The following is a 131573-nucleotide window of genomic DNA, read 5'->3' as shown; positions in this document are numbered from 1 at the left end:
GGTTGGGAGGGAGAGGCTTTAAGGAAGCCCAAGTGAAAGAGAGGTGAAAAACAAACGCTACACTGCTGTCTCAAGCTGATTCCACTTGCTGCTTCTGGCCTTCCTGGGCTGACATTTCCTGTTCCTGATGTCTACACACACTGGAGTCTTAATCTCACCTGAGACCTCAGCCTCACAGCTTCACACCTTGCCCTCCAGGGATGCCATGTAGGAAACCACCCCTCCTACACGGCACCTAGCCTGTCACGAGCCCTCTGAAACCTTGGTGGATTCCCCATGGTCCTGTCATTCCTACATCCTGCTTGCCTGCAAAGCTTGCATCCTATGGATGTCGCTACTGTCTGCGGTCAGCCGAGGCAGGAGCTGCCCCTAGCACTCAGCTGACAGCAGCCTCCTGGAAAACACTGTTAGACTTACAGCAGCGAGGAGCCTCAAAGGCATTCCCTTCTCAAAGTGAAGGTTTTCTAACGGGCGCACAGTTTTACGGCACGGAACCTGTGGTGGGTTGAGTCCAGTCAATCTGAAGCCCTAGTCTGTGGCTATACAGTGACTGTGCGAAATGCTTCAAAAATGCCTTTCCCATCATCCCATTGCAAGTGCTTGGGACTTGCTTCTCTGGAACAGCAGTAAGCACTTCTTGGCATCCATCCTCCTGCCTGCATTTTAAAACAATGTCCTTTCAAGCCAGACTGTACATTTTGAAAAATCCCTTTCTGCCTGTTGCTCCTGGTTATGTGAGAAGCCAGCAATAAGAATTCTGAAACCTGAGTGCTTGCTGCCTTGAAAAATTCCGCCTTTCAGGGCTGGGAACGTAGCTCAGCTAAAAGAGTTCCGGCTCAGCATGCAGGAAGCCCTGGGTTTGGTCCCCAGAACCACATCAATTAGTGTGGTGGCTCTTGCCTGTAATTCCAACACTTGAGAGGCATTGACAGAAGGAGTAGAAGTTCAAGGTCCTTCTCAGCTATGCAGGGAGTCCAAGCCTACCCAAGGATACACAAAACCCTGTCTCAAACCAAAAAAGAAAGCCGGGCGGTAGTGGCACACACCTTTAATCCCAGCAAAGGCAAGTAGATCCGTGTAAATTTGAGGCTAGCCTGATCTACAGAGCAAGTTGCAGGACAGTCAGGGCTTGTTACACAGAGAAAACCTGTCTCAAAAAAAAAAAAAAAAAGAAAGAAAGGAAGAGTGAAAAAAAAGAGAAAAGAAAAAAAATTCTTTATCAAATTAATTAGCCCATCAACTTTAAACTCAGACCAGAGACACAAAGTACATCTAGTCCGTTTCCCAGGAGAATCCTCATTCTCAATGGAGGCTCAGAATAGTCTTTATCTTGTTTTGTTTTTAACACTAAAGATTAAACCAAAGGCAAGCACTCTACCGTTGATCTATATGCCTAGCCCTCTTTTTACTTTGTATTTCAAGACATGGTCTCACAAAGATACCCAGCTGCCCTTGAACCCACTATAAAACCCATTGACCCGCTAGTGTTAGATCAGCTTGACACAGCTGAAGTCACCTGAGAAAAAGAAATCTCAATTGAGAAAATTCCTCCATAAGATCCAGCCATGCAGCATTTTTAAATTGATTTATTATTTATTACAATTTGCTCACCTTGTATCCCAGCCCCTTCCCTTGTCTCCTCCTAGTCCTTCCTTCCTCCCTCTTTCCCACTCTTCCCCCCCCATGTCCTTTCCCTAGTCACCTGATAGAGGAGGTCTTCCTCCCCTTCCATTTGACCCTAGCCTATCAGGTCTCATCAGGACTGGCTACATTATCTTCCTCTGTGGACTGGCAAGCTTGCTCCCCCCATCAGGGAGAGGTGATCAAAGAGCCAGCCACTGAGTCCATGTCGGAGACAGGACCTGCTCTCCTTATTAGGGAACCCACTTGGAGATTGCGCTGCCTATGGTCTATGTCAGAGGGGGGTCTAGATCCTCTCTGTGCATGGTCCTTGGTTGGCTCATCAGTCTCTTCAAGAAGTTAAACATCAACAAACCAAGTAATCTGATTAAAAATGGGGTATAGAGCTAAACAGAGAATTCTCAATAGAGGAATATCAAATGGCAGAGAAACACTTGAAATGCTCAATGTCCTTAGTGATCAGGGAAATGCAAATCAAAACCCTCTGAGATCACCTTACACCTGTAAGAATGGCTAAGATCAAAAACTCAAGTGATAGCACATGCTGGAGAGGATGTGAAGAAAGGGGAACCCTCCTCCATTGCTGGTGGGAGTGCAAACTTGTTAGGCATTTTGTTAATTAATGATTGATGATGGAGGCCCAGGCCACTGTAGGTAAGGCCATCCCTGGGCTGTGGTCCTGGTTCTATAAGAAAGCAGGCTGAGCAAGATAATAAGGAGCCTCCCTCCATGGCCTCTGCGTCAGCTCCTCCTGCCAGGTTCCTGCCCTTCCTGACTTCTTTCAATGACAGACCACAATTTGGAAATGTAAACCAAATAAACCTTTTTCTCCCCAGCTTGCTTTTTGGTTATGAAACATGTTTCACTGCAACAACAGAAACCTTAAGACATGTTGGTACCAAGATTGTGGGGATTGCTGTGATGGCTCTGACCATATTGTTTTGGGAGGAATGTGGAAGGACTTTGGGACTTAGGGCTAGAAGAGCCATTAAGAGTTGAGAGCTCAGTGGGCTGTTCTGGAAGATAAGAGTGTTGAGGGCAGTGTACACGATGGAGCCTGGCTTGTGACGTTTCAGAGGGCAGCAAAGGCTCTATGGAGCTATTTGTTGTGAAGACTCTGTGGTGTCTGGTCAGCTGGGGCTGAAGAATCAGCTGTGATTAAGAAAAAAAAAAAAAGCATCGTTGAGGTGAAGTCTTCCGAGAAATGTTTCCTCGGGGTCAGCACATAGAAGCTGTGGTCCAGAGGTGCCGAAGGCTGTACCTTGTGCTGTCATCCAAACTTGGTACTGTGTAAGAGTCACCCAGGTTGTGCTGGTTTGAAGGGGTCATGGAGAGCAGCCGAGGCCTGGCACTGTGAGAGGCCAGGAGGAGACATTGGTGAAAGGGCAGCCTCAGGAGAAGTGGAAGCCCCAGGATTGAGGGGGTCATGCAGGGAAGAGAGCCAGGCAGAGGCTTCTGGTAAAAGCAAAGCCCAGTTGCAGCAGAAGACCCCAGCATTTTGGGGATACCAGCGCCGTGGGATGACCCCCAAGACAGCACTTCGGAGCCTGAGCCTGGAAGACAAGCTGTGTGCTGCAGAGGGCAGAGCCAGAGAAGTGACCAAAGCCCCTTGGAGGAGCCCAGATGAGCTCCAGTAAATCCCAGATAACTGGACGCCGAGTTATTTATACATTCAGAGGTTGATTTTGATTTGTTCAAATTGTGACTGTGCCCTGGTTCTTCCCTCTTAAAGTAAGAAAGTGTTTAACTTATTTTTGATTTTACAGAACTCCACAGTTGAGAGACTGAATTTTTAAAAGAGGTTTTTAGGTTAAAAGAAAAAGTTCATAAAGTGTTTTATGTTGTGGGGTGAGATTTTGAGGATGAACAAAAAGGGAAAGTTATGGCTTAACAGTGTTACGTTTGTGTCAAGTCGACACAGGTCAGTTTTCCCGGCTAGTTTTTATGTCAGCTTGACACAAGCTAGAGTCATCTGAAAGGAGAGAACCTCAACTGAGAAAATGTTTCAATGGGATCTGGCTGTAAGGCATTTTGTTAATTAGTGATTGTTGCTCAGGGCCCAGCCCATGGTGGGTGGAGCCATCCCTGGGCTTGAAGTCCTGGGTTCTATAAGAAAGCAGCCGAGCAAGCCATGGAGCGCAAGCTAGTGAGCAAACAGCACCCTCCATGGCCTCCGCATCAGCTCCTGCCCCAGGCTCCTGTCCTGCTTGAGTTCCTGTCCTGACTCCCTTCAGAGATGGACTATGATACGGAAGTGTAAACCAAATAAACCTTTTCCTCCCCCGCTTGCCTAATAGTAATAGAGAAGCAACAGGAGTAACCGAAGCAGCAATAGAAGCTCTGACTAAGACACCCATGCAGGGCGTGAACCATGATCTGTCTCAGCCTCCCAAGTAGCTGGGATTTCAGGCTGAGCCACCAGGCCGAGAGGAAAAGTCTTTGCTTTCCACTGTCTATCAGCCTTCTGGTCTTCTGAGCATCCAGTTAAGGTCTGCCCACAGCATTCTGAGGTCATCTCTCATCATCTCTCCCACAAACCCAAGGCCTGTGTGAACAGGTTCACTCACAGACGTGACCTCACTTCTCTGGCACATGTTTTCTTTGTTAGTCAGATGTTTTCATCACTGTGACCCAAACACCTGTGAAGACAAATAAAAGGAATTCTTTCTCTTGCAGTTCCGGGAGCAGTCCACCATGATGAGGGGATAAAGCAGTTCGTGGCAGCCTCAAAGCAAGAGAAGGAGCCGTACAGGAAGAGGCCGGTGCAAGACACCTCCTGAGAGGGTCCCTCCCTCAAACCACTTCCTCCAACACGCGCCCCGCTTCCACTGCTTGTCACCTCCTGATGAAGCCATCGAAGCGCACACCTTCAAGAGAGCTCCGCCCCTTTTGTTGGCGCACTCTCCCCACCTCCAGCCATCTGTGAAGGACACCTGGTTGATCATCTGCTTTAGTGACCTATGATGTGGACGCAGCTTACCTTAGTAGGACGCAGACGAGGCTCGGTTGGTAGAGCACTTGTCTGCCACGTGCAAAGTCCTGGTTCTGTCCCCAGCACTGTGTAAGCTGATGCATGCTGTCTGTGATCCAGGCCCTGGAGACGGTGGGGAGGGATCACAAGTTCAAGGTTATCCTTGACTACATAGGAAGAGGGTAGCCTGGACTACACGAGAGCCTAATATTCTGTCTGTCGCTATGATAAGACGCTGACAAAAGAGTCAATGTAGACAAGCAAAGTATTTATTTGGCTTTTGTATCCAGGCCACAGTTCATCAGTGAGAGAAGTCGAAGCAGGAACTACGTGGAGCCACCGGTCACTCGCTCGCTCTGCGGCTCACTCGCTCAGCTATGTTCAGCAACCTTTCTCATACAGATCGGCAGCACCTGCCTACAGTGGCCGGGCCCTCCATCAATTAACAATCAAGGCAGTCCCCAAAAGACATGGCCACAGGCCAATCTGATGGACACCATTTTTCAGGCTTCTCCTCTCAGGTGAACACAGGCTGTCTGAAGTTCGTAAGTCCAACTAGCAAAATCCATATGTGGAACAGGAAATGGTGTGTGACGCCACTTCCCTCTCAGCATCTCGGAACTACATCACCGTTCAGACGGCTTTTAAAGCTCGGACGTCACAAAGAGGAGAGAGTCCACTGCAGCAAAGCGGCCGCCTGCTTTGTAAAGCTCCCTGGGGCGGAGCTGCCCAGAACAAAGTCTCTGCTGGTTTCTTCAGAGCAGTTCCTTCAAGGCAGCAGCCCTGGTACAGAAAGAGTGGTCCTGTGTCGGGCTTAATCAGTGAGGCCAGTGGTCTCCTGTGAAGTGGAGTGAGCGGGGGGGGGGGGAGGAAGGGGTCACCCGGCCATCCTGTGGGGCCTGTGGCAAGCTGGAGAAACGGGCTGTTTCCTGTGCCCCACCTCTTACTCGGACTCCGGTCTTTTCATGGATTTCGGATTTCATTTGGAAAGGACCCCAACTCAGAAATACACATACCACCACTCTTTAATGTTAGTTGTACTTCCTTTTCCTTAGAATTAACTTTTAAAGTTGTTATCACTCTGGATATAAATCCATGGTGTCTGTTTGGGGCTTTATTTTGCCTTTTTCCCTGGTGGCACTGGGGACTGACTATAGGGTCTTGAACGTGCTAGGCAGATGCTGTACCACCGATTTTCTACATTGCTGTATTATAATTACTATAACTTGCTATATTTACTTCCTATTTTAAACTATTTTTTTCTGTGTATGTGTGTGTGCCTAGGCCCATGTTCGTGTGTCACTTGCACACCTGAGGCCCACAGAGGCCAGAAGAGGGCATCTGATCCCCCAGAGCTGGAGTTACGAGCACTGTGAGCCGCTGTGCTGGGAGACAAGCCCAGATCCTCCGCACAAGCAGCAGGTGCTCCTAACCTCGGAGACAGAGCCGAGTGTCTCTCGTCCTCTTGCTTCCTGCTGTGGAGGCTTTCAGTAAGTTGCCCAGGCTAACCCAGAATTCACTCTGCAGCCCAGGCCAGCCTGGACCTGTGTCACATCATCTTCCACGTAGCTGAGGTCCTAGTGCCTCACCACCAGGCCAGACTTGGTGGCTTCTCCTTCGGGTCTTGCAATCAGAACATTTTATTTCCAAAGGCCCTCTATTAAATCTTCCTCAGGAACAGGGATGGAAGGCTGTAAATGGCCTAGAAAAGCATGTATAGGCAAGGATAGCCATACGCAGTGGTGGCTAAGGAGAGTAAGATGGGAATGCCGAGTTACCCTGCCAGTGCCAGCCACACAGGTGCTGTCAAAATGCGCAGGGCCTGATATTTCACTGGCCTTGCAAAGTGAAAATTTAGTCTGCCCCACTTTCCTGGGTGCTGTAGAAAGGAAAATCCTGATTAAAATAGAAAAGAAAATTTTCTCTTCACAGCAACTGCAGCACCCAGGGAACTGGCCTTTTTCTCTTGGCCTCTGGTGCCCCAGAGCAGCTGTTCTGAACCTGTGGGTCTCAAACCCTTTGAGGCTGCACAACCCATTCACAGAGGTCACCTAAGTCCACCAGAAAACGCAGATACTTACATTATGACTCATAACAGTAGCCAAACTACAGTTATGAAGTAGAAACAAAAATAATCTTATGGTTGGGGTCACCTCGGCATGAACTGTAACAAAGGGTCTCAGCAGTGGAAGAGTCAGGACCCACTCCCCAGAGTGCTGGTGGTAATTTTTAACTATTTTATCTACATTTCTTCTATCTCTTTCTTTCTTTTCTCCACCCCAACACCAGGTAGGAGAGAAGGTCAGTGGGCAGAGGGGCAGAGTTCTCTTTAGCTACTTCCTCCTGCTTAGGATCGTAGCATTCCCTGGGGCAAGTCCAGTCTTCATTTCAGGAGATCTCCAACTTCTCTTCAAACTGCAACAGCAGCAGCCAGGAGCAACAGGGGGACGCAGCAGCCACCTCCTTTTTTCTTGGAGCACCCCAACACTCTTGGGCTCTGGCATTTATTCTCTCTCCAGAGTCCAAAGAGCTCCTCTCAGGGCCCACAGGAGGCAAATAGTCTGCTGCTGTGACTGAGTCAGTCCCACATCCCACACCTGGGATCAAAACAAAAACATAAGGGAGTTTTTAAAGACACCAAAAGTCCCCACTAAGCCAGAGAGACGAGAAGGGGGCAGGTCACAGGCACGTGAGGTACGGGTAGGCACAGTATCCGAGCAGAACCCTTGGGGGTAAAGAGATGTCTCAGCAGTTCAGGGCAGTGGCTGTACTTGCAGAGAACCCAAGTCCCACTTCCAAATCAACCACATGGTGGCTCAGAACCATCAGTGACCCCAGTTCCTGTGAGATCTAACACCTTCTGGCCTCCATGGACGCACGTGGTGCACAGACAACACCCCTCCCCCACCCCCCCACTCCACACATAAAGCAAATAATCTTAGAAAGAGAGAGGGCGAGAGAAGAAAACCCTGAAGATGCTTTCCTGCCTTTTGCTCAGTACTTCGACACTGTCTGCATTACACTAGAATGTGAACCTTTCTCATGAGAGAAAGAATCGGTTCTTTCAAGGCCACTGTCTTGGTTAGGGTATCAATGCTGTGATGAGACCATGACCACAGCAACTCTTAGTAAGGAAAACATCTAGCTGGGGCTGGCTTACAGTCTCAGGGGTTTAGTCCGTGGTTATCAAGGAGGGAAGCATGGCAGCATCCAGGCAGGCAGACAAGGAGCTGAGAGTTCTACATTTGGACCAGCAGGCAGCAGGAAGAGAGAGACACTGGGCCTGGCTTGAGCATTTGAAACCTCACAGTCCACCCCAAATGACACACTTCCTCCAACAAGGCCACACCTAATGGCACCACTCCCTATGAGCCCATGGAGGCCGTTTTCATTCAAACCACCACAGCCGACATTTGAACACTCGGTCACTACTAAGGAACAGTTGACCAGCCAAACGAAGACACTGATATGCAAGGCGGGAGCTGGAAGACTGAGAACGGCAGCTTCTATCCCTCGAAGCCCTGTGAGGTCGGAGCACGCAGGATGACAGTGCAGTGTCACAGCTGCCCCGCATTCCCTGCTCCGGCTGAGACCCACTCTCACTGCGGCACCTTCCCTCCCACGCTGGGCCACTGTATCCTCGGCGCCAGAACAAATCCTTACTGAAGTCCCCGGCACTGCTGACGGGTCAACCGCAGGCCTAGACTAAGCCAGTGAACACAGGTGTGGCTTTGTGAAGCCCACCTCCTCAACAGAAGGCCACGCGTAGTTGAAAAGGGCATGCCATCCATCACAGAAGATGCCCCCTTCCTTCAGGAACTGAGGACAAAACCCAACACGCAATCTCCCAGAGCTCCAAGCACTTAGAACGAGGGGTTGGACGTCACAAGGCAGGAAACTCGAATGAGGACTGAAATGTGTATTTCTTAGACCGTGGTGTCATGAGTGTCCCATAGGGCTGCTCACTCTCACTGGCCCACATGAACACTCCTTCTAAGACGGAGTCTCTCAGCCTAGTCTGTGTGGCACTGCCTGAATGCTTAGAGCCACGCATTATGATCCCTCAGAAGACTTCTGCTGTGCCTCGTGCTCAGGTTGGAGGTGTGAGTTCTCAGCTGCTTGATCCAGCTGCATGCCTGCCACCTGGCGCCATGCTCTACAAACATACACACATACATACACACACACACACACACACACACGGTGGGCTCTGATCCCCAGGGAACTGTAAACCGGAATACATTCTTCTGTAAACAATTAAAATAAATGTGGTCCAGCTTCCTTCTCTTCATGTTCCGCATTTAGAGAGTAAGCAGTGAGTCCACCAGATGATGCTGGGTTTGAGGCGAGCAACGCAATTTCAAAACCTACTGAATGGGCCCAGCTGGCTCGGTGGTAGAGCTGCTTCCTCTCAGGCCTCATGACCCCAGTTCAGTCCTGGACCCCAGAAGGATCATGAGGAAGTGACTACATGAAATGACTGCACAAGGCTGTCTGAGCTCCACACGTGTGCCGTGGCATCTGTGCCGCTGCATTCACACACGAGTGCAGGCACACCCCATGTTTTAAAAAGAAAAATAAAGTGACTTTTAAAAGAACGACTGGAAGGCTACACCACCAATGTCGAGGGGCTCAATTCTAAAACACCTATTTCGTTCTCGAGGGACTGAGCAGTCACGTCTGACTCTGAGGGAAGGCTTGTGCAGGCTCACCTCGAGGGCTGTGGGACCTGTGGCTGGCTAGGAGAGCCTGACGGGCGTGGGCTCGTCCTCTGTCAACAACAGACCCGAGCGCTGTATTTCATGGGCAGCTGTGGTGATTTTAAATAAGCCGATGCATTTGAAGCTGCTGCTAGTCTATATCATGTGTCCTACACATACTAGAATTACCTCCAAGGAAAATTTCACAGCACACACTGACCAGACCGTTCTGTCCTGTAAGAGGTTAATTGTCAAGAACTTGATGGAGAACTACTTTTCTAGCCAACATCAAGTTAAGTGTAGAGAAACTTAAAGCAATTCCACTAAAATCGGGGACAAGACAAGGCTGCCCACTCTCTCCATATCTCTTCAATATGGTACTTGAAGTTCTAGCTAGAGCAATAAGACAAAGGAGATCAAGGGGATACAAATTGTAAAGGAAGAAGTCAAAGTATCGCTATGTGCAGATCATATGATAGTATACAGGATATTCTATCCTGTATACCCCTGATATTCTACCAGGGGACTCTTAGAGCTAATAAACACCTTCAGCAAAGTCTGCTGGATACAAGATTAACTCTAAAAAAATCAGTATATCTTTTGTATACAAATGATAAACACAATGAGAAAGAAATTAGGGAAACAACACCCTTCACAATAGCCACAAATAATATAAAATATCTTGGTGTAACTCTAACCAAGCAAGTAAAAGGCCTGTGTGACAAGAACTTCAAGTCTCTGAAGAAAGAAATTGGGGAAGATAGCAGAAGATGGAAAGATCTCCCATGCTCATGGATCAGTAGGATTAACACAGTGAAAATGGCTACCCTACCAAAGGCAATCTACAGATTCAATGCGATTCCCATCTGGCGTGAGACATGTTGCCTCTCCTGGGAAAGGTCCATGAGTGTTCCACGAGCAACCTCCTTGAGGCCTTTGGAGCCTCCCTCCCACCTGGCAGGGACCAGTGGGAATAATATCCGGAACGCCTGCATCAGTTCTTGGGAGATGGAGCATGATTCCTGCTTATTTAAAGGTTAAGGAAAGGCATGATTGACCAAGACCTTTAAAAAAGATTCCTTAGTAGATGGTCTCAGAAAAAAGAAAGAACAGGCTTAGAAATGTCAACCACTTCTTCTGAGGACCTAAGTATGCCAATACATTGGAGTGAGGCAAAGTTCAAATCCAGCTAAGAGACAGCAGGGCCTGAAGAAAGAGACAAGCCCTAAAGGTCAACAGTGAAGAGTTCATTCTCAGGATAAGTTAGCTCATTTTTAGGACAAGTTAGTAAAGTTTGATATGCTAGTAAAAGAAATGTAAGTTGGATAGATTAATCCTTGCCTTAGACAAGGGCTTACCCACAAGGGGGAAATGGTGCAGACTGATGGGAAAATGTTAACTGTTAGTTTCTGCCCTATGAAAAAGCTGTATGGAGTAGAACAATACTATAAAACTGGACAGATAAAATGGCATAAAGACAACTTAAAGCCTACGGCGAGCATACTGAACAGGACTGTGAGAAGATGGGAAGGTTACACTACTGTTAAGCTTATGCTTGGAATCTAATTGTCTTTCACTGTGAAACTGCATGTCTGCTCCCAGCCCATGCACAGAGCAAACTGGATGTGCCTGGCTAGATAGAATCATTTGGCGTGCAAGCCAATATTTAAATCATTTGGCTTGCAATATCCAGGTGTGCCTAGTTGTGACGTAATCATTTGGCTCGTGATACCATACTGCTTAGATTTGGGTAAAGGTTAATCGATGCCTACAGGGAACAAGGGAAACTTAAAAGGAATTTTAATAAGTTCTCATTGAGATTTTTGGACAACGATTAAAGGAAAACTTGAAACCGCATATGTCTGAATGCTCTAAAATCCTGCATAAATAAAGATGCTCGAGCTACTTGGGGCCGTTTGCTCAAATGCCAACAAGTGGTCAGAGTCTTCTCCCCACCGGCTCCACAAACTCCATCCTGGGTTACTAAACTCGCCAGATTCGAACTCTGGTACCCATCAAAATGCCAATACAATTCTTTACAGACCTTGCAAGAACAATTCTCAACTTCATATGGAAAAACAAAAAACTCAGAATAGCTAAAATAATCCTGTACAATAAAAGAACTTCTGGAGGTATCTCCATCCCTGATCTCAAGCTGTACTACAGAGCAATGGTAATAAAAACTGCATGGTACTGATATAGACACGGACAGGTTGATCAATGGAATTGAATCGAAGACTCAGAAATAAACCCATATACCTACGGACACTTGATTTTTGACAAAGAAGCCAAAACCATACAGTGGAAAAAAGACAGCATCTTCAACAAATGGTGCTGGTCCAACTGCAGGTCTGGATGTAGCAGAATGCAAATGGATCCATATTTATTACTCTGCACAAAACTCAAGTCCAAATAGAGCAAAGACCTCAACATAAAACTAGATACACTAAATCTAGTAAAAGAAAAAGTGGGAAGAGCCTTGAACTCATTGGCACAGGAAAAAACTTCCTGAACAGAACACCAACAGCTCAGGCACTAAGATCAACAATTAATAAATGGGATCTCATAAAACTGACTTTGTAAGGCAAAGGACACTGTCAATAGACCAAAATGACATCCTACAGAATGGGAAAAATCTTCACCAACCCTACATCCAACAGAGGGGTAATATCCAAAATATACAAACAACTCAAGAAATTAGACACAAACAAACCAAATAACCCAACTAAAATTGGGGTACAGAGGTAAGTAGAGAATTCTCAATAGAGGAATATTGAATGCCTGGGAAACACTTAAAGAAATGCTCAAGGTCCTTAGTCATCAGGGAAATGCAAATCAAAATGACTCTAATATTTCATCTTACACCAATTAGAATGGCTATGATCAAACACTCAAGTGACAGCACATGCTGCCAAGGTTGTAGAGAAAGGGGAACCCTCCTCCATTGCTGGTGAGAGTGCAAACATGTACAACCACTTTGCAAATCAATCTGGCAGTTTCTCAGAAAATTGGCAATAGTGCTACCTCAAGATCCAGCTATACCACTCCTGGCCATACACCCAAAGAAAAATGTTCCACCATAACACAAGGACATTTGCTCAACTATGTTCATAGCAGTTTTATTCATAACAGCCAGAAACTGGAAACAATCTAAATGTCCCTCAACCAAAGAATGGGTAAAGAAACTGTGGCACATTTGCAAAATGGAATGCTACTCAGCAATTAAAAACAAGGACATTTTGAAATCTGCAGGAAAATGGAGGGAACCAGAAAAGATCATCCTGAGTGAGGTAATATTACAATCCACAGACCCAAAGAAGCTAAGTAACAAGAAAGGTCCAAGGGAGGATGTTTGAATCTCACTCAGAAAGGGAAATAAAATAGACAATTGAGGTGGAGAGAGGGAGAAAACTTGTTAAGAAAGGGGATGGAAAGGAGAACAGGGGATTAGTAGTAGAAAGAGCAGGGGAGAGAAGGAGAGGTGATCTTTTGGATTTACCAGAGACATGGGATAGGGGAGGCACCAGGAAGTCTATGGGGGTCACCCTCACTGAGACTCTATCTCCTGTAGCCAGGCAGGACTTCCAGGAGAGGGGTAAGTGTTAAAAATCATGAGGCTGGTTAACCCATATTCTCTGCAAGAAGTTTATTAGGAGGGAGGGGGGAAGGGGGGAACAGGACATGGTCCGAAGAAAGAAAGGGAAAGGGAAAGGGGGTGCCCCAAGAGAGAGAGGGAGAGAGAGAGAGAGAGAAAGAGAGTGTAAGAGTGTAAGAGAGAGAAAGAGAGAGTGTGTAAGAGAGAGACCATGTGTCAGGGTTAGCCCTTTAAGGGGCAAGGTAACCACGCCTTCCAGGTGTGGCCACCTGGCTGGCAACCCATGACATCCTAAGTTGCTGGGTAACCCAGGAGCAGGTTGTGTTCTAAAACACTAACAGTAAGAACACCCACAAAACCTCTGACCCAAAATTTGTCCTGCCTACAAGATGTGCAAGGACAAAGATGAAGCAAAGATTGAGGGAATGCCCAACCAGACTGGCCCTACTGGAGACCCACCCCATAGGAGAGAGCCAACCCCTGACACTATCAATGATAGTGTGCTGTGCTTGCAGACCTGAGTCTAGCATAAATGTTCTCCGAGAGGCTCCACCCAGCAGCTGATGGAAACAGATGCAGAGACCCACAGCCAAACAATAGGCGGTGCTCAGGAAGTCCAATGGAAGAGTTGGAGGAAGGACTGAGAGAGCCGGAGGGGTCAGGGACACCACAAGAAGACCTACAGAGGAGACTAACTTGGGCCCATGGGGGCTCACAGAGACTGAACCGCCAGCCAAAGTGCACGCCTGGGCTGGTCCTGGGTCGTATCCGGCACACGGGCAGCTTGATCGTCATGTGGGTCCCCCAACAACCTGAGCGTGGCGGGTGAGTCCTCTCTGACTTTGATGCCTCCCCTCAGATCCTGTTCCCCTAACTGGGCTGCCTTGTCTGGCCTCAGGGGGAGGATGTGCCTAGTTCTGCCGAGGCTTCATGTGCCAAGGTGGGCTGGTAGCCTTCTCTGAGGAGAAAAGGAGGGAAGATTGGTGGGGGAGGGGTTGTGTACAAGGGGGGAACTGGAAAGGGGGGGGCTGCAATCAGGATGTAAAGTTAATAAATACATTTAAGTCTTTTTCTTAATTTTGATGTCCTCCTGTGTATGTGTGTATCTGTGTGTGTCTGTGTGTGTGTATGTATTGTATGTGTGTGATGTATGAGTGTGTACATGTACTATGGAAGTTTTTGTATGTATGTACACGTACATGGGTATTGTATGAGTGTGTGTGCATATATGTGTATTTGTATGCATGTGTGTATGTGTGCGTGTGTGAGTGCAGGCGCACTCCTTCCACTGTGGGTTCCGGGGGTCCAGCTCAGGTTACCAGGCTTGGGCAGCACTTTGACCAGCTGAGCTTTCTCTTGCCCTGGATCTGAAGTTTTAGAGCCTCTTATTTCTAGGTCATTGGGCCCATGATTTTTAGGTGCACATTCACACATTACCGCTCAGGTTATGTGGGAACTTCCTGTGCCCAGGTTATTTTCAGGGGAAGGCATTCTTCCCACGTTTTTCAGTGGGTTTGATGGTGTGAAGTCAGGGATTTCAAAGCTGGAGCTCTGGGTAGGGTTTTATCGTGCAGGAATTCACTAAGTGCTAATAGTTGCAACAATGTTAGCAGCCGAAACTTAAAGCAGGATGTTTTCTGTGGTTCAGTTCTTTCCCACGACGCTAGGGAAAGGCCCGGAGAGCAGATGCCTAGAGCAGAGAGGACTCAGAGTAAAACCCTGCTGTGGTTTTGACTGAGAACTTAAACTTTACTTTCGTTATTACCACGCAGGATCAACGGACATCGAAAGCAAGACAAAACAACAGCAGGCCCACCCCAGAGAGTAACTTCAGCATTGAAAAAAATCAGGTGCACCCATAGACATACACATACAGTGTGCCATATACTATGCTGTACTTGTAAGGAATGCAATTTTACTGTAACTATTTTGAAGTGATCTTAAGATTCTCAACATGTATTATGTCAGCATTCAGAGTGCTGGCTTTCGTTGTGGTACTTTATACATGTTTGTTATCAAGTGTGAATTCTTTACGATCTACAGGATCCCAAATCCAGAGCCTACAGAATGAGTTATACCGGAGGAATCCGTATAAACTGCAGTTTGAAATTAAATCAGTATTTAATAGAAGGTCCCAGGCTAGGAATTGATAACAAATACGAAGATGAATAAAGATACTGTCTCTGAGCCAGGAAAACTCCTGGACTCGATGGTGAGGCAGACGTATAAAACGAAGTGCTCTGAGAGCCCAAAGAAAGAAGAAATATTTTCCAGGAAGGGGCGGACACCTGACAGAAAGTGATTCTTTAATTATACCTTCAGAGACCGAGATGACAGTTTAGGGAAGGATTTTTTCCCTGCAGCTAACAAAACGATGCAACATTTTCACACCATCTACAAGATATACCCCAATCTCACCACACCCCTAAAGAGTGGCCTGGGAAAGAGACGAGAGAGCTGAAGGTCAAAGATGAAGCTAGGGGCCACGTAGCTGGTGACACAGCATTTGAGTCCAGATGTGTCCAGTTCCTTCCCTGGGACCTTAGCCTTGTCCAGTCCAGAAACCTCCACTCCTGCTCTCCACCACAGTCTGCAGTTAACTTGTTTCTGGGCAAAGTTTGCATGTAGAACTTTAATCTTGAAACCTTGGGTTCTGTCCTCAGCTCAGCGTGGGAGGCAGGGACTGGAGAACTCTGCAGGTAAAACGTAGAATCCCAGCTCACGTAGCCAACAACACCCTCTTCGCTCACCAAACTTGAATCATAGCTTGAAGATGCAGGCTTCCAATGTCGTCTCTTCTCCAGACTCCCTCCTCCATAGCTTGTGAACACCCTAAAGTCAGGTAAGGAGCCTCCATAGTGTTCTGAGACCTTCAGGACCCTCCCGCATGCTTACTGCTTTAGTGCCGATTCGCCCAGTGTTTTTATAGGGAGCTGGCTAAGTGTGTGCTGTGAGTTAAGGTAACTGCAGTGAAAAGACTACGCTTGATGTTTGTAAGATAGCCAATAAGAAAAGATGGCCACAGGGGCACAGACTAGCCACTCTCCATATCTAATGCACCTATCTGCGGGTGCAGAATTGTCCCCTTCCGCCTGTTACAGATCATCACAGAGGAAGGTCATCTGGGCAGTTAGAAAGCAACTCTAGTGAAGTCCTGATGAGGTCTGCACACAGCATCCCCAGACTTCAGCACTAAGCCAGCCTTTCAAGGTGGAGAAGAGTAATAATTTCAGTAAGTGCTCCTGGACTGAGTGCTTACCAATCGAAGTGCTGGCTTTGCTTTCTTGCTGCTTTACCCATATTATAGAATTCTCCCAGCACCTTTGGACGGCACCTAGATTGCCTCTGAGCATGTGTAAAACGGGGCAGTCCTTCCTTGAACCAAGGGAAGAAGAGCAAAGAGCCACAGCCTGTTTGCCTTCACGGACCACCTAGGGTTTGGCGTTATCTTTGGCAGTGGCCTGGCAAGCCTCAGCTGCTTAGAGTCGGGATGTTGCCAATATCAGAGAATGCCGAAGTGTCCCGGGAAGGTGTCCGGCGAACCAGGCACTGCTTAGGAGGCTTTCAACTTCACAAGTTGCTCCTCTGAGACTTGCCTGTGGTTTTTGCTGCTCTGGTGATCCAAAGTCAAGGCCTTGAGAAGCTAGCGCTCAGCTGCTCCCGGCCCCAGTGCCCGAGGTAGAACATCTGAATTTGGAGCTACCTCATGGGGTACCTTCGCATGTACCTGCTGGCTTACAAGCTACTCCGATCTCCTGACCCACCTCCCCCTTTCTTAAAGCCAACTGCCAACACTGCCTTTCCCTCAGAGACAGGAAACCTTCCTGACCGCCTCCTGGGGGAGGGGGCACCCTAGGCTGTTGGGTCTCCGAGGCTAATGAGTTTGGTGCCACAGTGATTCCCCTAAGGCCCGAAGGGGTTTAAGGTTGTTTTCTGGAGCCAGCAACTGCTTTTTATCATGGCTTGGGAAAACTTACTGTGCAAGAGCACACACACAAGTTCATGGCTGTTGGCAGCCCATTTCTCTCCTCTGTTCTCTCTCCCCCAGACTGCCAGGGCAGAGCAATCATTTATCAGTGCTCTGAGGACAGCCAGCTGGTACCGAGGCAACGCTCACTGTCTGAAGACTCGCAACAGTTATCTTGTCCATACTGCCACACACACACACACACACACACACACACACACACACACACAACCAACAGGGAAAATTTCAATTTAGGGGGCTGCCGGCTTTCAAGATGTCAGTCTGCGCTTTCGACCTGTTATGATTGGGCAGAGGGATGGGAGGAGAAACCCACGGTTCAGATCAAAGGGTGGGAGAGACGCCCTTCCCCACACTATCTAAACAACAGGTGGCGCGGTGCACACTATTAACTCTTTTGCACACACACGTACACACACTCCTGTCGTCCCTCCCCCGCACACACAATCCTAGGCGGAGCTTTCCTACCCAGGGCACCTGCTGCCCAGAAGCCCATCTGGCAGGGGCCGGCAGATGGCGACTCCCGCCAGCGGGACGCCAGGCTTGAAGTTGCCCAGGGGCGTGAGGCTTTGTGAACTAAGGACATCAGATTTTTTTTTTCTTTCTTTCTTTCTTTCTCTTCTGTTCCCTTCAGTATTTCCCGCCGCACACCCCTCCCCCTCCGCCCCACCCCTCCCCATCCCGTGCTTCCTCGGACCTTTGGTTCTCTGGAGAAGGGTTATCTCCATCCTGACCCTCAGGGAGTTCCCAGGAGGACTATTTTTAGCAGGGGCCGCTCGGCTCCCTCAGGCTTAGCCCGGGGAGGAGCTGCGGTGTGGGAGCGGAGCGGATGCCATGCGCACAGAAGCCACCGCTCTCTGGCATTGTGAGGGCTGCGCGCGGGGCGCCGGGGACGCAGCGGCTCTGCCCCGCAGTGCCCGCCAGGGGGCCGGCTCCGGCAGCTCGGTCGTCCGGCGGCGGAGAGGGTTGATTTAGTCGATCGTCCGGCGGCGGCCGGGACCGATCCCGGGGATTCCGCAGCCCGCGCAGCGCAGGCCCGCCCGCCCCGGGCGCTGGGTGGTCTCTGGCGGGGAGGAAGTTCCCGGGCACCGCTGCCTGCGTCACAGCGGGGCTGGCACCGCGGCGGCGGCTCGGCGGGCGGGCGGGCGGCGGCGACCCCGGGGCTGGGCGCTGGGCGGCGCTGGCGGCCGCGGGCCAGGGCGGCGCGCGGGGCGGCGCTGGAGGCGGCTCCGCTCGCTCGCTCGCAGCCGGGGAGGAGGAACCGGGGCTGCGGGGCTGGGGCGTTAGCCGCGTCCCGGCTCAGAGCCCGCCGAGAGGACGAGGAGCGACCGAGGCGCCGCCGCCGCCGCCGCCGCCGCCGCCGCGGCACACGCGACGAGCCATGGGGGCCGCCGGCCGCCGCTGAGCCCAACCCCGGCACGGCTCCCCCGCGCCCCGGCACCGTCTCCTGTGGACTCCCTCGACCCCAGAGGTAAGGGCTGGGGACCCGCGGGAGGGATGGAGAGGCGCAGCCGGCGGCGCCCGGCCTCTGACTCGCTTCTCCGGGCGCGCCCCAGCCCGGACGCGCCCGCCCTGCCTCTTTGGTGTCCCTGCCTCCTCCCGGGCTCTGGGAGCTCAGCGTCGCGGTCCCGGAGCTCGCTAACCCTAACCCCACCCAACCCACCGGAGCCCCGGCGACCGTGCCAGGGACCCCCTAGCTTGACGCCCAGCGCGGCGCGGCCGCCGCAGGGGCCGGGGGCTGGGGGAGGGGCGTGCGAGGAGAAAACGCGGTCGCGGCAGGGATGGCTCGGTCGCTTCTCCTTCCCTTACCTTCAGAACCCCGGAGATGCTGGGGCCTGGGTTTTCGGCTCTTCTCCCCAACGCCCTCGTCCGCCCACCCCACCCCGGAATGCCTGAAGTTACACTTTCTGAAGAAGGAAGGGGCAATGGAAGGTCTCCACCGGGATTCAGGGAGCACCAAGCTGCTCACCTGCAGGTCCAGGGTGACGGGAGGGCGCTGCTCACATCCCCCCCGCCCAGGGGGGCCGGTCTCCCGGCCAGTGGCTGCGGCCAGGACCGCTGCCTTCATCCCAAGCCGAGCCTAACAGGACCTTCGTTTTCTCTGGTTCCCAGCACAGAGATGTTTGGGGTAGAGTCAGCCCCTCAGGAGTCTCAGGGTGTGCTGTGTAGACACCAAAGCCTCTCTCCCCGGACCCAGCAGCCAGTTCTTCCCTCCCCCAACGCTTGGCTGTGTACCTCAGCTTTCAGTTATTTTAAAGCCCGTCAGGTTTACCTGTCTCTGCGCCGGCTCAGCCCACATCTCCTCCCCGTGCTTGTGCGGATGCTTTCTTAGAGGGGGAGGGCAAACCCTCGCGAGTTTCCAACTCCTTAAGGGTTCGCAAAGCAGCTGAGAAACATTTTTTTGGGTCCGTGTCCTCCTTAAAGTGAAAAATAAGACTAATTGATCTTGTGGGAGTGCCTGAGCTTGGCTCACAGATTCTTAAATTACCCGTTAGAGGTGCTGTCTTACTCCCTTGTACAGACTGCGGTATTAGTGTGTGAAGTGTGGCCTTAGCTAACGGTCACGTTTCTGCCGGGTCTGCAGTGGTCGACCGACGCTTGGACAAGGCTTTAGAGTGGACCAGGCATCCAGATGCCATCTGGGTGACGGAATACAAGGACTTCAGACCTCTTGGTTTACAGAACTCTGCAGACGACCCAGCAGCGGAGCTTCCACACGCGTTCTGTTCGTTTTCTAGTGATTTGTAGAAAGCCGCTAAAAACCTGGTGGTAATCTGAACTTCTCGGACTTTTAGTCAGATTTACAACTCACGCTCGCTATGTGGACAACACTACGGGATTCGATCGACACAGCTCTAGTACGTGGCACTTGAATTTCTCATCACTTAGGACCAGCTGGGAGGTGGGGGCCGTTTTTTGGCGCAAACATCTTCCTCGTTCACATTCTAGACTGACAGCAGGTAGGGACCCCACCCAGTGTCTGTGAGAGCGCAATTAACCACTTCTCATCAGCAAAACTGCCAGAAGCCTTTGTTAAGGACACTAATCTATTGTTTCTCAGAGTGTGCACCTTGACAAAGTGTTGTGAGTTTTTGTTTTGTTGGTCTCGTGTAGCCCAGGCTGGGGTTACAGGAGCCCATAACCCAGTTTATTCTGTTCTGGGGAATGGAATCTGAGGCTCCAGTCAGACAATCTTATCAATTGAGTTACATCCCAAGAAGTGCATTGTTTTTTTAAGGGGAGGAGGCTTTTAGTGAAGAAAAAGTTTTAAGAACTCTAAGAAACAATTTCATGATTATGTAAAGTTTATCTTTTAAAAGTAGTTCACTGTCAGAAATATTTTAACTGCAAATTCCCAGATACATACATACATACACACATACATACATACACACATATATATACATATACATATACATATACACACCAATATGTATATATATTGGTTTTTCCAAACAGGTTTTCCCTGTGAGGCGTTGACTGTCCTGGAACTCACTCTGTAGAACAGGCTGGTCTGGAATCAAATTATTATGGTTGCTTGATTGCTTATTTGTTTGCTTGCTTGGTTGATTGATGATTGAGACAGGGCTTCTTTGTATAGCACTGGCTGTCCTGGAACTTGTTCTGTATGACCAGGCCTTGAACTCAGACATCTGCCTGTTTCTGCCTCCACAGTGCTAGAATTAAAGGCCTGCTCCACCACCACCTGCCAGTGATTTTTAAATCTTCTGTAGTATTTTAATCTATAGTCATTGGCATTATTATAATAAAGCACAAGTTTATAGAGAAATGGGATAAAATTATACTTACTCAGCAGGACTTGTCCTGATGATTTAAGGTACATTTCTGTTATGTAAACTGGCTGGCCTGGTATAGCGCCCATCCCTGGTATCGCTGCGGTAATGGAGCTCAGAGCTTCTGACTTGCCAAAGGCCCTGCAGCTGGAGTATGCAGAGTTTATGCAGACAGGCTTCCTTAGTCCTTCCCCTTGTCTGTTTTAGGCACAGCCTCACTCTGCAGCCCAGTCTTGCCTCACAGTTCTGGCAAGCCTCCTGCCTCAGCCTCTTGAGTGATAGAATTTCTTATGTGAGTTACTGCACCTGGTCCTCTTTAGTTTTTACCTTTTTTCCCCATTACCCGAAGGCCTCCTCCTTTTTCCCCTCTGACTTAAATATGTTTTTACTAACCATAGCACCTTCACAAGAAGACAGAAATCAACCTGCTACTCTGCAACAGAATTTCAATTTTGAGTAAGGATAAGCTATTTTCAAAGCCCACGTCCTTTTGACTGATTGCAACTAAATGATAATTTGTTCACCCTAATGGACCATTCTGTCTAGGCCACCAGCTGCCCTCGCCCACATGGCAACAGTGTCTCACTGTGACACCTCCCAGGATTTTCTGCTGCAAGCCTGGGATGTTGGTTGGCCCTGTCTCTAGTCTTGGTTCACCTGTGAATGCATATTACAAACAACCAGGATGACATTAGTATGAAGGGGTCTTTGACTCCATTTCTTGTAAAATATAAATGGTAGCTAAGCATGGTAAGACATGCCTGTAATCCCAGCACTCAGGAGGTGGAGGCAGGAGGATTGCTACAAGTGTAAGGTAAGCTTGGTCTTGGCATTGTGAGTTCCAGAATCGTCTGGGCTAATGAGTGAAACAGGCCTTTTCCAAAAATAGGTAAAATAAAATAAGTAAATATGATATAAACAATATCATAGTGAAAGATATACATTGTTTTAAATTGGTCCAGTGTGCAGAGGGTAGGCCCAAGTTGGAAAGTTGGAGTAGTTGCTGCTAAGTTCTGGCCACACTGCAAAATCAGGACTCAAAGGACCTCGCATGAGTGAAGCATGCTGCGCCAGGTTCCTTGTGTAACGGAGTTTTAGAGCCTGCCTCCCAGTGTGAACTACGTGAATCAGGCATGTAAAGACAGCTCCCTCCTCGAAGCACGTGAGCAGTCAGGACTCCATGTCTGCAGCCTGTCTGGAGCTGCCTGAGAGCTTTCACTTTCTGTGTACTTCACCTGAGGGGGTGGTTAGTCAGTGCTGTCCCAGACTCGGTCTTCCTCCAGCTAACCTTGGGTCTGAATGTTTTCTAGCATAGCTATCTTTTGAATCACATCCTTTCTCGAAGTCTTGAGTTAGAGACACACGCTCACCTTTTTCAGTGTTTCCTTTGTTCTGAGCCGCGAGTTTTGAAGAACCAGAACTTACGAGAGCTGTTTCAGGGGCTTGGAATGTGTGTGCTTTGGCAGACAAGCTTTCCTGTTTCTGCCACTCCAAGGCTCTGAGCCTTGCTTATCTCTCGAGGCACTGTGACAATGAGGGTATCTCCCCGCCACACATCCACCCTGGACGGCACCACACCCGCTGCCCGCCAAGCAGCTGAATGCCCCCTGCTCTCCAGCCCCCAGCCTCCACCTGGCAGCTCGGTTACACTTCAGACAAGCACGCTGATGCTTTAATTTTTTCATGTTATTTTTCCAGGTAATATACTCTAGAAGGCAGTAAGTTGAGTTGGTAGACCTTCTTCCATTTGTGTGTGTGTTTCTTTCTCTGCTTAGGACAGCACCTTGATGGTGCCTGTGTCCTAACTGAAAGGCCAGGCAAGTATTTGTAAGCGGTCCTCTCCCCACAGCTAGGAAAAATGCCCGTAGTACTTGCCTACCATATGGCTGGTAGCACCTTCTTTATCCTGAGATTTATCTCAACCATCTCACTTGTTTTATTATGTGTGTTATGTGTGTGTGTGGGGGGGGTGCCTGTGTATGTGTGTTCACGTGTGTGGGCTTATGTGTTTGAAGCTGCACACCACAAGTGTGCGAGTTTCTGTGGAGGCCTGTAGTTGATTTAGGGAGCCTTCCTTAATCACTCCTCTTATTCACAGAGGCAGGCTCTCTTAGTGTTTGGGGAGCTCGGAAGTACAGCCAGCCAGTGTGCTTCTGGCACCCCCTTTCCCTACCTGAGCCCTGGAATGACAGACCACCGATTCCGCCTGAGGATCTTTGCCTACAGGGCAGACTCAAACCTCCCTAGCCCCTTACTTCACTCATTCAACAGTCTTACCATTTACCGGAGGGTCAAGGTTCTTAAATAAAGCCTGACCTTTAGATGCTAGGAAAGAAAGGTATGCTTAATTAAGAAATTGCTCCCAGGGCAACGGAATAAACATCTTTGGATTATAAAGCCGCTGAGCGCATTAGCATCACCAAGTCCAGGGCGCTGCCGTTAGTTAGGAATGCCCTTACCCTCAAGGCACCCCAGCCTCAGGAGATGTGTGAGGTGGTGAGCAAGGAAGAGTTCAGACGTTCACTGTGGGAAATAGGAAAGAGCACAGCTGGGGGATGCAGGCGGAAGCCACTTTCAGGAGAAAAGTCACCTGTGAAAGGCCAGACCGTCCCACCCCTGATAGAAGGAATGCAAAAAGGGAGACTCGGATGGACTGCTGTGTGGTGGAGGCCTCCTGCCTATTGGTCCTTCCTGGACTGTTAAAATGAGAAGCAGACTGTGGGGTCAGCGGAGCAAGAGTGCAGAGAAACTGACACAGCCTTGCGCAGCCAACATGTTCCTGGAAGTGCACCCGCCTTGTCCCCCAGCCCCACGGCTAGTGCAGACGTGCGGGAGGGTTCCCTTCGATGGGGCTCTGTGGAAGCTGACTCAGGGTGGAGAGGTGGAGATGAGTGAGCCCTTCTCGCCAGACACGGAAAAGGCGGGGCCGCTTACAAGAGTTGCTTCCATCTCGAGCTTTACAAGGAAATCTAGGAACGTTTTCCGACGTAGGAGCCTTGTTTGGGTGTGTGCACATGTAAGCATGAACACAGGATTGTAAGCATGTGTATTTTACTCTGTTTTAATTGGGGTTCCTTAATGCCTCTGTCTCCCTTCCAACCCCCTGACCCTAGGTAGGAGAGAAAGAAGGTTCGAAGGGAGAGGAGATGTAGACCTCGTTAGACTTAGTTCTGGCTGATTAGGGTTGTTGGGTTCTTTGGGGGCAACACCAGTTTCAGTCATCAGGATACCTGTAGTCGGCTGGCCTTGAATGCAGCCACCGTGCCCAGCTCAGAAAGGTATTATCTAGCTTAAGAAAGTGGCTGGAAATGTTTCGGATGCTGGAAGTGTTTGAGTTAGCGAGATCCAGGACTGTTGTGTGCTCCTTCAGGACTCTTTCCAAAGAACCAGGAAAGGAAAGCTGTTCCCACCCCAGGGAAAGCAGCAGGGGAGAACGTGGGGAGAGTGGGCCCGCTAAACTGCAAAGTGCCAGAGGCCCTAGAACACGGGGCAGGGCGTGAGAAAGCTTAGTGCGGCAGGCCCACTGTGTTTCTGTGGACCACAGCCGTTTCGGGATGTTTGTTCTTTCCCCCTCTTCTTCCTACCCAACCAGTTTTTGTTGGGTGAGATGGCCCCTGCTGAGAAGACATGGTTACAAAGTTCTGCGTTACACTCAGGAGTCACAGAGGAGCCCTGCGCAGCGGGAAGGCAGACAGAAGAGCCAATACATTAACACACTTTTTTGAATGTATGTGGTCGTTATTTTGCATTTAGAAGAAACCTACTTAGCTAGATAGACCCAGTGGCGGGTGCTTTTAGTCCCAGCACTTAAGCGGCAGAGGCAGGTGGACCTCTGAGTTGGAAATCAGCCTGGTCTACATAGTGTGTTCTAGAACCAGCCAGGACTCCGCAGGGAGACCCTGTTTTAACAAACAGAACGAAACAGAAGCGAAAAGGAGGCATACTTTATTCGCCCCGTGTGTGGCAGGGCGGTGTGCGTGTGCACACCTGTAATTCAGTGTGTATCCGTGGGTCTGTGTGGAGGCCAGAGGTCCAGCACAGGTGTCACTCACCAGGGGCCTTTAGATAAGGTGTCTTACGAGGACCTGGCTGTCTGATGCAGCTAGGCTGGCCCTCCAGCAAGCCAGGGATCCCCCTGATTCTGTCTCTCCAGGGCTAGAAACACAAGTCCGTGCCACAATGACTGGCTTTAGAAAAGCAAACCGGGGTGCCTGTCGTCTGAATAATAATTCAGATGACTGAACAGTTCAGTAATAAATCAGAACATGCTTGTGACTGGCAGCTATTCCGCCTTGTCTTACAGGGAAGTTCCTTTGTAAACAATGAGGCTGATCTGATCACCTAAATTTTGCATTGGCAAAATTATTAACCTCCGAAGCAAACCCGCCAAAAGCTCCCTGACTGGGCATGCTTTTGCTCTCTGATGGGTGGAGAACACCCCCCCCCAACACACACACACACACACACACACACACACACACACACACACGGTTCTCACACAATGAACACCCTTCTTCAATCCGTCCTGTGCCGAGGAAGTTCTGATCCCAGCCACTCCTGCTTGGGACCGGTCAGTTAGTTACTGAGTATAAGTGGGTTTGTCTGTATCAAAGAATTTACACTTCTTCATAATTGCAATGCACACTTCCTTATTAAAAAGATTTTGAATACTGAACTGCCACCGATCCATAGTAATGGGGACAGGGACTGTCTCTGACATGAACTGATTGGCCTGCTCTTTGATCACCCCCCCCCCAGACGGGAGCAGCCTTACCAGGCCACAGAAGACAATGGAGCCACTCCTGATGAGACCTGATAGACTAGGATCAGAGGGAAGGGGAGGAGGACCTCCCTTTTCAGTAGACTGAGAGAGAGAGAGAGAGACACCGGTGGGGAAGAGGGAGGGTGGGATTGGGAGGGAGGAGTGAGGGAGGCACAGAGGGGATACAAAGTGAATAAACTGTAATTAATAAAAATTAAAATAATTATATAAAAAAAGATTTGGCCAGCAGACGTTTGGGGAGGGTGGGGCTGCCTCGGTTGTTCTTGGCTTCCTGCTTGCATAAGTCCCCTGGGGAACAAAAGCCTGGGCTTCTGGTGCTTTCTCTTCAGCGGTGAGGAGGCTGTTTTCCTGAGGAGGCTGTTTTCCTGGCCGTTTCCGCATCTGGAGTCTGGCATGCTCTGGCTCGCACCATCTCCATAAACAATGCATCCCCTCACCCCAGCCTTTATTTTAACCATATTGTCCTTTTCAACTTGAACCTCAAGCCTCTGAAAACATGTTTGGTGACAAGAAAATATCCGGCCGGCCAGCGCCTTATCTGTTCTTCCTGGTCAGTCTGTCCTCTGTGCTCCCAGACTACCCAGGACACAGGTGTTCAGGGACTGTCGATGGTATAACTGTTAATGGCGACGCTTTTTACCTCCCGGCTGGAGCATATCCCCTTCCTGCCGATTTTGCTGTTTTGTTTTGAGACGGGGTCTCACTATGTCACCCTGGCTGACCTGGAACTTGCTATGTAGAGCTATGAGTTCAAGAGCTGGTCTTGAACTCACAGAGTTCTGCGGGCCTCCAGAGTGCTGGGATGAAGGGGCGTGCACCACCACACCCGCTCGCTCGCATCTGTCTGTCTGTCTGAAATTCTGGTAATGAAATTTGATCATGTCATTAGAAATCATCTTTCTTAATAGAGGCAAATATATGTGTGGATGATATGTCTAAATGTAACTGAAAATTAGGAAGAAAACGCTAAAATAACTATAAACTAGCAACAAGTGTTAAACAGGAAGCCATCAAAGCAAATCCTAGAGGAAAGTCACCAAATAAGATAAGTATCTGCAAGTCTGTGAGCCCCGTGAGTACCTGCACTGTGCTTTCATTTTCAGCAGCTTGTATAATTATTCATAATAAATAGCTGCATTATGACGTTTCATGCACGTGTGTGTGTGAGCGCGCGCGCACGCGCGCGCGCGTGTGCACATGCTGCATTTGGTTGTGTTCATCCTTTGCCCTCATTTGTCCTCCTCCCCCTCCCTCAGCCTCCCCTCTTCCCCACAAGCCCGCTCACACTTTCTTGCCTCTTTTTTTCTGTGTATTTGAAGTACTTGCCAAAGAATTAAGAATTACTTAGTAGTCACTTCTTAATCTCTTAGAGATCTGTGAAAATTAGGAACATGTTGAAATATCTCCACGCTTTTATTAAATGGGAAACGGACAGCTTGCCACCTAACTTCTGGAACAATAGATTAAAGATTCCTGAGTCAGCCGTTTCTGTTTTGGAGCCTTGAAGAATGACTTCATTGGGAAAACACTGTGGAGATAAATCACTCTGCCTCCCTGGACATTAGCAAGGCTGGTCCCAGTGCCTATCAGTGACGTTAAGAAATGCTGTCCGGATTACTCAACTTTCTGGCTAGTGAGGAGCCGTGCGGAGCCGTGCGGAGCCTTCCTCCAGGGGCCGTGGCTGGAGGAAGTGGCCTCGGAAGCAGTGGGTGCTGTTTGGACGTGAGCTAAGAATTCAGCGTTGTATGAAGTCTCTGGGCGGTCTGTTAGAAAACATATATTTCTGGCGCTTATGTGAGTCCACAATGAGTGACAGTCTTGGGGCTAAGGCAAATGTTTGAAACAAGCTTGATGTGTTGGAATTAGTAACACCGAGATGACAGGAAACAGTCAAAAGCAAGCAGTAAGGTAATTAGTTGGAGGACAGTGCAGGGTGGTAGCCTGAAGACTAAGTCGTGTAAGTACCCAGGACCTGTTCGGGTGTGCTTGTTGTCAGGGCAGGTGTACCAAAAGATCAGCAGATGCTTGTGAATGAAGAAATGAAAAAATGCAAGACAGAGGAAGGCTATGCGCCAGTGGCGTAAAAATAGATGGTGCTGACCGGCTAGCAAAATGCTGGAAAAGAGTTTGGGGTGAATAATTTATGAGAAGTTTCTGTTGTTTTTTTATTTTAACTCTCATATGTAAAGAGGTTTGGGAAGATCCATCTAAAAGTGCATTCTTAAGGAACCCTTGATAGGAGAAGTGGATTCAAGGTTGTGCCTAAACCTTGTTTTGAGATAGGGTCTCACTGTGTAGCCCTGACTTGCTTGGAACTCATTCTATAGACCAGGACAGCCTCAAACTGCTAGAAATCCACTCACCTCTACCCGGAGAGGGCTGAGATTAAAGACAGGCTCCACCACACCCTGCATTACTTTCTAGACTCCTGAGTGACAGCCAGCATTTACTGGGTGGCCCAGGAAACAGATTTGCAAGGAGTCTGCTCTCCATCGAAGTTCATTTAAAATTTTCTTACACATTTTATTGGAAGTCTTAATTTCTTCACAGAGGTTATGATAAATACCTTGCAAATAGATTGCAAGTTTGAAACTTTATGGATCATTTTTGTCTCATGTTGAATGAGTTTTTAAGTTGGAATACAAAGTCACAGGTTGCATCATGACCTGTGTGTGTGCATGTGTGACTGTGTGCTAGCGGGCGCCTGTGTGTATTTATTCAAGAACAAGGTGTAACGAAGCTTGATACTCCAGACAGTCGTCATATGTTGTCTTGGCCAAGGAAGTTTCATCCATCGCATGCTGTGTTTGTGTGTCTGTGTCGGTTACCTGCTCATCTGCTTTTTGAATTTCTTTATTTATATTGTACCTTTAGGATTAGGATGGCCCGCACGGATAATACAGTTTTTATGTATCAGGAAATATTGTCAAAGCATAATCTAAATGAGCACTGTTTTGATGTTACTGTTTAATTTGGTGTGTGTGTCTGAACTCTTGGGTTTTGTGTGTCTTGTCCCATTTAACAGGCTTTCTTTTAAAAGGTACAGCAGGAAGTACTCACTGAGTATTTATCCATATTTTTTAAGGGGCCCTAAGAGCTTTATACTGCTAAGAAGTTAAATTCTTTCTGGAAAATGTATTTGAGTCTTTCAAACAACTTAAAAAATTTGGGGGGTGGAGGGCAGCATAGCCCTTGCTTTCTGGAACTCTCTTTGTAGACCAGGCTGGTCTTGAACATATAGTCCACCTGCCTTTGCCTCCCGAGTGCCAGACTTACCGACATGCCCAACAGAACTTACGTTTTTCCCTAAAATGTTGAGATTCGGGGCTGGGGAATGGGTCAGTTGGTAGAGTGGGTGCCGTGCGTGCGTGAGAACCCGATCCTCAATGCGCTCGTATCGCTAGGCTTACCGGTACTTGTGCCACCCCCGAACGTGGAGAAGCAGAGGCAGGCAGATCCCTGCGCACTTCGGTCAGCTGAGTTGATGAGCACTGGGCTCACCGAGAGTCTCCTTCTCAGCTAATAGTGTGGAGAGGGACTGAGGCAGACATGTTGATCTTTGGCCGCCAAACACACATGCGGGCATAGTTGGTACTCTGAAGATCGTTCAGGAAGTTTCCCCGAAGCCTTGTCCCACGTATAAAAGCATAGCCCTAGAGCCTTCACAGTGGCGTTGTCCTGCTAAGGAAGTGTGACATTATCCCCAAGTGTGACGTTTTCAGCACAGCAGGGCACAATACAGTAGCCTTGCTGGGTTGCCATTGGGAAGGGCAGGTGTGTGACAAACGTTTGGTGTTGATGCGTGACGTAAAGTGTCTCATGGGTGCACACAGTGACGGACGAATAGCTAGATGAATGGCAGAAACTTGCGTCTTAATTTTCTGGGGACACATAAAATTCATGACAGTGAGCTTATCTGCACATAACCTTCTATTCTCATTGCTTTTGGCTTTTCTTAGAATAAAGTTTATGCAAATGATCCTTTATGAAAACTAGCTGTGCTTTTCCGAGTTGACTTCAGAAAATTTCAGTTATTCAAAGGATTTTCGCTATGCTCTCGGCATTCACTAGGTGATGCTCACAGCTTTTCCTGTTATCATTTCTTACGGGATGTTTTCTTCCATGGTGTTAGAATGCTGGGAATTGTATGCGTTCCAGAACTCTATAGAGTGTGTGCTTACTTTGGTAGCAGTCCGAGGAATGTGACCCTTCAGCCCCCAAAGCTGGGCTTCTGTTTTTTTGGGGGGGCATCCTTTGGCAAAGTTCCAGTGAAACAGAGATTTGGATTCTGGTGTAAGTGTCCAGCGTAGCGTTATCATAGATGCTTATGTAGAACTCTTCCAGTTTTAGTTTGATTTTGTTGTTTTGTTTCTTAGAGGTACGCTACATTGAAATAACCTGCTAAGTTAGGGGGTTAGAAATGATTTTTGAGGGGGAGGGGTGCGCTAGCAAATGTCTTTGGAGAATGAGTTAGACAAGGAAGGCGTGAGAGAGAAACCCAAAGTAAGAATGGTGGGGGGCTCCGGAGAGGGAGCTGCAGCAGGTGAGGTCAAGCTAGGGCTTTTCCCTTGGAACCTCTGGGTGCTCCGCACCCTTGCAAGCTCCTAAATCCTAAACCAAATGCCACAGTCCTGCCGACCCGGAAAAGAGGGTCGAGTTGCTGAGTTCCAGTGGCTGGGCAGGGAAAAAAAAAAAAGCCCCCAGATCAACATACAAGCCTCTTCCAAGGCTTCGCCTGATCTGGGAGGTCCTAAGGAGCATCGTCACTGAGCAGATAGCTGGCCTGAGTCCACGCGTGAGCTACATCCACTGCACGGCCTACCAGGTCCAAAGCCTGAGTGTGTCACCGCCTGACCTGCTGCAACTAAACCCGTCCTTCTCAGAAGCAGAAAGGAGCAAAAAGTATCATCAGGATATCCAGGGTAAACATCAGTCATTGGGCGTGAAAATGCCCAGGGAACTATAACCCCTGACAAGAAGAGAAGGAACCGTCAGCAGAGATTAACTTGGAGGCAAGTGGTGGAATCAGGCAAAAACTAGTTACAGCTGCTGCTGCTGGCTGTGTGGAAGGGACTGGGATCCTAATTCTTCAGACAGGCACTCAGCAAAGAAACAAACTGTAAGTGGACAACAAAATACAAAGTGTAGAACAGAAAAGCCCCTACGTGGGCTTTAGCAGTCATTGGAGAGAATACATACACACACACACACACACACACACACACACACACACTTTGTAATATAAAGAGAAGAGAGGAAAAGGTGTGAAGAAATTGACACAGAGTGGCCCGTGGGTCAGTATCAATACTACACCCATCTCTTCCTAGTGTCTTGTAACAGTGATTTGTTACCCTTAACCCAGACAGTCACACAGACCCCAGTGCCATTCAAATGCCAATCGGGAGGTTCAGCTCTTTAATGGCATCTGTGAGACCACCAGGCCATCAAGGCACGCCTGTCCCCAGAGCAGAACGCAGCAGCGTTGTTCTGGAGTGTGGTGGTGAAGTGTTGTCAGCCTGGCACAGGATCTGTGGTGCTCAGATGGTGCTGGCGTTTTGCTGTGTACATTTCAGGACGTAGAGAGTGAAGAGAGCCGAATGGCTCCAGCACAGCTCCTCTGGCTTCTGATCACATCCAGGTGAGCCAAGCTCCCAAGGTGCCCCGTGGCACGGGGCAAGCTCGAGGTTAGATTAGACAGGCCTGGGCTCCCTGATGCACTCAGGTGATCCACGCAGAACAGGACTACACAGAAGAGGGGTATCCCGGAAGCAAGGGAATAAACAAATACTTATGGCATGGGGGTAAATTAGGACAAAATGAAAACAGAAAAGCAAGGAAAAATGAAAAAGAAAAGAAACGTTTGCAGGTGATGGCTGCCAGCTGCTCGCACTTGATGGAGCAGAAACTTATTGATCTAAAAAGTACGTCAGGCTACAAGAGGGTTAAACACAGTAAAACTACCCCTAGATTGTCACCATGGTCTGATGACTGGGAAGCAAAGACAAGGAGAAAATGATAAAAGTATGCAGAGAAAGCAAAATGTATCTGCTCCAGGATGACAACTGTCAGGATAAAGAATAAGTTTTCTTCAAGAAACAGAAAAGCAGGGGCTGGCCAGGTGGCTCCGAGCTAACGGTGCCTGCCGTGCATGCCTGATGACCTGTGTGTGGTACCCAGAATCCCCCACACCTGCTGCGGTGGCACATGGGAGCCCACACTCACAGGCACAACACATAATTTGCAAGGACTGTTTCGTGTAGTTCTGTGTGTATGTGAATGTCTTATCTGAGGATGTGTCTGTGCGTCCTGTGCATGCAGTGCTCACCAGACACCAGAAAGGGCGCCATGGTTGTGCGACACAGGAACAACCATATGGTTGTGGGCGAGGGAAGCAGTCCTCTTCTTCTGGAAGAAGAGGGGGTGTTCCCAGTTGCTGGGCCTTCTCTGCAGTCCCGGTGAAACATGTCCGAGGGACAGCAATGAGGACAGAGCAACCGTATTTATACTTTTACCACAGTAGAGTCTAACTCAACATTTTAGCACAGAACAGCCGGAGGTAACAACACCTGCTGCTTCCCCGGTGACCCAGGTGTTACCCAGCGCCAGTCAGGGCTCTGCAGGGACCGGATGTCCAGCTCGGGGGATCCAGTGCCTCTTCCAGCCTCTGCCATGGCACCTACATGGACACACCCCTGACACACGCGCGCGCACACACACACACACATACAGACCACATACACACAGCTTAAATGTTTGTAATTTTGGTTCTGAGCCTAGCTTTAGTGGCTGAGCCATCTCCAGCCTGAACGCTTAAATATTTGTAAAGACGTTTAGACGGTTAGTGAGTAACTTTTGTGTATCTTTTGAGCAAAAAACTAATTCAAGAAAATGTCATAGCATTTCCAGTGAGTGACACAAGCACAACATGAAATCAGCAGGAGAAGACCATGAGACGCAGCAGAGGTGGGCATAGAGGCAGACGGTGGGCACAGACCTCAGTGTGTCTTATTAGGAATATTTGCAGGGTGGGATGTGCCGGCGTGCATGAGGCCAGGTTTATTCCATCACTGCTGAAAAGCAACCACCACCCTCCAAAAAAAATACCAAAACAACAAAGACACTAAAAGTTTAGTTGTCTGTTATCTAGTTTATCTATTTCTACATGAGAAAATAAATTAAACCCCAAAACATAGAAGGAACTATGGAAATAATAACAGAATCAATGAGTTGAAAAACAGATTTAAAATGAAGTTTAAAGTTAAAATTTTAAGTGTATTTAAAATTTAAATAAAAGTGGTTTAAAATTAAGCAGGTCAGACATCAGTGCTAAGACATTAATTGTCATTTGGATGGAATTTAATGAAAGTAATCAGTTCTGATCAGTTATTCCTTATCAGGAATATTAACTGAACTTGAAATTTTTATTAATGGATTTTGATCTTTGGCGAGTACACCCATGGCCCAGTCCTGTCCCAGATTCTGACTCCTGGTTTTGTTTTTGTGGCTTTTGGTTTAACCAGGGCCTTCCATGTGGCTTCTCTGTGGCCACTGGATAGAAGCTGTACATGGGTGCCTCTGATGGGCTTGTGGTCAGAGGTCAAAGCCCTCTCTGACTCTGAGGCTCAGGAGCACCAAGTGCAGCCAGGAGCGATGGGCCCTGAGCCCTTCTCCATCCGAGCCTGACTGTTGACAGCCTCATCTTACAGTTCTGATGGGTAAGCGGCTCTCCGCCAAGTTACCAATCAGAAGAGGCTGTGTCTTCCCCCAAAGATGGCGTCTGCAGCTGTCCTCTGGCTCGCAATCTTTCCATCCCCTCTTCCTTGGTGCCCCTGAGCACGAGAAGGGTGGTTTGAAAGCCTTCTTCACGTGTGAGCACTCATTCTCTCAGATCTCTGCGTTCGCCCCGGTCGCTGGGAAGAGGCCTCTCCGGTTAAGGCGGAGCAGTGCTGGTGTGTGAAGATAACTATGCAGTAACAGGCATTTTGATGGTGTGTGAGCTTCGTGCTCAGTCACCCCCAGCTCACACAAGGCGTGGGGGTTGGACCAGGTTTGTGAGGTAACAGACATGTATTCTTTCCCGTGGAGAGGGCCGCAAACCCAGACATCAGGGCTGTGACACAGGGCACCCACTGCCTGACGGTTGGTCTTGTAATTCAGAGTTCAAGGCTGGATAAAGCACCCACTCCCCAAGCAGCCACTGAGGAACACCTTCCAGGACTGTGGAAGGTTCCAGCAGGGAGGCCGTGCCAGCTCACCCACAAAAGCTTCGGCTTTCACTCACTGTCTCTAAGCATTGCTGAGGCACCTCGAAATCTCTACACCGTGGGTTCCAGTTCTGACTTCAAAATGAACAAGACAGCAGGGTGGACTCAGAGGCAACCTGGCCGTGGGGTGCTGGTCTCACATGCCTCCTGGGTTCCACCTCCACCACAGACACAGAGAGGAGGCTCTGAAAGTGGCCAGGTGGACCCAGGCAGATTTCTCATCCCCCACCCTAAGCGGCCTGCATACTACCGCTAGCTCCTGCTCCTGTGACTTCGCCTTTGTAAATTGCCCTCCCCCAGCTCTGTACTGCGTGTTGAGAAAGGAGGACTCTTCCGACTGCAGGTGGATAAGGTGCCTGCTGGCTTCCATCTGGGAAAGCTGACCTCAGATTTCAGGTTCTCTCCAGGAGGAGGACCAGAGCTGTCTGCACTGGAGTTGACTTTCTAGAGCGCAGATTTGGTTTGGGTCTACTGATGAGAGTTACTGTTCTCATAGCAAGTGGCAGAAGTTTCCTGTCAGCCTTTGTCTCTTCACGGCAAAATCACCCAGCCCAGTGTCCTGTCTCTGAGAATTTCAGAGTGACTGCTGTGTGTAACAGGGTGGGGAGCCTTCCCTCTTAGTGTTCTAGGTGAATAGGAAGCTGTCCACCTTGAGACCCTCAGGACGAATAGACAGGATGAGGAATATAACCTCTGATGGACAGGCAACCTGTGAAGGTCCCAGCTTCAGCTTTAACTGTTCACCACATGCAAATCCATGTGAAAGTGCTCTGGAAAGACTGAGCAAAACACGAAACTTTTCTGAATGTTGTGAAAGGATAATTTGTCAAAAACCAAAACATGACATTCCTACAGAGGCAAATAGGCCAGAAATTTACTGAACTCAGGAGTGTGAGGGAGCCAGCAGAAAGGCCAAACTGTTTTAAAGGGTTACTCAGGAGTTACCTTTTTTTTTAAGTTATTTTTTTATTACAATTTATTCACTTTGTACCCAGCTGTAGCCCCCTCCCTTCCTCCCTCTTCTCCCATGCTCCGCTTGAAGTCCACTGATAGGGTCCTCCTCCCTCAGGTCTCATCAGGACTGGCTGCAGGGGAGTTACCTTTTAACAGAAGGTCAGGGCTGGAGAGATGCAGGCCCTGCTGCGAGCACTTGCAGAGGACCAGGTTCGATTCCCAGCACCACATGGAAGCACCTCCCTCTGTAACTTCACCTCCAGGGAATCCCACACTCTTGTCTCCCCTCTGAGGGCAGCTTACACCTGTGACACACATAAAATATAAACAATTTTAAATAAAAATGATGTTAACTAGCATTCCTGGGTCTACAGCTAGGAAGCGTGCTTCGGGGAAACTGAGGTCATTGTGTGTTTTTTTTTTTTTCTGGATGCGAGTGCAACACTGGAATTTAACCGGAGCTGATGAGAAAATCACAGCAAGCCGTGCCCCCTTCCATCACTTGAGTGTGCCAGGGAAGTCACCCTGCCATCAGTCATCGCAAGGACCTCTAGTGTTCACCCTTTGCTTCATCCTGAATTTCAGTATTTTAGACAGCACATTTACTTCATCTTAAGCTTTCTTTAAAGGGCTCTAGTTGTCTCTATAATACAGTAGGCATGTGGATTTTTGTTTGTTTGTTTTTGGTCAAAATAAAACACTGGCCATGGCAATCCTCAAACTAAAAACACGGTTGAGAAGTTTAATGTTCCTCGCCTCGTTTCTCCTTACATCCCTGGCACACTCCTATACTCACTTCACCCTAAGGAAGAGCTCCCATGACCCCGTTCCCAAGCCTCCTCCTAGTTTAGATGGTGACCTATCCTGAGCTGCACGGCGGGAGTGCCTTCAGGTGGGCGTTATCCGTCCACACTGCACCATCCAAACTGTTTTGAAGCCAGAACCGCAGCGCTGCTGTCTCGAGGCAACTCTGCCGGGCTTCTCAGAACGGGCCGTGCCTGCTCTGCACAGTCCACTCCCAACATTGGCTTTATATTTTAAAAAACAGCAGTATATGGAAATAGAACACATGCCCTGTCAAACCTGGCCATTGTATTTACTACCCATGTCCTGAGGCCTTTATAGGACAAAGTTCCTGTTCCCTGAAATTGAAAAGGTAATGGACAGCTTATTTTTCAAGCTATTATGACTGACTTACTATAAACAGAAAGTTCTCTCAGAATTCAAAGATTGGCTTGCTTATTATTTATTTATTTATTTATTTATTTATTTATTTATTGCTTTGGAGAACTGAACCACAGACTGACCTGAATTAAATGCAAACACTTGCTTTGAGTAAGGTTTTTTGCTTGTTTGAGACCAAGTTTCTCTGTGTAGCCCTGGCTGTCCTGAAACTCGCTTTGCAGACCAGGCTGGTCTTGAACTCACAGAGATCCACCTGCCTCTGCTTCCCAATTGCTGGGGTTAAAGGTGTGCACCACCCTGCCCAGCTAAGATATTTTATAGCAAAAGATTGTGGTGAAAGATCAATAGATATGACATGAAAGACCACTAAGTCAGTTGTCAGCTGGGTGGTAATTGTTTGCCCGGAATATGCCTTGTGCCACTAGTGCTCATAAGCATCAGAGACTTATCCATTTTTCAGGGATACTAACTTCCTCTGGGAGGAGTTGTGGGTTCGGGCAGCTTTTCTTTGACAATGCGTGTAGCACTATGCTTGTTTATTTATTATGAGGTTTGAAGCAGGGCTTCACTCTGTAGCTGGACCACGTTGACCTTGAACTCATGTTGATCTTTGTAGTCACAAGCTTCTCCGTTGCTGTGATAAACAACCAAAACCAAGGTGGGGAGGGAAGGACTTACTCACACCTCTCAGCTGCTGGGGAGAGCCAGGGCAGGAGTTCAGGGCACGAACCTGGAGCAGGAACAGGAAGGTGTGCTGCTTGCTGGCTCTTTGCCCCTGGCTTGCTCACATGCCCTTTCCTAGAGATCCCAGGACCGCCTCCCCAGGGCTGGCACCACCCATAGTGCCCGGGGTCCTCCCCCATCAGTTAGGAATCAAGAAAATGCCCACAGCCCGGTCTGATGGAGACAGCTCCTCACATGAGGTTTCCTCTTCCCAAGAAACGCTAGTTTGCATCGGGTTGAGAAGAACAAGGTAGTCTCCTAGCCCCTGCCTTCCGGGATCACAGGCACGGGCCACCACACCTAGTCCTGCCGTGCTGGGCCTTGAACACGGAGCCTAGTACAGGCTCAGAACACACCCCCCCAGCTCAGCTGCATCCCAGCCCTGCTGTCTGCTGTTGTGTTTCCCCAGCATTGGGTTTTCCTATTGATCTGTTACTATTGTGGCTGTGTTTTTTCTAGCCATACAGGAATGTGTCTTATTTCATTTTGTGCAGTCAGAACAAAATACCAGAGTCTGGGCAACTTACAGTGAACAGAAATGTCTTGGCTCCCAATGTGACCTGGGAAGCCCAGTATCAAGGCACTGGTATCTGGCAAGAACCTTTCTGCTGTGTCATGCAATGCTGGGGGTTGGGAGAGGGGAATCATAACAGAAGAACAAAGGGAAAGAGAGAAGGGGAGAGGAAGGAGAGAGGGGAGGGAAGGAGGAAGGAGAGAAGGGCAGTAGACTCATTCCAGTCACCACGGAATCACTCACTCACGAGAGGAGCCCTCGTGAAAGAAACCCTCCCAATGTAACTACTGCCTTACCAGCAGTTGAACTGCAACCCCAGCTCAGAGAAGCGGATCCTCAGGCCACAGGAAGTTGTTCGGAAGGTTTGGCAACCCAGTCCACTGGAGGCCTGCACGGCACGTGCTCAGGCCACAGCAGTCTCTCCCACTCACGGCCTCCAATCTGATGTCATTCTAGAGGGATATGACTCCTACTATCCCATTGCCTTCCAAAATGGCACCTGAGTCATCCTGATCCTGACACAGCTCAAAACTGTGAAGGGGAAGGGAAGAGAGGATACTGATGAGACATCTTCATATATGGCTCTATACCACTGGGGTGGGTTTGGACCTTGGGCCTCTTGTCAACTTTCTCGAGTCATATCCTCATGATTCCATCCATTGCTGCTTCTCTTATTACGGAGAAGATGCTCTGCATAGTGCAGGAATGAGAGAGCGGGGCTGAAAGCCTGCAGCTCGAAGGACCAAAGTTCATAGACTGTCTTGTATCTTAACTCTTGGAAGCATGGCGAGGCGGCCAGACGGCTCGGTGGGTGAAAGTGCCACCCAGCCTTTAATCCCAGGAACCCACAAGAGGGAAACGGATATTTAAAAATGGTCCTCTGACTGTCTCACGTGCAGTGCCGTGTGTATACTCTGCCCCCGTAAATGAATGAATAGATGAATAAATAAATGGAGGAAGGGCACGTGAACTCTACACCTGAGTCTACATCCTTGATGGTTTCAGAAGAATACTCCTTTTAAAGCCAAAAATCGTTGAAAAACAATGACCATGGAACTCTGCCCTGTGGCTCCTCCATTCGCCCTTGGCACTGAATGCACCCTGCGTGCATGAGAAACACTGTGGGTGTTCACTTAGCTTAACTTTAAACGATCTCAAAGGGACTCTCCACCTCCCCACTCCCACATAGTTGTGGGACATTACTCTTTCCTCCCTTCTAAGACTCTAGACACGGTCACCTGACAAATAGGACATGTCTTGCTTATGTCTTGTGTCCCACCTTTGCTAACATGTATGCCCAGCCTGTCACATTAAGGATAGTTACCCCTAGGTCTGCAGTCCCACATAAGAGATGAGGGTTTGCAGAAGGGAGCTCCTTAGTTTTGAGCGGTTGACTGCATCACTGTCATTTACCTTGTCCTAGCGAACAGAGTCGCATGCCCATGCCCACCTCCAGGGGACTGGAGCACCAGCTCCCTGCGATGGAGAAGGGCAGGCCGGCTGTTGGACCTGATGAAGGGGAAAAGTAACGCCATCAACCACTCCTGGGAGCATGGGGTTCAGCCCCCAGGAAATCTGTCTTTGGGGGACACAGCAGTCCTGTAAATCCCAGCTGGGTCCCAGAAACTCAGCTGGTGCCGCCTGGTGTTTAGATTTCACACCAGCGGGGCTGGCCACCCAGAAGATACGGAGTAGAGCCTGGCTCACGCTGCTGCCGTCCGCCCGACCGGCTCACACCTGCATGCAGTGTGTGTTCTGATTGCACTCACACCACTATCCACTGGTCCCCCCTTCCTTTGCCTGTGAACCCCTTCATCTCACCTGTCCCCCGCTGGCCTCGCCGCTAGAGAAAATGATACTCCCGCCTCCAGCAACCATCGCCAGTCATTAACTCCCTGGAAGGGATGGGATGTGAACATCTCCACCCATGACGCAGATCTTCCTAGCTGCCGTGCGTGCGTGCATGCGTGCGTGCACTCCTGTGAGCGTGCAAAGGCAGTATCATATCTGGATAGCAGCATTTCATGACGCTGCGCATCCTCCAGATTTTAAATTCTTTCTGTCCCGTCCCTTGGATCTTGAGGGACAGTGATGCAGACGTCCCGTTAGGACTGAGCCCTCAGCAGACACTGACTACTCGTATAACAGTTATTTGGGAGGCGGTTTAGTAGCGTGTCCTTGTAGGGAAACAGCAGTAATGTGTCCTCCGCTCCTGGACCCTCGCTCCTCAGTTGCTGTCGTCATTGCTTTGGCTGCTGAAGCGTCTCGGGAACTTTGGGTGGTGCTCTAGAGATGCCAGTGCTGAGTCAGCACCAGGACACACAGGGACTGGAGATCCCGGGTTGCTCCTGGGGGCCTCTCGGGCAGACAGACCGATGTCCATGGGGTTTTGACTGGATTCGAGATGGATGGTTTGAAGACACCTGACCCATGTTGAGACAAGGGAGAAGTTACCCAGTGTAGGCGTGTTAAAGAAGACGCCACAGTTTGGGGGGTCTTACAGCCACTTTCCATGAGCAGAAAGTCAGGCGCCCGTGGAAGATCCCTAGATGGAAGGGTAGCTTTTCTTAAGTAAATAATGATAATTGTTACATTTTTGGCCAACCCCTTTTTTCTAATTGTGCATAATTTAAAGAGGTTGAAAACCACCCAGTAAAGTCCTATTGCAAGCCTAGATCTTCCGGCTGTAAGGCTGATATCGCAATCGCTATACAAAACAGAACATACTGTACAAAATGGAGCTGACGTGACTCACACTTATCTTTATTTTTCAGATTAACGTGGCTACTTCTGACTAAGGATCCTGGGACCACAGATGTTCAGTGAAGTAACATATACATATAAGGTAATAACAGGAGTGCTGTTGTTATTTTTTTTATCAGTTTCACCGTTAACAACGATTGTTCTGAATGAAAAGCCTTTTACCTTTTTACTAGCCTTCATGAACAAAGCAACATTGTTCACAGAGCAGGATTTGCACAGACCGCCTTTGAGTTTTGGAATAAATGTAACTAATATAATAGTGGTACCTTGTACATGTCATGTGAGCAAGGGCCGTTGTGGTCTGGAAGGCACTGTGATCACAGTGTGCTTTCTCAAATTTTGGGGATGGGCTACTTTGTAATATCAGAGAAAAAAAAAATTAAACCCAAATGGAATAATACAGAACAGCCTGTGTTATAAGAATATGTGGAAGTCATTATTAATTCTTTGGCTTGGTTTAGTTTGGGGTTTTGCTTTTTGTTTTGTTTTGAGTCTTATGTATCCAATCCTGAACTCTTTAGCTAAGGATGACCTTGAGCTTCTGGGGTAACGGCCTATGCCTTCCCAGGGCTGGGATTAAAGGTTTGGGGTACCACACCCAGTTTAGCAGTGCTGGGATGGGCCCCAGGGCTGCTAGGTGAGCACTCTACCAGCTGAGATACGTCCTCACGGATCTTTTATAAGTCAAAACAAACATTTCGGGGGAGGCAATAAGGTTTGTCACTGGCGCCAAGGAGCTGGCACAGTCCCTAGAGCCCCTCAGGGATATAGTGCGCACCTGTGTGTGTGTTTACATCCCTCAGCTAGATTGTATTTAAAAACTTGGAATCTGTGGTGCTTCCTCAAAGCTCCCTTGAGCTTCATCCTGAGAGGAACATCACAAGATGCCTCACGGAGGAGGGCTTCAAGCCCGAGACAGAGGGTTTCCTTCATGGCCTTGGCACACTGCTGTTTGATTTGACCAGCAGTTCTGGTAAGGGACTTGTCTGAGCCCCAGGATTTGTTTGCTCTGAGGTCTTCTGCTGCTGCCAGATCTCTTCCTATAGACATTCTCACTGAATAAGAATCATTTATGTGAACGTCATGAGCAGTGTCGAGGATGGCGCCCGAGGACAGCCGTAGGCTCTCATATATTAGTTAATCTATTTGGGTGTGTTTGCTTAGAAACCTGGAAGGAAGCCTGTCTTAAAATACATTTGGTTTTTAGAATGTAATCTGAAAGGACAAGAGAATTCTTTATATTTCAACATTTCGCTCTCTGTGCCATTTCATGTAGAAGTGTCGGGGGCGGCAGGGTGGCCGGGTGGCCATGATTTAAAAATACACATCCGTGTCCATAGTCTAAGAAAAGTTCTTCTAGGGGCTATCTCTATTTTAATGTTAGGCTCATTTGTAGGCAAGGCTGGGGAAAGCCTCCTTTTTCTCCCTAAAATGAAACTGTTGATTTAAAAACTGAACCTGTGCGTTATTATCTCTTGTTGAGTGATAATGACAAACATTTAATATAAATGTGCGCATGGGCTGTCTGCTGACTGCAGAACGGGCTCGCTCAGCCCCTGAGCGAAGCAGAGGCTGCTTCTAAGCTCTGTGATGTCGTGAAGCACCTGAGGCCAGGGAGCTAAGAGATTTCAGTCCAGAGTTAGAAATCAGTGAGAAAGCAAACAAAGAATCTGTGCCGCCGTCGGCTCATAGGAAATGAGAATCACCCAGCTTTTCAATGATCCTACAGAGGACAGTGCCTGGGGACGCTACTGGAAGACAATGAGGGGTGAACAGGATCGAAGTACGTTCTATGTGTGTATGAGTGTCACAGTGGAGGTCGCTTGGTACAGTTAGTAAATGTTCACTTAAAATCCCCTTTGAGGCTGGGCCGACTTAACACGTGTGAGAAGAGAGAAGAGTTTCTTGTAGATAACTCCTGGCAAAGATACAGGAGCAAGGACAGTGCTGTCTACAGCGTGTGACTTTAATGGTCCTGAAAACAGGCTCCCTGGGTGACATTCAGGCCCCTGTACTTCCCCCGGGGCGACCCCAGGCGGAAGAGTAAACCCTTTGCAATCTCAGTTTCTCCCATATGCCTGCTCAAGCCCTGGGGTAGTGAGGGATTAGACAGTGCAGCTCAAATGACCTGCCTGCCCCTTATCTACACTTGAAGCCTGAGTTTATGTTCCGGGCTTTGCCTTTATACGTAGGGGGAGCTTGGTTACCTGAGAGCAATATTGTTAGTCCGTTTACCAGACAAACACAGACAGCATCGTAACTTTTAGGTTTAAAGCGTTTTCCACACTCAGAAAATATTTGGTGGAGCCAAACCATGGGTGCACATGCGTGGTTCCATGTCCTACAAACCATTACTGCCAGGGCAACGAGGTAAGGAGCTAGGAGGGCCCAGTGAGGCTCTCAGACTCTGCCCTCACAGTTTACACTGTGGGAGGAGAGACGGATGAGACTATAAATAGCCCAAGCACCGAAGGAGCGTCCGGAGCAGGTAGGACGTGTTGATCTTGAAGTGTATGTGAAAACACTCATCCACAGGCTCTCACAACAGGGTACTGTAGTTATGGCCCAAGCCCCCTTCACTGTTGCTCAAGCAGCAGCTTTTCCCCAAAACGGAGGTCATAGGGGCGTCTGTCAGTCCTGATGTAGTGTACAGGAAAATACAAGGTAAAGACATCATATTAAATATGGGGCTGGCCAGACATGGTGGCATTCACCATTATTTCCAGCACTTGGGAGGCCAAAGGAAGGGATCTTTTTGAGTTCAAAGCCAGCCCGGTCTACCTAGCAAGTCCAGGCTAGCCAAAGCTACAAAATTGGACCTTTTCTCAAAGATAGATAGACAGACAGATAGATAAACAGACAGTCAGATGATAGACAGGCAGATAAATAGATAGATAAAATGGGGACCGAGGGTATAGCTCAGTGATGGAACACGTGCTTATTAGCATGTTCAAGGACCTGTTCAATCCCTAGCTGTCGTCAGTCAGCCAACCAGTCAGCCGATCATGGAGTAATGAAATCATTCTGTGCAAGCACACTCTACCTTCCTTAGGGCTGCGCAGAGCTCTGCTTTTCCGTAAGGTCTCATCCGGTGTGCTACTTTGCTTTTTAAGATGCTTCTAGGAAGTGAGGTCCACAGAGGCAGAAGAGGGCATCCGATCCCCTGCAACTGGTGTCACAGACAGGTTGTCGTGAGAATGAGTGTGGGCTCCGGGAACCAAACTTGGGTCCCCTACAAGAAAAGCAGGAGCTCATGATGACTGAGCCGTCCCTGCAGCCCTTCTGCCGTGCATTCCTAACAACTGGGAGAATTCCTGACCATGTATTCCCTGATTTTCACTCATTCATTCAGCAGTGAGCTTTTGGATACATGTGTGTGTGTGTGTGTGTGTGTGTGTGTGTGTGTCTGTGTGTCTGTGTGCGCGCGCGCGCGCGCTCCAGAAGTTGTTCTGGGCACTGGGAGGGAGGAATGAATGGCGGTGTGTGCACGTGTGTCTGTGTGTGTGTGTGTGTGTGTGTGTGTGTGTGATAGGTACATGTTTTTTGTTTTGTGTGTGTGTGTACAGTATCCACGCATGTGCGTGTGGGAGCCATGTTGGTGTGGGGTGTCTCCCCTGGTTGCTCCTTACTCTCTGAGACAGGCCTCTCCCTGAGCCTGAAGCTCACTGGCTCAGCTGCACAGGCTGACCAGTGAGCCCAGAGAGTCGTCTGTTTACAACTCCCCCGTGTGTGCCATGCCTGGCTTTCACAGGGATGCTAAGAACTGAAACACAGGCCCTCGTGTTTCTACAGCAGGGACTCTACTCCCCCGCCCAGCCACACCCAGCCCCTGTGTTAGTATTCTCAAAGGACAATCTGAGAAACCTCTCCAAAAGAGGTGTTCATGCAAACACTAGAGGGAGGCTAGAGAAAATATTTGTGTCCATATCTGGGGCAAAATGTTCTTTGTTTCAGGAAGTCCTTGGGGCCTTCCTGTCTGTAGGGGCTCTAAGTGGCTTTCTCCTGTCCCCTGGTAACACTCCTGAGTTTGTTCTTCCAGCTGACACTTTCCGACTCTGGCATAGCCAAGTGCTTGTGGAAGCCCTCTTCTGGGACAGCTAGCACGCATGTCTGTAGCCGGGACCTCGTGTCCTCCGAAGACATGCTTCCTACAGACGAAGCTTCCTGTCAGTCAGTGATGACTCTACTTTCAGTCTTACGAAAATGAGTAAAACCCTGGACTTGTCCTGACTCCTCTAAACTCCATGTCAAACCCTTCTACTAGAGCTGAGTTGCTTATATTGGGAAAAACATAACAGGGAAACTTAAGAGCATGTACATATTAAAAAAGTGTAAAATAGGGATCTGAGCAATGATAGAGGCACCTGCTGGGAAATATTTGAGAGACTAATGAAAGTCAAAGCTAAGGGTATGTGAGCGCCCTGGCGCTATGACATTGCCTGAAGCCTTCGGAGAGGCCCTCACCCATATTTCAGTGAGGTTTTCTTCACATGATAAACGATACGTCTTCAATGCTCAGGCAATATTATACATAAAATATACCTAAAATGCTCCCTGCCTTGGTAATATTTTGAGACGAGCAGAGGAGCCAGAAATAGTCTTCGTGTTTTGTTTTAAAGTTGGACATGCAAACTAGCCCTAGAAGAGCAGCCCTCTGGTGAGCAGATCTGCAGCAGAGCAGAACAGTTGATTGACACGTGAGGGAAAGGAGACTCTGGTGATTTTCTTGGGCAAGAGATGGTTAATAAGTGGCCTAACCGAATCAGCTTGAGCGAGAACAATGCCGGGGAAGTAGGTAGTCAGTGTCCTTCTGTTTTAATCTGGAGTAAGTTTCCCAGTATTCAATTCTCGGCACAGAAAGTTCTTGCCGTTCCTGGAAATCCCATCCGACACCCCTAAATGAGGAGATCGGAACAGTGCAGTGTTCAGGAACTGAGTTCTCCACCCAAGAGTGGAGCTTCAGAGCGAAGCGGGGATAACCAGGAGAGTGACGTGTTGGTAGAAGAGGTCTCACGGCTCTCTGTAAAACTCCGGTTTCCCAGCCACGGACCAGTGACAGCTTGGTTCCACACCATCGGCTCCAAGGACAGAGGCTGGGTCCTTTCGGCCTCTTCACAGCTCTTTTCATAGTCTGGATTTCTGTGTGTGTCAGAGCCGAAGGCACTGCATTGAGCTCGCAAACATGGTCGCCGTGAGTGCAGTCTGGAGACAGCTGGCTTCCCAAATGGATGCCTTGGTCAGGGGGCGTCAAGGCTGACTGTCCCATGGGGGAGATTGTGAGTGTGATGAGCTTGGGCACTGGAATCTGACAGGTTGGAGCTGGAGATTTTGCTCTGACTGTCACAGGCTTTGTAACATTGGCAAGACCGTTTCACTAGCGTGTAGGTCTCCTCTTCTGTGCAGCCAGCCAGAGCCTACCTGACAGACTTAATGTACAGCAGAAAGATACTGTCTGACCGATGCTGTGGTTAATGCCTGGCATTGCAGGCACCAGAGCATTTTCACTGTTAGACCTCCTTTCCCACCTAACAAAAGTGAGATATTTGAATCAAGGGCGTTTTGTTTTTGTAGAGCAACTTTTTATTGATACTAACCTTTCTTACCATAGCCACAGTATGGAAATACCCATCAACAGATGAATGTATCTTTTTTTGTTTGTTTAATTGAGGTTGCGTACAGGGCTCAAATAAGAATTTATAGGAGCAGGACAACTTACCAGTAGCCACTGAAGAAATAGCCAACCACCTGTATAGACCCTCAGGGAAAGGTGGGGCCTCATGTGTCCACTCTACTGCATAACTTTTAAATTGTGGTACATTCCTGCAATGGAATACTTTCTGGCTTTCAAAAAGAAGTAGATTCTTCAATGGGCACGGATAAACCCTTAAACCTTTATGTGAGGAGAATCAGGCCACTGTCACACAATGACAGATGGTGCCTGATGCATCTACAGCCATTAGATTTGTCCCCTCGTGGGTCTGAGGAGAGGGGACAAGTGGGAGTTACTGACCTTGCTGTCTTAGTTCCGTTTCTATTGCCACAACAAGACCCCGTTACCAAGGCAGCTTACAGAAGAAAGAGTTTATTTGGGGCTGCGGCTTCAGAGGCTAAGTCTGTGGCAGGGGACATGGCAGCAGGTGGGCGACAAGGCCCTAGAGCCACTGGTTAACAGCTCACACAGCCCAGTCCATAAACAGGAAGAAGCAGAGAGCATGCTGGGAATGGCTGAGTCCTCTGAAACCTTCAAGCCCACCCTAGTGACACACCTCCAGTCCTTCCCAAAGAGTCCACCAGCTGAGGACCAAAGCATGCAAACACTGGGGCCTATGGGGGACATTCTCGTTCAAATGCCACATAGGTATAATATTTCGGTTAGCAAGATAAGTACATTCACGGGGTATGCTGTGGAACTTTGTAGCTGTGGTCAGCAGAATCACACTGCATAGCAAAATGTTTGCTGAGAAGGTAGATCTCATGTGAAGTTTTCTTACCACAGTGACTTTTTTTTTTTCAGTTTACCTACCAAATCTCATTGTCTTTTCTACTGCCAAACACTAAGTCCCTGTCTCACGCTGCAGTTACTGCTTATTTGTAATTGTCTCTTGCACAGGTCCTAACACTTAGAGAGGAGACACAGGTCTCCTCTCCTGGCTTACAACTGGCAAATGGCAGAGGCAGGATTCTGGCCAGGTACTTAGTGACCTCCTGCCACCTTATCTGATCCCAGGGTCTGAGCTGACTAGCTCTGGGGCTGACAGTGCTGTTCTGTCATGGAGTAAGTTCTGAGCGGGTACAAATCCCTGGGTTCATTTGCCAGAACCAGAGAGAGTAATACTTTGCAACTGTACTGGCTTGACTGTCAGGGATCTGCCTACTGCCACGGTACCTGGGGCGCCTTCTCCCCCACAAAGGGGAAAGTACAGCCTCATCAGACATGGAAAATTCAACCTTGAGTGATATTGAGTTACATTGGTGGCATCAGTTTTCTGCTGCTGTGATAAAACACCATGGCCAATGCAGCTTAGGGGAAAGGGAGTTTATTGGGGCCTGTGGTTGCAGAGGGGAGAGTCTGGGATGGCGGGAAGCATGGCAAGGTGAGTCCTTATGTTCTCAAAGCATGGCCCTAGTGACACAGGTCCTCCAGCAAGGCCACACCTCCCAAACCTTCCCTAACAGTGCCGCCAATGGGGTGCTCACATGCCAGAGACCATGAGGAACATTTGTACTTTACACCACCACAGCGCCTTCATGTTTGTTTTCTTATTTTTTCTTTTTAATGACTAAAATCAGTGCTTTAGAACGAGCAGAGATTTGGAGAAACATGAGTTGGTAGAAGTCATGCACAGCACTTAACTGGCTAAGATTTTGGAGAAAGTCTCTCTCGATCCGAGCAAGCCTCTGTGAGGTGCGGAACTGGCAGTGGATCCGAATGGTCTTCACTGCCAGGCTTCCACCCTTGGGAATTCTCTGTTTGGTCCGTTTATGTGGGGATTTGCATGTTGCCATGGTAAAGCTCATTCCCTGATGCGAGAGGCCTTCCTGCTGAGGAAGGTTTTGTTAATGTCGGAGCATTTTCATTTCCACATTTTATCTTGGTGTTACCCGGGCAACCTAAATAATTTCATTTTCTCTTTGAAGTTGATGCCTGTGAGGCTGATATACCTCATGCTGACTCACTTATTCTCTTACAAGGGTTTTTTTTTTTGTTTGTTTGTTTTTTTCTAGTTTAATTCCTGCAGCCACTTTCCTTATGCAGAAGTTTTCCGCTTCTCTCTCTGCAGTCATCAGGCTGGCCACTGTTCGTAGAGTGGCCAAGTGTCTGAGGAGCTTGCGCATCTCATTGCTTGGTTAGAAAAGAGCTAGAAAAACGCCATTTTAAGTAATGCTGGAGAAAAGCAATGAGTTATAGAAGCTTATTGAGGCATTTTTAATCCCAATCTATTTGGTTCTTGGGATTTGGATTGCAAGTGGCAGGAGTTCACACCAGGCCTGGGGGTATGGCTCTGTTGGGAGTACGGCCTAATGCGTGAAGTGCTAAGACCACTGCGCAGCCCTGCATAAGAGCAGATGCGGTGGTACGTGCCTGGAGCATCAGTACTCCAGAGGTGGACACAGAAAGAGGCGAAGTTCAAGGTCATCCTTAACTGTATAGCTGGTTAGAGGCCAGCCTGGGCTACATGAGATGCTGCCTCAGAAACCAAACCACTTAAGAAGAGTTTATATGAGAAGAAATTTTTAAGTATGTATCTGAATCTGTTCCAAGTCTAAGTCCCAGTGTGAATACTGGACCCGTTTATTTCCACCTAACTTCTTCATTCCCAGGGCGATCGCATATTTGGTTTTATTTTTTGATTGTTGGATTTTGGTTTTTGTCTTTTGAGACAATCTTGTGCAGCCCACGCTGTGCTCAGACTCACCATGGATCTGAGTCAGGACTTGAACTCCCATTGCTCCTTCCACCTCTCCAGTGCTAGGATTACAGGTGTCTGTCACCACCCCTGCCTTACACAGCTGTAGGTCTTGTCCTCTCTGGAAAAAGTGAAAGACTAGTTGGCACACATCCCCCAAGAGCTAGGCCGGCTCAGGCAATCCCCTTGAGTTTGAATTGCCGTAAAGAACAGAGACACGAAACAAAGGGCCGGGCTGGTAGGGCTCCCATGTGGATACGCGCTGTCCTCGTTTCTGCCCTAAGTTCTTGTTCAGCTTTGATTCTCAGTGACGGGCCTTGGTGGCCATTTGGTGGTTTAAAAATAATGCTGAAAAGGGGAAAAAGAGGAAAGAAAACGTGCAGAGCATCCTAATAAAGAGAGAGAAGCCAAGCACAGAAAGACAAATGCTTCGTCCTCAGACATGTGAATCTCAAAAGCCTGGGGACTCGGGATGGCAGGGAGGAAGGGAGGTGCTAGGTGACCGTACCAAGACGTCTCGCAGGAAGAATTTGCTCTTATCTCCTATGGTATGTCAGAACTAGTGAACAATGATTCACATGTCTCAGGAACTGAAGGAAGAAAGTTGAGAGGTTTGCCAAGCCACAGAACTTACCTATGCTAGGCCAGAAGTGTAGCACAGTGGTAAAGCACTTCCTAACATTCCCAAGGTCTTGGGTTCAAGACCAAGTACCACCAAAACTCAAAAATCTGAGGACCTACAGCCCATGACCATGTGCCAATTAAAGCTGTTTGTAAACAGATCGAAGGAAGCATCCTCTGACAAGAGAGTAGACATTTGTGCCATTCGGTAGTGGGTTCCAAGATAGACATGGACAGTCTGAGGGAAGTCGGACAGATGGCCGCATCTGGCCAGATGCAGGAGAGAGAGGTAGTCTTTGGCCACTGGTGCTCTTGGCAAAGTGCTGACTGACCCCTAAGATGCCAAAACTGTATGCTGGTTGGGATGAGACCTATGACTTCAGTACCCAGCATGGTCAAGTGAGGCGCCATCTAGAGGTCAGTCCACCTCATTTAATGGGCTGGAAGATGAAGTGGCTACGTTTCTGCTGGGTGGCTGAAAGAATGCCATCTGCGCCCTTCCTCCTCCTCTGGGCTGTCCTCATCTCCAGGACAGACAAAGCCACATTTATCTTATTCGACAGAAACAGGGACAGAAATTGACACTGCCTCATGGAGAGCAGTATGAATCCGCCGAGGAGGCATCTCTCTGACCGCAGTGTGAAGATGAAGCATCCTGGATGTGCCCATCCCATCATGTCTCTCACGGTTAGATGTGGGTGACTGCTTCCCGGTGCAGGGTTCATGGGGACAGCACTTCTCTCTCTCACTCGCTTCGTGCTCCTCATCAGCAGGCTCAGTGTGTGACTAAAGCTAGTACCATGTAAGCCGCCAGGTCTAGGTCTGGGTTGGTGCTGAGGATGGGGAAGTTGTCAATCCCTTGAGAAAATTTTCATTCCAAGAGTCTCCATAGACAAGCTGAGCCCTGAGCCTCCAGGGAAGGGGAGATGAAGCCAGTGAGCCCAAGGCTTTCATCTCCTCATGCCCAGGCCCACGTCTTACCAACAGGAATGCAAGCCTAACTGTGCCGTATCCAGCACCTGTTATACAAATGAACCGACCTGTCTTCCCACAAATTTTCATGAATCCACCGAGGGGACGTTATTTGTTTATTTTGCAGTAACTTTTATGTGCCTGTAGCCATGTTCAGGCCCGTGGAGCGATGATCTGTTGGAGGATGGGTCACCTAAACAGGGAACAGAACAAACACAAACAAACATCCTCGGTTGTTCCATCAACCGCCCTTTCTCTTGGCGCTGGGCCTGTTTTCCACCACCCAGAAGATGTCCCGTTAAATTCCCCAGTTCCTCTTCAGAGCTCCGAAAGGTCTCTCATCTTCGAAGTGTTTGGCTTTTAGAAGTAATCATTTTTCTTGTTTATGTCCTACTTTTTTCTCTGTGAAATTTTACGTTTTAACTGAATTAGTCGGATTTTTCTATGCCACTTTTTATTTTCTGGAATTGAGTTTTATTTACTTATCTGATTTGCTGTGAGACAGGGTCCCACCTGTAGACCTGGCTGATCTCGAAATCACTGTATAGACAATGCTGGCTTTGAGCTCAGAGATCTGCCTGCCTCTGTCTCCTGTGTGCCAGAATTAAAGGTGTGACTACTACGCATCCGCTAGGATTAATATTTCAAGCCTCTCAATTTAACAACTCTCCGATATTGTTTTGAGAAGGGTCTCATGTAGCCCAGGCTGACTTATAAGTAGCGATGTCGCCTGGGTTAACCTTGAACTCCCATACTCTTGCCTCTGTGTCAGGAGTGCTGGTATCATAGACATGCTTCACATGCTAGTCCAAGGTAACAGCTTTGTTCCTTCCAAACATGCCTGTCATCCTGCTGGTGGCACTGCTGTAAGAAGACCTGAAGCCACCTTTAAATGCCCCCACTCAAGCTGATACGTCTCCAGGCTTACATATCCTGCTTTCTAGATCTTTCAGCTACTTTTAAAAATATATCTGGCAAGGCTGTAGATAGTTATGAAATAGTTTTTCTAAGGAAGGCCTCATTTAGTTCCAACCCAGGATTCTTACTAATAATAGCACCTGGCAAACAACCCCTTTCAAAATAGGTTTTTTTGGTGTGGCGGTGGCAGTATGCCAGGCACGGTCAGGGAGGCCCGAAATTCCAGGGACTTGGTAGGCTAAGGCAGGGTGCTTCTAAGACCAAGCCCTCACTGAGCTACCAGGGTGAGGTCAGGGCTAGCTTGGGCAATGTACGTATGGCCTAAAACATTTAGAAGTTAAAGAGGGTCTGTGACTGTGGATGTAGCTCAGTGCTAGAGTCTCAGTGTCTAGTGTCCGTGTGAGGCCTTAGGTTCAATCCTCAGCACCACCAAATAAATAAACAAACAAATAGTAGCGAGCATGTGTCTTCGCCACTGTTCTAATGTTGGGATGAAACACTATGACCAAGGCGACTATTAGAAGAAAGCATTTAATTGGGGCTTGCTGATGTTTTCAGAGTGTGAGCTGGTGATTATTCATGGCAGGAGGCAGGTAGACATGGCGCTGGAGCAGGAGCTGAGCCGGTATATCCTGATCTGTAGATGGGAGTGGTAGAAGAGCGTAGGGGAGAGGGAGAGACAGAAAGACGGGGCCTGCCATGGGCTTTTGAAACATCAAAGCCCAGCCTCAGTGACACACGTCCTCCAGAAAGACCACACTTCCTGAATCCCACATACTCGGTTCACCAATGAGGACTAAGCCATTCAGGTAGGAGGGTCTGTGGGGGCCGTTCTCATTCACACCACCACGCGTGGGGGATGGGGAGGTAGCTCAGGAGTTAAAAGCACTTGTTCTTGTAGAGGCCCTGGATCAGTTCCCAGCGCCTGCATGCAATTTACAGCCACCCATAACTGCAATTCCATGGACCCAGCGCCCTCTTCTGGCCCCTCAAGAGCCAGGCATGCAGTGTGCACACATACGTGTAGGGGAAACACTCGTACCTTGGAAACAAACAAAATCTAATGTAAAATTTAAAAATCTAAAAAGAATTTTTTTAATAAAATGGAATTGGGTTGGGTCTTTTCCAGAATTGTCTGATGGTGCTTGTTTTCCTTCTGTTTCGTTTTTCACTGACAAAGGATTCAAATTAATAAATCCTTGGCCTTGTGCTACTGACTACGGGGGTTTGAATGAGAATGGCCACCATAGGCTCATATATTTGAATGCTTAGTCACCAGGGAGTAGAACTGTTTGAGAAGGAGTAGAAGGGTTAGGGGGTGTGGCCTTGTTGGATTAGGTGTGAGAGGAAGTGTGTTGTTAGGGGTGGGTGTTGAGGTTTTAAAATCCCAGCCAGGCGGTTTCCCCGTCTGTGTTTACTGCCTGTGGATCAGGATGTAAAGCTCTCAGCGCCCTGCCTGCCTGTCTCCTGCCTGTCTGCCTGTCTCCTGCCTGCTGCTGCCTGTCTGCTGCCTGCCTCCCCTTCCCCAAGATCATATCCTTTTTGGTTTTGGTGTAATTCTCCATTGATTCTGATTTGTGCTGCCCAGATATGTTTGGGTGTGAGGACATCCTGTGTGCTGTAGTCAGTCACACCCTGAAAGAAGCAGAACCACACCCTTAAAGAACATCACCCCCCCCCCTCCCCTAGAAGCCATCAAATGTCCATCACTCCTCAGGTTAAGGGTGGAAATTCCTGAACCCCCTGCCACTGTGTGCTAGAATGCAGACTGGTCTGATCCTGTTGTGTAGGTCTGATGGATGCAGCCTCAGAGTTCATGACAGCAGCATCCTGTCAGGTCCAGGTCTCTGTTTTACTCTGACTCCTCCACTTCTGGGGCACACCTTTCCACCCCGTCTTCCGTGATGGGCCCGGAACCTTGGGGAAAGCCTGTGGTGTGGACGTCTCATTTGGGACTGAGCACAGAGCCTGCTGTTCTCTGCATTAACCTGTATCCACTGCAAAAGGGGAGGCTGCAGTTTGAAAGCTGCCCTGATCCCGGTGGAGAACGATTGTTCTTGAACTTTTTAAATTGATAAATACATTCATCATTAGAAACAGGTCTGTTTTAATTACATGGCATTTCTCCTTGTAGATCTTTGATACAATCTAGCTGTGAGAGGGCAGCAGCCTTTGGCCACATTCTTTGGTCTAGACCTTTCATTGAAACTGTCTCCGATGGCTTCCCCAGCTGCTGGAATTGATGACCTGAAGAGGGTTGTATGTCTTCGTGTTTGACTGCATTTAGTTTCACCGTGTGGAGAGAAAACCTGGGAGAAGGAACTCTGCGGTATCAAATTCAGAAGAGGTGTTCCATGCGGAGCTGACGTTACCACCCTGCAAGCACAAAGTTCTGCATTACCTATTTATCAGAGGGGTGGCCAGATACCTAACATTCTAGTTTTCAGTTGTACTTGTGCTTGAGTATTCTGACGAGTTCTCTTCTAGGTCTCCTAAGCAGTACCTTCTTGCTAGAGATCAGAGGACCTGGGTAGACTTGACTGAGCATGTCTAACGGAAGAATCTCCCCCAGAGCTGGTGGAGCCGGCATGGGATGAAGACAGACTCCACTGCCCCATTCTCAGGAGGCAGTGACTCTCAGGACCCCTGGGCAGAGAAGAGAAGCCTAAATAGGAGGCTCTTGTTAAGATTAATACATTATGAGGCTGGCAGCAGGCAACCAAAAGCCATGACAGTAGCCTTTGTTGTTTTCAGTACCTCTAGGGGGTCCTTGTCTGGCTACTGCTAGGGAAAGATAATCCAAACCCGGCACTGAGATGTCCATTTAATAACTCGTGGGTCTGGAAAGCTGGCTTGCGCTTACGAGTCTGCTGCTGTTACAGAGGACTGGAGTTCAGTTCCCGACGTCACACAGCTGTGTCTCACAGCAACAGCCTCCGAGGACCTGGTGGCGCCTTCCGACCTCTGCAGGCACCTGCACTTGTATGGACACATACATGCATGACATACACATAATTAAACAACAAAAAACACTAAAAAGAGCAACTCATGCCTTCCGGAACCAACACCGTCCACACACACAGAGTGTTTCTGCTCAGACTTCTTCTTTGGGGCCTGATGTTTTTAGTAAGCTTACAACCTAGTAAGTTTTCATAAAAACTTCTTCATACATTATGAGCTTTGATTGGTTACCCACACATACGCATGATCCCTTTCCCCCACTCTCCTGCTCCCACAGTTAATGCAGAGACTCAAAACTGGCAAGAGTCCTGAGAATAACTGTCATCTATACCAACACACACACACACACACACACACAGACACACCTGAAAATTGTAGGAAAATCATTGAAAAGAAAGCAGAACAAACACAGGCGCTGGACGGTGCAGAAGAACGCTGTGAAATCATCCTTTAGACACGACACAGCAGCTGTGCTTATCTGTACAGAGCACACACAAGACCAAGCCAGTTCAAATCCCAGCATGGATGGGCAGGGCTTGTGCTCGTGAGATGCCCCTCCCATCTCTAAAGCTATGGGAGGTTCTGGTGGCTGGGAGAGGGAGAATCGCTGGGAGATTGCCCGTGCCCAGGGGATGGTGCCATGCCTTCCACGTGAAGAAATGGCTGGGCTCAGTTCAGTGGGCTCTATGGAGAAAGAGGAGAGAGAGAGAACCAACGTACTATGTACTGGTGAATGAAATTTTCAATGGATTTTTTTTTTTTTAATTTAAAGGATGAGCAGTAACGTGTTTGTGTCTTTCCTGCTGTATTTGTGTATCTGAGCTGCTTTTTGTTTGTTCTTTGAAGGAGCCTCTGACCTCTTTGTCCAGAGTCTGCCCCCGTTACCCATGGTGCATGGCTGTGAAATGGTTACAGCGCCATTTCATTACTGCCAGAAAAACACGAAACACATGCGAGGCACACGCGCCCTGGAGTGCTGGCACTCAGGTTGGACTCCACATGCTAGACTAAGTTTGCTCTTCTGTGAGCCGTGGCTCAGAGAGAAGACTGTGTTCTGCTTAATTAACTCTAGATAAGAAAATTTTAGCATTCTCCCTGAGGCGGTTCTGTGCAGGATATACTGTGTTAGGAAAAGTCTTTCACTTAGCAACGCCAGTGCTCCTTCCGGATGTCTGTGCTGTGCATGGTCACACGTGTGTAGGCGCTCGTCTGCAGGAGGCCATAGGGCAGCTCCGGCTTTACTATAGAGGCACTGTCCACCTTGATTTTTAAATTAGCTCTCGCTGGTCCGGAGCTCTGCGAGGAGGCTGGCTTGACTGACCAGTTAGCCCCAGGGTTATGTTTTGGGTTGCCTAAAACTGCGTCTCACCATGCCAGCTTTTCACAGGGGTTCCGGGGATGGAGGGCAGACCCTTATGTTGGCAAAGCAGGCACCTCACAGACTGAGTTGTCGCCCAGTGGCATTTCAAACCCTGTGCAGGCAAAGCGTACCCTCTGGCACCTCACGCCTCCCTGTCCCGCAGTACGGCCAGAGAAGAAAACGTACATGAAAGAGAAACAGAGATGGACTGTAAAAGTTTAGCTCTCTAAAATCAGGGCATCTGGCTCTGTTGTATCGTTTAAAATGTGTTATTTGGAGGGCAAGGAGATGGCCTGGCAAAGGGAAGCCTTGCCGTACAAGCACCCTGTGGTCCCAGAGTAAAGCCTGGTGCCAGGGAGACAGCACAACCTAGGCCTCAGGGAATCCCAGCTGCTGTGAGTTCCAGACCCTTGCCCTTCTAAGGAAAACCACCAACTTAGCCCAGTGAGCCTGTGCCTTGGTAGCCCATGGAACCCCACTATCCCAGATGTTTGTAAGGGACCCCACAAGGTCAAGATTTTATAATGCTAACATGGCTAAACCTTTGTCATTGGTGGTGCAAAATCAGTGGTGTGTAAGGTGCATTCATAAATCAAGATCAAAGCTCCAGACTCAAGAGGATGACCAAGTGGCTGTGAGAGTGTGGGGAAGATGCAGAGCTCTGATGACCACGAGACAGCTTGGGGGACGCAGAGCTCTGAGTTGTTCCAGTTGGAGCTTGACTTAGTGACTGTGATGTCGCACTATGACCTCACAGTTTCCCATCCCTCTCTTCCACAAGACTTCCTGAGCCTTGGAGGGGATGACCCAGACACATGACTATTCACCTCCAACTTCTGTGGGGTACCCAACTGCCCTGCCTCATATCCCCATCTCCAGAGTGTGGCTGACAGTGAGTTGCAAAGAGAATCCTTCTACAAAACACGAGAAAGAGGGTAAAGAGAAACCAAGGACACTTGAATGGAAACTGAGACTGGAAATAACCCATGAGCACAAACACAGATGGCAAAGCACCCTAGGCAATACATTGTATTCTTCTAATGGCCGGGGCCTGTGACTTCCCCAACCATAGGGTTTTGTTTGGTTTTGTCTTGTTTTGTTTCTTTTTGGTCAAAGCTCACAATACCACCTGTGAAATTTCCCCCTTTAGAATGGGAATTACGTCCAAAGCTGGTTGCATCCATAACACTTGAGACCACTATTATACTAGCTGGCACTTCCTACCTTGCATTGACTGATGGGGTGACTTCCCAGCCTTGCTCCTTTGCATACATGTGTGCCCTTCGGACAGCTTTCAATACCTGCAAACACCCAGCTTATTAGTGCTTCAGGCTGTTACTTCCAGCCAGAGCCACCTCAGTAGCACATCCCTGTTGCTCTAAAAGCTAACCTCAAGGTAGGGTTCTGTCCCGGCTCGATTTCTGCAAGTCTTGCAACCAAAGCATGTGATGTCTAGCAGCAGGGTCTGGTTGTGGCATGCAGCCAGAAGCAACATTGGTAACCTCTATCATTCCAGGGCCTCTCGGGCCTCAGTGGCCAGCAACGCCAAGGTAAATAATCCAGTCCTTGCACTGGGATCCTCAGTCAACAACCCTATGGCTTAAGGGAGAATACCTTTCCCACCACTCAGAAAACGTTTGCCCACCCTTTAATGCTGACAGCCACAGGCCGTCACAGATTTTCCTAGTCACCATGGTGGGAGTCACCTGTGCCCACCCCAACCATAAAGTTCCCAAGAACTTCACAGTCGCATGTTGCCCTTGTTCTCTTTGTGAGCTGACTCCTCAGCCTTGCTCCTTTGGGTACCCATGCACGCCCCTCAGGGAGCTTTGTAGACTTGTAAAGTTGGCATTGTGCCGTCTGCACATAACAGCTTATTTTTTTATTGTGTGCATCCCTGTGGAGGCCAGAAGAGGGCATCAGGTCCCTTAGAACTAGAGTTACAGTTGGGAGCTATGGTGTGGGTGCTAGGAACCATCCTCTGGAAGATAAGCAATGCTTTTCACTGCTGAGCTGTCTCTCTGGCCCCATGATGAAATCTTCTGCATAAGGTTGGCCTAAACAATTAAGCAAGGTCCTGGGCCACCATCCATTGAAAAACAGTGTGGTTGTAAAGATAACCTTGATGAAATTCTCGACACACTGTTGCCATTTATGTCAGTCAGCCATAGGTTAATCCCAGAAATCTGTACCTAAGGAGAGACTGAAGTAAAACTTTAGCTAGGTTTAATTCAACATGGAAACATTCAACTTGTTCTGTCATCCTGGGCACCCATGGAGTCTGCATTTCTCCACCATTGATGAACTCAGTGGAGCCAGCTGTAGCTGATTAGTGCGGCCTAAAGCGAGAGAAGAATGCTGCCTGCTTCTTGTCTACACCAGCCTGGCAGCCTGGGCTGCTGCCTGCCTGGCAGTCGTGCCTGGTGATCTGGTTGGCTGCCTGCAGCAGGCAGGTCTACTGAACCCTTAACTGGCATTGCAGTTCTGCTGTGGCCAGCTGCTGCCCCTGCCCTGGCCACACGTGGCTGTGAGAGGGCGTGTAGCTGGGTGAACAGTCTAACCCCAGGAGAGGAAGGTACAAAGCATACTGGAGAGACCGCAGCCCAGCCCTAGTCAAGCTTATACAAAGCATACTGGAGAGACCGCAGCCTAGCCCTAGTCAAGCTTAAACCTTCTGCCTGCCCTGCTCTGTTCTAGCCCCGTATCCATCAGCTGATCCCCTTTGCCTTTGATTCTCCTGGTAGCACAGAGAAGCCTTCATTGTGGAGTTCATTGCAACTTCCCTATTGTCCATGCTGCAGCTAACTAGCCAAGGCCTACAAAATAAATATCCACAGTTACATGAAAGCCTGTCCACATAGTCTTTGCATTTCTGACCTCATATTCCTGTGAGGCTGTGTTCAGTCTCAGGAGCTTTAACCCAAACAGCATGTCACAACACTGACTTCAGAACCAGACCTGAGAATCCAGCTGCCGTCACTGTTTGGATATTGATGAGATTTGCAAAAGTGTAAAATAATGCCCTCTTTTTGTGTTCTGGAAAACCTGATTTTTTATAATGTATGTTAACACATAATGATTTTATTTTCATTTCTGAGTTCATAGGGTTTGTTTTTTTTTCATGAGAAACTTTAATGTGCAACTGACATTTCTTATATCATATTTACTCATTTTTCTAAGTGAATGCATGTTTTAAAACATTGTTTTTCATTTCTACGGTTACATTTTTAAGAACACACAAACACTTTGGGGTTCGCGGTGTGTTTTGAGCATGAAGGAAGGGGAGAACAAGGTTGAGAGCCCACTGCTCACAATACCACATGTGAAATTTCCCCCGTAGGATGGGAGTTAAGTCTAAAGTGGCATGTTTTCCTTCCTGAAATTGTCTGCTGCCTGAGTGAATGAGCCCAATTCTTTGAGAGGTAAAAGGAATTTGTGAGAGAGACAAGCAAACGCGTGAAGGAACGGAGGGCTGCGGCCCAGCTGCCCAGCCACCGAAGCTGGCAGCGCTACCTGGGTGAATGAGCCCCTGAATTCATTCGTGTCTCCCACGCTTGCTCAGAGCTGCTTGGTCTCCGGGAACGGTGGCTGCCGACCGTGACTGCCACACGGAGCTCACCCCCTGTGACGCAGAACTTGAAACTCAGAGCCTGTCTGCGGCTGTGTCGCACAGTGACAACAGCAGGCTGAGGGCAGCGAGCCTGTTGTGGATCGATGAGAAAAGGGCCAAGAGGCATGAGCAAGCCCTGCGCTCTAGCGTGATGGCAGTGACTGGGGGGCTTCGGTGGTCTGCATAAAACATGCAATGTAGGGGCGCTGCTGGTCAGTTTCTGTCAGCTTGAGTTGAGCCCGAGTCATCTAAGAGGAGAGTACCTTTAGACGCTGCTCTCAGCCGCTTCCCTGTGGGCAGGTCTGTGGTGCATTTTCTTCATTAGTGATCGTGGGGAAGGGAGCCCACTGGGGTCGGTGTCACCCTTGGGCTGGTGGTCCTGGGTCATGGGAAGAAGCAGGCTGAGCAAGCCATGGGGAGTGAACCAGCAAGCAGCACCCTCCGTGGGCTCTGCCTCCAGGCTCCTGCCCTGCTTGAGTTCCTGCCTTGGCTGTTTTCAGTAATGGGCTATGATCAGGACATGCTACACAAAGAAACCCTTTTGTCCCCAGTTGCCTTTGGTCATGCCTTTTATCACAGTGACGGAAAGCCAATAGGACAGGCACACAGGCATAACATAACAGGCAGAGTTCTCAAGAAGCTGGTGGCAGCCTGGCGGGGTCAGCATGGATTGTGAAGAAGCTGATGGTGGCGGCCTGGCGGGGTTCAGCATGAATTGTGTTTCAGTAAGATGGAAAAGCCACATCAGATTCTGCCCAGATGTGAAGGAGACAGGCTATAAGAGCAGAGGGCTGAAATGTTCAACATTATTAAAGAATAAACACAGAAGAGTACAACACAAATTATTATTATTTAAAAATCAGTTGTACCTGGGTGTAGTACCTGCAAGTACCTGCGTCTCTTGTCGCTCACAGAGGACCCTGGTTTACTGTGTTCCTCCAGCAGCCACTGACTCCTGTAGCTGCCCAGACGGGTGTTCATAGTGGAATGTCACAGGGCCGTGTGCATTCATGGTTGGAGGTTCCATGTGCTGTCAAGAAAACAGCCTTCACAGGCTCTTCCCGCCTCCTCTTCCAAAGTTCCCTGGGCTTTGGGAGGGGCAGTATAAGGTTTCAGTGAGTATGGCTACTGAGCTGTCCTTCTTAGAGAGATACTATTTTTGTGTTCATTTTGTGTCCCTGTAACAAACACCTGCGATAAATCAACTTTAAAAGACCAGAGGTTTCTTTCGGTTCGTAGTCTTTAGCCCACCGTGTGTTTGGCTGTTGCTTTTGGGTCTTGGCCGTGAGAGAGAGGCCAGCACTGGGGTCCCCGTATTTCCTTCAAGGGACGCTCCCAGGGACCTAATTTCCTTCCACTGGGGCTGACCTCTTGAAGGACCTCCTGGTTATCCCTGCTCTGACACCTGGCCTCTAGGAACACTCACCCAACTGGAGCAAGTTTCCAGGGGAAACTGATTTATCAGAAGAGGCCATCGGGGTACATTTGAGGTTCACGGTGAAACACGACCTGTAAGAAATGGAAAGGAATGGAAACAAGGGCACTTAGAAAACAGGGAGAAACGAGACACATTCCCCCCCTACTAAAGGGGGATGGCCGTGTGGCCACACGCTTTTCCTTCTACCAGCAGGCCCCAGTAAAGCAGTGACAAATAGATACAGGAATGGCAAGCACAGCCTGGGAACGTAGAAACAGCAAAGACATTTCAAAAGATGGGCTCAGTATCTGCGGCTTCGGAAGACCCTGCATGTTCACAAAAGCATTTCAAATGTTGCTTAAAAAAATAAAAATAAAATAAAAACAGCCTGGCGTGGTGGCACACACCTTTAATCCCAGCAGAGGCAGGCAGATCTCTGTGAGTTCCAGTCCAACCCGGTTTACAAAGCGCGTCCAGGACAGCCAGAGCTGTCACACAGAGAAACCCTGTCTAGAAAAACCAAACCAAACCAAACCAAACCAAACAACCAAAAAAAAAAAACAAAAAAAACAAAAACCCAGCCGGAAGGACATTTCATTCACCAGCATGCTCTCCTTTCTCAGAAACATGATTCCGGTGACAGAGTTCCGGCAGTTCTCCGAGCAGCAGCCCGCCTTCCGGGTGCTGAAGCCGTGGTGGGACGTGTTCACAGACTACCTCTCGGTGGCCATGCTGATGATCGGAGTGTTTGGATGTACCTTACAGGTAAGCGCCGGCCCTGGGAGGCCGGCCAAGCAGTGCAGCTAAGAGCTGGCTCTTCTGGACTGAGGGTGCATCTTCATGGTGGAAAATGCCTGGAAACCATGAGACCCTGGGTCCAGTCCCCAAAGCTGTATGTTTGGGGTGGGGGTTGGGGGAGAGTGCAAGCAGGAGAGAAAAGACAGGAGAGCTGGCTGCATGGTGGGAGTGTTGCAGATAACTATTTAGTGGTCTTCGCTAGCTATATATGGTATTGGTAATCATGGCAGAGAGCCTGAAACCCTCGTTTGTTCAGCCATCCTGCTAAGATGGGTGCCGTGCTTTGAAGAACTCCAAGAAGCCACTTGCTCAAGTGATATTAACATCAAAAGGGGCTCCTCGTCTTTCATTGCCTTCAGGCTGAAATGTGCAACAGAGTGAATTCACGTGCCAACTTCCACCGTCAAATACAGCGTTTTGCATTTCTTGGCCCCTTAAGCTTGAGCCTAAGTGTTTCTGGGAGGGTTAATCTTTTGGTAAGGTACCAGGAGGTACTCAGTGTTTGGCTCTGAGTTAAAATGTAAATCACGGTGTATACTATGGTTCTGTATAGAAGCTGTCTATCCATACGTCAGGTCAGATTCATCTTCTACCTGTTAGGCTGCCAGGCACCACACTCGAAGGAGCTAGGTAATGCCTCTACCTACTTGAGGGCGCTAAGCTGACTGGGAAGCAGACAAGACCCAGTGTGATGCTGGCAGCACAGTTCGGAAGGGCAGAGACACTCAGCCTAGAAGACGAGAAAAAGGTGCTAGTTGCCTTAAAAACAGAGAGTGCTCCGGCTAGCTGGGGCGCGGATGAAGCAGAGAGAGAAGGTACTGGGGGAGGAGAGGAATCCACAAGCAAGAAGGAGCTCAGCATTGGTTGGTAGCTCTCAGACTGGGCGTCCTTGGGATGGTAGTCAGTGCAGTGCCTGGAGTGGAGTCACCAGGGAGAAGGTGGTGGAGGAAGATGTTCAGAAGAGCATTTCCATGAGGAGAGGTGGGAGCCATAAGGCCAGGTGGAGAACAGGAGGGAAGGAAGGCGTGGGTAACAGCAGCTGGCAGCTCTGACCTAATTCACCAGCTAAGCAGAGAGTAACATCGGGACCCTTAGAAATCATAGTTCCAGGGCTGGAGAGATGGCTCAGCGGGCAAGAGCACTGAGGACCAGGGTTCAATTCCCAGCCACCACGTGGTGGCTCACAACCATTTATATAATGGGGCCCGATGCTCTCTTCTGGCATGCAGGTGTACAATCTGACTCCAGAGTCCTTGTTCCTAATCCCTAATGCCACACATGCTGTGCTTCCTTTGAGCAATAAAAACGTTTCACCACCTAGCCCAGTGGTGAACCCTCATAACCCCAGCACCTGGGGACTGTAACCAGGAAGAGCAGAATCAAGGTCACCCTCAACAACAAAATGAGTTCTGGGCTAGTCTGGGCTACAAAACAAACCAAAACACACTTCCCTATTTATTCATAAATAAAATAACCGTTGAAGAACACACTCCTGTGCGCCAGGCTCTCCTCTCCTAGGAACTGCCAGGGAAGGAAGGAGAACAGGGTAACCAACCCCAGGCTGCCGAGATGGCTTGGTGATGAAGGTGCGTGCCGCCAGGCCTGATCCCTGGAACCGGATCCTAAGAACCCATGTGGTGGAATAAGAGCAGTGATTCCAGAAGACTGCCTGTGCCTGTAGCACGCACAGAAGTGCGCACACCTGAGTGTTGAGGTCTCGTAAACGCTACGGGGAGAGGAAGAAAGCAAGCCCAGGCAGTGAGTAAATTATAAGCCGGGGAGGGGTGCATTCCGAGGCAAACCTCTTCTTCTTTCCCTGTTGGGTTGAGGCTTCCCTTGGGGGATGTCAGGGTGCCAAACCACCACTCCTGGTGATTGGAGCCCGCTGTTGAAATACAGGTTACCGGAACGCACCCGCCGAGATGCCCCACAGTCGCCCTGAAAACCAAGACAATTACTAATTCCCACTAGTCGGCACAAGGTTCAATTTAAAATGTACGAATCACTTATTTCTAGAAATTTCAGTTTAATATTTTAGGACCACAATTGACCGTGGGCAGCCAAAACCACAAGAATTGAAATTAGGAATGAAAGGGAGTTGCTAGAAAACTTAGAAAGCACGAGTGACAACAGAAGAGAGAAAACTGAAGGTCTTAGATTGGGGAAGGACTCAGGAAGATGGGGAAGTGTGGCTTTTGGCCAAGGAGTTGAAGTAGGGCAAATAGAGGCCACAAGGTTGGAAAGACCCTTCAGGCTGAAAGCTAGAACAGGGTGTGGGGACGTGGGGGGCTGGGCCCTTCGATTCCTCCTCCTCTGCTCCCCTGGAGACCAGATTCAGGGAGAGTTTTAACTCTGTTAGTGGCAGCATTGCTTATGGTATGTGACCACTGAAGCTAACAAAGGTTCGCTTTGTTTAAGCCGTGAGAGCGGTACTTGCCAGGTCAGGAGCCGTAGTGTAGGATTTCTGTGACATGGGCAACGTTTGTGTATAAGCGTGCTCCATGTGTCTGCTGGCTTACAAGGGGTTTCTGTCACATAAGCCTGGCAAGAGGGGGAGGGAAGCACTCAGGAAGCAGTGTGGGCACTCTACCTGCCGTCGCCAAGATTCTCCCACAAGGCCACGCTCTGCGCTTGAAGCTGTACATGCAAGCTACTGCTCTGGTCCTGTCTGTGTGGGATTCCAGTGCCATGTGAGGAAGGCACATGTTTGCCTTCCGAGTCTGGATGTGAGGTGAGCTGAGCAAACCCCCTGACAGTGACCCATGCAAGCCAGCGCTGCCCCGGCATGCTAAAGGCAAAGCTGGCAGCTGAGAGGCAGCAGAAGCCAGGCCGTGGGAGCTCTGTCAGCTTCTGGCAGGATCTGCTTGGGCCATTCTGAGCAGAAGGATTTCATGAGGTGGCATTTATTTTATTTTTAATATTATTTATTTATTTATCTATTTACCTATTTTTGTTATTTTGAGTCAGGGCCTCACTCTATAACTCTGGCTGTCCTGTCTGTACGCCAGGCTGGCCTCAAACTCACAGAATCCACCTGCCTCTGCCTCCCTGGGGCCAGGATTAAAGGTGTGTGCCACCACACCCAGCATGAGGTGGAATCTTTAACAAGACCACTCCAGCTGTGGAAAATCAGAGTAGGGCCCCTCGAGGTGGCATGCTGACAGTCTCAACACCCAGGAGGTAAGGCTCAGGAGCCCAAGGCCAAGCAGCAAGTTCCAGACCAGGCTGAGCGACAGTGAGATGTCTCATAATCCAAGCACCTGGTGCTGCAGCTTACAGTGTCTAAATATGGCCCCCACTGGGGGGGGGGGGGAGAGGGAGGGAAACTATGAGTACAAGACCCTTGCACACAGGAGATAGAGGAAATGCACAGTGTGGGTGCAAAGGAAGGGAACACCTATCACTTGATTACTTGGAAAACCAATACAGTAATCCAGAGAGTAATCTGGTGCCTCGACCAGGTTGGAAACAGTAGCTCTGGATGCGTTTAGGGAAGTGTCCCAGGAGTCTCTGGATGAGTGAATGTCAAATATGAGATAGGAAACAGTGGAGCTGTCTCTAGAGTTTCCAGCCCTGAGCAGCTGAGGAGGTTTGGGTTTTGTTTGTTTGATTGGTTGGTTGGTTTTGGGTTCTTGACTTAAGGTTTCTCTGTGCAGTCCTGGCTGTCCTGGACTCAATTTGTAGACTAGGTTGGCTTTGACCTCACAGAGATCCGCCTGCCTCTGCCTCCCTGAGTGCTGGGATTAAAGGTGTGTGCCATCACCACAACCAATTGAAGAGATTTGTTTTTGAGAATGTTATGCTTGAGATGTATGTTAACCACCCAGAGGATATTATGTGCTGTTGAGATGCATGTTAGCCACCCAGCACTGATCTCCTGGGGGAAGGGTGTAATGGGTCTGGGAGAAGGATCCTCCCTGACTCACTGGGTCAGGACCCCCTTGCCTGGACAGGGTGCTCATTGACTGAGCAGCATCCCCCTGGGTGGGAGCATCCCCTGTCAGAAAGGAGCAACAAAGCCTTTGTCTGGAAGGGGCACTAAAAGATGAGCCTTTGTGGCTTCCTTTCCCCTTGGTGTAGAAGGAGACACACCCGCAGAGAACTTTGTGGTTGTAGATGACAGGAAGTGGGGTCATGCAAGCCTTAAGGAAGGAGATAGAGATTAACAATGGCCACTGGATGAAGGCACCTGGGTTGGCTGGAAGACCACGTCTCCTGACTGTGCAGAACCCTGACACTGGGCAGGAACTAGCTAACAATCCCGTATCCCAGGGCTGGACAGAGTGCAGGGAAGAGGGAGGACCCAGAAGCAGTAGAGAGACTGTGCCCACCAGGGTTCTGTAGCATCCCTGAGGATTGGCTCCTTTGGCAGAATGCTGGTCCAGCATGCACAAAGCCCTGGGTTCCATCTGCCACAACCCAGCACAGTTCTCATGCCAGCCCTTGGGAGGTGGAGGCAGAAGGATCAGAAGTTCAAAGTCGTTCTTGGCTGTGTAACGAGGACAAGGCCAGCCTGGGCTTGTAGGAGAACCGTTCTCGATGAAATGAAAATAGTGTCTCTAGTGGATGTCACCAGGGAGAGGTGTCTGAACTGTGGGGAGTGGGTATCAAGCACACAGTGGCACCACTAAAACCATGTCTACAGCACACCCCATCCTATCTCTGTGGTGTAGAAGCTATAGGAGTACCCCCGACCACCCACCCCGGGGCCACCCACTCAGGACCACCCACCACAGAGCGCCCACCCCAGGACCACTCACCCCTGCTTTAATGACACATCAGATAGGTTAACTAGCCTGGACCTTTTGCAGCTTTTCCACCACTGCAGCCCTTGAGAAGGAATAGGACGCCAGCGGTCAAGATACAGCAAGTGTAGTCTGAAATGCCACGATTCTGAGAGGTGAGAGCATTGCATCAAGTTCCCAAGTCTGCAGGGCTCAGAACTCGTACTGGATGACAGACAGTTGACAGACATCTGCAGGGCAGCAATGGTCAGGCACCGCGCCGGGTGTGCGTGCTGAACAAAAAGTACGGCACAGCCCCAAACCCCAGGGTCTGAAGATCTTGAATGTCCATACAGTGGTGCCTGGGGGTATGCACCTCACTGACTCAGGAGAATATTCAACGTGATGCTGGCATCTCAGGCACCGGAAGTTAGGAGCTTGAAGAGAATTTAATCAAGTGAATTCTCAAATAATGGGAGTGTGAAGGAATACCAGCATAAGCAGAACACAGTCTCATCATTTCCCTGGCCTTCCCAGGGTCCACAGTGACAGAGGCCCGTGACCATCTTGAGGGCAGAGTCAGGAATCGCCGGTATCCTGCTTCTGGCACAGCGGGAGACACCCTCAGCCAGAAGGCTAACAGCACTGCCGGTGAGGAGTGTGTAGGGAAACAGCTAGAGTCCACGTGTCTTCCCTTACCTCGCAGAAGGAGCCTGGTTTTTCAGGCCAGGATTTGGAAGGATAGAAGTTGGGCTAGCTAGCCCTAAAGCTGAGATGTGAGTATAGGTCGCAGACAAACCAGCATGCAGGCTCCCTTCTCCAGCCCTGTGGTTCTCAGCCTTCCTAATGCCGAGACCCTTCAGTACAGCTCCTCGTGCTGTGATGACCCCAGACATAAAGTCACCTCATTGCTACTCCACAGCTCTGATTCTGCTACTGCTATGAATCGTAGTGTAAGACTATGATGTGTGACCCTCAGAGGGGTCTCCACAGGTTGAGAACCGCTGCTCTGTCCTGTGCCCTTCACCGTGCTCCCTGCTGTAGAATATTGGGAGAGGTTTACACATGTCCAGACTATTTAAAAACAAGTGTAAAACAGTAGTGAGGCACATAAGGATAGTGGGGTCGGTATATGAAGTTACCGAGTGTCAGCCTTAGAGATTCAATTTTTTAGGGTGGCCCACTGTGGCCTGCTATAAGATAATAGCTTCTGCATCAAAGGAACAGGAAGAAAACTGCTATAAATTATTAAAGAATTTTTTAAAAGCGCCCAGGAGCCACGCTGCAGTGAACATACTGTTCCTTGAGAAAGGAGTTTGAGCTGCTCTTTGGACGCAGCTGCGGGAATCCTCTGAAACTGGCTTTGTGACTGACAGCTTTTGAAATACAAAGGGCTCTCTGTGAAGCCCACATTCCTTTCCCATCTCCACAGTGATATTAAAGTGGCTAAAATATGCTTTATGCCTTGATATTCCCTTGGTAAAAGGAAAGTGCAGCCATTCTTTAATGACCTTAGTTACCAAGCAAGTTGATCCCTGGGTCTGAAAACACAGTAGGGAAAAACTACAGTAGTTGGGCCACTGATTAGCGATGAAATGCTGACCCATCAGCCTTAGGATCGTGAAGGTTGCTTCCTCTGTGCCCAGCCATGCTTGCCTGTCTGTTTATTCCTGAAATGCGCTGTCCGTATATAACACAGGGCAGCTTTGAAAGCTCCGGGGGAAAGCTGTTATGTTTAAAAGGGTTGTTGGTTTGGCTCTTACTTGTCCCCAAAATGCAAAAGTTAGAATGAAGTTTCTTGTTTTACTCATCTGACAAATATTTACTCATTTCAAAGCAAGTAGCTATTTTCAAAACTACAGTTGCAAGAAAAACATGTGTAAAGAGCATTCCTTGCGTGACACCAATCCATAGAAGAAACAAGTGTCAATTCTTCATAAGCCAAGAGAGTCAAGGAGTGTGCATGTCCTATTCCTGTACCGTTATGCACCCGCAAGTACCCAGAGTGTAAACACCCAACCTTGTGCTATAAATGGCACTATTCAAAACCTCCACACACTCCGTAAAAGAGACCAGGTCCTGAAAGGTCAACACACTGCTTCCTGGAAAAATGAGATTGTTTCAGATTTCTGCTCCGTGACTCCAGGTTATCTTATTATAACCAAAGCCACGACAGGCTGCTGGCAGCCTGATACGAATGTCGAGTGAGCAGTTAGGGGCCAGAAACAGGAATTGGGGGTGCAAGTGCCTGGAAGCTCTAGGGACCTGCCCTGTGGCTGTTGCACAGGAAAGACACTTCCTGCTTTCAGAGTTGGGTGGGAGCCACAGAGAATTGTTTCAGTGACTTGAGACAATTTACTGAGAGAGTTTGGGTGGTTTTAACACAAGCCCCGGGACGAACTGGCCAGCAGGTCACCTTGCACAGCTGAGCGTGTTGGGGACACTCGAGTTTGTGGTACACAGGGCAGTTCGTCTCTACTCCTCTGTGGCTCCATGGCGAAGGGCTTTCTGTGAAAATGCTCCCAGGCAGCTCACAGAGAGAGTCCAGGCAGACTCTGAATCCTGCCTCTACTATGGGAGGCACCCAAAGTTCTCACTCAGCCTGAGTTTAAGGTGAAATTTAATATGCCAGGGTAAAAGCGGAGGCACCAACGAACAGTTTAAATCACACCTCAGTTGGGCCTAGTGGCTTAGGCCGGAATCATACTTTAGGAGCTGAGGCAGGTAGAGTACCATAAACTTAATGCCAGCCTAGGCTACATCCAGGCCAGCCTGGGCTACTGAAACCCAAGAAAGAGACTTGGTCTCACTGTGCCCACAGCTGTGTTGCCATTCTGCTCGGGCCTTTGGGGAGTGTTAAATAAGTCACTCCGCTGTGAAAATAACATTGAAGGGTCTTCTCACCTGCAGTGATGGTGCAGAAGCTGAAAGCAGCATGGTCCAAGCCCCGTTCTACCCTCCACAGAGAGCCTTCTGACTTAGGACCCTTCGTCCTCCACAGAGGTGCAGAAGGTGAAAGCAGCATGGCCCAAGCCCCGTTCTACCCTCCATAGAGAGCCTTCTGACTTAGGACCCTTCTTCCTTGCGGGTTTTTTTCAAGCAGATGCACTTGCTGGGACTCTGCCTCCCCGTGTTCTGTCACCATGGCAACGTAAAGTGCAGTGAGCTCCTGGCACTAAGAATAACGTGGGAGCTACCATTCGCCCCACTCTCTTGAAACTGGGGAAGGGTGGGAATTCAGGTGTATTCTTAGACCCTCTGACACCATCCATTGCTGATCAGTGAGGGAGGACTTTTCCCTTTACCTCCCCTTGGTGGCCTGATAATATTTTCCTGCCTATTTCTTAATACATCACTTCCCTTGGGTCACAGAGTGCTGACAGAACACTGTGCTTTTCTCTGTGTGAGGCCAAGGAGGCTGGTCACGTGATCAGTGTCTGCTACTGTTCATGAGTGTATAAATTCTTCCAAACCTCTGGAGGTCTGGATCAGCCGGGTGTGGTGGGGCATGCCTGTCAGCCCAGCATTTGGGAGGTTAGAGACAGGAGGACAGTACAAGCTGGATGCTAGCCTGGGCTACATAGTGAGTTTCAGGCCAACCAAGGATGGATAGAAAAATAAAAGGAAGATGGGGGTGTTGCTTTAACGAGGGAAGGGATGACCATCTATTTATTTCTCAAGGTGGCGGCTGAGGGCGCCAGTCTTCTCCAATTAGATCTGTTCTTCCTCTTCTCCATGATGTTGCTCCTCCCTGTCCCCCCCAATCTCCACCCACCCCTGGTATTTTTTTTCATGCATTTTATAATCCCTGTCCTTTTGGACTGTCTAGCATTCACATGTGATGTGATACATGGCACTGCATGATATCAGACGGACCAAGAATAACATTTGGGGTCCTGTTCCTTGTCAAGTCCTGGAGAGGTGGGGGAAGGGCAGGTCAAACATCATCCTTGGGGCCAGGAACTCGCTGCATATAATATATAAATACGAGACAAGCATGGCTGCGCATGCCCATAGTCCCGGCACTTAGAAAGCTGAGAGAAGGGCAGGAGGATTTCAGGAGCAGCCTTGGCTAGAGACATTCAGGGCAAGCCTGGGCTACACAACAACCTGTCTCAGAAACAGGATAAATGAATGTGTCGAGTCATTCATTAATCGTTTATTAATTAATTAAATGCCTCCAGCTAGATACATACCAACCAAAAAGGTTAAAAGGAAAAACATGCCATTGAAAAGCTCAGGTGGAACTGACTACCAGCAGACACGACCGTGGCAGGAAGCATTAGGTATTCAGTAGGCGACATAGAAGGTAATTCGAATAAGTAGAAAGATGCTGCACATTTTAGGTAACAAAGAAGTGACACTGAGAACATGACCATTCCCCCAAAATTATGTCATAGATCCAAAGCAGCATTAATGAAATTCTAGTAGGATTTTTTTCGAGAACCTTTACAAACTTCCCCTGAGTTTCAAATGAGCAATGCTCATTTATTACGAGAAGGTGGGAAGAATGGTTGAGGGGTGAGAATACAGGAGCAGCAGCAGGGGGAGGGAAGACGCGGCTCACGGAAGGTGACGTGTGTTCATCCATTCGAGAGTGTGAAGGGTCGCCCCCTCCCTGAGTTCCCTCACACCTGAGCCATGCACGTGTGCACATGGACACACTCAGAATTCCCCCTCTCTGTAGAGGGGTCTTCTGCTCTCCTTACAGACTCTATCGTACCTCCTTTCCAAATCCCATCCCTCGTCTCAAACGTGGTGGACTTGGAAATGACCTTGTAAGCACTTTGATGGTTCTTCACGAATAGAGAATTTACTGGCACTGAGATTTACAAGAGGGAGAATTGCCACCTCTGAAGAGACATCATCCCTTAGGAGAAACCGGAATCCAGCCATGAGGGTTTATAGCCACTGTTGGAGGTTGTGAAGTTGATAGAGCCGGGCCTCCTCTGTGGGGTTCGTCTCTGTACCCTCAGATTGGTAATTGGTAGCAAGCACACGTAACTGCACAACAGAGTGGGGCCTGAGAAAGAAGTAGAGTTAGGAACGGCACGTGTTAGCTGTCTACAGACAGCGAGCGCGAGATAGCCTTGGGGAAGGGCCTGGGAATGTGAATTATAGTGGTGCCCTCTTGACTCTTTCCCTGACAGACCGCCCTTACTCAGGTTCCCCGCCTCCAGTAGCCTGTGAAGCCATTGCTAGGTTAGAATACGGGTGAAGTCAGAGCCCCAACAACCCAGTCCCTCCGCCCCTATGCCCATGAGCACTGCTGCCCCAGGCCCAAGCCCTCGGTACGGGCGGGGCCGGTTAGGTTCAAGCTGTCACAGACTTCCGGGAGGAAAATGACAATGGCTCACGCCTCTTCCCTGCTTCCTCCACTGGCCATTTCAGGAAGGAGTGCCGGGGCTCGAGTCAGGAGCCTTCAGCGGGCAGAACGCTTGCTGTGTGTGTGAAGACCTGAAGACCCCAAGCAGAGCCTGGCCGAACGTGTGTGAAGGCCCGGTGCTTCTGAAGCGAGATGGGGGGTGGGGAAGTGGCGGGACCTGACAGCTCGAGGCCACCCAGCCTGCCCCAGGGACAGGGAAAAAGATCCTCTGTCAGTGCGGAGTGTGAGCACGCCGGAGGACGCCCTCTGACAGCAAAGTGAACACCATGGCAACTGTGTGCCCTCACACACAGGCATGTGCGCGCGCACACACACACACACACACATTTTTTTTTAATATCTAGCTTCTAGCACAAAAGCAACCTATTCATCTGCAATAAGTCAGACATAAGTCCTTTGAGACAAATGAGGCCCACTGAGGACAGAGCACACTTCAGTAGAGCGGCCGTGCCGAGCAGAGCGGCAGGGCAGAAAGGAGGCCTCTGGGTACACACAAGAGGACAAGAGACGGGGCAGGCACTGACCCTCAGGGACATCCAGCCCCTAGGATCCCCAAGCCTTGGACTTCAGCTTCCGGCCTTACGTGTGACTCCTGAGCGTTAAGACGAAGAGGGAAACTGGGACTGCGTGGATTCCCGAGAGCAGCTAACGTTATCACTTCTTCACACTACAGGACGGGACGGGCAGTGCCAGGGGCACGTTACAGGAGCCGGGTCCCCCGCAGGCCGGACCCCTGCCTCATTTGTGCCTGAAGCAGTGGTTATACCCATGTGGGACCACAGAAAGTTGGCAACAGTGAAAGGTTTCTTCAAAGATGTTGTTATTTCATTGAGAACTTCATTCGTGTCTATAGGGACCCTCCTGTCCTCCCACCTCGTCCCTCCTGACTTCAGGTCTTTCTAATTTTTCTGATCCAGAGTCTACTCAGTGCTGCCAGAGTGTGCGTGGGTGGGTACAGGGCCGGCTACTTGAGCATCCGTAGCCCGAGAGTTGCCTCATCCCTGACCTCCCCTCCCCAGCAGCCACCAGTCAGCAGTAGCTCCTCAATCCATGCAAGGATCTCACTGGGTTGATCTTGTACCCGTCCTGTGCACATGGTTACAGCCTCTGTGAGTTTGTGCGTACAACAGCTGTGTCATGTCTGGAAGATATTTTTATGCTATAATAATCATCCACCACCCCAGGCTCTTACCTCTCTTGGACCCCTCTTCCACTGTGATCCCTGAGCGTGGTGAGGGAGGATTGATGTAGATTTCACCTTTAGTTAGGGCTGAACACTCCCCAGGCACTTACTGTGTACATGCTGGACAACTGGGGTTTCCATGCTAATTACTGCAAGAGGCATCTATAACGATGGTTAAGAGATGTACTAAAAATACAAAATACCCCATAGGGGTATAAAGGTAAGAACGTAATGGGGAGCTTAAAACGATGTTCATGTCTCAGAATAATAGTCGCAGGCTCTCCCCTGGTGTCTCTGACCTTCCCAGCCATGGGTTCTTAGCGCCATGGAAGGAACCAGGCATGAGTTCTGTCATATGACGTGAGCCAGTCAGAAAGTGGTTGGTTGCTGCCATAGCTTTCGTGCCTCTGTTACCCCAGTGAAGCCAGTCATTACTGCAGCTCGCAGGGTGAGGAGCTAGTATCACTGCCTATGACTGTTCCCCCCCTAATGTGTGCATGGCCTCTTCCTGCTCTGCCAGAGGTTAACAATAGAGATGAAGCTTCCAGCTGGTGCCATCTTGATTCTTCATGTCCTGTGACTTAAGTGTGTGTCGTCTTCAGTGAATATGTCTTACAACTAGAAACCTGTTTTGGTTTAGTCATCTGTAGCTAAATAGAGAAAATTAGTTGTCACGGTGAAACCAGACTTTTATCTGGTTTGCCTGTTCCTTTTATTTTAATATTTGTTTTATTTGAAATGTCATATGTAAGTGCTTTTCTATTTTTAGTTTGTTATTTTCAAAAGTTTTTTTTTCAAGACAGGGTTTCTCTGTGTAGCCTTGACTCACTTTGTAGACCAGGCTGTCCTTAAACTCACAAAGATCCACCTGCCTCTGCCTCCCCAAGTGCTGGAATTACAGGCGTGCACCACCTGGCTCAGTTTTTTTTATCTTTGAGATTATAATTTCATTTCTCCCCTCCGTTTTATCCTCCAGGCTCTCCCATATCTCCCTCCCATTTCTCTTTAAAACCATGGTCTCTGTTTTTATTGATATTGCATGTATATAGGCCTAGATGTAGCTTGCTCTGTCCCTGTAAATACTGTATTTACATAATTTCTTCTCCCCCTCCCCCTCCAGCTCTTTCTGCATTCCTTCCCGCGTCTCATATCCTTGGTCTGTTTGCACACACATACACATTTAACTGCAACCTGCCGGATGCGTTTAGTGAGGCTTGCATGTGTGTGCTAATTTCTGGATCCAGCTCTGACTTTTAGTGTGTGAGCATATACCTTGTAGCAGCCACAGCAACTAGGAATGTAAAGTGGGACAGTGACAGGAAGCTCTGGAGGGGATGCCAGAACACTGGCCTACCTTTACCATTGCCCAGATGTTATGTGATGTATCTCCAAGTAAACATCTATAATGTGTAGGTTCTATAGCAGTCTGGTTACTTGGACTTTTTTCCTTGGGTTGGGTGTTCTGAGCTGACCTGAATCTTAAAACTTGCATCTCTTTTCATAGGAAAATGTTTTTTTTCTAAGCCAGTTTTTAAAGAATATTTCATTTTCATTTATGGGTTTGCTTGGGTCTGTGCCACATATGTGCATGTCCCCAAGGAGACCAGAAGAGGTAGCAGATTTCCTGGAGCTGTAGTTGCAGGCGGTTGTGAGCTGCCTGACGTGGGTGCTGAGAACCAAACCCTGAAGAGCAGCCAGCGCTCCTAGCTCTGAAGCTTCATCTTAAGCTCTCCAGTCTAGTCTAAACCAGGTCTTGAATGAGCTTGTGGGGCTTGCTTTCATTCACTGGCTTCTGACTATGCCCTCCAAGGCTTTATATTTTTTTATGTAACGGGCAGCTGGTCTTCAATAATGGTGATGCCACTTTAATGTTATCCCTGAAGGCTGTAATCTTGCACTAGTTAAAATTTCTTTTTCCAGAGTAATTTTATCAGAACTGGAGGAGGATTTAGAAGATGTCTGGTGAAAGTACAACAGCGATCATTTATCCTTGACACATGGATACTTTTCCTTGAGACTGTCTGGGGACAGAAGAACCCTGTTCTGTGAAACTTGTGCTCTTAAAATACAGATAAATCAGTGCACACTTGTGGAATGTTGACTGAGTTCCCAGGATGGTGTTAGGAATTATGGGGAATACAGAATAATTTAAGGCTCCATCTCTGCATCAAAAGGTTGTATGTAAAAGTTACGGAGACAGAACAGCGTATTATTTACCCATTATGTCAGTTTACGCTGTAGCTACAGGCACCTCGGTTTTGACTACCCCAAACTTGGTTTGGATCCTAAAGATATTTAAACCATTTCAAAGTAGGAATTCATGTGTGTACTCATAAAACTATATAACTTCTACAGTGGATAGCTAAGAATAAATTTCAGTGGCTGCAACAGAGACAGAAGAATAATTCCACCTTGGAAAATCAAAGCCCTTACTGTTTTATGCAAGATTAGAAGAATGTAGGAATAAATATTTCTGAAATAAAGTGTTATAAGGCAGGATTTGTAAGACATAAATGCTCACATGGAGGATTTTAATAAATAAGGACTTTGGTGGGAGGCGGGGAGAAGGAGATAGCTGAGTGGGTGGATGGATGGATGGATACTGACGATTGGGCACTTTCTGACTGAAACAATAACAGTGTTACGGCTTCAGGGGTCCCTCTTTCTGTGTGACACCAGCTGAGGACATTCACTTTCTAGGGCGTTGAGAATGCCGGCCCTGGAAGATCTGCTATTAAACCAGAGGCTTCTCCTCAGGTGCCCCCAAACGCTGGGAAGTTCTCTCCGGACCCCAGGCTGGAGCCTGGGAGCTTGCAGTGGTGTCACCACGGAGCTGTTTCCAGGGCAGCTGTTTGACGCTGTTCTCAGAAAAGGCTGACTGCAGTGTGAGGCTGAGTGGTGGCTTCTTATCTGGAACCGACTGGGTACTTAGCTAGCCACTTCCATATTCTTAGGGTTTCTGTAATCCCGGCCCAAATCCTTTGCCTAACTAAGCAGGTTTTCAGCCACATCAGCATTTGATTTCAGAAGAAACCGCAGTGTGCACTACAAATACAAAATGTGTGCATTTTTGTAGCTCTAGCTAGAAGAGGTCAGTTTCAAGAGAAAAATTAAAACTTTCCTCAAAACTTCCAACAGAAAACGCAGGCTGGGCATGCTTTTGACAGGGTTTTAGATGAACTCACCCATGTCGGTGCTGTTGGGGGCCAGAGGTTGGCTTCGGGCATCTTCTTCAGTTGTTTCCTCACGTGAGTTTTTTGAGACAAGGTTTGTGTGGCCACAGATGTTCTGGAACTTGCTGTTTCCACCAGGCTGGCCTTGATCTCCAGAGCTCTGCCCCCTAGTGCTGGGGTTACAGCCTGGAGCCTCTGTGTCCAGCCTCTGAATAGATTCTGGAGATCCCACTGAGTCCTCGTGCTCACGAGCCCACTCAGCACACCCCCCGCCCTTCCTTCTGCTTTGTTCTGAAAAATTAATCATGGTATACTGGAAATACGTTTCATTTAGCCTCTTTAGCCAGAGACTTCAAAGTGCCTTCACTTCACTTGGGACACTTCCATGTGATTGAAGTGTGAGCAATTCGGTAAGCCACACAGATTGAGAGAGGCCCAGGTCCCAGGGCCAAACGCCCGCCCCCTTCTCTCTGCACGTGCCAGAGCGTCTCACGCAGGAATTGTTGCAGAAGATGTGAAGGCGAAAAGGAAAAGCCAGGCAAGAAAACTGATGCCGAGGCCCAGCCCTCACCATCAGCCACCAGACTTCAGACCTCTGACACCTGCAGAGGTCTCAGAAGTGGGGCAGTGGCTGTTTGGCCTCTTTGTTTGGGATTGTGGTCTGTCCTGTTCAGACCAAAATAACATCAACAATAGAGAAAACAAAGTAGGGACAGGGGAGGGCTGGGTGAATTAGCAAGGAAATGGACGGGGTGGTGGGAATGAAAGCAGACACCAGAGAAAGCAGACATCAGAGACCCCATCTGAGCTGTGCTCCCAGGCCACTGTCAGCCTAAGACAGAAGCAGTCCTGGTCTTGACCAGCTACACCAGCTGGGAGAAAGTAGAAGCTTCAGAATGCTGCCTGTGCGGAGGGTGTGGCTCAGTGCTAGCATCCTGCAGCTTCCCACGCTGTCATGCACAGCCTGAGCCACAGAAAAGGACTCCAAGGAGGAGCCTTAAAGAGAACACCCCTGCGATTTCCCACATCTGGGGCTCAGATCCGAACCTGCTAACCCCCGGCCGCTGGCAGCCAAAAGGTCCAGTCTGTGAACCTCTCTATGGCCACGATCCTCCCAGGAATCAGAACAAAGGGCAGTCTTGTTTGTATTCACAGAGGTGGCACCTAACGATCACAACAGCTCCCGATGAATAGTGGGCCTTTGTGACGTCACAATGGACGACTCAACTCCTTACGTAACTGCTCGGTTCTTCCAACAGATTGGACCCAGGCAGTTGGTGTCACCACACTCCCTGAGAGCCGTAGAGTATTGTTGCGTTATTATGGCAAAGTTCTAAAAAAAGAAAAATCTGTATTTTTAAAAAAATCCTCTTAGACGGGTTTCTTATTTATTTGGATGTTTCTAATATTGAGTGTTCTGTGCTGCTGATACACTGTGGGTAAACCAGATTTATGGTCTTTTTTTCTTCAAACATTTCCAGTTTCTCTGGTTATATTCTGGCTCACAGACATACTAGCAGCCCGTAGCTGCTGAATAAAGTAGATGCTTCCCATTGAGATTTTACATCTCCATGAACCTGATAAGTCACTGATCTACTTGGAAAAATGTTATCAGTTCCTGTAATTCCTATACCCACCCGTAGTTTTCAACCCCTCTAATTCCTTGTTTGCTGTGGAGCTGGGTTCTTCAGCAGACAGTATCAACGTAACCAAAATACAGGCAATGAAACCATTCCCGGCATCTGGGAAGCACCAGGCCAAGCAGGAGTCGAAAGGCATTAAATGATAATGGTAGACTTCATCACCCCTCAGACGCATTGCTGACGGCTCCTGTGATGACTGTGGTCATGGAGCCAAATATCAAAGGGCAGAGCCGATCTTAATGTAAATGGGACGGCCTCCCAGCTCTGGTACTCTCTGGATCTTCAACAGTCAGCACTTAAGCCCTGGCAACTTGGAGAATGTGGATAAGAAATTGTTTCATCTCAGAAGAAGGTAGCCAGTGGCCAGATGCTTCCAGATGTTAATGGTATCTGATTAGAGGTGCAGGTGTCCTGCTAGGACTTAACTATCCTTGGGAAAAGAGAGGATCAGTCCCTCTGACGTCCTCTGTGTTCCTTGTGTGTGCACCGTGAGAACAAGCCATGGTGCCTGGAGCCGTGGTGGTGCCACTCTCTGAGGGACGTACGCCGGGTAGGCCTTCCCTTGGTCTGTGTAATAATGATGGGGGGATTCGTGCCATGCCAGTGGCCTTTCATACTCCTCAAGCAGAGAACTTTCCATTGATTTGTGGTCACAAGATTGGCCTGATGTTGGGTTTCCGTGAAATGTATAGAATACATGTGAGTGTTACTGTCGGCTGCTGAAAAAAAAGTTCACGCATACACAATAGGTGTGCTTGTCACCTCCTCCACACTGAGGAAGATCCCGGGCTTTTGTACAATCTTTCCTGAACCAGTCTGTGATGCTGATGCCTGGGAGGCTGGGGGTGGGGGGAGGTGTCATGTTGGTAACTCTGTCTTTGCTTTTCCTTTCTTTCGATTCTCCACATATAAAATCTCATCTCTGTGCACGTTAATCCCCAACAATCTTTCGAGTTTTGAGCCTCCTCACTAAAAAGACACAACCCAGACAACAGTATTTATTATCCAATGTCTGGGGAACTGCTTGGCCTTACAACTATTAAAGACAAACTTTTGCTCATGTGGTGTGTGTGTGTGTGTGTGTGTGTGTGTGTGTGTGTGTGTGTATTCCAAAACACCACACCCAGGAGCTTGTTCATGCTAATAAATAGGGGCTCGGACACTACGCTACAGCTGTAGCTAGTGCTTATATTTATAACCTGTTAAACTTTCATAATTTGCTTGAGACTTTTCCCTCTTTTGACTCTGAGTCGAAACTTTCTCTGTGTACTTTATGCTGTTTCCCAACCATCCCGGATGTTTTAAAGGACACTGCTAAGAGGTTACTACCCAGTGCTGTCAGGAAGAAACTGAGCTAGTTGCAAAACAACACAGCCACACTTGAAGAAACTTAGTAGAGTGACAGAAGCTGACTTGAAAAGGCTACATACTATCTGATTCAACTGTGGAACATTCTGGTAAAGGCTACATACTATCTGATCCAACTGAGGAACATTGCGGGTGGGGGGAGGCAAAACTATAAGAATGATAGAAATATCAGTGTTTGGGGTGGGGAGGGGGCAGAGTTCTGGAAAGGACAGGAATGGATGGGCTAAACACAGAAGACCTGTATGGCAGCGAGACTGGTCCATAGGATGCCACAGTGATGTGTCACAGAGTTGTCCAGACCGGTAGGAGCAGGAGAGCAAGGGAGTGACCAAGGAGCTGTGGACCTTGGGTAACAATGGCCTGTCAGTATTGGTTCAGCTTGTACGTTGTAACAATGGACCACCATTCCGGATGCTGGTAAGGACTCTGTGTGCATCAATGAATGGGAGGCTTATGGGATATCTTTGTGCCTTCCTCTCTATTTTGTCAATCTGAAGCTTCTCTAAAAAGAAAAAAAAAGTCATTTAAATAGCAGAGGGGGAGCCCAGGAGCACAAAGGCAGGAAGCATTGGCCCCGCCCAGTTTTGCTTTCCCATTTCCCTGGAAACAAAGACCTTGTTTGTCCTGGTAACATTGAGGCAGCGGGTGTGGTTCTCATGGATGTCTATTTCTGTGCTCTGGGGTAATTGCCCCCAGATACACACGGCTGGGCTTGGAGGATAGCAGGCTACGAACAAGATGTTTGCTAAGCCCCAAGGTGTTCGTCTCTTTAGCGCTGTCTGCCCTGACTTTTCAGCTACTCCTGATTCCCAGAAAGGTTTTGTGATACATAAAACATTGCTAGGAACCTTGAAACAAAGTCAGCATTTTCAGCATTCATCCTTCCGCCATAAGAACAGAACCGGTGCCTGTCGGCCATGGCCCTTCATCCTCTGGGGTTGGGGAGACAGAACTTAAGTTTGCACATTGATGATACCTCAGTGGCAGAAGAGCTACACCCCCCGCCCCCACCTTATCCCTTTGCTCTGGAGAAGTGACAGTCCATCTCCCTAGTGGCTTTCACTCTCTCACCCAGTGCAGCCTTTTGCTCCTGTCCTCAGAACCTACCCGCTTCCCACCTTGCATTCCCCAAGGCCCTATCCATGTCTAGAAGCTTCAAGACCCAATCTATTCGGCCCTCCCCCTGGAGCCTCCCCTGCCTCCTCCATGCCCAAGCTCTTACTGCACTTCCTGTGCCACCCTTGTGGAGGGCATTCTGCCTCATTTGTATTCCTTACGGCCATTTCATCTCTAACCAGTTTACACAGCAAGTAATGCCTGTGCCCATTTGCTTTTCCTGTATCCTTTATCTGCTATAATCATGTAGCAGATATCTGGGAAGCTTTAGATGCTAAAGGGTTCTGCCTCAGTGTCTCTGAACAAGCCACGGAGACTGCAACTCGGGGAGGTATTTCTTGTCTCGTCTTTCTTAGGGCAGCAGGAATAACTTGATTTGCTCTGTCTGATTCAGGGGCACCCCTAGTTACCAATGCTTTGGGGTATAGCATTTAGCACCAGCTGTACGTATCTCTGTGGAACTGAATGGAGGGTGACAGAGACAGTTAAAGCATAGATATATATTTAATAAGGGTTAGCCAAGACATTAACATTATGATGGATCTGGCGCCGAGAGAAAGTAAACTTACATCACCAAGTCACCTCTTCCTATAAAAGACCGAGTATCTTTGGTGTAGTTTTTTATTGGTCTCTTCTGCCAGTTTGGATCTAATCTGCCATAGCTACACTGGAATTGGAACTCAGTTGGTAGAGCCTTTGCCTAGCATGCACAAAGACCTGGGTTCAGTCCCTGACATTGCCCAAACCAACTATGGTGGCTGGTGCTTGGAAGGTTGGTACACTTAGAAGGTAGAGACAGGAGGATTGTGGGTTCAGTCAGCTACTTAGCAAATCCAGTGCCATGTATCGGTGACACATGAGACCCTTTCTCAAAGGAAGTAGCTACCCATTGGCAGCAGTCCATGCAGACACTCAGAGCTTGTCAGAGCGCTGAGAATAAGTGACGGGATGCTCAGTCCTAATGGGGCCTGTGCACCAGTCCCCACAGCCAGCAGCTTGGGGATTACCAAAGAAGAAGGGCAGAAAGAGTGTGAGAGCTACAGGCTAGGAGGAGGGCACGAGATGCTAGCTCCTGGCCATGACGTGCCCCTTGCATTCATAAACTCAGAGTGGCTGTGAACACCTGCCCAAGAAAGAGTCTGTCAGAGTTGTGGTGAGAATGGCAGCCGGGCTCATGAAGACCCATGCCAGCTGAGCTGATATTGGCAGTTAGCACCTGTTTAAGGAGGAGGAGTTGTTTTTCCTCAGCAATGTGGTAGGTTGTCCGTGTTTCAGTGGGTGTGTCCATACCTATGGCCTTCAGGCCTCAGTAATAGGACTCAGTGGGTTATTTAAAATTAAAGAGACAGAAAGGTGGGGCAGGGAAGTGTTAGGAAGGTCCTGGGGAGTGAAAGAGGAGATTTAGGTTGGACAGGGGTAATTTCATGTGTGTATGAAAAACTTTTAAAATGTTCCTTTAAAAAAAAAATCTGCCTTAGGGTAGTGGTGGCGAACGCCTTTAATCACTGCACTCTGGAGGCAGAGGCAGGTGGATCTCTGAGTTTGAGGCCAACCTGGTCTGGACAGCCAGGGCTACGCAGAAAAAAAGAAGAGGAGGAAGATGAGGGGAAGGAAGAGGAGGAGGAGAAAATCTGCTTTGACCAAACTGAGCAGCAATAGATAGCCACTGTGAGGCTCTGTCTCGTCAGACCGAAAGCCACAGACATGGGACGGCGAGCGACCGCTGGCTATTGTCTAACTTTGTTGGTGGTATACACACGGGGTTATGGAAAACCTCATGAAATGCTAGACTTCAAAACACTCCCTGTTTATGTGTGGCGTCCTGATGACTGAGACAGCATGGCCCACAGGTGGCTGCAGACCCAGACAAGCGTGTCCTTGGAGCAGGGACAGAACACCGTGTGAGCTGATCAGCCACCAGGCTTTCTTCCGACACTGAGCAGGAAAGACAGGGCCTCGGCTCCTGCAGTACAGGGAACTAGAAACACTCCAAGTGAGGTAAGAGACTGGGCCTGCTCACTCTTTGAAGCCAAAGCCCCTATTCCCAGAAGGGTCTGGAAAGAGTGATAATTGACCAGACCCTAAAGGCCCTCAGAGGGCCTTGCCCTCAGTACCTTTCAGCCAGAGCTCAGTCTGCCCGCCCACCATCTCCAACGTGGGCCTGGAAGGTGACAGCACCCGAGTGAGAAGCCAGAGCTCTGTGACAGAGCCCAGGATGGCCCCAGGTCCAGACAGATGCAGAGATCACAAGAGCACATCCAGGCAGTAGAAAACCACCTCTCGCCCCAAACACACCTTTCCCAGAACGGGCGGAGAAAACTGTAAGAAAGGCTGGGATCAAGCTGGGTATGGATGTAAGAAAGGCTGGGATCGAGCTGGGTATGGATACATGCATAATCCCAGCACTCAGGTGGGCCAAGACAGGAGGATTGCCATGAGTGTGAGGTCAGCTTGCACTGAATAGTGCATCCTTGTCTCAAAAGGAAGTGAAACATTTTTTAAAGGGAAACTAACATTAAAATTAACAATTAAGACATTGATTCAGTCAAGGTCGTCATGTTCTGAAGCAATGGACCATGAATTTAAAATGATTCCCTTCAGAACTGCCAAAGAGGCGGTAAGAACAACAGCAAAGCCCATCAAGTGGCCGTGACAAGAGCAGATGGACAGGAAAACAGAAATCTTGGAAACAGGTATTCATGGGAAATGGACGGTGGGGTGGTGTACAAACCCTGCATTCAGCCTACAGCAGCAAAACCAGCAACTTCAACCTAGCGGCGGGCTGGGGAGATGGCTCAGCAGGTAAGAGCGCTGACTGCTCCTCCAGAGGACCCGGGTTCAATTCCCAGTACTCACAAGGCAGCTGTCAACTGCCTGTAACTCCTGTCAATCGAATGCCCTCCTCTGCCTTCCTTGGGTGCCAGACCTGAACCAGGTGCACAGAGAAGCATGCAGGCAGAACCCCCTGCATGTGAAATAAGCTGAATTAAAAAGGTCTAAAAAGGTCAGCTGGTGAACCATGCACTGCCCCCAGGCGTCCATGTAAGTGGTGCATCGGAAGTGAGTTCTGGGCTCACACAGAGCTGAGCAAGAGACAGGACGGCTCCAGAGTACGCCCTTGCGAGGGAAGAGGGCCGACAGGCGGGAGCACGAGTCCATGGGAAAAAAGAGCCCTGTGAAGGAGCGTTGGAGGGTATTTCCTAACTCCGAGGGAAGGCGAGTCCTTCTTGGCAAGTATGGAGCAGGGATGAGCCGCACGTGTCCAAACTAAAGCAGCACTGGAAAAGCCAGGATCCACACTCAAGTCGTAACAGCTGCTAGCGAGAAAGATAGAACGCCCTCTAAACAACTCAGTCACGTGGACAGTCTTCGTCTCATCACCCAACAAACAGTTTGGGAAAATGGAACCATGTCTTCAGAGGCGAAGGAGAACTAGACCACAGTGTACTCAGAAAGCACTGTGCTCAGCTGCCCCGATTAACACACACACAGGAGATTTTGAACTGGAGCCAGCAATCGTCAGGAAGAAGAAAGTTCTCCGCAGAAGGGGGAGGGGTGAAAGAGGGTGACAGGAAGTGAAAAATATGTAAGATTCACTAGGAAAGAATAAAGGTAATTTTTAATTTAAAAAAAGGGGGTTGCTGAATACATGGTCCTGAGACTAAGAGCACATCTTCTAGAGGACCCAAGTTGGGCTCCCAGCACCCATGGTGGGCTCCTAGCACCCATGGTGGATTCCTAGCCCCTGTAACTCCAGGTCCAGGGGGTGTGTTGCTCCTCTCCTGGCCTCTGTGGCATCTGAACACATGTTGTGCATAGGCAGAGTCACACAAGCACACACACAGGCGCACACACACATATATGAAAAATCTTTTAAATATAACTTTAAAAAGATGCTTTAAAAAAAAAACGAATAAAAGCAGTAAAGACATTTTCACACCTATCAGTTATATATAAAAAATGGGACTATAGGTCTTGGGCTATATGTCAACTTAAGTCACTTATTTTGATTTAACGCCTTTGTCTCTTAAACTATAAAATTGGAATTATAAATGTACTGCCTGCTCAGATAAAGGTGGGCATTAAACCCGGCATGCGGACACACACCGGTAATCCCAGCACGTGCGAGGTAGAATCAAGAAGAGTAGGAGCTCGGGGTCATTCTCAGCTCCATGGGGTGTTTGAAGCCCTGTCTAGTCACATCAGTAGAATTTAAAAATGAGTACTGTGGTGCCAGGATCGGGGCAGGTGCCTGCTGAGCACAGTGTACGCGTGCTGCTGCTGTCCTTAACCATCACCATCGCCATCCTGAGATGCCGAGGTGCTCTTCCCGACCACACTGGTAGCGTCAGACCTAGAAGGACTGGCGCTGGCCCTGGCCATCTCTCAGCGAGGGTACCCCTGAGCTCCCTGTGTTTTACCGAGCCTTGGTTGCCTCCGCTGGTTTTCAGCTTTGGGGGTAGGGGGTGGGGGGGTCCGTCTGGTGGACTGCCGGTGCCCCTGGCAGCCTCTTCAGTCACACGTTGTGCTATGGGGGTCCGCTCCGCATGAGCTGTTTCCACCTCTGTCGTCAGTGCCAAGTCCTTTACTGTCACAAGGTCCTTGCTCTTGCAGAATCGCCAGACGCTGGGTGTCTAGTGTTTAGAGATACGAGCTGACTTGTCTTTTGTTTGTTTGTGTGCACGGCTGGAGGTCAGTCCTCTCCTCCCACCGGGGGTCTCTGGGCTCGAACTCCAGACAGCAGGCTTACCGGCACTCATCTTTACTATCCAGCATCTCACCAGCCCCAAGCCAACTTTCCCTCCTTACTAAGTTCATCACTCAATACTCGTTACTAAGTTCATTCCTCGGTGCTCCTCGGTTGTTATTTTGAGCATTGCAAGTTGTCCATATTGCTCCATGTCCCTGAGTCTCTTCGTGAGGTGGACTTCTCTGATTTGACCCAAGCAGCAGCTAGCCTCATCCCAGATGGCTTGCACCCTGCTGCTTCTGCTTTGCACCCCAGGAGCTGCTTGAGGTCCTGACGTGATAGTCTTCTCAACAAGCCCTGGCCGCGCAGCAGGGCTCGAGACCCTTCTCCAAGGCAGCAAATTAATGCATGAATGCGTTGCTACTGAGCCTTGTTTGGGTCCTCTCGTCTCTGAAGGACGTGGGAACGCTTCCGTGAGAGTCCCGTTACAGCAGAGCCGGGTTAATCATGCATGTCACACACGGTGTGGGTGGAAGGGGAATGGTAAACAAGAGCACCAGGAATTATTCCCACGTTTCTTCTTACCACACATCTCTGCATCTCACACAAGTGAAGACGGGGTTGAGAGCCATCCGGTTCAAGGCAGGATCCCGTGAGGGTGTGTGCCAACTCTCAGGCTGCAGTGAGAGAGGAAATTCGAAGATTGAAAATATTCCCTAAATACTCCTTCACTTTCCTATGGCCTGTTCCATGTCCTGACCATATCGCTGGCTGTCTTGTCTCAGCCCTCCTCCGTGTGGTGAACAAAGTCAGACATTTCATTTTTCCATAACATGAGCTAAGAATAAAGTCTTGGTACTGGAATCGAATGTAATGCTCTCCAGGCAGAGGAAATGGACATTTATTGGATGTTATTGCTACTTTCTTTGCACTAATGACATTACAAAGGCTCTTTGGGTAATATAATTTGAAACTATTATTTCTGTGTTTCAGGTCATGCAGGACAAGATCATCTGCCTTCCAAAAAGGGTGCAGGCCGCTCAGAACCACTCTTCCGTTTCCAATGTCTCCCAGGCAGGCGTCGGCACCACCCCGCTGCCTCCGCCCAAGCCCTCTGCGAGCAGCCCCGCCACGGTGGAGATGAAAGGCCTGAAGACGGACCTGGACCTCCAGCAGTACAGCTTCATCAACCAGATGTGCTACGAGCGGGCCCTGCACTGGTACGCCAAGTACTTCCCGTACCTCGTGCTCATCCACACCTTGGTGTTCATGCTCTGTAGCAACTTCTGGTTCAAATTCCCGGGCTCCAGTTCCAAGATCGAGCACTTCATCTCCATCCTGGGGAAGTGCTTCGACTCGCCGTGGACCACGAGGGCCCTCTCTGAAGTGTCCGGGGAGGACTCGGAAGAGAAGGACAACAGGAAGAACCACGTGAGCAGGTCCGCCGCCATCCAGTCGGGTCCCGAAGGCAGCCTGGTCAACTCCCAGTCCCTGAAGTCAATTCCCGAGAAGTTTGTGGTGGACAAGTCTACGGCGGGGGCTCTGGACAAGAAGGAGGGCGAGCAGGCGAAGGCCCTGTTTGAGAAGGTGAAGAAGTTCCGGCTGCACGTGGAGGAGGGTGACATCCTCTATGCCATGTACGTGCGGCAGACCGTGCTGAAGGTCATCAAATTCCTCATCATCATCGCCTACAACAGCGCCCTGGTCTCCAAGGTCCAGTTCACCGTGGACTGCAACGTGGACATCCAGGACATGACGGGCTACAAGACCTTCTCCTGCAACCACACCATGGCTCACCTGTTCTCCAAGCTGTCCTTCTGCTACCTGTGCTTCGTAAGCATCTACGGCCTGACTTGCCTTTACACCTTGTACTGGCTGTTCTACCGCTCTCTGAGGGAATACTCCTTCGAGTACGTCCGGCAGGAGACTGGGATCGACGACATCCCGGACGTGAAGAACGACTTTGCTTTCATGCTGCACATGATAGACCAGTACGACCCTCTCTACTCCAAGCGCTTCGCCGTGTTCCTGTCCGAAGTCAGCGAGAACAAGCTGAAACAGCTCAACCTCAACAACGAGTGGACCCCCGACAAGCTGAGGCAGAAGCTGCAGACGAACGCCCACAACCGCCTGGAGCTGCCTCTCATCATGCTGTCCGGGCTGCCGGACACGGTGTTCGAGATCACGGAGCTGCAGTCCCTGAAGCTGGAGATCATCAAGAACGTCATGCTCCCGGCCACCATCGCCCAGCTGGACAACCTGCAGGAGCTGACCCTGCGCCAGTGCTCCGTCAAGATCCACAGCGCCGCGCTCTCCTTCCTCAAGGAGAACCTCAAGGTCCTGAGCGTCAAGTTCGACGACATGCGGGAGCTGCCCCCCTGGATGTACGGCCTCCGCAACCTGGAAGAGCTCTACCTGGTGGGCTCCCTGAGCCACGACATCTCCAAAAACGTCGCCCTGGAGTCCCTGCGGGACCTCAAGAGCCTCAAGATTCTCTCCATCAAGAGCAACCTCTCCAAAATCCCTCAGGCCGTGGTGGACGTGTCCAGCCACCTGCAGAAGATGTGCGTCCACAACGATGGCACGAAGCTGGTGATGCTCAACAATCTGAAGAAGATGACCAACCTGACGGAGCTGGAGCTCGTCCACTGCGACCTGGAGCGCATCCCCCACGCTGTGTTCAGCCTGCTCAGCCTGCAGGAGCTCGACCTGAAGGAGAACAACCTCAAGTCCATAGAGGAGATCGTGAGCTTCCAGCACCTCAGGAAGCTCACAGTGCTCAAGCTGTGGCACAATGGCATCACCTACATCCCGGAGCACATCAAGAAGCTGAGCAGCCTGGAGCGGCTCTTCTTCAGCCACAACAAGGTGGAGGTGCTGCCTTCCCACCTCTTCCTCTGCAACAAGATCCGCTACCTGGACTTGTCCTATAACGACATTCGCTTCATCCCGCCCGAAATTGGAGTTCTGCAGAGTTTACAGTATTTCTCCATCACTTCCAACAAGGTGGAGAGCCTTCCTGACGAACTGTACTTTTGCAAGAAACTGAAAACTCTGAAGATTGGGAAAAACAGCCTCTCCGTGCTTTCGCCCAAAATCGGGAATTTACTGTTCCTTTCGTACCTGGACATCAAAGGCAATCACTTGGAGACCCTCCCTCCCGAGCTGGGGGACTGCCGGGCTCTGAAGCGAGCCGGGCTGGTTGTGGAAGATGCTCTGTTCGAGACACTGCCCTCAGATGTCCGGGAGCAAATGAAAGCGGAATAACTTATTTTTCATCAAAATATGACTGAAACATGCTTCTACCAAATACAATATAAAGAATTAGGTAGTCTTAATGCCTTTCCTATATTATTTTTTGTTTGTTTTTCTTTTCCTTTCCACACAAGACAAAATGTACACAAAGATTAAGTAAGGAGTATGTATTTTTAATAAAATTTTAATTGTATTTTTTTCAGTATTAACATTTTTAAGTTTTGTTTGTCCTGGAGGCTCACGCATCTCTCAGTGTTTCCTAGCCACAGGGATGGCTAATTCCGTCTGGCTCCCGGGCTGTGTCTTCTCACTTCAGTTCCCTCTTGTGAAAGGAAGGGAATCACAGATTGTGTCCATTTTGGCATATTTTAAACAGGCGGAGACACTTCGCCAGTGCCATCTTTACCTCGGTTCTACCCATCCTTGTTTGTGTTTTCATGTGTTCCGAGGAGCTCGTGCCTCTTGTATTCAGGTCAGCTGCCTTCTTCGTTGGTCAAGTCTTTTCACTCCGTCTAGAAAACACTAGAGTGTTGCTTCACACAAGTGCATTGTCACAGAGGTATTATCTTGAAAGTTTCCCTGCTTTCCAGCACCATTAATTGTATTATTTCCTAAACAACAGTCCCTGTCAGCCTCGGAAGGGCGTTTTGTATGGGCAGAGAAGGCAGTCCCGGGTCCCTGTCAGCCTCATGCTCATCATTTGTTGTTTAACTGATTTGAATTTTTACCAGCATCCTAAAGTATGTCATTAAAAATTAAGTACAGCCCCCCCCACCTCAGTATTGCCCTGTGATACCGGCGAACAACATTAGGGAAATCAGATTTATTTCAATATTCCAGCAGATAATTAAATTCTGAATCATAGGATTAGAAGCCTGTTTTGAGTAATTTAATCACTTTTGATGCCTTGATATGTGGATGCTCTCGATGGAAAACCATCTTGCTACTAAGGCACTCTGTTAAAAAAAAAAAAAAAAAGCTGATGTATTCTCGCAGGCCCCGCCCCCTCCCCAGGCCTGCGCAGTGATGATCGTTCACTTCTGCCTGCTAAACGAAAACAGCGCAATATATTCGTGTGCTTAGGCATCGACTTCCGGCGAGCCTGCCCCCATGCGGATGCTAGTGATGGCAGCATGGAATGCCTCGGCTCTCTGCTTAAAGTTCCGCCTCCCATCGGTCTGATCGCTTCCCGCATCTGTGACTGACCTCTGAGTGTTGTCACTCAGCAGTAATTCCCACCTGGCGGCTGGCGAAGCCTTTACTTACCTTCAACTCCAGCCTAGTTCGGAGACTTGAGCTACACAGGTCACTGACTGGTGTAAGGACACAGTCGGCAGTGGAAGGAGGCAGATGCATTCGGTTCTGAAACCCTGTTTTGAAGAATGTTTTCTTAGCCCCGTGGCCTTGCCCAGCTCTGCTTTTTGTGGCATGCAGGCATGTGCAAGGCAGCTCTGAAGGCGCTGGGACGACATGGTCCTCACCTGAGTTAAGAGAGAGATGTGGCTGTGCAGCTCAGTGAGGAAGTTTGTCCAGCAGTTCACCCCGGAGCCCGGGTTCAGTTACCTCACACTGCAGAACAGAGATGGGGACAGAAACTGTGGCTCCGAGTGGGTCAAGGACCAAGGACAGCTCTGCCTGAAGGGCTAGCAGCGTGCAAGTGCTTCTGTTTTCTTTTGAAACTTCCAGTCATGATTTCCTTAAAGCTAGAACTGAAATAATAATATTTGAAGTCCTGTTATTGCTAGACTTCTTATATGAAGAAGTATTTGGTTTTAGAATGTTGAGATCCTGACTATGGGTTGTGTTGTGTTCAGAAACAGCTCCGTCTTAAAGGATTTATGGGCAAATTGTCTATTACTGAGCACAACTAACCTGAACGTAAATTGAGCCAATTGGATGTTAAGGTTTATGGGTGTTTCCAACATCATCCCTCAAATGGGATCTGTTCAGCTTAAATACCATGTTCATGCTGCCTTTATCTGGCATTAACTAAAAATCCCATATGGGTTCATAACTAAAACAAGTCACCAGTAATTCAATTTTATCAAGCTTCCAAAATAATTTGACTTATTTTCGTAATAGTCCTGCAGGCTAACTCCCAACCTGAGTTGTAAATAGCATTCAGTAAATCAGTACAATGCTGTGACTTTGTGTTTTAACTAAGAGGAAAATATTCATAGGTCTTTCTATTAGATTTTATAAAATTTCCAAAGCTTCAAACTTAACTTTGAAGAGTTTTCTGATTCTTGTCCTTTTTAATACGGTAAGTTTTTGTTCACATTCTTGAGTGAAACACATTTGGTTACTCTTTAGCCTCCAATGGGAAACTCAGGTACCTGAACTGCTGACTTTTCTAACATTTTTGATCCAGCTCAGTGCACAGAGGCTGTCTGCCTCGCCTCCCTGCCTTGTCTCTGTGTTTTCCAAGTGCTCTTTCTGAGAAGGATCAGCCAGCTCTCTGTCCAACCTCTGAGTCACAACAAACTGCTGTGTAAATCACAAATGTGCCATCTGGATTCATAACTCCAGGGGTGGCTTCAAGCTCAAGGCAGCCATGCTGTACAGTGAGGGTTAGTAAGGGGACCAACAGCATCTGGTCATGTTCTGGTTGGACGGTCCTAATAGAACCCCACCAAGCTGCAAGCCGGCTCTGTAGGTAAAGGCACTTGCCATCTGGAAGGAGGACCTGACTTTGATCTTCAGGATCCACGCGGTGGAAGGACAGAATCGCCTTTCCTAAGTTGTCCTCTGGCACACAAACTAATTAATGTAAGTTTCAAATCATAAAAACCACACCTAAGGAACATGACACCTCCGAACAGATTGTGTTTTCTTATCGCACAATTTGGTCTGGTTTTGAATATCAAAACTCTGGATGAGATAAAACTGGTGTGTACATGTGTAGGTGCCTCGGATCGCCCACCCAGCTCTTTCTCACTCCCACCCCCGCTGTTATGGTGAGCTCCGACATCTCCATCCTGTCCTGAGCAGCAAGCAGGAGGCTGCCTTTCCAGGCTCTTGGGGAATGTTCTTCCTCCAAGGATGTTGTTCATTTCCATCATAGGCTCTGAGACAGCATGGACCCTTCCATGGGCTTCTTGGAACAGAAGTCCAATTTCTGGCAGTATGCTAGCTTACGGCTTTAGATATCTTCCTGTCTAATCCAGTTTCAGACCAAAGGCCTGATCAGCAGTATTGCCTTTCCAACAGTAACACACTCGCCGATACAAAATCCGTTAGCACTACTCTTGCAAATAACATAAATGTTGATGCAATTCCAGCTTTTCAGAGAGTAAATCAAGACTACATTAACACTTTTCTGTGACTCCTGAATGAATGGTGCTGACTAGAGTTTACATTGGGGCAGAATCTCAAGAGCAGGGCTTCATACTCAAGGGAGCAAAATGGCGTGGCTCCCCCGAGGAGGCTTCCTGAAGCGTCTGTGCGTCTATCTTGTCTATTTAGAGATGCGGTAAGAACACTCAGGCAGTCTTGCCTAGAGCCACCATCAGTTTTCAGGTTTAGGTCCCAATCTTCAAGTTTCTGATAATTTGATACCAGGCTCGCAAAAAGCGTCTGCTCCCATCCCCCTTCCCAAAGTCATCCACTAATGAAGATGGCATTTTTCTGATTATCCGAGGGAGAAAGAAGAGAATCTTCCCTCTCCTCCCAAGGATTTTTTTTTTTTAAACAGAGGGGAATATAACATTGGACAGCTTAAGTTAGTGGCCAGATAGACCCCACGATGTGTTTAGGGTTTGGTTTGTTCTTTGAGCCAGGGTCTTGCTTTTTAGCCCAGGCTGACCTTGACCTTGAGATCCTTTTGCCTCAGCTTCCTGGGCCCTGGATAACAGGTGTTGACCCCACACCTGGCCTGCATGGTTTCGAATGTATTCATTTGCTCCTCTGCTCTCCCACCCTACTACTCTTTGGGGTTGAGACTCCACGTCTTATGTGCTTTGCTCAGTGTTTGTCTTGCGTTCATTTCCTGTGCTCCTGTGCACTCTGACTGTCAAGTGCAGGCAAACTTCTTGGACTATCAAGAAGGAGGACTGATAATTGATTTGTCATAATACATGTTCATGAAAGGAAATGTCTTAATGTTATCTGGCTATGTAGTGTACAGGAAAAAAAAATAAAGTCTTTTTTTTAAACTTAACTTGGGGATCCATCCCTTTCTTACTTATTATGAGAAATCATGCTTATCTTTTGTTCTTAAACCATTACCGAGGTTCTCTAGGCTACAGGAAAAGGGCTTGTTCACCCTTTACCAGTGGAGCTGGTTTTTATAATTGTAACTACTTCGTTCCTTCCTTAATTCACTGTACTGAATCGACCTAAATTGTCCCTGGAGTTCCATTTGGGTAATTAGTGCTTTAATGTATAATCTGGAGTACAACTTTTGTACAGTTGCCAAATCAGATTGTACCCTGGCTATCCTGCTCAGGCTTCAGGAAGTGATCTTGTGGAATAACGGAGTTACTAAAGGCGCTAAGTCAGAGTGTCCTCCGGTTCAGCAGGTCTTAACCTGTGGGACGCGACCCCTTTGGTAAACTTCTACCTCCAAAGATACTTACATTACGATAAATAACAGTAGCAAAGGTACAGTTATGGTGTAGCAATTAAAATACTTTTGTGGTTGGGGTCAGCACGATGTGAGGGACTGTATTTAGGGGTCGCGGTACCTGTTAGGGAGACTGAGAACCGCTGCTCTGAGTAAACACACCCTCACAGAAGGCCACTACAAACACTTGTCCGTACTGTTGCGTGGGGGTCAGAGGCTGAGAACAGGAGTGTCTGTCACCGTGCATGCTTTTTGTGCAGCACTGCTGGTGCTCCTGTCTGGGGAGGATGTTTGTGATGAAGGAGGAGGGGCTGAGTGAGGTGCGTCTCCGAAGCGGAAGGAACGCCCTGAGAGCTCTGGAGAACTTTCAGTGACAAAGGCTAAGGGTCTAGATTCCATGTGGTGTGGCTTCATAGCCGCGCTCAGAAGGAAAAGACTGTCGGCTACCGCCCTCCACCGTTCCTCCTTCCAGAACTTTCTTCCTTAGGGCACACTGAGGTAAACCGAGGCTAAGCAAATGATGCGGTTAGTTACTGTTTTCAGCCATCCAGGGGAAAGTCACCCAAGTCGGGGGGGGAGGGCGGCGGTATCTTAGTCACTGTTCTGTTGCTGCGGTAAAATGCCATAGCTAAAGCAACTTACAGCTGGGGCGTTTGGCTCACGGTTCCAGGGCCTAAGCACACATCACGGCACGGAGGCAGTGCAGCAGGCGGACGGACGGCGCAGCTGGAGCTGCAGCGGGGGTTCGCGGCTGTAAACCGGAAGCAGAATCCGCAAAGCCCTCCCCAGGGACATGATTCTTCCAGCAAGGCCACACCGCCCAAGGCTCTCCCAACAGCCGCTCACTGGGAATCAAACCTTGAAATGCCTGAGGCTTGTGAGAACTAGCCCGTGCAGACCGCCTCGGGAACTCTCGCAGTCCCAGGCAGGGTAGCTTGGAGTGTCATTCTACGTAGGAAAGTGAGACACTTTTCATTAATCACGTTATTTTCTGCATGTAAATCTACGGATACAGATCGGAGTTTGGATTTCACATTTGAAATATTTGAAAGGCCGGGTATAAAGGCTCAGGCTTGTAATTCCAACCCTCAAGCGGAGGGAGGTTGCTTCAAGTTTGAGGCTAGCCTAGGCTACCTAAGTAAATTCCCGCCCAGCCCAGACCTCAGAAATGTAAATTTACAATAAACCCGTGTGAACCCAGCAATACACAGGTTAGCATATGCCTGACCAGTAAATGAGTGTTTTCTGAGTTTTAATAATTTATATAAAATACACACGTAAGCAAAAATACTGTCAAACAGCTAGACCAAATGGGCCATTCTGATTGGTTCAGAGATTCTGGAAACAAGTAAAACATGGACTGTCTCTTTTCTTTTTTGTTCCTTGAGGAATTAATTTTCTTTCAAGTCAGCTTACACCCAGACATACACTATAGCTGTTTTTGAGCTATAGTGGTTCTGAGTTCAAGGCCAGTCTGGCTTCATAGCGAGACCCTGTCTCAAAATTAAATACACAAGTGAACTTAAAAGCAAATGTTCGAATCATACTGCAAATTTCAGGTATACAGATCTTGAGGAAAAAAAAAAAACCCACACATATACATTTTGCATTCTATATTTAAAATATATGCAAAATTCTATAGTTACAATTTTTAAAATTGGCTTCCTGGAAGTGATTCTGATATGAACAGTTTCACTCCTCTGAGCTGTGAGGGTTCTTGGAATTCTGTTATAATTTCATAATGTGGGGTGATTTCGTTGAGATCATATTCTCAGTGATGCCAGGGTGACTTCAGGCATCTCTCTTAGGCTGACTTAATCCGAGGATTAACTTTGAGATTAATTACATTGAGATATACATGGTAAGACGTTTAGGGAAGGGTTGGAGGTTGTTTTGCCTAGGTTGTGGTTATGCGATTCTCTTGATGCCAATTTAGAATCGCAGTGGAAACAAATCCCTGTGCATGACTGTGAGGGGTTTTCCGGATGAGGTTTATTGGGGCAGGAAGATTCACGCTAAAGGTGGACAGACCCATTCTGTGGGCTGCAGGGCCAGCGTCCATCTCTCTCTGGTCCCTGACCGTAGATGCCGGCTGCGGGCACCTCCTGCTCTCCGCTCCTGTAGCCATTTCCCTGCTGTGGCCAGCTGCACTCCTGGAAATGTGAGCCAAAGAACGCCAGCCTTCCTTGAGTTGTTTTTACTGAGTGTTTCATCATAGCAGTGAGAGAAGTCACCGGCACGATTTCTTAGTAATTGGGGAGTCAATCTCAACAAATACCTAAAAAGCCAAGTAGAGTAATCTCTAGGTTTTTATTTAATACTCTGGAGGTGCTTTGAGGACCAGGAAGGTACATGAATGATCTGGCCCAAGCCTATGGAACAGCCTGAGAGATATTGTTAAGGGATTTAAGACTTACTTAAATTCCTTTCTAATAGTTTAAATCTGCGTTGTGACTTGGGCCACTGTTTGGCTTTATTGGAGTGATTTTAGGACCTGCCCTGCTTCCCCCATCAGAGGTCCAGGCAGTGCAGAAGCCAAACCTACACCTACCCACAACCCTCACCCCTGCAACTCCTACCAGGTGGGCGCCGCAAAATACGTAATAAGTCAGTGCTGCTCTCTCCACTGGGGAGCCTGGATGAGGTCCTCCATCATAAAGCTCCCTCAGTCCCACCCAAACACCCTCCTCGGTGAGTTTTTTAAAGCTGCCACAGTAAAGGAGCACAAGCTAGGAGGCAGAGAAAGGGACTCAGCCTCATAGAGAGGGTGGGAGGTCGCCATCAGGCCCCTCCCCTCAGAGAAGGGGGGTGGGAAAGATTGTAGGCGTGAGAGGAGATGGAGGACACCAGGAGAGCACACTAGGCAGGGCTCACTCAGGCTCACAGAGACTGAAGCGGCAAGCACGGGGCCTGCAGGGGTCTGCACCATGTCCTCTGTGGTGACTTTTGCTTGGTGGGTATGAGGCTCCTAACAGTGGGAGCAGGGATGTCTCCGACTCTTTTGCTAGCTCTTGGGACCCTTTTTCTCCTGTTGGGTTGCCTTGCCCAGCCTCAGTGTGAGGGAGTTCTTCTTATCCTATTGGACCTGGTTTGTCCTTTCTTGGAGGCCTGGTCTCTTCTGAAGAGGAATGGGGAATAGGGCTGAGGGAGTGCAGGGTGGGAACTAGAAGTGGAGGGAAGGGAAATTGTGGTCAGGAAGTATTGTGTGAGAGAAGAATCTATTTTCAGTTTAAAAAATAAAAGAAAGAAATTTAATGTCACCCAATTTTTACTTGGTTTTGGTTTGGGCTTTGTTTTGAGAAAGTCCGGCTGGGTAGACCCCTCTGGGTCCTGACTTAGCTTCCTAGCTGCCGGGACTATGGATAGGTGCAACCACTCCCACATAGGCTAGGCTGTGAAGGTATGCTGCTTTGCAAGAAGCCCTTGGTGACCTTGACCCATCATCGCACCCATCTCCTTTTCACCTGGCACCTAGGAGCCTAGAATAGTCTCATCAACCTGCAGTCAAGAGCAGAGAGACATGACTACACGAAAGCACAGTCGCTTGCTTGCTCTCTCCTCTCTTACACAGTTGATGACCTCCTGCCTAGGGAATCGTGTTGCCCACAGTGGACTGAGTCTCCCCAATTTAGTTAAGGTCTTCAAGACATGCCCACAGGCACACCCACAGGCCACCTGACATAAGAAATCCCTCACTAAGACTTACTTCCCAAGTGATTCTCTGTCAAGTCAGGTTGACAATTAAACTAAACATTACTCACAGTGATATTAGATTTCTGCAAACACTATTTTCATACAGGATCTTAGACTTGATCTCAGAGAAAACAAAACAAAACAAAACAATACCCTTTTAGGTACAGAGAGCCAGGACTGGGAGATGTGAAGACAAAAGTGAATCTATGACACTGGGTAAGATGTATTTCTATATAGACAAATCTATCCTGTTTTAGGCTTATTAGAAACAGACCTTAGATCCTTGAAGACTGCCTAGTCCAAAAGTTTTTAAATAGTGTTAAGGCTCTGAGGTTAAAAGTGTGCACCACTCTTGGTTCAACATTCACAGCCGGCAGCTCACAACTGTCTGCAACTGCGCTCAGCGGGATCTGACTTTCTCCTCTGGTCTTTTTCTGCACTCATGTTCACACACTCCTACACAGTCACACCTTCATACACATAGTTTAAAAATAAAAACAGGGGCTGGAGAGACGGCTCAGCAGCTGAGAGCGCTGGCTGCTCTGCTAGAGGACCTGGGTTCAATTCCCAGCACCCACATGGCAGCTCACAACTGTCTATAACTCCAATTCTGGAGGACCTGACACCCTCACATCAGGCATACATGCATGCAAAACACCAGTGCACATAAAAAATACATAAATTTATAAAAGTAACTAATAAATCTTTTTAACTAGCGAGCTCTAGCTCTTCACAAAAGTCTCATGGGAGACTCGGAAGCATGTCGTGAGGCTCCTGGTTTATATCTGTCATGATTAACAGATATGACTATGTATCTGTTTCTTGCTATGTATCTGACACAGCAAGCCAGTCCAAAGCTCCACAGCATAAACAAACCATTCTGTGGCCCTCATACCCTGTCAGTAAGAAACATGGACAGGACGCCGTGAAGGCCACCCCTTGGCAGGACTTGATGGTTGAGAGCAAGAATCACATGGAGGCGTCTTTATCCTGTGTCTGGCATTCACCTGTATTTACAGTCTGAAATCTTGGCTAGGACCAGCAGCCAGGACAGCCTCTTCACACTTTGTCTTCCCAGCATGGCAGGTTCACAGTGTGAGACAGCTTATGATAGCTCAGGGCTCCAGAGGGAATGTCTGAACACACAGGAGGGATCCCTTTTATGGACTGATCTTGAAAGTCACACACATTGCCCCTGCTAGGCCGTGTCGATTGTATCAGCATACATCTTGTTCAGCTTTGGACAGATGCACAGAAAACAGAGACCCCACCTTTCTGCTAAGTGTCAGAGAGCGAAAGAGGAAAAAAAAAAAAAAAGAGGGGGAGGGAAGCAGGGAGAGAGGAGAACTGGAAATATAGATGACTATAAGCACCCGTTCTGGTTTCATTTCTGTTGCCATAGTGAAATACTCTGACAAAGAGAAATACAGGGAGAGGAAATGAATTTATTTCATCTCACAATTCCAGGTTACAGACCTCCAGTGGGGCAGAGCTTGGGGGAGTCAATCACACAGCCAAAAGCAGAGAGAGAATGTGTGCCTGCTTTCTTGCTCATGTGTGTTTGTCTGCTCTTTATACAGAGAAGGAATACTCGCATGCTTGCTTTTGTTTAGCCCCCCTTTACACAGATAGAAAGCAGGCTCCAGCTCCCCAGGGATGGTGCCAGCCACACTGGGCTGGTCTTCCCACCCCAGTTCCTGAAATGAAGGCAACATCCCACAGACCAGCCTGTTCTAGACAGTCCCTCACTGAGGCTTTCCTCCTAGGTGATCCCAGATTCTGTGAAAATGAAGATACTAATCATCACAGATATACACACATACACATACAGAAGGCATTGTGGCTGCCTGTCTGTATTTCTGTCACACAGTCTCATCCCAACCTTCCCTGCCATGGATGGGCAACACTTCCACAATATTTCCCAGGTGAGGCCCCTACCTTAATGTTACTATCATGTATAGATGAGGGGTATGAGGTCCATAGAGATGAGTCTCCTTCGTTACATTGACTATTGTAGAAAACCAGAAAATTGAGAGAGCCACTTTTTCTTTACCCTTTTCCTTTGTTTTAAATGTAGGATAGCCTGACAAAGTGTATGTTATAAAATAACTTGAAGAAAGCTGTTGTTCTTCTTTATTAAATCTCATCTTTGAGAATTTTAATTTTTAAATTATGTGTGTATTACACATGAGTGTAGCACCCTGAGAGGCCAGCAGAGGGTGTTGAACTCCCTGGAGCTTCAGTAATAGGATATTGTAGGGCACTTGACATGGATTCTGGGATCTGATCTCAGGTCTTCTACAACACAGTGGTTCTCTTGACGCCTGAGTCATCTCTCCAGACCCTTACATTTTGGTGTTTTCCAGACGGTTTCTCTGTGTAGCTCTTGCTGAACTGAACTCACTCTATAGACCAAGCTGGCCTTGAACTCAGAGGCCCACCTGCCTATAATCCTCTGACTCCCCAGTGCTGGAATTAAAGGCATATGCCACCACTGCCTGGCTCAGCCCCTCACATTTTTAAAATCATCTTTTCGAAGAGTTTCAGCTAGCACTCTCACAAATTTCATTTAATTATCAGATGTTTCTCCCAGTGTAAGCCCAAAGTGTCCAGTGTGTTCAGAAACATGCATTGCACACACATGCATGTGTTCCTGATGGCTTACACTAACTACGAAGAGGAAGTGCCTCATTGCCTTTGATGGTTAGAAAAAGAGGACAAGCTGGGAAATGCTAACAAAGCCCGGTAGCTTCTTTCTATCCTGATCCCAGCAAAAGAGGCCGTGCAGAGTGCTGGCCAGTGTCCCTCCTGCGCCTGACTTCAATGACAGTGACAGTCCTCTACAGTGACCAAGACAGGCAGAGCTTGCCCGGAAGGCGTAGCTGCCGTTCAGTTGCCTTTCCAGTGGACCACACCCTGCCAGCTCGGTAGGAACTTTTGAAGCTTGTAAAAGTTTTCTAGGAAACAATTACTCATGAGCAAAGGGACCAGAAAAGTCCCGAAGATGATCTCCAGCAGGCAATCCAAAGATGACTCGATGTGGGCAGCCTGCCGGATTATGCCTGGTAGAAGCTATGGTTTGGAACGCCGCTGAAGGATCTGCCCAACACCTCCACCCTTCTAAACCTTCAAAGCCACTCGCTGAGAGCATCCCCCAGTCATGTCCATGATTGTGAAAATCACCAACACATTGGCTCACACAGAGAACAGTAGGCCAATAGCATGTCACCTAGTATAAGGTTGTTCGGACTATGTCAGCCGGTCTATGGGTCCCTTGAGATTCAGAGGAAATTAATTTCTTTCTTCCCTCATGCCATACCCTTTAACCCCCTCCCCCAGGGTGCTCACATTTTCAGGCCCCCGACTCTGCCGAGACCTTTCTTTCCTCGACTGCTCACCGGACGCGCTGTCCCTGGTCTGGCGTACTCATCTCTTTCTGTCGCTGACAAAGGCAGATCTTTGTACATCCGGCTTCCGTACATCTCAGGGACTGGTGACCATTTGGATGGGCATCAATGTGCAGAAGAGCAGTGCAAACCCTTCTTGAGCTACGCGTCACAGCGGAAGCCCTGCCTCTCCCACCTTCTGTGTCCTTTCCACGCAGAGCCACAATCCGTCTCCCGCTCTCTGTCAAAGGGCGGAGTTCATGCTCTCCATCCCTGGCCTCCTGCTGTTTAGTTCCCCAGGCTCTCTTGCTCCTGTCACGCTAGCAGCTTTATCAGACATTTCGTGTTTATTTTGTCTTCTCAGGCAGAGTCTTGCTATGTTACTCAAGCCGGTCGTGAACCTGTGGGTGTTGTGAGTGTTCACCACAAAAGCCTGTTCGGACATGGGCTGAAGCCGACCGAAAGTCTTTGTTAGCTGGCCGGCTACCACACTGGGTGGACAAGATTCCAGCGCAGTGCTGATCCTGTCTCAGGATGAGTTTTCAAGCACAAAACTGTGTTCTGGGTTGAAATATTTCAGTTAACAAGAACAGTTAGCCGGAAGTGGAACTACTAAAGCCGAAACATCAAGGTTAGTACACTTAAAAACTTCCCCAGCACTATGGGCTTTGATGGATTAGGTCTTTGTTTTCCTTTTTGGCAGGTGGTGCTGCCTGTGTGCTCAGTTTGATGCCTGAATCTGAATGGTACTTCCATCATGGAGTCCGTTGTGCTAAGAGCTGAGCCTTGCTACTTGGGCTCATGAGATCTTGCCTCCTGGGGAGCTAAACTTCAAGTGCTTATTATTGTGCCCAGCTTCATAGGTTTTCTCAGCACACTTCTTCTTCCCAAGGGATCTGTTGTCTGCTTTGTAATTGAGGCCCACTGCTCCCAGTCTCTCCTGTCTTCCCAGAGTCCCCTTCTTTTCCCATCCTCTGAGTGCTTAGGTTCACTCCTCTGCATCCCTCAGTGCTCCGATTAATTCTCGCATGGCTGTTAACTCTCAGGCCTTTCAGCCGCTGGCTGGCACCTCTTTCCTCCCTCCTACCCCATCTGTCTTCTGGACATTCCTGCTCATCCTTAAGCTCATCTCGAGCTTAAGGAGCTGAAAACCACTGTCATAAACCTGTTGGCAGTGCAGCAGCCTGGAAACTGTCTCCCCACACACAGCTCAAGCTCCCTCCCCGCCCACTTTCTCTCTTCACCTCCAGATTAGGTTCACCAACAATAATCTTCATTCTCCTTTCTTCTCTGCCCCAAACACCTGCCCTTTCCTACCCCAGTGTGTAGGCTTTGCTAGCTTTCCAGATCTTTCACGGACTAGGCCTGACTTGTGTTTCCTGGGATCGAAACTGAGCTCAGAAGCTCACCCTGACTGTGATTTTGAGCAGATGAATCTAACTCTCTATCCTTTGTTTATAGGAAGGATATCTTTGGCCTGTGTGGCTAGTTTTATGTCAACTTGATACAAGCTAGAGCTATCTGAGAGGAGGGAACCTCAATTGAGAAAATGCCTCCATAGGATCAGGCTGCAGGCAAGACTGTAGGGCATTTTCTTAATTAGTGATTGTTGGGGAGAGCCCAACCCATGTGGGTGCTGCCATCCCTGGGCAGGTGGTCCTGGGTTCTGTAATAAAGCCAGCTGAGCAAGCCGTGGGGAGCAAGCACTCTCCACAGCCTCTCCAGCAGCTCCTGCCTCTGATTCTTGCCCTGTGTGAGCTCCTGTCCTGACTTTTTTTCAGTGATGGACTAAGATGTGAAAGGGTAAGCAGGTGAACCCTTTCCTCCCCAGCCTGCTTTTGGTCCTGGTGCTTCCTCACAGCAATAATAACCCGGACCAGGATCTGGCCCCTCCCCAGCAACACTGAGATACTTTGTATCGTATTGCTGAGAACACCCCTATCCTATCCTGTAAATTTCTTCTCATTGTTTATTGCTAGTCCTGTTTCCATTCAAAATGAGGACTCCGTGCCCATGGCCATCTCCCTGCTTCCTCTCAGGGATGTCACTAAGTTTTGAAAGTAAAATGAAGTGGTGATGTAACAGCATTTGTGAATCGGCCAGGTGGAGGTCAGCTATGTCACGGGTGAGGCCTAGCACGGTGGTACTGGGAAAAGGACTCCTTTCACTTGAAGCTCAAAGGGGCTGGGTTGCTGGGTTAGTGGGGATACATTGGTAAGGGCTAAGGCCAAGATGTCTAGCCTTACCACTTAAGCCAGGAGTCCACGTGACATAACATGCTAGTGTCATGTACGCTGGCATCCCGTCTCTGCTGCTTTCTGAACGCATGTGCTGAGAAAAGCCCCCAGGGCCCTGTGTACCGCCTCTTCATCCATAAGGCCAGCATCAGGTCTATGACTCACATCCATCTATAGTCCAATACTTCAGGGCTTACTCACAAGAAGTGTGAGGGCTGAGAAACAAACTTAGTCAATACAGTGCTATGAGCAACTGTGAGGGCCTGAGTTCAATTCCCAGCGCAAACATAAAAAAAGCACCTTTGTCATTCCAGGCCTAGGGAAGTGGAGCTAGGCAGGGCCTTGGGGCTCACTGGCCCAATCTTGCCTAATCAGCAACACTCAGGGCCCAGAGAAAGACCCCGTCTCAAAAAATAAGGTGAGCGATTCCTGAGAACTAGTGTTTGACTCCTGGACTCTGCATGAACTTGGACACATCACACACACAAATACACACATGAAATTTGATACTTTTATGATGACATGAATTTGAAAAAGATTTTTTTAAAGTATGAAAATCTAATAACATGACCTTTGTTCTCAAAGATTCCATAAACTAACAGGAAAAGCCAGCTGCAGAGTCAAATAGCTACAGTGAGTCATAAGAGCTAGCCCAAAAAACCTGTTCACACCCAGCCATCTATCCAGAGGAAAGATTCCAGCCGGGAACCTTGGCTGTATCTTGATGCAGGAGACCCGCCCCACAGAAATGAGAAGATGCTAGGGAACAGGATTTCTGGGTAGGGACAGAAGCCTGAAATGTGGTGTCACTGGAGGGCGTGGGACAGGGAGAAGAGTTCCTGAGTCACTAGAATGAGAGCAGAAAGAGAAATGTTAGGGTCAGTTCGAGGGCGTCCTGTAAATGATATGCTAGAATGCTCTTTTTCTTGGTTTTCTAGCACTAGGAAGTGGGGAAGGTACAGCCCCACTTAGTGTGTGAACCCTTAGTCACACACAGCCAGGAGAGGGCCCGGCTGCAGCTAAGTTGGTACAGTGGTTGCCTAGCAGGCACAGGGCCCTGGATTCCATTATTCCATTCCCAGCCCTGCATAAAAGCAGACATGATGGAGCATGTCTGTAACCTCCAGAACTGCGGAGGTAGAGGCAGGAGGATCAGAAGTCCAAGGCTATGTATTGGCTACACGGCAAGTTAGAGGCCAGCCCTGGCTGCATTGAGACTTTCCTAAAAAAATAAAAAAATAAAAATAAAAAAAGGAAGGAAAAAAGAGGGTTGCTGGGGAGATGGCTCAGTGGTGAAGGACTGGGAGGTACGAGGACTTGGGTTCAGATCCCGGCACACCCGTGGAAGCTGAGTTGGCACAGCGGCCTACCTCCACCTATCATCGCAGCGCTTGGGAGGCAGAAGCAGGACATTCCCCAGCAGGCCGGCTAGCTAAGCTACACTAGCTGACCTGGGGAATTCTGGGTTCAGCAAGAGAGCCTGCTTCCTCAGGTAGAGAGCTACTGAGAAAGACATGCGATGTTGACCTCTGACCCCCACTACACACACACATAGGTGTATGTGAGCCTGTACACATGTAAACATGCATACACACATGCCCACTATACAAAACACAGGCAAGAAAAAATAATTATGTTGAGTGAGAAAAAAAAAAAAATCAAAGCCAGAGTAGTGTTGCAGAGTTTGAGGCCTCACTCTTTGCTTTCCAGTCCTGATAAGAAGAACACGCTTCCATCTGGCCTCACACAGAACCAAAGTCCACAGAGAATGGGCTGAACAAGAATCAGAGACCCTGGCATGCTCCATTCCCTTGTCCCTGACACCATCACGGACCGCAGGGAGAGCACCCAGCACACTCCCCTTCCTGTGTCCCTGCACACCCCCTTCACCCTCTGCTTCCTTGCCTGGCCTGGCGGCCATTGTTTCCAAGTGCAGAACTTGTCCTGTGAGGTCTGGGGAGACAGCCCAAGGGGAAAAGCGCTTGCTGTGAGGGGATCTCGCCTTGGATCCCAGCACTCACGGAAGAAGCTGATGTGATAGAGAACCATAACCCAGCTGCTGCCTATGCAGAGCCGGGACCACCCGGGGGCTGGGGGCCTGCCACACCAAGGCACTGCCCACAGGGGCGTTTACTGGCTGGTGTCTGCCCACTCTTCAGAAGGTGGCCAGGAGGGCCAAGGACAAGTGGTAGGGGAAGGCCACACTCCGCTGAGCTAAAGTGTCCCCAGCTGACCTTCTGCCTTTTTTATTTTTCTGTCCCCAGAGGAAAGGTGGAGCCTTCCTGCCCCTGCACTTAATTTCTTTTCCCATTCTTCCCAGTGCAGCTGCCGGTCCAGTTCCTGGAGTGTGAACTCGGGCTTCCTCGGGCACTGCAGGATCCCTTGGTTCTCCAAACAGAGGGTCAGCTGAGAAAAACCTGAGGGGAAACCTGGAGAGCTCACGTCCTCTCAGCTGGTATCACCTCCGGGTGTGTTTTGTGGCCTCTAGCTCAGTCTTCGAGGCTTCAGTGAGCCAGAGACAGGGAGGAGCAGTGTGTCTCCCTGATGCATTCCATCATCTTCAGACCCGGAGGAACCGGCTTCCTGGCGTGAGTCAGCCTCCGAAGAGGCTTCCCAGAGGTGGCCGGCACCGGGAACAGGGCAGAGCATGCCTCCTGTGGCGCACGTGGGCCAATAGGCAGCAAAGTCTAAACAAATAACTCTCCCTCCTTTTGCCAGCTCTGCGGCTGCTATACTCTTAAAGATGCCCAGTGACATCAAGAGGTGGCTTGTCTTCTCATGAGACTGAGATCAGTTTAGTGTGGACTATTCGTGTACCATGCCCCAGCGTCCCTTTCCTCTCCTGTGACAACCCTGTAATTGTGGGTTTTGCCTCTGGCTATCTTCAGGCAATCTTCTACCAATGGACTTCAGAACCCAGGATGCCACTCTGGGCCTATTTTTTGGCTAATTTGTTGCTGGGTTGGCTTAGGCTGGTGTGCAATTACCCCTAGTGCCCCAGAAAAGGGCCATTCCTATGTCTACTTTGGAAAAGAATTATCTCTGGTCTGGGTATCATGCCTGGAAAACCGTCAGGAGAGCATTACAGCAGTGTCAGCAAGAAGGGAGAAGCAGGAACTGCCTCCACAAGATGTCACACTTCATGAATTCCTAAGTACATGCAAAAAATAACAATGTGTCACTTTTTTAAAAGTGAACTTAATAGCTATAGTGGCTCTTGTTTCTCAGAGATACAAAAATACACATATATATGTATTTTAAAAACATATATCTAAATGTAATCTGAAGTTGTCATTTAATAGTAACATTGTGTGTGTGTGTGTGTGTGTGTGTGTGTGTGTGTGTGTGTGTGTGTGTGTGTTTTAACTAAAAAGAAAAGAAGGATCCTGGGCTTGGAATTCAAAAGTCCAGGTCCTGCCATTTTGAGGATAACGACTTGGCTTTGCATGGTAGTGGGTGGGTGGGTCTCCCTTTATCGAGCCTGTGCCCACTCAGTCTGCTTTGCAGAAGCTAAAGGGGTGTGTGTGGGAAGTCAGAGTGGAAGGCACCTGCTCTCCCCTCCCTGCCCAGCTGCCAACAAGCACTGCTGAATGGATGTCCTCGGTGCCATCCCAGGTACTGGGTGGCTAAGATCCCCCCAAGTCTATGCAGTCAGGTCGGGGAGCGGGGACACAGGAATGGTCAGAAAGGCTTTCACGGAGCTGATAACATCTGGGCTCTGTGTTGAAGGACAAGTGGAAATTAGCCAAAGAAATGGGCAAGTGTATTCTAAGGAGGGTCCGAGATGTATGAAAGAGGTGCTAAAATGAACATCTGCTAGCTGGCGCCGTCCGGAACCACCTGTGATGACTGGGAAGCTCCACGCTGCCCAGCATGGTAGCCACTAGCTGACTGTGGCCACTGGACTAGTAAAAGAGGGAAATTTAAAAATTTGGTTGCTTTTCTTTCTCACCTTTTAAGTTTTTGTAGCCCATGTTGGCCTTGGACTTGCTATGTAGCTGAGGGTGGAGATGGAGTGGTGAGCTTTCCCCTCTACCTCTCCAGAGATCATAGCTGGATGCCAGCAGGCTAGGTTTCTGTGATGCTGGGGTGGAGTCCAGGACGTTTAGAAAAGCATTCGACCAACTGAGCCACACCCTCAGCCCTGAGTTCTTCCGTATTGTTAAGAGCACTAGCTGCTCTAGCGCAGGACCTGGCCTGGTACCCAGCACCCACAGTGGTGGCTCACAACCCTCCGTAACTCCAGTGCCAGGGGATCCCATGCCCTCAACTGGCCTCTGCAGGCAAGAGGCATGCAAGGAGGTGCATGTGTGTACATGCAAGCAGAAACACTTACATACACAAAAATAAATGCCTGAATCTTAAATTTAAGCAGCAGCGTAGAGCCAGGAGCAGCTGCGTCAGCTGCTCTTAGATGCCTTCTGATTTGCTGTAAGGAGTTTTTCTGGTTAGTTTTGTTTTCATTCCAAAGGTGAAAAGGAGTCACTGCCACACTGCAAAACAGAGTAATTACATGAGAAGATTGAAAAGATTAGCTACAGATTTAGGAGCAAGATAGACTGGCTAGCTTTTAACCTGCACTGGCTTTCGTGAACAGCTCAGACAAGGTGACAAATAGGCCATAAAACAAACATTGCCATAAAAGTTATCTTTAGAACCCATCTGACAATGAAAACTACCAAACAATTAGGCCACCCACAGACCAGGAAGTACAGATAATCATCCCAGCAGGACACCGAATACACAGCAGGAGGCACCATTCCCGGGGCCTACAGACAGATGGCCAATTAAACCTGCCAAATAGTGGAGTGACTTCCTAGCAGTCTGAGAAATTTTAATAAAAGTGAGACTCTTGGGGCTCCCCCCTCCCGTCATATTAGTAAAATTTCCTTTGCAGGCTGGCTGTGTAATGATAGACAGCTGCCCTCTTCCCTGCCCTCGGGGGAAGGCGTGGGCACCTCCCACCTGCAGTTGGTTCTTGCAGAGCCAGCTCACATGAGGCACCTGGCATTCTGCTTTTGAGAAATCACCTGAAGATGTAGTAAAGGGATCCTTGGGCAAGCTTTCGTACGAGACAGTTCTCGTCTGTTTTACTCGGGGCAAAGATGAAATGCCTACAGCTAAATTGTTCGTCTCAAACAATTTGTAAGTGCGTCTCAATTTGCATGTGAAACCCTGCACTTCATCGCCATTTCCTGCCATGGTCCACTCCGTGGAGGAAATGTCCATAGTTCATATTGTATTAGAAAAAAATAAGATATCTGTCATGATATAAGAGGTTAGTGGTATGCTTTCAAATTGTAGGAGTAGAAAGAGAAGACAAGGAATATTCACCAAAACGTTAGTGTTGTTTCAACATACAGAAGGAAGGGTTTACTTGGCTCACAGTTCCAAGGATACGGTACACAGCGGCAGAGGAAGGTGTGTCGGCAAGAACAGGAGGCAGATGGTCACATGACATTCATAGTCACGAAGAGGAGAGATAAATGCAGGTAGTCAGCTGGTTTTTCACTTTCTGTTCAGCCCCGGACAGCCCATGGAATGGGGCCGCCTGATTTAGAGAATTCAGAGGCTGCTCTGGTAATTCTAAACCATGTCATGTTGGAGATATTAGCCATCACAGGGCAGTGTGATTTACCCAGAGTGTGACACAGAGCCTTCACCCAGAGTGTGACGGCGCGTGACATTTTCCTTTATGCTTCTACGTTGAAATCTGTGATACAGAGAAAATGGAGAGGACTTCTTCTGATTAAGGATGTTGACGATGCAGAGTTAAACCGTGAGCGGCTGCCTCACTCAGCCTTAGGAAGCCAAGGGGCAGCAGGCATTTGTGAGTCTGGACTATGGCGCTCTCCCAGCGCTGAGTGGCTTTCAAGTCCTTTCCAGAAACTCTTCCTGCTGTTAGCAATTGCACAATTGTTTGAATTAATCAAGGTCAAATGTTGACAGCCAGCAATGGTTATGCGGGAAGATGATCTTGAAGCTGGGGGTGTGGAAAGTTTGTAAGACCGGAGGGAACGCCTCTGCTGGGTTGGTTCTGAGAAGCTTTCCAGCCTCCGGAAAAGCACAAAGAAAATGGCCAGGCTGAGAAGAGACTCAGTCTGGTCTGAAACTCTTCTGCTTTGACTATTAGAAGAAAGTGGGGGGAAATCTGAAGAAAACAACTTTAAGTTGAGATTTGTCCCCCCTCAGCACAGACTGGCACCCACAGACTAGGATGCTTCTGTGTCCAAATTTGCCCTTCTATATGACGAAAATAAAGGGAAGGCTGAGTTTCTTGAAGGATTTCAGTGTCAACAGAAGAGTTTATCTTAATCACGTGTACTCAGGTTGAAGAGATAGCTCATTGGTTTAAAACTCAACCATCCCCCCCAAACATTATTAAACTGGGTGGTAGTGGTGCACGCCTTTAATCCCAGCAGTGGGGAGGCAGAGGCAGGTGGATCTCTGTGAGTTTGAGGCCCATCCAGTAGAAGGAGAAAACCTACTCCGACCTCCACATGCGTGGAACACACCAGCCACAACAAGAAAAATCCAAAAGCACAGCATGACGTAAGTCAGGAAAGCAGAGGAGCCAGGCGGAAACTTCCCCACGCTGGAATGAGGGTGAACGCTTCCCTCTGAGTACCGTGACGGGGAACTCCCCTGAACCTCCACGCCCAATGGTGTCAGGCACCTCCCAGCACTACCCAACGGCTCGGTGTTCACCCCGATGAGTAATCACGGGCTTACCTTCTTCCCTACAGTTCTTGTGGTCTGTGTTTCTGCAGTGGAAATGTGTGATACTTTAACAAGAAAAGCGTCTTCCACATTGAAATTGTTAATGGTATAGGTTGTGTCAGCTTCTAACAGAGAAGGAATTTTTAGTAGGCTTACAAAGGGTCAAATGATGCCACCGCCTTGAGGCTGCTGAAGGTCACTTGACAGCTACAGGTCACATGACAGGCTTCCAAAAGCTCAGTTCTGCCTTCCTCTTCCCCTTTTCTTGACTTCTCATTGGTGATACATGGGCACCTTTCGAACTCAGATGTCCAGTGGGCAGGGCATGCCCAGCCTAAATGTGGGCGGTGCCAGTCCATGGGCTGTTGTCCCAGACTGAATAGAAAGGGGAGGCTTTGGGGCTGGAGAGATGGTTCAGAGGTGAAGAGCACTTCCTGTTCTTGCAGAAACCAGGGTTCACTTCCCAGCAGCCAGCACATCTGGTAACTCGCAACCATCTGTGCTCCAGCTCCAGAGGCATTCGAATGATTCACAGACATACATGCAGGCAAATTGTTCATACAAAGGAGAAAGTGCCTTGGGACCAGCAGCCACCTCTCTCTGCTTCTACAGATGCAGCATGATTGGCCAGTGTCAAATTCCTGGTGCTATGACTTCCCTAACAGGAGGGGCTGTGCCCTCAACCCGTGTGTCAAAATAAAGCCCTTCCCTGAGCTGGCTGTGTTGGTATTTTGTTACAGCAACAGGGGAAATAATCAATACCAGAGTGAATGGATGCAGAAAGTCTAATGATGGCTTCCACCTTGATTTGTTTCCTCACGACCACTGATCAGCTCTCACCAGATTTTCCAAACTTGCCTTGCATTCCCGCTGTGCCTGAACACACGCCCAGGGCCCTGTTTTTTTGATGACTTGCTTAGCGCTAGGCTCTTAACTTTTGGAAAGACACCCTCAGCAAGCCTGCTCCTCAGTAGCACTCCTTCCACACAGGCAGGCTGTCTTAGCACAGGAAGCATGCTTGAAGGCCCTTAGCCCAGTCTCTCACAGAACATTCTGATAAACCAGGGACAGGGCCTCCTGTGTCTGCCCTGCTAACTCCAGCATCTTTGCTGATCTGGAAGTAAGGAGACCTGTTATCAGAGACCTCAGGCCAACCTATCCACTAAGTGGACAGGTGCTGAAGGCCTACCCAGAATGCTTCAGGGGCCACAAAAAGGTTTCTCTCCCCACTCAGTGGTGCTGGGATCAAACAAAGATTTTGCTCTTTCTTTTCAAAACAAGAAAAGGGCAGTGGGGAGGGCGATGGAAGTATAAACTTCGTAGGTGATAAGTGCTTCTTGCTCAGCAGGTACACGGCACAGGTCTGATCCCCAGTTTATATAAACCATAGGAGGGGCAGACTGGCAACCCGGCACTCTGGAGGCCTCAAGAGAAGAAGGATCAGGAGCTCAAGGCTATCCTTGGCTATGTATTATATGTCTCATCTAAGGAGTTCAGGCCATCCCTGGCTATGTATTATATATCGTATATAAAGAGTTCAAACAAGGAGGGTTGGGGAGACTGTTAGGGACCGAGAGTGCTTGCTGACTGGAGTTTGTACCCCAGCACTCTCACAGCAGCCCCAGCCTGTCTCAAACTCCTGTGATCCCAGCTCCATGGGTGGCAGGGTCAGGAGGAGCGCAGGTGCCAGCCTAGTGAAGAAGGCACAGGTCCCAGGTTCCGGGAGAGACCCTGCCTCAGAGGAACAGATGGAGAGTGGTAGAGAAGGGCGCTCTCACTCTCTCTTCCGGTTTCCACGTGGCACACACGTGCACACCTACTCTCTCTCTCTCTCTCTCTCATAAACACAAAACAGGCACACACACACTCTCATAAACACAAGTAAATAGGTTGTTGTTGTTGTTGTTGTTTTTAAGACCTCAAATCAAAACAAAAAAAAGAAGTATTTTTTTACGTAATGAATCCTGTCTGCTTTATGGCCATCCTATAACCAATTAGCTGTGAAAACAGATCTGTATTTTCTTTAATAGAGGAAAGAGCTCGTGAAAGCGGGAAAATGGCCCTGGGTAGCCAAGCCAAAGCACTGAGCTGCTGGGAAGTACCTGCTCCCTCCGTTGCCAGGCGGAGAACAGCAAAGCCTGCTGGGACAGAGCAGCCCTCCCTCGGCGGTGGGGGACTTTCCCACCCCCAGCCCCGGGAGCAAGGCAGGTCCACCAGGGAGCAAGGCAGGTCTTGGTGGACCGTGTCCCCTCATCTAGAACAAAGGCTCCCATCGCTAAGGAGCGCGGCAGTGAGGTGAGTACAGGCTCAGGGTCCCTCTGTGTTCCCCAGGAGCGTTTCCGCCCTCCTGGCAGGACACACCCCCGCCCCCAGCCTACAGCTTCTGAGCACGTAGCTCCGCCTCAAGGTGTGGGTGTCTGGCCCGGGCTACTTCCTGCCAGCGCAGGGCCGGGCTGCCTCAAAGCCGTGAGCCACCGAGGGTGACAGGCCCTGTGACTCAGCGTGGTGGCAGATGAGGATGTATTCATTGCAGACTCAACAGTAAATGGGGAGCATTCAGGCAAGTGTGCAGGGCAGGCTGAGTCAACCCGCACTGAGAAACCCAGAGTAAGCGGTGAGGTCCAGGGCCTGGAACTTCCCAGGCGTCTGCTCACCTGGCAGAACCTTGCCTAGCCTGCAGGGAGCCCTTTGCTCACTACCCAGCATTCCAGGCGCGTGAGGCTTGGCCTGCGCAGGGAGTCCGGGGCCATTGTGGGCTGGAGAAAACAAAAAAGGATTCAGAGCCTGGGCTGAGAGACAGTTCTCAGCTCTGTCCTGGCTTCCACCTGTCTGCCCGCGTGTCCTGCCGCCCTGCCGTCCATCTGACATCCTTACCCAGGGAGAACAGCAGGTGCGCGGCTGGAGATGGGGAGAATGACTCCCGGATGCATGCTCTAAGGCCTGCAGCTCACAGCTGGGATTCCTGAGAAGAGAGTTGGGTGTGGAAGAAGCCAGCCCTGGAAACAGTGTGTGTGGAGCCGTCAGTGGGGACCAGGTGTGACGGAAATCTCCACTCTCTGGTCAGTGTTGGGACCAACTACAAACTTCTCTAAGAAATATGTATGTTCTGCTTGACATACATGTCAAGCAGATGTATGGAAGCTGATGAGCCGGGGTGTGTGTGTGCGCGCGCGCGCGCGCGCGCTCGAAAACACAATAATAAGTAAGTAACTCAATCAATCAATAAATCAATAATAAAAACTGCCTGACGTGAATAAGAGCACTTGCCATCACTGCCTGACAACCTGAGTTGAGTCCCCCGGATCCAAACGTTGGAAGTCGAGAACTGAGTCCTCTGGGAAGTTGCTCTCTGACCTCTTCACACACACACACGCACACACACACACACACACTTGATCAATCTATGAAATAATTTTGTAAAGTTGTCTGAGATAAAAACCATAGGACAAATGCAGGTGTGGAAATGGCTCTGTACCGGGCCCTTTGTAGCTCAGGAGGGAGCTTGCAGTGGCACAGTGGACCTTTGCCCTCTAGTCAGCAGGCTCAGCTTCCGGTGTGATTTCCCGAGCACCACCTGTGTCAGCTGGTGACCCTTCCCACTAGAGCATAAGTAAAGCGTTACACACTTTCACTGTTTCACTTGGTGCTTGAAAGGAAATGGGGCACATGTCCAGAACCATCCTTGACCAATAAGTAACCCACAGGCACTGTGTCAGTTACAGCTGAGGTTTGGAGGGACAGAAGAACAGGCGGCGGAGAAGGCGCCGGGGCTCAGGGCCTCTAGCAGGGAGCGCTTGGCAAAGATGGCTGAGGAAGAGCTGAGAAGACACTGGGCGCTCAGCATTATGACTAGCATGCTCCTACCACCTGAACCCCAGCCTGCACACACCAGCAGCGGTCCTGGGTCCTGGGTCTGGTTGGAAGCTGAATCTCTGGCTCTGTGTCTCAGTCTTACTACCTTACACACAGACACACACTACTCCCTTGATGTCAAATTTAGTTATATATGTATATATATATATATATCCCTCCCTCTCTCTGTGTGTGTGTGTGTGTGTGTGTGTGTGTGTGTGTGTGCTGCAAAAATAAATGAGACTCTGCCTCAAAATGAAAATGGGGGGACACATCATAGCCTCCATCGGCTCCTCAAATCCACGTGGAGAAACCCCTGCAACTCATCTCCTTCACCCCTCCCTCCAACTGCATTGTCACAAGCTGGGCATATAGTGTGAGTTGCGCTCAGACGGATGACACAGATGGCTTTGCAAAATCCCAGATTCTGAACTTGAGCCCGTATGATATAGACTGTGCTGCTCCAATGTCAGCCTCCTCGGAAAACAGGGAACCTTTGACCCTTCACCACTTGGGAAAGTTAAGAGGAGAAAGAAGATCCAAGAGGCTTTTCTTGTGTTCACAGGTGTTGATTCAGGCACCTCAGCCGATGAAGCTGGGGAGACAGGCAGCTGTGATCATTGATGATTCTTCAAAAGGAGAAGCCAAACGTTGGCGAAGCGAAACAGCACACCCGGTCTGTTCCATTCTTAAACACGGCTGATGCCAAGAGACGATGGCTCGAAAATAACCGCAGCTGCCCAGGACGCGGCTCCTGCAGGACCCTGGCTCTGAAAGGTACCCTGGCCTGCTTCTGCCAGAAAACACTCTGAAAAGAGAGCAAATGCAAGGTCACTTACTCCCACGTCGCAAAAACAGTTTGCCGGTTGCCAACTTCATTTTCCTAATGTTCTCTTATCCAGTAACGTAAGCCTGGTGGCTGGGGGGAGTCCAGCTCCAGGAATTCCATCCTGACTGCCAAGGAGTTTGAACTGGACACACTGTTATCCTTCTTTTCTCCTGCTGTCCTCTTATCCATCCAACTAACGGGCTTCGACCCAAATCGTGAGAGGGCTGGAAGGAAGGAGGGGGAAGAAGTGTGTCAGGAGAGCTTTTAGCCGGTGAATGCAGAAGTCTTCTCTCAAACTCAAGCCTAGGTTCATTCATTTAATAAATAGCTATCAAGAATTTTTTGTTGCTAGCATATACAGTGTGTGTGTGCACGTGTGTGCACGTGTGTGCACGTGTGTGGAGGCCAGAGGCTGACATCAAGTGTCTTCCTCATTCTCATTCAACCTTTCTCTCCCTTGAGCCTAGAGCTCACTCACCAATCCAGCCAGCTAGCCTGCCTGAGGATCCCATGTCCACCTTCTGAATGCTGGGGTTAAAGGTAGGCTGCCACGCCCACCCAGCCTTGGTGCATTTACTCGGGTGCTGGGGACCCAAGCCCCTGTTGCCACACTTACCTATCAACCCTCCCCACATATCTCTCTCTCACTCTCTCACTCACACACACACACACACACACACACAAGACAGAAGTCAGACTACCTTTACCATGCTATGGAGTTCGGATATTATAAATACAGTCGGTGAGTAGAGTGACATGTTAAAATTAACATCTTTTAAAGGATTTATTTCACTTTGCTTTGCGTGTATGTGCACACGAGTCCAAGTGCCTTCAGGGGCCAGAAGAGGACTTCAAATCCCATAGAGCCTGGGGTGACAGATATGAGATGCCAATCCCAGGCAAAAGCAGAAAGTGTTCTTAACCACGGAGCCACCTGCCCAGCCGGTTTTGTTGGCAGTTTTGTAACTGAAATAATTGTGGCAGGGAAGATCAGCATGTGGCTATCTGAGGGTGGGGCTTTTGCCTTCGTCTGAGTGCCTGAGAGTCCAAGTAGTCACAAAGGTCGGAAGAACCAAAGCCGTGGTTTACCCCTCAGGCAACCAAGCTAGCACTGGGCAGGGACTCATGATGCTCCCCAAGTCCACCCAGTTCTCTCCTCTCCAGTCGTGTGGGACGTCAAGCAAGAGAAGAGACCTTAAGGAGCCTTTAGCACATCTTCGTGAGCTCTCATGACCTACCAACAGGTGGCATTCTGGGTGGGGCCTCACCTGACTCAGCGTCGTGACAACATCCTGTTTCCTGACCCCTTGGTGATCAATGGCAAACATAAATGTCAGCTTTAGAGGGTGAGGGCTTCAGGGCCTGTCCGTGAGAAGTAACCCCTGCCCTAGTGTAGGCTCCCCTCACAGGAGGCCTCCTGCACCCTCCGCCTTGACAGAAGGGCAGGTCAGGTGGAATCAGGCGAATGGCATGTAACTGTGTGTTGTCCTCTTTGCTAGGGAGGGTCGTGGACTGGGGCTCTTGTTGCCCAAGGTGGCATTGTAAGGGACAAGGTGCAAATAGAGAAAGCTCACATCTTCCAGAGACGACAACACCCTAGTTTCTTAAGCTCCCGCCGTGCAAGCGTGAAGGCCTGAGTCCAACGCAGGTGCCCGTGTAAAAGCCAGGAGTGCTGGTCACAGGTGTAGTGAATTCTTGCTTTGCTCCCTTGCCCAGAGAGTCCTGTGCAGTCCTCCTAAGTCAGGCACGCTGGCCTAAGTTTCTCCTGTCCCCATCCTTCCGTGTTCGAGGATTTTAATTCCTTGGCGACTACTTTTTTACAAGCTTTCTTTCTCTCTCCTTTGAAACCAATAATTCCTGGACAGCAAGAGGTCTGGGTCTCTGTGTTCACCATGGAAAATGTCACCCAATGCAAAGATACTGTCCCCAGCATTCGTGACACAGACTGCTTTAGGCGTTTGCTCAGAACTCTCTTCGGAACTAATGGGCTGCGGTTTCCAGTCATTTTTTTATTTTCACCCCATTCCCCACCCCAGCTCCAACTTTGTGTCCTCCTTTTTGGAACTCCTCCTCGCTGCAGGCTCCTCGGAGACAACCTTCAGATGCAGGGCATTGGTAGCCCTTTTTCTTTCTGGGTTAGCATTGCGCTAATGCAGAGAACTGCAGCTCAGTGTGCCAGGTACTGCGCGGTGCCTGCCTGGCTAGCCGCCTGCCGTGGCAAACAAAGGTTTACTGGAGCACAGCCATGGCTGTCCATTCTAAGAGTGCCAAGGGCTGCTTCTCACTGCAACAGCAAGCTAGGTACTTTCAGCTGAGACTGTCCGGTCCAGGACGCCTAAGACAGGACTTCTACAAGGAAAAAGGAAATCAGAACCATGGTTTGAAATTTTTCTTTCTTTCTTTCTTTGTTTTTTTGAGACAGGGTTTCTCTGTGTATCCTTGGCTGTCCTGGACTCTCTTTGTAGACCAGGCTGACCTTGAACTCACAGCGATCTGCCTGCCTCTGCCTCCCACACGCTGGGATTACAGGTGTGTACCATCGCACCCAGCGAGCATTTGAATTCTTTTCAGATAGTTTATGGTTTCTTTCTATTGCTTCATCCACGTTTGGCTCCTTTTTCTCTTTACTCGCCTTTGGTCTGCCATTAGAGCTTGAAAATTGTTCTGAGCATTCATTGAGAACAAATACACAGGGGCCACTGAGCCCTCTGCTAAGAGATACTTCTGCCCCTGTCCTTATCCATTCTCTGTCATTCTTGCTTTGCACTTTTCTTTCTCTATTTTAAGTCAGGGTCTTATGTTGTCTAGTCTGTTCTCAGACTTAAATTCATGGATCACCTTAAGCCTCTGACTCTCCTGCCTCCACCCAGAGTCCTGGGGTCAAAGACACGCACCAGCACACAGATGGACGCCAGGGCTTCGGCATGCTGAACGAGAACACTGCCCAGCTGTGCTGTCTGCATTCTAACAAAGCCCACAAGTGTTAATTACCCCTGGAACTGGACGGAGGCACACCTCTCTTACTCAGCTTCTTTTTCAGGCTATGTTCCCCCTTGGCTCCATCCTTTTCCCACACCAGTCTTCACATGAGAACCCTCTGATGTGGTCCACACCCAGATGAGTGCTTTCCTTTCTCCCAGCTCACTCCTATGTGTGGTGTCAGAGCTTTGTCCTCAAAGTCACCGGCTTTGCTTAGATCTTCAGATGATAACTTCGACTTTTTCTTTTTTGTTTCCTGATTATTTCTATTTTTTTTAAAGATACTACTGGTTCTGGCTGCTCTTACATCAACTTGACACAAACTAGAGTTGAAAGGAGAGAACCTCACCTGAGAAGAGGCCTCCATAGATCCAGCTGTAGGGCATTTTCTTAATTAGTGCTTGATGGGGGAGGGCCCAGCCCATGGTGGGTGGTGTCATCCCTGGGCTGGTGGTTCTGGGTTCTTTAATGAGCAAGCCAGGAGTAGCAAGCCAGTAATCGGTACCCTCCATGGCCTCTGCATCGCCTCCTGCCTCCAGGATATTGTCCTGCTTGAGATTCCGTCCTGATTCCTTCAGTGATGAACAGTGATCTGGAAGTGTAAGCCACGTAAACCTTTTTCTCCCCACCTTGCTTTTTCAGTCACGGTGTTTTGTTGCAGCAATAAAAACCCTGACAGGGACACTACCTTACGACTATCAAGGGCACAGAGGAAACCCAGACACACTTCCGCAGCAGTGCTGGGCTCTTGGGTGACCATCCATTTCTCCTCCCCTCCAACTGGTGCTGCATGGTTAGCATGGGGGGGGAATTGTGCACCCCTCAACATATTGACACTCAGTCCCTCACACTTCAGAATGTGGTTTGCCTTGAGGGAGGAAAGAAGCAGGGGACAGTGCTGGTGGGGTTGTTCCGGTCCTGGCAGCACTCCCTGGGCTGGGGGCGGGGACATTCTCAACAGGACAGTCAGAGGGGTATTACTGAAAAGCAGACAGAGCATGGAGATTTGTTCAATGTAGCCCCACTGGGAGAGGAACAAAGAGGAGTGTCCAGCTACTCCCCAGATCCACCTTTGGAGCCCTGCCTTGGGGTGTTGTAGAGAGTGTAAGAGGTAGATGTAGCTAGGCAGTCTTGGGAAGATACGATCGATTGCACCTAGCATCCCCATCTGGACTTTACATTGTCCCACAAGGTGGTCCTACAAGTTTCCAGAACCCATTGAACAAAAAGGGCGGGGGGACAATAAAAAGGAAAACTGGGAGGAGAGGCGGGGAGGGGCAAAAGAAAAAAAAATCTGTGTTTGACACTATCAAGGGAAAATTTAAGAGTGAGCCTATGATTGGTGTGAAAGACTACCCAGTCCAGATAGTTATTCTCTGCAGCTTTGAGAAATTGATCCCAGCGCCTCAGGAATCTAGGCCAGCACTCTACCATTGAGCAGCACTTCTAGGCCACAAAATGCCCTTTTTTTCACCATAGTTGGTTGTCTTTGTATTAAAGGACTATTAATCAGCCCAACTTGGCAGCTGACGCCGAAACTGAGCATTAAAGATGAAAGCGATAGATAACTCCCTTGCTAAATGAAGGAGGAGCAAGATTCTGAGGAACAGAACCTGTCTCCTCAACAAGCCACAGGGATCCTACGGAAGACAGCTTAGAGAAGGCCCAGGAGACACTGAACCTGGACCATGAAGGGCAGCAGCAGCAGCCCTGCTGGGCCACAGTGCAGAAGCAGGAAGAGATATGCAGGAAGTGGGCTAATGAACAGGAAACTGCCCAAGCCCACAGCAGCCCAGGCTCCCCTGTGAGTCCGAAGGGGTGCAGCTGTCCAGCCCAGGTGGCAGCTGCCAAAGGGGCGCTTGTTACTGCAACACAGGAAGTATTGGCAATTGCTGTTTAGAAGGGTTTTGGTTGTGCTCAATCTGGAAGCTTCACACTTGGAGAAGAAGCCAAGGACTTGAAACCACTCTCACCCCTGCAGCCACAGGAACAGGCTCCATGGGGAGAATCCACCCCCAAGTGGCGGCAGGGACCAGCGTCTGCAGAGAGCAGTCCTGAGAAGGCCTGTGATGGCCTGGAGCTTGTGACTCTTCAGTTAGTCTGTGAAGCCTTGGGGGAAGGCCTGAGCCACACTGCTGGGAAAGCTGGGGTCCTCTGGGTTCACCAGACCAGAGTCCCTCTGGCTGGGGTGGAGCTCAGACCTTAGAGTACAGAGACCTCACCACCGCAGACAGGGGTAATTCTGCACAGCTGTAATTCTGGCACCTCTAGTGCTGAGGTGGAGGAGGCAAAGGCATCAGAAACACCGTCCTAAACCGCATGTGGAGGGCAGTTTGAGGTGTGCATGAGACCCTATCTCAGAAAAAAAAAAAAAAAAAAGGCATAAGGGGGATCGGGGCAGTTGCAGGGAGGACACAGGGCTGATTTTTGATTTGGCTTGGGGAATGCCTTTAGCAGAGAATAGACAATGGACATCATTAGTCCTGTGGGTATGATCATCTCTCCTGCCCCCAGCTTTCTGTGATCCCCAAGCTGGGCAGCTGTGGGCTCTCCCAGGCAAAGACAAGAATGTATACAAGAACGTAGTTTGCAGGCTGCCAGCTCCTGGGTTAGCTCTGCAGCCCTCCTTCCTGGTCACCTCTGGCTTCCAGCAATCCTCTCAGCAAGCGTGAACTGTGGCTGGGCTAGAGCAGACCATAAGCTGCACTTTGCCTCCAGATGGGAGCAGTCAGTGCGAGTGGCCAGGGACAGGGGACAGACAGGTGAACAGTGCCGGGTAAGAACAATGGTGAAGTGTCAGGGAGGAAGCCTTCTGTGGGCTGGGGGAAGTCACCTCCTTAGCCAGGGCTGACGAGGACCCAGCTGTTCTTCTAAGAGGAATCACAGGAAGTTAGAAGGTAAAACTCTCTCCTGTATAGACACTGTGACTCACTCCCACAGTAATGGCACTGGGGGCCAGGCAGGTAGTACAGGGAATCCCAGCTCTCAGAGGCCAGAAGAAAGATCAAGAGTTCAAGGCCAGCCTGGGCTGTAGAGCAAACCCTACCTCAAAAGATAATCACAGCAAGTAAATAAAGCAAACGTCTTTTAGAGACATGTATCTACTAGCCTGCCGTAAGCCCTCCCAACACTCCTGTGGCCAAGATGAAGTGTCCGGAACACACTTTTTGGAGAACAGATTTAAACCACAGCCATCCTTAACAACAGTGCAGCTGACCGTTAAATGGATACCTTCTCCATCTGCCCGCTGGGTCTTTCTTAACCAACCTGTGATTGCCCCAGTGGTGAGGAACTCTTAGAGACGGCACAGAATTGAGCAATGTGCAGAGATGCACACCTGTGATCCCACGGCTCAGGAGGGAGGTGGAGGCAGGAGCATCCAGAGTTCACAGTCATCCTCAGCGTCCTGTGGAGTTCAAGGGCTGTGGAGCCTATGAGACCTTGTCTCAAAAAAGAAAACAATGGATGAGGAACTGAAAATGGAGGCCAAGGCTTAACTGTTGGTCACTAACTGAAAATCAGACAGACTGAGAATTAAAGGGTGTGGCAGGGAGGACATGGTGGCAGGGTAGAAAAGACCATGAGAAGAGGCAGCCAGGCCCTGAGCTGGTTCAGTGCCCTGGAGAAGAGGGCGTGAGGTCTAGAGAGCCAAAAGGTAGATGGGACAAAAACAGTCTTCCATTACACCGTCCTCCTCTGCCTTCGCGCCCTTCCTCTAGTGTTGGAGGGAGCTGTGCTTTCACATCCTCTGGTGCATCGCTCTGAGTCAGTCACTTCAGGGTCATTTCCCCAAAGACAGCTTCTGAGTCCCGGGAAGCTGCGCCCAGCCCTGAAGAAGTGGGCGTGGGCTTGCATCTGCCCAGATTCCAGGGCTGTAAGCAGCACAAAGCTCCCCAGCCAGTCTATGTCACCAAAACTGTTCCACATGGAGTCTCTGCTGCAACCAGAAAGGTGTTTGTGTTGGCTGGATGTGAGCATATGTTGTACAGTCAGGTTCCAGGGCTGCGAGGAAACAGACAGTCCTTTCTTACCGGCCCAGACTGAAGCAACTCCTGTCAAAAGCTCAACAGGTTTCTGTACGGGGTGAGACAGATTTATGTGGAAAGGAAACAGCCCTAGAAACAGCCAATTTGGGGAAGGAAAGAATACCGTAGAAGGAGCCATTCTTCCCTGTGTTGACATTTGCATATAGCACCAAGCATGGAGGAGGGGCGGGCAGGAGCACAGAACCCAGATGCAAGCTGGGTGCACATGCCTGTGATCCAAGCACTTGGGAAGTGGAGGCAGAGCCCACCTCTGCTACGTAGTGACCTGACCTACTGAGTAAATGGGGAATGCCCACTCTGATGGAGACCTACTAAGTTCCCCCCCCCCCAATGGACTAAAGAGTAAATGTGAATCAATGGAGGAAGACCAAGTCTCGGCAAACAGCCCTGGAGCCGCTGACCCTGAACCTCAGGCCCAGCGTGGGTGTCAGACTGAAACTACCAGAAAAGAACTCGTCACAGGAACAAAAACCTTCGTGTCTAGGAGTAAAGTTCTTAGACTCAAGACCAAAGGCACAATCCATAAAAGGAAAAATTTATACACTAGGCCTCATCGAAATTAGAAATATTTGCTTTGTGAAAAATCCTGTAAAAAGAGATGAAAAGACAAATTACAGAGTGGGAGAAACATTTACAAACCATGTCTGACAAAGGCCTTATTCCGGAATACACAAAGAACTCTTAAAACACAACATTTTAGAGAAAGGAAAAAAAGTTATTTGTTCCCTCAAAATAGCACATGGGAATCCTAACCCCCTAAGCAATGATGTCACCAGGATCGGCCTCACAGACCATAGGCTGGAGTCACCAAAGACTGGGGATGGACTCCAGAGAGCTCAGTGAGGGCGCAGGGCAGAAGCCTCCCTCCTTGCACCGGGAAGTCAGCCCTTCCCACATGCCAAAGCTGCTGGCATCTCATCTTAGTCCTCCCAGCCTCTGAATCTCTGAGGAAGAGTTGTCAGCCACTTATAAGCCCCAACTATGCACTCCCATCCCGCAGCTGGGCTGAGGTGAGAACCCAAGGCAACCGCAGCACCACGCTTTCCTCAGCCCTCGGTGGACTGCTCGACTTGGGGTCGTGATGGTGCAACAAAAATGTCTGTCTTACCCCGTTATTCTAACTTAGTGCATGTGGATGGGACCTAAAAAACCTGCATGAGCTGAACATGAGCCTAGGCCTGTAACCCTAAATCTCAAGATGCTGAAGAGGGAGTCAAGGCCAGCCTGGGCTACACAGTGTATTCAGGCTTTCCAGACCATATGGCAAGATGCCCTGGGAGGGAAGGAAAGAAGGAAGGGAAGGAGGGAGGGAGGGAAGAAGGGAGGGAGGAAGGAAAGGCAAGAAGAGAAAGAAGGAGAGAAGAAAGGAAGGAAGAAAAAATGAAGGGAAGAAAGAAAGGAGAGAAAGAAGGAAGGAGGGAAAGAAGGAAGAAAGAAAGGGAAGGAAGGAAGAGAAGAAGGGAGGAAGAAGGACGGTAGAGGAAGAAGGAGGGAAGAAAGGAAGAACGAAGGAAGGAAGGAAGGAGTAAGATGAAGGCAGGTGTCAGAAAGACGCTCACATGTTAAAGAATCTTTGCTGCTATCTCAGCGGCTTGGGGTTAAGTTCTCAGCACCCACATCAGGCGGCTCACAGTTCTGTAATCCAGTTCCGGGACATCTGAAACCTTCTAGCCTCCACGCATGCGCACACACACACACACACACACACACACACACACACACGGAGAGACAGGTGCTGGAGACATGGACAATGAGCACTGATCTTTACGTCACACCTAGACTTTTTTTTTAAGATTTATTTATTTATTATTTATACAGAGTTCTGCTTACATGTATGCCTGCATGTCAGAAGAGGGCACCAGATCTCATCATAGATGGTTATGAGCCACCATGTGGTTGCTGGGAATTGAACTCAGGACCTTTGTGAGAACAACCAGTGCTCTTAACCTCTGAGCCATCTCTCCAGCCCCCACACCTAGACTTTTATGGTGGACTTTCCTGCCCAAGGAGATGGCCGAGAGATGGCCCTGCCCACCACACAGCCTGGGTCCCACAACTTGTGTGTCCGTAGCCTGTCGTCTTGATAAAGAGTGATGAAGAACTGAGTCCGGGTGAAAGCGGACTCCATCTTGCTTCCTTTCACTTCATCACTTGCCTGTTCCTTGGGCTAAAGCCAAGCAGCAAACAACATTTTAACTGTCCCTGGTGGGACAGGAACCCCAGACTGCTCGAGGGCACACTCACTTGTTACACACACACACACACACACACACACACACACACACACACACACACACAGAGGACAGGCAAGCCCAAAGGTCCCTGGGCTGTGCAAGGTGCTGTGGTACATGGTTCTGGGCTGTCTAGCCCAGCTCGTCCATGGGAGCAAACCTGTGAAAGGAAGAGAGGCGTGAATTGACAGCAGCTCAGCCATCTGGAAAAGGGGTGATTGACAGCAGCTGGGCCATCTGGAAAAGGACCGGCAACTTAACCTCTGTGTCCCCAGCTGCGGGCTGACGGCCCCTGCGGGCACGTGGTAGCAGCTGGCGGTCTTGCTCTTCATCCTGTTGCCCCTCTGCACATTCTGTCCGTCATCCCTAAATCTGAGGCCTGCGACCCAGGCTGGTCGGTCCAGCTGCAGACACCCCAATTTCAGTGGGTTCAGAACCCCAGCTTGGCTTGAGCAAGCAGCTCCCTCAGGGCCAGCCTGGCTTGGGTGGGAAACCTCGATGTGGTGTGGACTCCAGATGAGGTGGGGCAGCCCTCTAGTGGCCATGAGAGATATGGCAACAGCAAAGAAGCAACCTTCTAGGCCTTCTCTCCATCCTTCCTGACTTTCTGGGTACCAAGTCCACATACACACACCCCTGCAATCTCAATTTCCTAGATCCCCTCCTCCAAAGTTTCTAAATAATGAACCCTACCTCCCACCAAATCTGTCCTACATCAAGGCGGGTGTGGCCTCTGATTAAGACTCTCCTGAGCTCCAGGTTGTTGTAGAGCCACAGTCTTTGAATATGGGGGTTTGGGAGCATGGCACACGTGACCCCGGGGCGGCTGAGAAGTACAGCTCACATGGGCGGTCCCGGCAGAACCACTGTCTCTGAGGTGTAGATGCCTAGGCGTCCTAGCACTGCCCCAGCACTGCCCGTCCTTCCAGCCTCTGAGCCCTCCTCAGCCGGCCTTGACTCCCCCCTGGAGTTGTCTGTGCGGCTAGAATCCCACCCACAATTAACAAACACGCAGCCAGCAGAGGTTCTGGATTCTGCTTGCTCCAAGGTTGCCATGGAGACAGCACCTTGCACAGCCCGGCGTCTGAACTAGCAGGGCTGGCCTGTCCGGCTCTGTGACTGACGGCTTGCTTCCAGTCCCGTGGCCTAGCCCTGGCACCTCTGTCTGTGTCTTCGGGTGTTGGCCTGAGTAACCTCTCCCTGCTCTCTGATGACCTTTTCTTGTAATCCCCTCGCCTGCTTACGGACCAACTTAGCAGGGCTGGAGCCATCTCTGTCAGGCTAACTTTTACACATTTGTAACTTACAGCGTGCCATGGGAGCATGTATGTGGCGCTCTCTCGTGTGTGCAATCTTTTTGAAAAATTAAACTAACGTATTTGTGTCTGGAATAGCTCCCTGCACTATTTGGCCCTTTTCTTTGCTGTGTAGCTAGACTGATGTACACCAAAAGACTTCAGAGCTGCGTTTCATACCTTTACCCTACAAAACTTATCAAACACAGGAGCTGGAGTGATGACTCAGCGGTCAAGAGCACTGGCTGCTCTTCCAGAGGACCTGGGTTCAATTTCCAGCACCCACATGACAGCTCACAACTGTCACAACTGTAGTCTCAGGGGATCCAGTGCCCTCTTCTGGTATGTAGATGTACATGCAGACAAGACATATGTACATATACATACATACATACATACATACATACATACATTGGCCACAAAAACCTACCAGCAAGACATGCTATCCATATGTAAATTACATCACCACAATCCAAGAGTCTCCAAATGGAATGCTATCTGGGTCAAGGATCAAGGGGTGCATTTTTAACAGTGGGATTATGCTATGTTATTCACAAAGTCTTTAAAACTTAGGCTCTAAGTTAAGTGTAAAAGCACTTTCAATATTGTGAAGTTGGTCAACTTTTCCCTGTGCTATGCACTAAATACCTTTTAAATTATACGCATGCACACATATATACGTGATATACGCACGCGCACGCACACACACACACACACACACACACACACAGAGTTCTACACTGGCAGACACTGTCTCACAAATTGCTGATTCAGGTTATAACTTGGTACCAGCGCTTTGGAAATCTTTAAGAGTTTATTTAACCAAACATGCTCCACCAATTTGTACAAGCAAATCCAAAGAAAGGAAACTCCTCTGTCCACCAACACACACATCCAGGAGTGTGAGGTTTTGTTTACTTTTGTTTTTGAGGCAGGGTCTTGCTTTGCAGCTCGGGACGTCCTTAAATTTACAGTCTTCCCGCCTTAGCCTGGAATTATAGGCGCATGCTATTAATGCCCAACGTATAACAATAAATACCAATCTATTATAAAATGTAATAGATTGCAATATTTTGTAGAAATAACAATTGCAGTGATTACAAATTAATTGCTCATGAATGGGGTGACGAAGTCAGGCAACACGTATGATTTAATGTATTTGAAATTGAAGAAAAGCAGGACTTCAGTGGCAGAGGTCAGAACCGTCCTCCTCACCATTCACTAAGGGGGAGTCAACTACATCTCTCTGAGCATGGTGATGCTGGTGCCTGTCTCTCTGGACCACAGGAGAAACACAGATAGCACACATCTAACAGCTGCCCCTGGTTCCTAGCAGAGTATTGGCTGCATAAACGATGCTTTGCATAATAGGTAGTCTCAATTTAAGTTAAAGATCATTAAACTATCCTTTATTAAGTAAAGAGAGAGTTTTGTTGATAGCCAACACAAAAGTTCTAACTGCTTTTGCTGTTGGAAGCTTCCCACTAGCTCTTCTCCATCTTCCTCCTTTAATGACTACAGATGTATGTATGTGTTGTGTGTATTTGTGTGTGTGTGTGTGTGTGCGCGCAAGTGCATGCACGCGCTCGCGCACACATGTGCACACAAGACTAGCATAAGCAATCTGAGTCAGTAATGGCGCTCTCCCGCTCTCCTGCCCCTTTCCCAGATGCTCACGTCCCAGTTCCCCTGTCGCTAAGGGAGCTGGTTTGGGCCAGTGAGAGTTGGCAAGGAACTGGTGAGAAACAGTTAAGGAAAGGATTCCTTGCTTCTAGGCAGAAACCAAATGGCGGTTTCTGAGTGACACAAGTCAAGAGAGGAAGGGCGCCTCATGCTCTTCCTTTCATGTGACTCGATGAGTGCAAATCTTTATCTGTTATATCCATTGTGATAAACCAGTAATGAGGACCTGCTTTCACTCTGACATGAGAAGTGGAGAAAACAGCAGAATAAAACGATGGAAGGAAAGCATCTTGTCAGCATCTTATAGACGCCAGCTTCCAGAACTTCAAGAATCTGTTGTTTAATCAAAAATTTGTTTTCTGCTCCTAAGCAAAAAGACAATGGCACACGTACCCTCCAGCTGTCCTGTTCTCTGCCTTCAGACAAACAATGCCTGGAGCTGGGACAATTATATTTTGACCATGAGAACCAGAGCTAGGACCCAAGGAGAGGAACGTAGAGAGAGACTGGCCAATGTTAGCTACACACGGATTGAAGTAACAAATTGTTCTGTTCTGCAAAACAGTGGAACAGCTACTGTCCATAGTAACTGGCAACACAGTCCATGAGTCACTGGAAGAGAGACCTTTGGAGGCTCCGAACATAAAGCAATGAAGACCAAAACAGCTCTGATTTGACTGGCACGTGTGACACACACACACACACACACACACATGCATATTGAACTATCACCTGTATGGCTCAGGTGATAGTTTGACTCAGCCATTTTGAGTGCTTGATACTTGGAGTCTAGAAAGCTGGTTCATTTGTGTTACTGAGGACTTGGGGATAAGGAATAGATGATAAATTAAAGATGTCCCTGCCGGCCTGGGGACGCTCCTGACAGGCTTATGCCTGAAGGGGCAGTAGTCTCCCTACAGCGCATTGGATTGGATCCTCCAAGGGGAGCTGCCAGAAGATGGAGTGTCCAGAGAACCCCTGAACAGGAACCATCCACAGCTGTGAATATTAACCTTCGGAATCAGCCCGACTCAGCACGAAGCCTAGCAGAGAGCAGAGAGCTAAGCGACAAGCCCTCACTCTGATGCGGAGGCAGGAGGATCAGAAGTTCACAGTCATCCTCAGCTACGTGGAGAGTTGGAGGGCAAGCTTGGGCTCCATGAGACCCTGTCTCAAAATACATGAAATTAACAGACCGTGACACACATTGTCAGGTTAGGAACATGGCTCCATTGGAAGAACTCTTGCCTAGAGTGCGCTAAACCTGGGGTTCAGTCCCCACAACTAAGAAGTAGACGTGGTGGAGCACATCTGCAATTTCAGAACTGGGGAGGGAAAGGCAGGAAGACCGGAAGTTCCACGTCACCTTCAGCTGCTTAGAGAATCTGAGGCCAGCCCGAAATGTGCGACATTTGCCTCAAAATGAAAAGAAATTCCGGCTCCCGTTCCCTCCCTCTCCCCAGGCTCCTATCGAGAGGGGATGGGGGAGGGGAGAAGGAAAAAGAGGAGGAGCTGGGAGGCGGGGAGTAAAAGGAGGGGGAAGAGCAAGAGACATTCAGGACCCTCTTCCTCCCTAGCTGAAGGCAGTACAATGGTGGCCAGAGGGGAAAAACTTGACAACACATAAAATTCAAGGTCTTAATTATCTCCAGGGGGAACCCCTTCAGGCAGGCAGTGGGTTGTGTTAGTGAGTTAGGAACTGATTGTTGGTTACCAAAGGGTGATCTGTCTGCATCCAGGGCTGGGTAAGACCCCAGAAAGCACAGTCCTGGAGCAGTAGGCTGTCCCATTTGTCAACACCTGTGTTGTGTAGCCTGTTGGGTGAGCAGAAAAAAAGCTACCAAGAGTCTGAGCTGAGGAAGGGGGAGGGAGAGTGGGATCGGGAGGGGAGGAGGGAGGGGCTTATGGGGGAATACAAAATGAATAAAGTGTAATTAATAGTAAAAAAAAAAATTAAAATTTAAAAAAAAAAAGAGTCTGAGCTGAATCTTGGCATATTCTCAGCACTCGGCTGTTTGGTGTCTAGTCGGAGGCTGGGTTCAGGCGGGTTAGCAGATGGGGCCTTGCTACAGGAAGAGTGCCACTGGGCTCTGAAGCCACGTCCCGCTCCACATCCCGCTCCACGTTTGCTCTCTGTGTCCTGCTCGTGGTTCGTGAGTGAGCTGGGAGCTGTCTGGTGATGCTTAGCCCCCGGAACCTTCCCTTCTCCACGTCGCCACAGCGTTCTCTACCAGCAAGCAAAAAACAACTATACTCATGGCATGGAGCCATATCATTTTCCGATCTTCCCTCCCGGGGCTTGTTGGGCACACTCCTGTTTCTGGGTCTCAGTGTGAGTCATCCATCCAATAAATATTTACCAGGCCTGGCAAGCCCGGCTTCCTAAACTTTGAGCAAGGAAACCAGTGAATCTTCAGTCGAGTCATTCCGTCACTGAAGAGTGTTTTATGACTCCCCGCTATTTCCAGAATCGTAGTACTTGACTTGCTCCTCCTCCTAAGTGTCCTTACCTCCCGGGGGTTCTCTGAGACCACCAAGGCCAGTGCAGGGTTGATCTGTGGGAGGCGACTTAGCTCATTCAAACTGTGAGACTCTGACCCGGAGAAATGTATTCAAGGCATATTTTCGCACAGCACAATTCGGTGAAAACTTCCCTGGTGGTCGCTAATTCAGCACAGTAAAGTTTAAGACGTGACCCCATCGAAATGCTTTGTAAAGTAGATGTGAAACCTTCCCTAAAGGTGGGTTCTTGAGGCTGACTGCATGTGACATCATGGATTCTCTAGACTGACATGCTCACAGGAAGGGCCTGAGCTCAGATCGGCGTGGCCTTGCCACACAGATAGTGCAGAGGTCACAGGGCTTTTCCCCACCTCTTCACCCCACCCCTGGGCAGATAACAACTGTGCATCCTTTTCCGTGAGCAAACAACAGTGTGTGTTTCACATCCTGGCTCCTTCGGTGCTTATCCGAGAACCCAGCTGTGCCTCCCAGGCCTCCCTTTCCATTAACCCAGCCTCACGGATGCCACAGACATGCCACAGATGCCACTATGATAGATCAAGAGACTTGGTTCACTCTCAGCAGATCTCCCACCCTGTGTCCCCCTAGGTCACCTAGATAAAAAGGAAACAGAATTACATGTCACTGGGGTCCCCCTTCTGTTCCCCCTTTTTTTTTATTACGCTGGAATAAGATCTCTCTGTTGGCAGCAGCTGAGCATAATCCAGTTACCCCTGAGCCTCCTGCTTGTGGCATCCTGGGCTGGGAAAGCACCGTGGCCTTCAGGTGGCTCTGTGCAGTGGCAGCTGAGCTACCCCAGGGGTACTTTAGTCCCTGCCTTTTGCATCTGGCCTGTCACACCCAGCAGGCTGTTCCACCCTCAGCCAGCAGTCCACGCCAGAGAAAGGAATTCTGGGAAGTCCGCTCCATCACTAAAGCACCTGCCATGCAGGGCGTGCACCTGAGTTTGTGCCAGGTGTGATAGCACACATATACAACACTAACACTGTGCCAGCCTGAGAGGAGGGTCCCGAGCCAGCCTGGTCTCTTAGACTGAGTTCAAGGCCCATGAAAGACTCTGTCTCAAGAGGAAAGTGAGTGACACTTAGTGAAGACATCCAAGGATGTCCTCTGGCCTCCTCTCACACATTCGAAGATACACACACACACACACACACACACACACACACACACACACAGCACATGTGCATACACACACAAAAAATACAACTTTGAATTAGTTAATACCTGGACGGGGCAGGTAACTCTTTGAGTGAGGTGCTTGCAAGAGTGAGGCTTGCGTTTGAATCTCCAAGACCCATGTGAAACTGGACATGGCAGCACGCAGCTGCAGTCCCAGCATGCCTGCAGTGAGCTAGATGACAAGAGACAGACAGGCACAGGTAGATGGGAGATAGACAGGCAGACAGATAAATAGATGATAGATAGATAGATAGATAGATAGATAGATAGATAGATAGATGATAGCTAGATGATAGGTAGATAAATGATAGATAGATGATTGATAGATAGATAGATAGATAGATAGATAGATAGATAGATAGATAGATGATAGATACATAGATAGGTAGATAGATGATAGATAGATAGATAGATAGATAGATAGATAGATAGATAGATAGATGATAGCTAGATGGTAGGTAGATAAATGATAGATAGATGATAGATAGATAGATAGATAGATAGATAGATAGATAGATAGATAGATACTTACAATTTATATAGTATGTCTTAATTAAATATTTCTGACTCTCTGGTATTGGTGTGTGGCTCACCGGCAGAGCCCTCTCCTACCATGCGCAAGCCATGGGTACTTCCTCTCCCTCAACTAATTTTCCTTTTTAATCTCTGGATAATAGGTTCACAGGGTTCATGTTAGTATATGGATCTGGTCCCGTTTTGTCAGGACACAGTCTGAACTTAATCTAAAATGCTACGCCTTCTCTGGGAAATCGATGACAGAAGAAAATCAATCAACAGAGAAAAGTGATAGAGGATATCAGTCAACAGCAGATAGAAGTGACAGAGGAAAAGCAATTTTCAGATAAAAGTGTTAGAGGATAATCAATTAACAGCCCATAGAAGTGATAGAGGAAAAGCAATCAACAGCAGATAGAGGCTCCTTAAGAGGGTTACAGACTTGGAAGTTTTCTCCTGACATGAATTTCCCTGAGGAGTAATCGGAAGGGTTGTCTGTCGCCATTGTCTTTATCATTGTTAGAGTCCGAAAGCAAAATAGCTTGTCTGAGGGGAGGAAAATCATTGCAAACCAAATAAAACGGTTTTGATTGCTGTTTAAAGATGTGAGCTGTTGCTAAGATACCATCCATACAAGGAAAAAGAATTGAAAACAATGAGGGATTATTACAGCAGGATTTTTGAAATATGGGTATAAATTCAACCATTGTCATGTTGATGCACACTGAAACTTGACACCAAGGAGACAAGAGATGGACTTGTGGCTCAGTGGTAGAGCTTTGCCTGTCATGCACAACCTTCAGTCTCCCTCACTGAAAAACAAAAAGCAAATCCAGGAGGCATGGATGGCAGTGCTTGGCCTCAGAGTCTTTGTTAACTTGTTCTTTCCAGAGCGTGTTAACAGTTATGTTGGAGCTGGGGAGATGCCTCAGCCACTAAAAGTTAGTCCACATCAGCAATGGCTGCCTGCAGGAGTTCCCAAGACTGGGCCCATCAACATTCCATCACAGTGCTGCCAACATGTGTCATGCCTCAGTCTGTGTGGATGCATGAAGCCTCCATCCTTCCCTGAGGAAGCCAAACACACTTAACGGCTGCTGGGGAAGGAGGTCCTATTCCTCAGTGGGGTAGCCAAGAGCAAGCTGCCCTTTCTCAGGTGATCATCTGCCACCCACACCCCCACAGACAGCTCTGGCCACCCTAAAAAGAGCAGGAAGGGCAATGATAGGGAGGAAGAGGAAGTTCTGTGGGAGTGAAGGAACGAAAGAGGGTGCTGGGGTGGGACTAGGTCCCAGCACACTGTGTAAGTATGAAATTGTGAAAGAAAAAGCACATTAAATGGAAAAGCCGCATTCCCTATCATACATTATCCTTAACGTAAAAGACTCAATTTTGCTGGGCGGTGCTGGCACAAGCCTTTAATCCCAACACTTGGGAGGCAGAGGCAGGTGGATCTCTGTGAGTTCAAGGCCAGCCTGATCTACAAAGTGAGTTCAGGACAGTCAGGGCTACACAGAGAAACCCTGTCTCAAAAAAACAAAATAAGAAAGGAAGGAAGGAGGAAGGAAGGAAGGAAGAACTAGATCTTTTAAAAACTGCATATGTAGAAACCTAAGTGGCTGGAAATATCCATCACTAGTTCATGAAGCAGGTGCATGATTATCCCTTGGCTGTGACAAAGGTGCAGAAAGCATCTCGGGGGAGCATCGTGAGGACTACCATACTTCAGAACAGGCTCTTATCCAATCCCACAGTGAGTGGGAATTAGGCGCCCATCTGCTTCATCTCGGGTCTTGAGACTAGACGGACAACAAAACACGACATACACGTGAGATTTAATAAAAAGAACTAAGGCTTTCAAAGTTAGAAACCAGGCTCCTGTAACAGGTGCCACTTCAAAAGCGTTTTCAGTCCTGGCACAGGACTTCCTGAAGGTACAGCCCAGTTACAGCAAAGGAGCCCAGCCTGCCGGAGATGCCAGTGCCATCAGATGACCACCAAGAACAGCAGCGGCGGCGGCGTGGAGCCAGCCAGAGCTGGAAGACAAGCTGTGTGCTGCAGAGGCAGGGCCAGAGAACTAGCCCAAGCCCTTCGGAGGAGGAGCCCAGAAGACTGTGAGTGGACCCCAGATACGGGACACTGAGTTAGTCACACTGTCCAAGTTTGGTTTGGTTTCGTTTAGATTGTGGCCGTACCCCGATCCTTCCCTCTTGAAGTAAGAAAGTATTTTAGTCTGTTTTTGATTGACAGGTATTCACAATTGAGAGACTTTGATTTTTAGAAGAGGCTGAATTTGGATTTTTTGTTTTGTTTTGTTGTTGTTGTTGGTTTTTTTTCCTTTTCTTTTTTTTTTTTTTTTTTT

At 48.9% G+C, this 131573-nt stretch overlaps 1 protein-coding gene across 1 annotated transcript; it reads left to right on the top strand.

Annotated features, from left to right (window-relative positions):
* Positions 1-18167: 18167 nt before the first annotated feature.
* On the top strand, positions 18168-91613 carry Lrrc8c (leucine rich repeat containing 8 VRAC subunit C). The gene is made up of 4 exons (XM_055605524.1): positions 18168-18363; positions 39884-39954; positions 60763-60904; positions 85214-91613. The coding sequence occupies exons 3-4, from the start codon at positions 60767-60769 to the stop codon at positions 87485-87487; spliced, it is 2412 nt and encodes an 803-aa protein (XP_055461499.1). The 5' UTR covers positions 18168-18363; positions 39884-39954; positions 60763-60766; the 3' UTR covers positions 87488-91613.
* The last annotated feature ends 39960 nt before the right edge of the window (positions 91614-131573 follow it).

Source organism: Psammomys obesus, unplaced genomic scaffold, assembly GCF_907164565.1.
Source record: "Psammomys obesus unplaced genomic scaffold, mPsaObe1.curated_primary_1811, whole genome shotgun sequence".
NCBI lineage: Eukaryota > Metazoa > Chordata > Mammalia > Rodentia > Muridae > Psammomys > Psammomys obesus.
The sequence above is the reverse complement of the archived record's forward strand: the minus strand, read 5'-3'. Positions and strand labels throughout refer to the sequence as shown.

What these genes read in the sequence shown, in the direction of transcription:
- Lrrc8c (XM_055605524.1), top strand. Translation starts at nt 60,767, where the DNA reads ATGATTCCGGTGACAGAGTTCCGGCAGTTCTCCGAGCAGCAGCCCGCC. An exon ending in TGTTTGGATGTACCTTACAG is followed by an intron (nt 60,905 to 85,213) that starts GTAAGCGCCGGC and finishes TCTGTGTTTCAG; the next exon opens with GTCATGCAGGACAAGATCAT.